Source organism: Caloenas nicobarica, chromosome 5 (assembly GCF_036013445.1).
Source record: "Caloenas nicobarica isolate bCalNic1 chromosome 5, bCalNic1.hap1, whole genome shotgun sequence".
Taxonomy (NCBI): Eukaryota; Metazoa; Chordata; class Aves; order Columbiformes; family Columbidae; genus Caloenas; species Caloenas nicobarica.
In genome coordinates, this window is record NC_088249.1 from 14,626,889 (window position 1) to 14,735,102 (window position 108,214).

Here is a 108,214-nt window from a genome sequence, read left to right on the forward strand (position 1 = left end):
CCGCCGGGGAGACGGGCGGCCGAGGCTCACGCGGGCCGAGCGCAGCCCGCCTGGGTCCCCGTCTGAAACCCGGGGAGTTTCCCTTCACAGCCGTCTCTGTGGCTTTTGATACCTGTATCGGGATTGTTTGGTTTTTATGCTCCACACAATGCAAATAAATCCTTTTCTAATACTTGGTTTTGAAAGCTCTGCCTATAATAGGCTGCATAAATTTCAGAAAATTTAAAAAAACCCCACCACTCTTTACCGATCAACTCAAAACTTCATTCTTAGAAAAGTAAATATCAAACCAACTCTACACACACAAAAAAGCGTCCTGTTTTGTGTATTTTTTTTAGTGTCCTATTTTCATCTTTGCTCTGAAAAACAGGACTCTCAAACTAAAAATGTCTATAAAATCACAGATTATTTCATTTCAACTGCCTCATATGAGAAATAATAACTTGGACTGGCAGCATACAGGAAATTTATATCCCAAAGAAATCTGTTTTTTTAGAGTAGGATATGATGGTTCTGAACCCTGTTCCTGTCTATCATCACTGACTTGGCTGTGTGACTGTGAAAACAGACTAAATAAGACTGTTTCTCTGTAAAAATATGAATATATCTGAATAAGAACATTAGGCATTAATATATCTAAAGTTCTAACACTAAAAGTAATAGACAAAATAAGTGTAAAATATTTCTGTGTCACTGTTTTTTCAGTTCTTCCTTTTTTCCCCTTTCTCCCAAACAGATTTTGCTTTCTGTTTTGACAAAATCCCGTATTTGTTTTACACCAAATACACGATCAGTTTCAGCTCAGCCAGCATAGATGTTGACAGTTTTTGTGAGAAGTATATGAAGTCAATAAAAAAGGGAATGACAGCCATGTGCTGGAAAGTCAAGATTCTTTAAGAATCTATAAGAAACATATCAAATATTGAATGATGAAGAGAATTAAATGAGAACTACACCCATTTGTTTTATACCAAGTAGAAACAGAGGTTTTGTGAAAAGCCCGTGCTGGGAAACTGTTTATCCAGTCAGACTTCAGCACAGCACTTCTGTCAGTGAAAATTACTTTGGTTTTGGCTTGGATTTTTTTGTTGTTTTTTGTTGGTTTTGTTTGTTTGTTTGTGTGTGTGGTTTGGTTTGGTTTTGGTTTTGTTTCTTTTTTGTTGTTGTTTGGTTGAGGTTTGTGTGTGTGTATGTGTTTTTGTTTTTAAGAAAAGGTTTATCTCGGGCTAGCTGCCTACATCCGCTGTGGATCAGGACAAAAATATATTGCTTAGATAGCATGTGTAACTGAAAAAAATCCAGGAAGAAAATTTTGGAGACACAGCAGGTTCTTGTGGTTCACAGCTTCAAACAGACACATGAAACACAGGTGTGCAAATGCATTAATCAATATGTGCAGTAAATGGTACTTTCAAAGAAGAAATTTCAAGAAAACAATACAACTCGGTTTTAAAGTATGAGATAAAAATGGAGATTACATAATAAGCCTAAACAAAACTAATTTCGGGAACTAAGTATTTTTACTTAAAATGCATTAGGAACGTTCTCTCCTTCGACTTCACAATTTTGACAGCTGTTATGATTTAATGTTTATCTCATTCAATACCAGAACTGTTCTTGAAGAGATATTCTGCCTGTAAACAGAACAGTTTCAAAGTTACATTTATTTTCAACTCTCCAATTTTAAAACATATACAAAGTTACAAAAATATAGTGGAAAACAACATTGCTTTAAACAAAATCCCAGGAAGTATTAAATGGCTCTAAAATGTAATTTCTGGCAGATATGTCAGAGAAACCTCTTCCCCACAAGTAACATGCAAAATACCATCCACCTCATTCTCCCTCTTGCTATCAGTCACCCCAGCTCTATCATGGGTTAGAGAAGGAAGCGAGCTAATTATGACAGTATTTGTCACTCCATGGAAAATTCTAGGGAGTACCCTGGGGCCTGATTTCTGGACCCAGAAAAGTAGATAATACAGGTATTTTAAAGTTATGCAGTTATTAGGGAAGATCTCATGCTCCTACAGCTACAGGTAGATGTCACTCCTCGGTAAGTAGAAAGGTTAAAACAATTAAGCATTCCTTGGTGCCTGAAGTGGCACGCAACACCAATGCTTTCATTTTAAGCTTTTGCTTCATTAATAAAATGTTTCATTTCATGAAAACAGTAATAGCTTCTTAGGATGTACAGGAAGAACAGCAATACAGTAACATCTTTACAGCATCTGAACTCTTGTCTGAATGCAATGCTGACCCTGCTTTCATACAAAAGTTGAACTAGAAAATGTCTTGACGTCGTTTGCAACTGGTATTATTCTATGAATGTCTTACAGGATTTACTCAATAATTTATGTGTGGGTTGTGAGGGAAATTACTAAAGAGCTTTCATTCGTCATTACAGTAGCAAGCTCTGTTGTGCCTAGAGGGGTGTAAGCAGGATGGAGAGTGATGTTCCCTCTTTCTGCAGGTCACCGTGTCACAACAGAATTGGGAGGATACAAAAGATGTGCACAGTGCACACACCAAAGAGAAACAGACTCTGCTAGTGATTCTTGTCCAATTACTGTTCAGAAAGCCCTTACTCAATACACAGTATCAACTGATCCTGCGAGTAGTTGCTGAGTTTTTAGTTTTCACAACAATTATTGCTCACCAGAATTGCATATACTAATGATTAATTAATTTTTCTCATGAAAGTGGGAAAAAATAATTTAAGTCCTTATGTTAACAGAGATTCTTTGGGTCCACATGAACATTCAAACAAATTTAAGAAAAGACATGTAATCGCCTTACCAGAAAATCGATTGGATCATCTGGCCTGATCTTACAGCATTCAGTTATCCCTCGCATAAGTGTTGGCATGACATTCTTCATTAAATAGTTTCGTAGTGGAATGGACTGGGCCTCCAACAACTCTTGTTCCTGCCTTTTCACTTCCTCCAGATGTTTATTCTACAAATAATGAACAAAATCATAAACAATAAAGTTGATAACATCTACCAAATAGCACTCGAATAAATAATAATGGTGACTTAGAGAAAAAACAATGTTAGAAGCTCTGGACAGAACTTTAAAACTCACAACTTGGCAGGAAAAATGAAGAACCACTTATTAAATTTAGAGCACGTGGCACACTCAGGACAAAGAATTGAACATGGTGAAAACAGAAATAATCCCCTTAGTAAAATTATTTTATTTTTCTCTCTATAACACCTAAAAGGAGGTTTATTCTGAAATCTTACAGTGGCCCTGTTTACATAAGATATTTGGCAAAATGGTTGGAATACAGTGTATCACTTCAAAAAATTAGTACTATTGCAAATGAAGATGGTTTCTTGAGGATTCTTTGAACTGGAGGAGAAGGAGAATATTATTACTCAGTAGAGAGCCATGACTCTAAATAACTGTAAATTGTGGAGGGTTTTTTTGTTTGAGTTCGTGGGCTCATTTTGGTTTTTTTCCTGTTTTGTCTTATTACATTTATGTCAGCTTTCAAGGGGGCTGAGAGTTAAATAAACTAAAACCACGGTGAACCACATTTGTTTACACCAGCTAAATTTATTCTTGAATTCGAGTTAAATCAAATACAAAGATTACACTCAAAAAGTGTGTGTGTGGGGTGGAAATAAAAGCAACGCGAGTTTTTCTTTCTTCAATTTAATAGCACTTACTAGCATGCATACTTGCAGTAGTTTCAGCTAGAAGATTACTCAAAAACATTTTTATTGTCCACTCTCATTTTGTTCATTAGCAGCCTGAGTCATATATAGATAACAGCAAGATGATGATAGTCTGAAGACTGCTTTTCTATACTCAAGACATAACACAAAAGCAATGTTCAGATAAAACCAATATGCCAATATCTGAAAAAGATATTTACCTTATTCACTCAATCCAGGAGTGTTCTTGAATAAATCCTGCAAGTGGTCTTTGGTCAGTTTACTCAGAAACAGCAGCTGTTCTACAGTCTCAAGGGCAAATGAATAATTGCTTAGATTTCCTGAGCATCTGCCCATTTAAAAGGATAAACTTGAGTTCACATTTTATTTAAATACCTGCTTTAGCTTTGAATAATGCCCCATTTGCTTTCTTGAAAGTTAGATGACTTTGCATTGAATATAGTTAAAAATGTGTTAACTATCCTTAGTAATCTTTTAGACAAGTTTACAGAGAGTACAACATGCTATTTAATGTTGAATGAAGCTGGAAAAAAAAGCATAGAGATAACAAGGAAAACTTATTTACAAGCCAGCATCAGAGCAGTGTAAATGCTTTTCTAAAAGTGAGCAATTTCAGGGTATTATTTCCCCATAGATGTGTAAGGGCATTCAAATGTAAGAAAAAGATTTCTCTGGGGAATTATCAGTTTGTTTTAAAACAGCTCTTAAAAGAAGACAATAGAAGAACTGCCTTCTCCTGAAACAACTTGACTTTGGGTGTAAATTACCTGAAATGTCCTTAGGCGCAGCAAAGTAAATAAGGAAGAAGCATCATGTGCAAATTCTGTGAGGTCAGGTAGCCTAAATACCAAGTACTTAAGAAAGCATTAGCAAACAAAAAGCATCCTTCAGGCTACATCAGATAGTTCTCACTGAACTGAGGACTCAGCTCTCAGAGGTGTTTCTCTTGCAGGCTCAGAAACCTTTCTCCAGTACAGTCTGAAATATTGATCAGTGTTGAGTTAAAAATCTTGTTTGAAAGGCATGACTTGGTCAGCTGCTTGAAAGTAAAGTGAGCAAAGTGCAAAAGTCCTAGAAGACTGGTTATGGAAAATCACCATAGATTACAGTAGATATTTATAAATGGTAAAATAAAAGAGCTACTGTACTTGTTACAAATTAAAGACGTATCCTATCAGCAATCCTATCACCTAAGGATGTGTAGGCAATATGCATCCTGTCAGCAGTGACTAACCTAAGGGTATGCAAGCAGTGGACCAGTACCAGGTCAGTCTGCTCTTTAAACAAAGATAAGAGTGATTTAAGGAACTCCATATCAGGACCTGCTGTCCTTGCAGTTTGAACATCCTGGAACATGCATAATTAGTGAAGCTGGTTTAACATATATCTTGAGACTGTCAGATAGAGTGCCCCTTGGATGAACTTTGCTTATTATAAGCTTATTATAATACTAAAAATCACGCCCACAGGTCAAAAGACCCTGCCCACGTGAAGACTCTAACCCATCAGCACGCCTAGTACCAGAAAATGATTGTGTAACCATGTGTAAATGACTTACCAATCATGGAAAGAGTGTGGAAATGAGGGGAGGTACTAACCAAAATCAAAAGCATGCATGATTTAAGTACCGTGAAGAAGGCGTGCTAGTTTTGTGGGTTTACCACCTAGCACCCGACATTGTGCAATCTCGTAATAAAACGATATCTCAACTCTGTGTGTATGATTGGCAGATTGCACACCGGGTAAAGAACCATGATTTTGGAACAACACTATGGCGCAGCAACAACAAGAAGAGTATCATAAAAATATTCTGAAGACATGCTGATAGCAACAGGCAAAAAAAAATGCAGTGTCTGTAATCAAAAAGAGACTATATTCTTTGGAGTGGGCCTCAAAATGCACTGTGGACCAAAAAAATTATGCCACGCTTTCCCAGTGTATTTGCATAGCAGGTTGCTGGGAGCCATCTAAAACACAAAAATAATAATTTCCAAAAAATATGTATTAACCTACCCACTCTTCCCAATTTGCCATCCTTTCAGCCCTTTCCTTAGCTTCTCTATGCTCTCGTTCAGCTTTTTCTTGAGCTTCTCTGACAAGGCTTTCCTCAGCTGCTTTGCGTTCCAGAATCTCCTTTTCTTCATCTGTCAAACCATAATTCCGAGGTTCCCCAATTTCCTTGATGATCTCTTTTAAAATAAATCTGTTCTCGGGATCTTCAAATTTGGCTACATCTTTTAAACAAAACAAGAGAGAACTTTTCGAGATTTTTTTTCAATTATCAGTAGACATTGGTAAATAACTGCAAGACCTAAAAATATACGGTGTTCACATAGTTTGAATTTTCAAGTATAACACATTGTTTTCAGTTGCTTATGTCATTTTTTTGCTACACAGAATGAAGTTTCCTACATTTGTTTTTCTTTACTAGTTTTAGCTAAAGTAGTTTTTCTTATTAAGATGATGTAAGGGAGAAATGTATTAAAATATTTTTTACAACTATTCTGTTTCTCAGTTGCAGCTTGCCTGAGTTTTGGAACTTGAAAATGAGGCCATTCAACTATCGGAGATGTCCCTGTCACCAATCTTGTGTCAACTTATCAGATTTTGACCCTGTGTCCCCTGCAGGTTGCACAATAGGTTGTTAGGATTTGGCAACAAACTCAAAAGTTTTCACTCATACAGATTTACAAATACACAGACCTATCTCTAGTTAAACTCTTACTATCTTATATCTACAAAACAAACCTGTAGCTTCATGTAGGAACACAGAGACTGAGCAAGACCTTCTGTTTCATTTAATTCCTTCTCCCTTTTAATTGCTGGAGACTACTTGTGTATTAAACTTAAAAAAAATAATAAAAAATTAAATAAATAAAGAAGGAAAAGAAATGCAGAAAAATGCAGGCTGTCTCCAGGGCTTTCTGAGCTCTGTATGCACTCAGTGTGAGAATGCATCTGGCAGAAAGGGTTTAGCCATGTTCGTGGAAAAAAGGAAAAGTGGACATTTCAAGTATGCAGAGAATACAGAGATAAAGGGCTTGTTCATTGGTAAGGGACTGGAGATGTAAAGGCACAGAAATGGGCAAGGAGAGCAAGCAAAGGAAGGGGAAAAAACAGAACAACTAGAACACAGAATTTAGATGAGAATCCAGTAGTTGCTAGTCCACAGACCTCTGCTTTACGAAGCTATTTGGTAAGCTATTGGCAACACATGCTTCCCATTTCTTTCTAATCACTAATTCAGACAGCAGATAGGTGTCTAATACTAACACCATTATTCCAAGAGTTTAAGTGTTTGTGATTTGGACCTGAAGTCCAAATTCTGCTAATTAATTAAGGAGAGAGCTAACATAATTCTACATTATAAAATTTACTTTAGAGCTTCTTCTTTCAAAACGCACGAATTAAATTCCTGAAGTATTCCAAATTGAAAGAATAATACATTTTCTATGTCAAGCAGCCAATTGTTTCTGCAATTTTAGCTGCACCTGGATGTACAAATTACAGGGCAAACCACTTTTCTAGTCATTTAAAGTATTGCTACAAACTCTCTCAGCAGTGAAACTGATGTCTCAAAGACTGCATTTTTTTCTTAGATGGCCAAGCAAGTTTACAATGCAAGTATTACAGCAATCATAAATAACTGCATTTATCCTCAAAAATAAATACCTTTTAAATAAAAAATGATGTTATCACTGATACTAATTGAGAGGAAAGATCACCAGCAAAGGACTTCATAAATTAAGATCTTCAAATGAAATTGCCGTTATAACTTTAACACGTCTTTTTGTAGATGATCTAACATGCTTGTGTCACCACCCCCAAATTGCAGATTAGAAAAAGACACAAGATAACTGACTTGCTGACTTCATGCAGTGAGTCACGGTAACAAAGTAGAGTTTCCAGAATCTCGAAGCCCACTCCTTTGTACTAATCATATTTCAGACTCAGAAAAAATAATAATCATAAAAGCAATTCATAAAGCCATATGTTATGATTTTCTTAAATTTGGGTGGAAGAAAGACTTTATCAATTTGAGTCAATATTTAACAAATCAAGCACAATTTTTTAACTATTTCCCACTAAATTCCTTCAGAATGTGTCTGAGAAAGCAGTTGGCTCTCTGCTTAAATCTGATGCTACTTAATTCTATGGATCTGATAAACAAACTGGAATATCAAATAGAATGAAAGGGTATTTGCAGAGCTGAAGGTTCCTTCCTGAAGTTATCTTTGTAATCTGTCCTTACCATTTTACAACAGAAAGCAAAGCTGTATGTTTGCATATTTTGGTGGGTAACAGTCAGTGATGTGAATACAGGTGAAGAGGCAGTTCCTGAAATTAACATGGCCTACAGACGATGCTCATTTGAAGATGAGAATCAACACTTTAAACTGAATGTGAAAATCATCTAGAAGTCACTGAATATTACAGTTGTGATACCTCAACAATTAAAACGAGTAGGCCAGTGAGTTTCCGTATTTGGAATAGCCTAGAGGTTAAGAGCAATCTTTGCGCATAATTCTTAGCAGAAACCCCTGCGATATTCTATTATAGAGCATACACTTTATAGTCCCCACCAAAATAAAACATGGTCTTGGACAGTGCTACTACTTGCACATCCAGAAGTGTATAAAATAAGAATGGGACCAATTGAGAGCATCAGACCTTAATATTTAACATTTCTCTCATTTACTTGCTGTAGCAGAATTACCTCAATTCTAAAATTATTACTAACACACTATTTTTTCCACTGCTATATTTCCTAGCAACACGTGTATGGTATTATTCTCAAGATAATCTCCATGACTGACATTAAATATAAAAATTTAGGAAATCAATTATGATTGAGGCTGTTCAACAATTAACTTCTCATTACTCATCTCAAATGGACATTCCAAATATCAGCAGTTCCATTTTAATTGCAGGGTTTTCCCCTTGTTCTTTCTTTTCTCCTCTCCCCCCACCCCACCTCACCTCCAAAACAAAACAAAACAAACAAATAAAACCCACCAAACAAAACCCTACCATTTTTCTTAAGAATGCTGTTACCCTGATCTCACTCTTCTTGATTATAGTAATCTTCTCAAGATTTCCCAGTGATCACAATGATCTAGATAGCGTACAGGGAAGACAAGTTTTCTTACATACAGGTATAGTGCAAAACAGATTCAGTCCTAGCCTTCCATCTTGAAATTCTAATAATTTTCTTTCATGTTTCATCATTTACAGATTACCCAATATATTGTCATGGCACCTGAGGATACATCTAAAGAAAAAAAAATATAAGCAACTATAATATTGCAAGTCCATGAAAATATACTGTTACACCAATCTGGAAGGCTGCCAGTGCAGAGGTCTGTAACCTAAGTCAGAAAATTATTCTGATAATTTAGCCTACAAAAATGAGCAATCAAACCCCCTATTTTTAAAAACAGACTAACTGTATGCAAACAATTCAGAATCCTTATGAGTATACAGATATTTTTGCAGGTATATAATTAATTGCTTTTTGTATATGTATTCTGCAACATTAATTAAAACTTTATATATATATACACTTACTATGATCTTTGCAAGCATTGAATTTGTAACACCAGAAAATTCGCATTCATATTTTATCTGTTAATTATATTATTTCATACCTATGAACTGAGGATGTATTTCAAGTTCATCAAAATAGTTGAGAACAGTGTTATCATCTGTGTTTGACTCTCTGAAGAGATTCAGAGATTGCAGGAACCGGTCCTGGGTATAATGAGTTCCAGCAACAATTTTCTCTGGCAGATTTATTATTCTGTTTATAAGGAATTCATCAGATGCGGTCAAAGAAATAACAAATTCTGTGAAGAAGAACACATTATCAGCACCCATATATTATTTGTGTTAGTAATAAATTTTAAACCACAAATGAACATCAATAGAAGTGAATTGTATATATACCTTCATAGAGAATTTAATTATCAAATGCTTATATTCAACTTTTCCAGTTAGAGATATCCAATAATATTAAGAGACGTCTGTAAAGAAGCTACACATTCCAGTTTCACCAAATTCTTTCTTAGCACTATCAACAAGACTATTCTTGCAATAAACAGCACAAAAATCTTAAGAAGAGCAAGGTAGTGCAATTTTTCTGTGAAAGCTTTCATACAACCAATATATGTAATAGGTATAGGAGGAAAAAAAAAATTTATGAATGCTGCAGCCAAAGCAGCAGGTAACACTGGAAAATTTAAAAACTAACTTGTTTATCAAGTCATCAAAAGTCTTCACCCTGTATTGTGATTTTTAATCTCACAAATAAAGGTGTATCTGCTGAATTAAAGTAACTAAAAAAAAAACCTAACGGTACATGAAAGATGCTATGCCACCACATCCCATAAAATTTAATGTCAATGTTATTTCAGTACTATTGGTAGACAAAAGCACCAGAAATCTTTCAAGGATCCATTAAAAAAAAATCCATTTCCATTCTTCAGTTCAGAAGTCTCATATTTATAGTTTCGTTATGCTAAATCTTGCAGTATTTTATTAACTCAACAATCAATCTGTGTTTATTAAATAAGACTTAATATAATTTATCATAATATATGATGATATTTCTATTGAATATTACAATATTTCTACTGAAACCTATTAATTTAACAAAGCCAGGAAGTATTTCTTCTGCCATCAGTGAGAAATTTGCAGAATCAAGTACAGACACACCCTGTCCCCACTGACTCCTCTGCCCTGCTTTCAAAAAAGCTAAAAAAACCCAAACCAAAACAACCCCCACAAAACCCCTCCAACAAACAAAAATCCTTTCTGGACTATTCTATTTTCTGAAACAAGTTTTCTCCAAGGTTGAGAAGGCAGCTTCTTAAAACAGATCCCATGCCTGAAGTCCTTGTTACAGGCGAGAAAGTAGTACTTTCTCCAGCCCATCATAATAATTCATTCATATTTCCTCCTTTGAATTTTTCAGAAAGTTCTAAATTTTCTTCACTTCCAATGAGGCCAGTCAATCATCATTTACTGAAACACTAAGTATTTGAGATATTCAGCCTTTATACTAACCATACACATCTTGTAATGCAAAATATATGAATGTAATAAAAACTTCCAAAGAAATCAAGAATAGCAAAAACATCAGGATGAACTCATTTCTGCATAGATGAAAACCACTCTATTTTAATTCCCAGTTTAACTGATGCATTAAAATGAATTTAGAAACATCTTTCGAGATAACCCACTAAAGATAAACTTTTATTTTTTTAATATGCCAAGTTCACAAGCTGATGTTTATTCCACTAATGGCTGTCGCAATCACAACAAAAGCAGCCACTACTATTGTTATCAGACAAGAGCTGATGGCATTTCACAAAGAGGAAAAAAGAATAGAACATCCACAAACTGAACCAAAACCTTCCTTTTGATTGTTCACTTTCAAATAAGAGGGCAGCAGTATTACACAGATTAGATATTTATTTTATGTTAAATTAAATATGAACAGATGGAGTGATATTTTAGACTTCTTGTTGGTGGCAGCAGTATTTGAAAACTTCTCTGTTTATTTAAAAAGAAATCTATTGAACTTACCGGGTATGATTAATTTATCAAACTTTGGCATTTTGCCTCCAATTTCTTCTTCTTCATCTTCATTTTCCGCTAAGACAATAGTAAGAAATGATTGATATTCATTTGAGGAAACAATATCATTATATTTGCTAAAAAACAAACACAGGTTTGTCTATATTGAAATTATACTAATTATTGGAAATTAGTCTAACCAGGACACTAGTTCAGAGAATTCAGGAAGTAATTCATGCTGCCAGCCACCACAGAATTCTACCTTGGGATAGTAATAGTTGTTTGCCTATACAGCAGAAGTATGCACACGTATACACAATTTTAAAATGTGTCCATATTGCTGTTGTGACCCAGGCGTCTCCTCCTGCCAAGTGCATTTTTCTGCCAAAACCAGAGACAGGGCTCAGAAGAGTGCGTAGAAATGTTTTACAGTAGTATGGTTAAAATGGTTTCTGTCACTAAATGTCTGCTGTTCTGAATAGTCAGTAAAGCTGCCTGAAGAACATGAGCTGAGCATGATAAATTACAGCCCATCACGTTAATCTGAACAAGACTGATTTTTGTTTTCCTTCAAACCTCACAATGTCATTTACATACGGAGATGATTCTTGGTCTTAATACATGGACACAATGCCCACAATTTGAAATGTCACAGAGCTCCCCTGAAGTCATATCTATGGCAGCTAATCTAATATACCCACTCTAACCTGGCTCACAAAATATGTATTATTGCACTGGCTGGATCTCCTCATTAAGCAGCCCTTAAATATTCTGAAGAAATCCTGCCTTAGAGCTTCCTTGAGTGGAGTAGATCAACACAGAACCAGAGCGTGTCCTCCAGATTTCTGCATTTACTTATTACTTTGCCAGCAAAGGTAGTCTGAAATCTATCTTGTGTTTAAATTAAATAAGGTGTATTACAATCCTTCTTACATTTTAAGTATCATTTGAAAACAACTTTGTTTTCATGTCCTGCACGGCAGTCATTGCAGTGCTGACACACTTCAACCAATGTGGCACTGAAAACAGTAACGATAATGACGATATTAGCAGCAATAAAAACAAAAGCAGCACTACTTACAATTAAAAAGATCTTTTGCCTGGTCATAGGTCTCTGGGAACCCATCTAAAACATACCCCTGGTTCCTACAAGGCATAGATTTGAGCTTATCCTTCACAAATTTAATAACATACTGATCCTCTAGTTGACCTAAGACATAAAGAAGGTTAACAATTACCTCATTTGTGGAAAAGAGATATCTGAAATTATTTTACTAACATTTTAATCCATTTATCAGAGAAACTTCTATTTAGATCCTTAAAAAAAAGTATTTTGAGTTACTATTTGTGTATTACATGTTGTCAGTGATCTATAGAATATAAATGTGTAGCTGTAAAATAAAATTATGTTTGTATTTAGAAGGTTATCAATATTAGAATTTCAAAGATACCAAACATGAAATTAAGTTTGGTTTTGAATAATGCAATCAGATTTTAATAGAAGCAGCAAAGAAATGTCTATAGAAACGGATGAGACAAAGCAATCTTTTTCTACTTACAAATACCAGTAAGACTTAAAGATAGTCTTGCAAAACAAATGTGAGATCAGTGTTACAAGTTTCATTTTCAGATGAATAGATTGAATTATGAAGTCATTAATTAACTTGGCCTACATTGTTTAGCAAATATGTGCAAGTAAAAAGCTTGGTTTGACCTGATTTTTTGTCGGTTTGCAATTATTTATTCCAGTTTCCTACTTTATTTTGCTTTGGCTTTCAAAAGCCTTAAATATATAAAAACCATTGTAATCATAAAAGTATGTTACTTTTTAAAAAGCTTTATTATTTTAAATAACAAAACAAGGCATGCAGAAGAGATGCTGCCATAGATCTCATCACTGAAACTTTTGGGTGTGTTACAAGTTTGTTGCTTTGCAGATACACAGGATCAAATCAGGTAAACCTTTAGTGGTAGAATGCATTTTTAAGGCGGATCACATTATACCACATGGAAAATGTTAAGTACTAAGTAAAAAATTTTACTTTATTAATCTATCATCTATATCATCTATATATTACTTTGTTAATATATAGATGATAATTAGTACTTTTAAGTAATGGCAATTTTTATGGACTTTTTTTCAATCTGCAGACTTTAAAATTCTCTACAGGCTTCAGTAAATACCCTTAACTTTTTAGAGATGGCCAAAATTACATATAAGGTACTTAAAACCCCACAATCTCATATGATAGTGCACAAATTTTTTTTTTACTAGAATACTTTTTGTCTTTACAAATTTGATAAAGATATACTTTAGTAACATTTTACTATTTATTATATAAATTATGCACACTGTTCTGAGAAGAAAACATGATGTTAACTAAAAAATTCTGGCCAAGAATCTAATGCTTCTGAATATACCATTGTTACATATATATCAACTTGTAGGGTAAAAAGAATTACATAGAATTTATAAAGAAGTAGAAAGAAATAACTTCTACAACTGAAAAAGCACCACAGTATTTAAAACCTATACTGCATTTAATATACAATGTATATAATGTAAACCACTGTATTTGATTTTTAAATAAGCTACATACAAATGGATATGGCATGATTCTTGCTTTTAGTAGGATGTAAAAGCTTAAAGCACAAATTTGTTTCCTGATTTTCAATTTGCATAGAGTTGCACTAGTTACCTGAATCCCATCTTAGTACTTTGTATTTCCTACCTGCATTCTGCTCCATGCTTTCTTTTACTTCGGCTAATAACTCCTGTGCTGCTTCTACATTTTCACCCTCCTCCTCCTCATCTTCTCCCTCTTCTCCCACACTGCCGGAGTCCAGTTCTTTAGAACCCACAGTTTTCTCCTGAAGTCAAAATCAGAAATATCGGTAGGCTCAGAAACTCCATAACCAAATTTGTTTTATACACAGACATAAAATTTTTTAAAAATTAAAAAGTCATTTAACTTATGTTCCTGGACAGTGACATACTGAGCAACCTTCAGTCTCTAAAAAGAGTCCAGTGCATCCCCCAGAGGTGATCAGTATGTTAAAAGATACTTACATTCTAAAATAAAGGAATTATAACTAATTTTTTAATGATGTCATACATTTTAAAATCACAGAAATTAATAGCAATATTAGAAAACAGCAACATACCAGATTTGCTATTGACTCAGAGATCACATCACTTATCTTAATGTAATGCAGCTTGTAGTGTTTGCAGAGCTCTTCAGCAATGGTAGATTTGCCAACTCCAGGAGGACCATGAATGCAAACTTTGAGAGGCTGGAAAAAAAAGATAAAGATACAACATCATTCAAACGATACAGATGTTCTCATGTAAAAGAAAGTCTTTTTACTATAACTAGTAGGAAATAGCAATTATTATAATTAAAAATGAAAACATATTTTAGTTTTATTCACACCAAGTATCTATTTTCTTGCTGGAAATCTGCTATATCGTCCATAGGCTCTGAGTAGCACAGTTACTTAATTTAAATGTACAACTTCAACACTGGAGAAAAAGCACGCTTCTATTTAGTAGGTTCACAGACCAACTTACAGTGGCACTGTTACTAATTGAATGATCAAAAGAGATGGAACGCAACCCCATAGATAGGATGCAGTGAATTTTGGAATGAGGTGGCAGATTGTGATGGATGCATTCAACCCCTTAACCAAACCAGCAGCAGTTTGGTACAGGCTCCAAAGGAGCTAAAGGCCTGAGCCATAGGCCAAGAACTCCTCCAGTTTCAATCTGTTCTCTGAAAACCCACAAAGGAGCAGAGTGACACAGTGAGCATTGATCCATATGAGTCTGGAACACTGACCATGCGATTAAGGCATGAATAACGTGTGGGTTTTCCAAGGCTCATTTATCAAGGAACAAAGAAATTGTGGGTACAAGGAATCTCGCGCCAACCTTTCTATCGCATGTGATTTGACTACGAGCCAACCACTTTATTCCATACGTATGACAGCCTGGGTGAGACTTCTCTGAGAGCTCCCTGCTAGGCAGCATGGCTGCATGTCCGTGATCTCCCCTTGAGCTGCGACACCTCTCAAGGTTATTCCTCAAGGCAGAGAGACCTTTTATCAACAGCAGATCTTTGATAAGTGATCAACAGCATGCTGAATTAATACTAATGAAATGTTACTAATCCATGAAGGTACTCAGTATTAATTATTATAAACTTTGTATAGATAATTCCATTAGACATAAACTGTAGTCCAAGTCTTAGACTAAGTTTGGACTTGGCCGCACTTAGGCTCCATAAGGAGTTTAGAAAGCCAGGGGGTCCACACAGAACCTCAGGACTCAACGTGAGGTTCTTCCTTACCCTTTGTGTCTCTGGTCTCTGTATGAATCATTCTAACTCAATTCTAACTCAATTTCCCATTGTATGTTCCTTCCATGCAGTAATCAATAAGGTGAACCTTGCCATCAAACTTACTGAACCTTGGTAAACCACTGTTCAACTTTGTTAAATTACACCCAATTTACTGAACACTGTCAAATTATTATTTTACTTCAATAAAAGATATTGCTGCTTCTCCCTCTTGAGTAAGGTACATTCCACTCATCTGCAACACAGCTATTCTGCCATACACACGCAATAGCTCTGTTTCACAACTGAGTTAGAGTTGCTGTCATCACAATGATTATTTTGACCTCAAAAATTTCAGATCCATCACAATCTTAAGATATTATCGGTTTCTCATTTCAGCCCTCCTAGCCCATAGATGAGTAAGTGTAATTAAGATTCCAGTATACACTTATCAATACATTGTGCAACAAACTCAAAATCATACATCACTAACTTCCTATCCTAATTCAGTAAATCTGACAGTGCAAACTCTGCAAATTTAATAGAATAGTAATAGGGTCAGAGTTCTAGCTAACCGTCACTCTCCTTGTTGTTTAGTATGTCTATATTTTGTACTGAGTTTTTTGAATTACACACATACGTACTTCAATGCAGCAGTTTAACCCAAACAGATCCAGTAATCCTTCAGAGGGACGCAAGGACTTTTAATGAACAACCTCAAACAACAGTAGTTTTTCTGCACCTTTCAATAACTATTTCCCTATACATTTGAACACAGAAGTTCTAAGTATTGAGCTAACACAGGAAACAGCGAAGTTGCTCAGTAAATTGCTCAACGGAGCAGGGTAAAATGAAAGCTACGTTGCAATTGAATATCCTGGCTCCCTAAATATAATGAAGGACACAAAATACTTGTCTAACTACTGACTACTATTAAAAACCTTAAATAAATGTTACACTTATTGTGTTCTTGAAGCAAAATCTATCAGGAATACTGTATATTGCATACAGAAACTAGTTTCAGAACACAAATTTCTCCATCATGAAGTTACTGTGCATTTGCAGAGTTTCAGTTTTAGGCATATAAGAAATAAACCTAAATGATTATTGTTTTAATTAATATTCCCTCTTTTTTAACTTCTTCAATTTAATTTTCAGTTTTTACGTTCGTTTGTTTTGCATCTGTATCAGCTTTCCATGTATTTTTACTTAAGGAAATTGAAGTTTGCACTTATATAACAATTTATATTGGAAAAAAATAAAGGAGCACTTTAAAATAGCATACACCAAAGCATTACCAGTATTCCTCGACTTTTCTTGTATTCTTTCACAATTTTTTCGATGTTCTCCACAAGTCCTGCCTGAGCAACCCACTTAATGTTGAAAGTCTCTTTAAGAAACATAGATTCCATTCGCAGGTCCACGAACAACATATCCAAATGCATTTGCTGAGGAAGCAAAGCTATATTTATTTTACAGACTTAAGCTATGTATATTAAAAGAACACTGTTAGCTTAAACTAGAGACTAGAATGGAGGGATGAGAATAGAAAGAATTAAAGCATAGGGAAAGAAAGTTTGTGTACAAAGCTAAACAGACATTTTAAGCTTTTAAAAAATATAAACATTTTCAATGTATATTGCTACTTGAGTATTCTCATGAACGATTAGAACATGAACCATTAAACAATTATTCTCTACAATATGGAGGTTTCATATTATTGCAGGGAATAACCTCCTTCATAAATTTATCAAGTGTCATCTTAAAACAGCCAGGGTTGTAATTTGTTTATTTTTCCTATGAATAGTTTATTCCAGACAAATAGATGAGTACAACATAATTTATGTATACTGTGTTCATCAGCATTAGTAGCATCTCATTATTAATTTTTTTTTCTTATTTTTATCACTTTGTGTAGGTTTTATCAGAGTGTTCCAGTCTGCTCAGTGCAGCAGTGACATCAGTGCTTCACTGCTTTTCTAAATCAGGCTGTAACTCCTCAAAATAGTCTGCTCTATGATGGTTAAATTTTATTTTATTTTCTAAATTTAAACTCACTGTATATATTTTTCAGGCATGCTTTAGGGTTAAATTTTTTGGGTGAAATGAAAAAAGAGATTATATATTTCATGATACTTTTAAGTTTACATACTTTCCATAACTAATAAAAGGATTAAAAAAAATTACTGACTGTTAACTCCTTGATCAGGAATGCATTTGCTTTTGGAGTCTTCTCAATTTTTCCTGGTCCAACATTTTTACTGATACACTACCAAGAAAAGAAACCAACACACTTACCAAATCAGATTCTTAAAAAAAAAAAAGAACAGTATTTCTGCAGATAAAATATGTGCTTTACATTTTATGTTACAATATACCTGAAAAATCAGTATACTTATTTGAAATAGATTGAAGAACAGTATATTAACTGTAATGTTATTATTAAACACTTTTGTTTTACTATGTATCCCTTCCTCTTTATTACTTGCAGTTAAAAAAATAAACAACAGCCAACCAACCCAAAACCACAGAAAACTGTTCCAAAGCTCTTAAATCTATGTACAACTTCCGACTGCTTAAGAGCTCGTTGGAGACCTATTTTATTTCGCAGAACTTCCACTTCAGGTTCTTCAAGTATTTAATTCTGTTAACAATCAGGAAGGGTTTTCAGATCAATGCCACCAATAACTCTCCATATTACCATTTTAATTTCATCATTAGACAGAAGTCGTTAGTTACTCCTACAGTGCTTTAAAATAGATTTAAAATCCCACTAGATTCCATAAAATCATAGAAACTGACGTAGAGCATCAGATCACATCTACATGTATCCCAGCATTCTGTCTCCTATTATGTCAGTTGGTGGACACCTCAATTGAAAGCAAGAATGGGAAAAGCATCAATGATACTGCTTCCAGATACTCTTCTAACCTTCAACTATTTTCAGCTTAGAGACTTTCTAATCTAGGAACAGATGCTGTAGGTAACTCTGAAGGTATTTCCCCTGTACCTTTCCAGCCTTCTCCTGGGCTGGCCCAGCTCCTGCAGAGACAGCTCTCCACAGCACCCTCTGCAACACGCTCCCCACTGCCAACTTCCTGCCTCCATGAAAACTGTCTACTTACTGCCTTCTATTTCCCATTTCTAAACAATCATATACCCATGAACAGATCCAACCATTTTCTTAGGGCACCTAGCTGCTTCTCAACAGCTTTTGGTGAAGGACTTCTTTGAAAGCCTTTGGGAAATTCGAGTAGACTACATCAGCTTGTTCACCCTTATCCGTGTTTGCTGGCCACATTAAAGAACTTCAGAAGGTTTCCAAAGTATTTGAAAATACTGTTTCGGAAAGTATTTCTTTGAAATTATTTTACAAAAGTCACGTCGACTCTTCCTAAACAGATCATATGTATCTGGGTGTCCTTTAATGCATTTAATTTATTATAATTTCTAATAATGTTCCTATTTACTAGCCAATAGCATTAGGCATATTGGTCTGTAATTCCCAAAACATTTCAGGAACCTCTCTTTTTACATTGGCCCCACATTTATTATCCTCCAGCCTTCAAGTGCCAGGACAGTGCTAAACAGCAGGTTATATGCGTGAACTAGCAATTCAGAGTTATTTCATCCTTGAGCTATTTCAGACCTCTTCAGTGAATACCATAAGACTCTAGTGGTTTCTTAGTGTTCATTTTGTCAGTTCATTCTATAATATTTTTCTAGAGTTATTTTAGTTTTATACAGATCCTCTAACAAGTCATCCATAAATAGATCCTGAAGCATTAAGATGCTTCCAAATTCTTAGCCATGCAAAGCATCTCTACTATGGCCTAGTCTTCTCTAAGTGATCCTTTTATACCATAATCATCAATTTGCCTTATGGATTATCTGGCAGGCTTTTTGTTCTTCAAGTGTTTGAAGAAAGGATATTCATTCTGAGTTTTTCCTGATAGTTGATCTTCAAGTGTTTTTTTGCTCATCCTGTCAGATTTCATGAGCTTTTCTATTCTATTTTCTTCATCTGGACATAACTGTAACTTTTTGAGGTTTCCCATCTTGTACTCCTCAACCTACGGTTTAACAATGCTAATTTTCATTTTCTCTTTCCCAAACATTTCTTAGTAAGTAGCATGCAATGGCCTCCTATGGCTAATAACGTAAATTTCAACATTGTCTACCCTTCTCCTCTAAGGATGTAATATTTTTAATGTCTTTTGTGTTCTTTTTTATATAATGATCTTTCCTATGGTTGACCACAGCTGCAAAAGTTTTATCCTTTGCTTCTTCCCTAGGAATATTGACTACTTGCATTATGGTCATTTATACAGAATGGCTCTTTGACTACTAACTTTTTAGGGAGACCTTGCCTATTTACCTGAACGAAAAGAAAGCTTGCATCTTCTTGTAAGCTCCCTAAGACACTGTTCCGTGAAACACTCTTAGACACAACCAAAAAAATGGGGCTGTTATGTTTGGTACTTACATTTGCTCAACCTACATGAACAAGTCTCCTATCACATTGTATTAGTTGACTCTCACTATAAGTGTAGAGTTCAACAGTGTCATCCAGGCTGTTTCTAGACTTAATTTCAAAATGCTTGGAAAAACAAGATATCTTCCTACAAAATGAAGGGAAAAACATCTAAAAGACTTTGAGTATCTAATTACAGTACTCTGAATCCCATGACAATTCACCAGAACTTTTGTAGGTAAAATTTCTACTTAAGTTAATGATACTACTGCAGAAGTTAGCTCTGCAAAATCAGGTCCAAGTAATATATTTTGTTCAAATAACAGAAGTCTTAGAAAATTATTTTGAAATCCTCTGCGTCATTTACTACCCGAGATAATTCAGGAAGACCTAGGAACTTCTACTGCAGCAAAATGTATAGTTTTAAAAACCTTAAAGATATCTGAAAAAAAAATCATCAAATCTCTTACCTTTACTAATTGTTGAAGAGTGTGCATAGATTCATCTACTGCAAGTATATAGTGAGACCTTGGCCTGTGGTCTGCTATATTTTGCAGCACTCTGAAACACAGCAAGTACAGTCAAGACCAGCAGTTAGAGAAGCGTACTGGGCTTTCATTGTTCAATGCATTTCAGAAACAGTACAAAGAGTTTGTAAGATCTCACAGAACTTTTCAGAGCATGATATTTTCATATGCTTTTTCCTTAATAAAGAAGCACAGCTAGATTTTTATTTGGAAAGAAGTCCAAAGGATAAAAAGCAACATCTGTAGAAGATATTAACTTAGCCTGCTGTAGAGTCTACAATCCATTTCCAGTTCTGTGCCAGCTAACTGGTACCACACTCTAGAACAAGTATTGCTAGCATTTCTTAAAAGCATAGCACCAGTGCAACAGTCAGATAAGGTTTCCATAAGGCATATCTAGTATTAAAGAAATTGAAGTCTCTCTCTGACTCAGTAAGAAGGACCAAAGAGTGTTCGTAAAGCCCATTTAAAAGCTGCAGTACTCTCTAGTAGATTTGGATTTCTTATCTAGCTTGGTATCCATTATTGTCCAGGGGAAATTTTTTTTACTTACGCTGCTAAATCAAGAACATGAATGGTTGGAATAAAATTGTTTCCATCTCCAAAAACAGGTATTGCAGGAGCCTCACTAAGCCAACCTATCTGAAAATACAAATGGAGAATGAAGTGAGGAGAAGAAAGTTATTTTTACCTAGAGCTAAAAAAATAACACTTTTTTACTAGGCAAATCTGTATATTCGGTACTTAATGTTAAATTTCTTGAATGATTAATAGAACTGCAGTAAAGGAAACAATTATTGTGAAAAACTGACTAGTAGCCTACAAAAAAAAATTAACTGATTAACTGCTGTTTTGGGGTTTTCTTAACAGTATTCTTTGATCTTGACAAATGTTATTTTGTATCTCAAATAAAAGAAATGTTTAGGGTGAGGGGAAAAGAATGTAATGTTGAGCAGAAATTTTTCCTGATTCCATTGGTATGACAGATATGTACTTACTGTAATGTACATATGTAGATGCTGTTCAAAAACTATGGAAAAAACTAAAAAACATACAGAGCCAAAAAAGTGAAAAACTGTAGCTAAAACATTTCAAAGAGATAAAATCATCAGTTTTGTTCACAAAAGCATTAACCTTATGATAGCAAAGCTACTAAAAATGCATTCAATTCCAGTGTGTTTTGCCACTAGAAATTAAATGAACCTTCAAAAACAGTTGGATGCTTACCTTAAAAAAGTAGTGCAAGACTCCTTCCTCAGCTCCATATTGATGTCCTGAGGCAACAATATAAGTCAAAAATTTACGTTTGTTCTGTGAAGTAAAATCAACAAGAAAGTTTTTATAAAAATATCATCCTGCAAATAGATACTGGCTTACCCTGAAACTTGAGTACTTGTGTACTAAATATGCAAAGTGTATAAATGATATCACTTAAAATTTGTAGCTACATCAAATGCTGCATATCCTGTAGTTTCATAAGTCATATTGCTAATATTTCCCTTCGAAAAAAAAGCATTGCTCAATCAGAATTGACCTGTCTAAATTTGAACTGAAATTCTAAAAAGTTTTTAAGAATTAAAAACTTGGAAGTATGTTACGTAAATTAATGAAGCGAACAGGATAACTCATGTTTCAACTTTCTATTTCCAAGACAAATAACTCTGAAATTCATTGACGCTATTTTAAATTGCATTATATTTGCATTTGAATGCCTAAAGAAGTGCGAAATCCTGTATCAATGATTTTACAATTGCTCTACTTTTATCTTGATATATAATTAAATAAACAAAAATCCGTGAACTACCTTAAGTGTTTTCCTACCCACACAATATGATCAACCGACATATTTTTTGTTGATCATTATTGCATAAAGTCATAAATTTGTCCATCCTGGCTGCCTGTTAATGTACAGTGTTACTGCTTGGATCGGTGTTGAGGATGGTTTATACAGAAAGAAAAAAAGGGGGTTTTAAATCAACTTAAGGAGAAAAACTTTCAGGAAAATCTTTTAAATTAGGACCAGTCACTTTGAAATTTTTAAGGTGAAACAAAATTGCTAAATAATTCTCATCTTGTAAAGATCCCAGACGTTACATACCTACATAACACTATGTAAAAGAACATGCACTTACCAGCAGAGGAAATAAATGCCCAGATTTGGGATCTCCTTTTTTTTTTTTTTTTTTTGTAAAAATGTGTCTTTTGTTATCATCTTTATAATATAATTTCAAAAACATAAAACTAAGAACACTTAGCCAATCATTGATTATATAAACAAAGCATCATATAAAGGGATGACAAGTTATAACATCAGTGTATTGCACCTGTGTATGTGTGTTTATCTATCTACCTACAAAATAAAACTGTAATAAAAACTATCTCAACTCAGTTCAATGCAACAGCTTATTAGTAATCACAAGAAACTTAAAATTAGAAGACATTAGAGATAGCATAATAGTTCCTACACTTGGTTTGATTGAGTAGTACCATGACAGAAACTTTTTGTACTCTTAAGAGCAGTAGCTCCCAGGATTGCTGTGGACAGACTGCAAACATGCCCCAGGAGAAGACATGCTGCAATTTCTCTCTCCAGCAGGAAAAACCTGCCTCTTGTGAAAGCACAGAAGGTGCTACTTCTCATCTCCCTTGAGAAGAGTGTGACACATGGGATTTTCTTCCATTTACCTTGCAGCAGCTTCCGCAGTAGCCACTTGTGGAGACAAACCAGTTTGACACAGAGTGCAACACTTACTGAAATACAAACCTCTGAAATAGGTTCAAGTCTTCTAAAAATATCTATTTAGTGTCACAAGTCACATATATGAGAAGGTACTACTTGAGATGACTTGGATATACTTCGTTTAAAAAAATGAAACAATTATTAGGCAAACCCTTAGCTACACACGATATGTTTAGTCATGGGTGAAGACCTTTAGGTACCTTTGTAATATTCATTAAAACCACTAGATGTCACATTCTAGCTATGATAATCAGTTCTAGGCTTTCGTTTTTTTACGTCTTTCGTTTTTATTCTAATAGAGTGCTTGAAGTGGAAAAGAGGTCTAAATTAATGGATCCAGGAACTGTGATGCCACTGAGAACAGAGCTGGGAGATGAAGAGCTCCTCTGTCTGTGGTAGGCAGATGTTTCTCCAAGGATTCTGAATTTGGCAGGACCCCAGAGTCAACAACTTCTCTCTGAGAAAAGCTACAAAGCCCAAATGCCCTGCGACAAAGGTAAAGGTAAAAAATTGCTAGTGGTAGAAAGGAAAGACCTCTAGCTCACAACCCTTGCCGAATTTTAAGCAAAATATAGGTGGGAGATACATTAACTCAGAGGGGTTAACTCTTGCTTTAAGCAACAACAGCCATTAAATTGCACTCTGAACAGATATGACGGCTAAGAAACCCTTCTGTTCCTAAGTGCAAGATCTTCTCTACATGACTGACATGGCTGCTGAATCCTAGTATCTCTTGATGAGCTTTTTGCAGGCAAGTGGTAACCCTGTCATTTCTTTCACTTGAGGCACATTCCCCAGATGCCAATGAATTTAGAAATGAGTAAGAACTGTAATCCAGACATCACAGGAAACTGATGTTGATCTGCTGGGAAGAACAGATGCTTTAGAGCCTTTCTGTTTCAAAGTGCTGACAGAAACTAAACAGGGGCAATGACACCCATTGAAGCTGCCCCTGGAGTTCTGGAGGAAAAAGGCTCCTTTTGAAATGCCTGTAACAGGTATATACTGAAAACATTCAAGTTGCTTTATTGTGTCCTGATGCATATTGTTCCACTGTCTTCTCAACAGACATTCAGCCCAGCAAACATTTAGAAGCTAATTATATTAATACTTTTGTTATGCAGTGACTCAGTGCTTTGGACTAGTCAGAAAAATTGAGTCAGTAGTTCATCTGGGTGTTACTGGTGGCAGAAGTTCCTGTGAGGTTTGGTGTACACTGTGTACAATCTTTGTGTTTCCTACATCACAAGTACGAAAGTTATTCCGTAGTCTTATAGAATAACTCCTTGTTAGCACAGTAAAACCAAGAACAATTTACCACTGATTGTTCAAGCTGTAAACTAAAATTTACTGGCATTCTGTACTATTAAACCCATGTTAGAATAGAATATAATATCTAGTGCTATTTTCTCAGCAGGGGCTAAGATGACAAGTGTATACTCAAATCGAAATAAAGGATTTTTTTCCTCTCTGTAATAAGCCTGATAAATTTCTGCAACGGACACTACATTATTTTTATTATGGGAGACTGCTAACGCACAGAGGAAGATCAAACAACACCTTCATCATGCAGTGTATTTCATTGTCTTGCAGTTCTCTTTCCTAACCTCCACCGTACTCCATCTCTAATAACAATAGCGTCAACTTTCCTGAGTTGCGAAGCACAATAAGAGCCACTGTTGGTATTTATTTAACAATAGCTCTTAATTACAGAGAGAGGCATGATCTCTAGTAAGATCAATAGTCTAATCAGGTTGAAACAAAGCTGAAAGCAGTGATTTTAAAACACATATAAAGTGATAATATATATTCTAGTTACGCTGGCTTGGCTCTATGGCCATGATTTTAAAGTGAATTATAGGGTGGAATGAAAGTGAACAAGCCCTCTGCTCCAAGAGTGCAAACTATCCAGGAACATGCTAGGTGTGGCCAGAAGGTCTTCTAAGTATTTAAATGAGATATAATATTAACATAGCTTGCTAATATTTAAAGATGATGCTTTTCTTTAAAGCTACACTAATATCCCTTTCCTCTACATTCTTTCATCTTCAAGCCTTTCCTCACACAGGCCCTGGCTTTAATTCTCTCTCACACGACCAATGAAACAACATCTTTTTTAAATGAGATAAGCATAATTTACTACCTAAGGAAAAAAGACAGAGTTTGGGATTTGTATTCTGTAGACACTTATGTTTCAAAAGGCATTATTGTCTTCTCTATACTTGATATTTTATTAATAATCGATGTTATTCATAGTTATCAAGAGAATAACATACTCTTAAAAGGTATTCGAACTGTTGGTAATTTCCATTACTAAGATAATACTCTAAGTAAGAAGACCGAACAACCTGTTTTTATAAAAACGTTCTTTACGTACAGTTTTCCCAAGTTTGAGAATGAGTTTTTCAGCATTTATGTGATCCACAAAGTTAGGATGAGCTTTCCTTTTGCGAAAATCTTCATCAGTAAAAGGAATCTCAGGATCTTCCTACCAAGGAAAAAATACGACTGTTACACATGTCTTAGAACAAGCCTAGATGGTTAAAATAAGTTCTTAAAAAATATTTTAAAAATCTGTTTAACTTTGTTTTCATTTGAAATCCTTAAAACTTCTGATTCTGATACTCGAGGTTCAACATTTTGAAAATGTCAGTGCCATTTCAATTTTCACAGCAAAAGACTTTAACTAGTTTTTGTATTTAAAACCCATGAATTTTTATTACATATGTAGCATTACACAAGCTTGAAAAACTCTGAAAACTGCTACAGATGACATGAATGTGCACAATTGCTGTAAGACTAAATTTGAGAACTGCAGTAGCATAGTACAAAGCATCCCACATGGCTCCTGAAAATTCTAAATATATATAAAGATGTATCTATTTATCGGTCTATACACTGATTTAAATATGTATTTAATTAAATGTATAGTAAAGATGGGATTTTTTATGACTGAGTAACAGTGCATACTGTGGTTAGCACAGGTCTTGCCTCTTGTCCAAGCAGTCTGTAATGTCTGCCTGTATTGTTGTAGCCCAGTGCCTAAACTTATCTGCCCAGTGGAATGAATTTAACAATTTTAGCAGTAAGTAGTGGTTCAGAGTGAAAGGACCATGAGAAAAAACACACTTGTTGAAATTAACTTTATTAGCTATTGTTGAAGTACATACTGAAATACTGTGTTTAATTGAATTTAATTAATATTTTCCAGGAAATGGAAATATGCAGTCAAAAAAAAAGTTTTCATATTACTTACAGGGTCAGGAGGTTTGCTTTGTGCCCAGCTCATTATTGTTGAAATGAGGATGAATAACTTTGGTGCTGTAAAATGCTCTATTTCCCTGTGTAAGGCTGTTAAATGAAGGCAAATGATTTAATTTATTGTAAACTGTATTACTCAAACTGTATTTTTGCTTTTAAATAAAAGTCCTGTATAGACATTTATACTATAATGTTCAGTGTGATATGTATTTTTAAGCAAGTACTCTTTATTTGGGTTGTTATAAAATAAAGGTAATAAATCACAAAAGAAAATAAATAGATAAATAATAGTAATAAAGAATCAAATAATTTGGAACCAACATAATCTCCACAGAGCTACATATCATGGGGGGAAAAAAAGAAACCCTCTATACTAAGAAGTGATTTATATTGATTGATTGTAGATTGTGAAATAAAATAAAGGGTGTTTTTTTAATGACTGAAACAGAAAATCTACAGAATTCAAGTAAATCTTCCTTATTTTAATTTAGAGCAAAATAATTAAATGTGAGTTATGTTTTGTTGAGTTCTCTAAAACTTATGATGTTATCCAAGCATTTATACTATAAACAGGAAAGCATAATTTAGTTTACCTATCGTCTAAAGAATAATATTACACTATCACCATAAAAAGATTCCAGATGCCCATTAAAATTTGGATATAACAATCAGGAGAAAGTTTCAGAAAGACTATTAGCAGTATTTTTATTGGACTTTTAAGTCAAAATACATTTAAAATAATTATATAAAATATTGAAACATTATTTGAATATCACAGGAGCAAACTTTCTACCCATCTCTCAATGCAAATAGATAAGATGATGGTTATTATTTACTTAGGGAAATAACACAGATATGTAATTTAAAGTGTTGGACCATCCCATGACAGCTTCTCCGGCTTATGAATGCTAGAGTGCATTCTATAGTCCCTTGCTAATTAATTGAACAACTCATGCAGCATTTCTTCATCAAGGAACTGATTTTTATATTATAGTAAACTATAAATCTCAGATAATTTCATTACACATTTATGGTAAATTTCTATAGCTGTATGGCAACCAATTTTCTGTTCAGTTTGTAGTTGTACTAACCAGAAGCAGCCCATGTTGCTTCCTCAATTTGATTTGTATCCTCAGTGATATTATATAAAACAATGTCACACTCAAGCAAGTGACTTAAGAGCTCTTCTTGAGAAGAGACCTAGGGGAAGAAATAAGTGAGAACCTGACACTTAAAAAAAAATAAAACCAAAATTGCTTTTCTTTTCGAGTTTAACTCACTGATAGACTGCAGTTTTCTAACACTAGGATGTTAGAATAATTCATAAGACTTGTATTAGACTTTATGTCAGACACAAGTAAGGTGTCAAAATGTAAATTAAATGCTGAAACTTCTAATTTACAGTACATGCTAACATAGTTCAAAAATATGTACAATTTTTAGCAGTATTTTAGGATTAATATTTTCAGTGCAGTTGTGAGTATCAAAAAATATCGATGACTTTTATAGGTATTTTAAACAAGGATCAGCTGGCAGAATGGAGAAGGCCAAAAAAAAGTAAATTTCCTTGCAAAATAACATCTTGTCATTTTTGTTAAATGCAGATTGCCTGCTTCACTTGAACAAGTCCAACAAACACTTTGGGCAGGGGAAGTGATTAAGATTTAATACTGCCAGCCATAATCTTCTGATTGAACAGCTCAGCTGTATAGACGTTTAAATAAACATTTTCAAATGTTTGAGGAGATCTGGATCATCGATTTCAGACACTTAGAGGCAATTTTAGTTTCAGAAAACTAAATCAAGCAATAAGCAATCACATTCTTTGAAGCAAGCCTCCTCTAATTAACTAACCTTTGGACATGTCTTTATTTAAAGATGTAGGTATTCATCAGTGGCTAGCGAAAGCTGTGATTTCAGTGAAAAGTTAAGAAGGGGGACACTAGATTTGATTCCAGCACCACTACCCTTAAAATAGTGATAAAAGACACAGAGGAGGTAAGAGAGACACTTCAGGTGTATGTTTTTTGAAAGAAAAAGAAAGCAGATCTGTGGATCATCAGGATAGAAGATGTCCTGTCCATAACTATCTCCAAAAAAAAAGAAAATCTATTTTGAGTCTGAGTTCTTTCCTTTTACTATTTGCTGTATCAGGCCTAGCAGGGAGCAGACAGCAGAGTGCCAGAAGCAGAAGGAATAAAATAAATGTCTACAGCTTCCAGCAGCAACAAAAGACCATTTTGTTAATAAAAGTCATTTTACATGACTTGCAATATTTCTAATGCTGTCTAATGGCAACCTGAAATAAGACACTTACTGCATATGTTTCCTCTGCAAAATATGGTTTAGTACTCTCTGGCTCAGAAAGAGTCCCCACTATTTGATAGACTCCCTCCCTTGGTCTACTAGAAACTTCAACAGCTGACTCGTTTTCATCTGCCGCCTCCTCTTCTTCTGTGCTTTCAAGTGATGCCCCAACAACACATCTGGATAAATACTGCAATACACAAGACATATATTTGTACGCAAGTATGTATTGAATCCTAAACAGCTTCTCATGATCTTGGGAAGACACCGACACTGCCTGACTAGCCCTGATCCTGCCGTAGGTAACGTAGCTCAGAACAAAACTTTCCATCGAACCGGAAAATGTTATGGAGTCTTCAGCCTCAGCTGTAATGTTTTGTCTTGACCTGTGTCCTTCCGCTCGGGGCCGAAGGTGCTGGTGAGTCCCCAGACGCCTGTTCCCCGCAGCCCGGCTGCTCAGGTAGGCGCTGCCTCAGAGAGCCGTTATCTGTCCCCACAGTGACCCGACCTGCTCTATCCACACCTCCCGCTCCTAACTCTAAATTTTGATCCATGTCAACCCCTTCATGCCCCCAACCCCCCTCCTCAGCAGCTATTTTAGCAGACCGCAGCTCTCCGGTCGGGCTCCCCGGAGCAGCGCTACTGGCCGCGGGCCGGGCTGGGCCGGGCTGGGCCGGGCTGGGCCGGGCTGGGGCGGGCGGGAAGGCGGCAGCCCCTCAGGCGGCGCCCGCTGAGGAAGCAGCCGCGGCCGCGAACAGCTGCGGGCCGGCCCCCGCCGTCACCTCGCCGATGTTGCGGCCGCAGTAGGAGTCGAGGTGGTTGAGGAAGACCCGCCGGCTCTGCGCCGGCTCCGCCGCCTTCGCCACGGCGCCCGCCATCGCCACAACCACCGCCGGGGACGCGGCCCGTTGCTACCCGACGGAGCGGGCAGCCGCGGTTGCGCAGTGCGGGCGGCGGGCGGGGCCGGGAGCTGCTGGCCGCCCGGCGGGCAGGGCGGCCTGGAGCAGCTCCGCCGGTGCGGGGCATCGTCCGTGTGACCCTTTTCGTTGTACCCGATTCACTCTGTCGTAGGCCAAACGGGGAGGCAGCAGACAATGAATCAGGGACTTTATTCCTCACTTCTAGACACCGAACAGGAAAAATATGTGTAGTACGGCTGAGACAAAAATCGCTTTAATCAGGTTATTGGACATCCTTTCAGATAGCAGGCAAGCTTTGGGGCTTTTTAGGTAACTCGTAAATTGACAGCTACATTAGGCCAAGCAGCACTTATTTAGGGGTTTGGATAATGACAACAGTCTAAGGCAACCTATAGAACTTCTCCATTGTCAGCTTCAGAGAAGCTCCCTCCATATGGGCAGCAATGCCCAGGTATGGAGACTGAGAAGCATTTTCTTCATATTTATAAACCCACAGTGGAATGACACTGCTTTCCCATTTTTGAGTTAACACTGTGGCACGTTACAAGAAACAACAGAAGTTTCTTCCGCTAACACCTACAAAACACCTGTTTTGAAAGTATTTTTCAGCTTAGGTTTATAATAGGCATGAAAAATTACAAGAAAAAAAAATCTTAGCAACATAACATTTACTTTGACAATTTTCCAATTCCATTTCCAACACTTCTTTTCCAAGTCCCTATTTACAATCACCTACCTTGTTTTTCCCAGTACAAAGTTTCAGCAGATGAAAGTTTGCAGCCAACGGTGTTCAAACACTTGTTAACTGGCTGATATTTAAGACTTTTTTATGGGCATGATGACTTTGGTTGTTTATTCCCCCCTTTCCAGTAGCTCCCCCTCATCCAAGAAAACTGCAACACACTGGTGCATTTATTTAATGCTTTAGTCATTGAAATCGAACAAGTAAATTAGTTGCACAGGAAAATATTCAAATATAAATTAGGTAAAGTACATTCTCCTCACAGAGGACTAACCACGTGCCACAGACCTGTGTGCCAAAGAGAGCCTATGAGCAATTTTTAAAGCATAATGTATGGCAGAGGATTAGTATCAGAACTTTCAACCTAAAAAGATAAAAACCATGAAATTAAGCTCTGGAAAACAGTTGTCTTGTCAGTCATAGCTGTACATTACTACTCCAAAGCTACTACAAAAGCTCTACTAGGCTTCTTCAATTGATATGACTAATCCTTGGCAGGTAGCAGTCAATGCAGTTTTACTGAAGTCATTGGAATCTGTGACTTCATAAGAACCAATATATTCCTAACTATGACTCCAAAAAAGCTACTGCATGTACTTGTCACAAAGGCATGGCAGAATAATGGCAGGATTATTTAAACAAAGATGTGCAAATACTGAATAATACAAGAATACAAAAAGTATGAATGTCACAGAACATTAGTTCAACAGTACTGGTATTTCTCATCAACTGTGATTTTTAAAAAGTCTACCATTCAGTAAATATTTGAAAAGTTGCAGCAGAACAACAGATGTATAAAGAGATTTGTACCAGTTTTTAAGTAGAAAATACAAGTTATATCTTTCAGTTTGTATTAGTCTTAGCAAATTTCATACAGCCTTTGGTTTCAAACCAATACAATGCAATTAACATTACAGTGCTTCGTATTCATTAGGAGAGGATGCTGTACAATTGAGGGGGAAAGTGTGAAAAACAGGAGTACCAAAGTACTGTATTACAGAAAGTAAAGACTGAAACAAAAATACTCTTGGGTATATCCTGTACATCATGTAAACACACATTCAGAATAGTAAACAGGCTAAAATGTCTTCCAAGCCCCTCAGTTACAGTATAGCATACATACAGTATAAACAACATCATCTTTAGGAAATGTAGCCCATTACATTGTAATTCTGTGCTTAACTCATTTGTGATTCAGACAATACATTCATATATTAGCTGTACATCTCATTTATTATTTGGAGTTTTCTGGTTGCCATAGACAAGTACAGATGAAATAATACTGACCCTTGCTTTTAACTCAGATACTGTCAGTATATAAGCAACGTTCAACTGTTCAAGAACCATCTTTCTTGTTATCAAAGCTGAGAATTTTCAGATCTATGTATAGTAAATCAAGCTGAAATTCTGTTCTTCCCAAAACAGCATTTTTCCCAATTGTTCTTCATTAATTGGGTAGAGCAAGTAGTTAGCTTCTATTTTAAAAAGCAGATATGAAAATTATCAGTAAACAGACACAAAATAATTACTACTTGTATATATAACATTCAGTCTCTCTATATTTTTTTAAAGTTTTGGATAATAACTCTTTGAAAAGAGACCAAATTTTTTGAATGTTGTAAGAAGAAACTTACTTGCTCACCTACAACAAAAAAAGAAAACAAAAAAGATTATTCCTGTTACAATTTATCAGTGGCATTGTGATATAAGCAAATCCACTGTAGCAGAATGTTATAGAGTAGTACTAACACGAATTAGATATTAATGCAAGACATTAAGATATTTGTGATTACATTTGTAAGAAAGATCTCAATGCCTCATACTAAGAATTCCTTCCAGCATTAAAACTTCCTTACTTCTGGGTAAATCACGACTGACTATCTTTCTTCAAAGCTTCTAGTCTTTGTAGTAGTGCATTTCCAAACACCTCTCGATATGCAGGGCTGAGAGAGTCCAATAAGGAGTAGACAGTTTCATGGTATGGAGTTTGCAATCTGTCATCAGTCTGATCAAAATCATAAGCTACGACCTACAACAAAGAAATAATTGGTTAAATTTCTATGGTTTGGATCACATTGCAATATGTTTAACTTTGCCAGTCAGGGTAGTACAGTAATGAGAGAACAAAAGATACTGGATTTCTGCCATGGGGCTTAATGGTAATACAGTATTTAGACTGTTTCAAATACCTTTTGTCCAAAACTCAGAATATTAGTAAAATCTATCATTATGACCTTTGAAAACAAGTCAGACATCTACACATTTGCAGAAAACATGCAAATGGTGCAAAAAGGAGTTGTATATATGTTGTACTACCGACTTATCTGGGTGCCCGAGAAACCCGAAAACTGGAATGCCTATAACAAGCTGCTGCTCCACTCTTCATCATTTTGTGTCTCAAATAAATGCCTGTTTTTTCATCAACTTTGCTTCTTGCTTTTTTGGAAGTAACTAGTTAATGTTTCACCTTCTTGGAGAAAACATGTAGAACAGGCTTTCATTAAAGTACAATAGAAATACGTATGCTGTTTTGATGTCACTAAGGTGTTTTTCTAAGCACTTTTTGAACACAATCACTGTTCAAAACAAAGAGGCTTATGAAATTACAAAACAGTTTACCCTGAGTCCTGCTTCGGTGAGCTCCAGGCAATATCTGTTCCTTTCCCTGGTTTCCACGTTGATATATGCCACATCCTCTGCACAGGGAAGGGTTTTTGAGACAAACATGTTGCTGACGGCAAACAGAACATCATTCACAACAGCTTCGGCTTCTAGTCTCATATCTTTCACATCTGTTCCTTCAAAGTCTCTATAATCAGAATCCTCTTCAAATCCCGTATTATTGGGCAACTCCATAGAATTGCAATCAGTCTCCATTCTGCATATGGAAACATTTATTTTAGATTTATCATACTACTACACTCAATATATTTTAATGCCATAAAACAAGAGATATTTCTGAAGCAGACATATTTAACGTTGTCCCAAAAAAAGAAAAATAAGAGACCTAGTGATTTCCGTAACTCATGAAATGACAGTTCAGAGAACTCAAACCCAAGATGTTGAGAACAACTGCTTAAGAAGGTTACATTAGCAGATAGAAGCAGAATCGGTGTCACTTAAGTTGCTTCTTCCTATGCGAGTAACACGCATTCTGTTGTATCAGACTCTGTTATGATTCAGCAGTAATTAATTCTGCACTTTGCTGACCCGGAATGCAGTAGGAAGACAAGTCATGCCTGGAAAAACTGAAATCAACAGCTGTAGAAAATAAAAACCTATTGTTGGTGAATTTAGGAAAGACTTAGTGAAGCCAGTGAACTAAACGGGTTATCCGAAAGTATAAAGCCATATTAAAGGCAGCTTTTTGTGTACAGTCACTGAAGAACAATTCTCTTGCTCAGCTTTTACATGCAACTGTCAACACATTTCAGAGATGTGCATTGCTGGTCTTCGTCAGCAACCATTACCCACAAGAGACAGGCTCTGTGGGGGTCCCCCGAGCGGCCCCAGCATTAGCCTCTGGGGTACCTGTGTCTCCGTGAGGCCTCTGGTGACTGACACCCACCGGAACACCTGCCCCAGGCCAGCAGGGAGAGCCCCAGGGACGCTGCCCCGAGTGCTCCGGTAGCGGCCAGGAGGGGCCGGCAATGACCGATCTGCAACACGCAAGACATTCACTCCATGGGATTCGTCCCTTCCGAGCAAAACCCACCTGCGACCTACAAAGTCCCAAGAAGCTGCGGGCAACAAGGGAGCCGGCTACCGAGCTGCGCCGCCTCCCGTTCGCCGCGAATCACCCCCATTTACTGAGAGCAGAACAGCCACGGCTCACACCGGCACCGCTGCCCCGAGCAGCGCGGGCGGGAGCAGGCGCCACCCGCACCGGCAGCGCCGCGCCCCGGGAGCCCACCTACCGGCCCCGGCGGGGGCGGCCCAGGCCCCGCCGCCCGACCCCAAACGGCTCCAGACACAACGGCGCCTGCCGCCCCGTCCTGCCGCTTCCCCCGGGGCCGCTCACTAGCGAGGCAGCCCCCTCCGCCACCCGCCGCCGCCCGGCAGCGGCGCCCCTCCGCCACGACACCGCCCCCTCACGCACCTCCCGCGGCCGCTTCCGCCCCCGCCTCCTCCGCTTAGCGACGCCACTTCCGCGCGGACGTCACGGTGCCGGTGACGGCGTTCGGCAGGGGGGGTACGCGGGGAGGAAGGAGACAAACAGCCCGGATCGGCCCGGCCGCCCTCGCCGGCGGCGGAGAGCTGACGCGGGGGGATCTGCTCGCCGGCCGGTCGGCCCCTTCGCCCGCTCCGCGCATCGCGCCGCAGCGCGCCCGCCGCGGCCCCCTCCGCGGCCCCCTCCGCGCTCACGGGCCGCCGAGAAGATGGCGGCGGCGCTGTCCGAGTGAGGATGGAGCTACCTGTCAGCGCCTCTTGGCCCTGACGGGAGGCAGCGCCGCCCCGCCGGCGCTGTGAGGGGCGGCGGGAAGCCCCTGCGCTAGCCCGCGGTGAGGGGCGAGGCTGCGCCCCGCTCAGCTCCCGCTCAGCTCCCGCTCTCCGCCCGCCGGAGGGACCGTCCCGGCCCGCCGCCCGGCCCCGGCCCGCCGCCCGGCCCCCGGCGCGCAGCCACCATGCCGTGGCCTTTCTCGGAGTCCATCAAGAAGAGGGCCTGCAGGTACCTGCTGCAGAGGTACCTGGGCCACTTTCTGCAGGAGAAGCTCAGCCTGGAGCAGCTCAGCCTGGATCTCTACCAGGGCACCGGCTCCTTGACGCAGGTCCCCCTGGATAAATGGGTAAGAGATGCCGGCGCTTCGCCCCCTCGGCTCCTGAGGGACCAGCTGATTGCCTGCCCCCGGCTGCCGCCCACTTTGTGTTCAGTACCCAGCATCCTTCGTGTAAAAAGTTACAGCCATAATTAGCGTTTCATCCATTTCATTCTCTGATATGCGAGCACTAAAAAAAAGATAATCTGGGCATTTATTAAGAATATGTTTTTCTAGTCACACTCTGGTTTCATTATTTTTAATTACAAGAAAGGAAACAGAAACTAAAAGAAGGCAATAGCTGCTGACGTTTCAGGAAAAAGGAGCTATTGTAGCCCAAACTACTACAAATTGCTGTTGTAGTTAGAGGAACATGTTTGCTGACTACTACTGGAGATGAGCTTAGTCCATGTAGATCTCTAAAGATTGTCCCCTAGCCTTGCAATGGTGAAAGTCCTTGTTGACTAATGGGAAGCTGTTTTTAGCTGGAGTTCGCTTAGCAGGTGGGCTGTCATGCTTTGAACCGACTGAAGCTTTTTTCAGTGTACATACTTCAGCCTACTGTGGTAATCCAAAGGTCTGTGTCATGTTGGTAATATTAAGTAGAGTTTCCTGGGTTAATTAGCAATGTTACTGAATTCTACCTGCCAGTCAAGTGACTGTCATGAGGAGCCTTAAGCGCTGCTGTGCGTCAGCTTTTCACTTCTAGGATAGCACAGATGGTGAACTAGGTACACAGGCTTATTGTTTTATGTTCTGTTATTAGGCCATGCTGGGTACATTTTAAAATATTTTTGAATATGTGACGTTTTCAAATAATGCTTTTACAGTTGTTTGTGTGAAAATATGTTTGAAAGTGGCAGGAGACAGATGTTTGCAGAAATGCTCGATATTGTAAGTGTTCTAGTGTAGGGTTTTTTGTTGTTCGCTTACTTGTTTTCTTCTTTCCTGGCTGTGTCTGCAGCTTGTTTTCGGTGGCAGGCAGTGAGACTGTCTCGCTTTAATTGAATTATTATGCCCTCTAGTGGGTATCACAGCAGTCTCCACTAGTCAGTGACATTATTTATAATGTAAATACTTGGAAACAACAGCAGTTATGGACCAGTACTAAATGAACAGTTAATTACGTATACACGGTGATTAAATGTATATACAATAACGCTTAGGTTATCTTCCGCATTTGTAGATCAGCATTTTTCTTTTTGACTTGTAAACAATGACATGTTTGAGGTTCTCTGCACGTGACTTTCTCATGTATGACAGATTGCAAAAACAGATGTCGCGGAAGTACTACAGCTCTTTTTTCCCTCCCCCCTCAGTCATTCTAAGCTTATTCTCTATGAATCACCAGGATGGCTATAGTTTTACATATTATCTTATGCTTTTTTGTGGATATGTCTGTTCATCTTAACACTGTAGATATTTTAGCCAATATTGTTACATGTTTATAGGTTATAGAGATACATAGGAATACCTTTGCCTCTTGGGACCTGGACTGTTTAGGAAAATCAAAATGTAACCCATGATGCTTGTGGTTGAATTTTAATGTACATCAAATAGTACCTTTGCTACTAGAATTACTCTGATTCCAGCTGGAGACTTTCAGTCAAAAATGTGGAAACAAGTCCTGATGCGGAGACTGTGCTTCAGTTTTAAAATGTCACCTGAAATGCTCTAGTTGCTACTTTATAGGAGCAAGTGGCTTGTTTATGAAGTAATTTAGCTATAAGGATATATGACTTTTTTTTTTAAATTTTAGATAGTAAATTTCTATTTCAAAGTAATAAGGAAGGTACTAAAATACGCTAATTTTTATTGTCATGTACGTTGGTAGGAAAAAGACATCCAAGATCAGATTTATTCACAACAGCTTTCAGTAACTAGCTTACTTCCTGATATAGCAAATTATTTTGTAATGGTTCAAATAATTTAAATTAATCTGTGTTATTTTCAAATATGTTTTTCATGCCAAATAATTATTTTTGCCTTACCTTACGCTATTACCACATCTATAATTATATTTAATTCAAAATAAAGTTTTAACATCACTGAATCTTAGTTGATTATTTGATTCAAATAATTTCTCAATAGAACTGTTATAAGTTCGGTTTCTTTATAGTTGGTATCTCTTTCTGCTGCTTGAGTGGACTTTGGAACAGAAACTAGAAAAGCCAGACATGCAAGCAAACAAAATTCTAAAAGCAAAGTTATTAGGAGCATATAACATGATGGGAAAATTACACTTGGAGACATAAGAATGAAAAACATCACTTTCTGAAGACTTATTTTGTTTATGTTTTAATTATTCTACAGAATTAGAACATTGTAATTGTAATTAAAAAATGGGAAGCAACTTCTAAATCCTTATTTTTTAGAAACTTTTGATGTTGAGTTTATTCATTTTCTGAGGTAAAATCAAATGTCTATTCACAGGAAGGTGAAAACCAGAGTCTTTGCTATTTGAACGTTATACCTTAATATTACAACCACAGTATTTAGTAAGGTCTTGTATATGATAAAAAGTTACACTCACTGAAGTTGGTATGTGATTTAGATTGTTCTTTGTTTTATTAGAGCAGCCTAGATAGTTCTTGTTCAATAATTTCAGTTTTAATTACTTTTCTGAATCAGGGCACAAACAAGGTTTTATAGTTCTTTTCACGTAAATATGAAGAATGTTTCTTTTGAAAATGGGCTTTTTGGACTCTATATGGATGTAATGAAAGCTATATAGTGCAACAAGTGAGTCTTTTCTGAGGATTGTGGAAAACTAAAAAATCCTAATTTACTTCTTCACAGCAAGTGTTCCATTTTTCTCATCAATTTCACTTACTCTGCGTGATACTGAAGGCAATTTGACTGTAGTTTTGTTTATAATATCACTATAAAGGACTGGATTAATGAAATAGTTTCTGTAGAATATGTTCTGACTGAGCTTTCATATTTATATTTTTAAATTTAATGTGTTCAATGTTGAACACATTAAAATGTGATTTAGAAGTGGCAAGTATGGTGTATAGCATGAGATAATTATTTGGTTCTATTGTTTTGGTGTCACAAAGTAAGGTAAAATGAACTATAAACGGAAATTACAGACTAGTGAAATATTCTTGCCACAGAAATCAGATACTTTTTTCGTGATTTTACTGTCAGCATGTTTTCAGCTTTCTTCAAGTATTGCCAGAAAATGCATAGATCATCTTGTGTCGGTACTGTAGTATTTATAAGATAGCAGAATTTTTTGGTATAGTGTAAAAATACAGGTTATACAGCTACCACAGAGAAATCTGTATTACGCTGAAAGCAAAGTAATTAATGTGAAACAAAGTATGATGGAATCAAAGTACTTGAAAATGGCCAGTTTATTCTCTTTCTGAATATAATTCCCTTTCTGGTAGCCTCTTCTGTTTTATTTTTTATGCTCAAAATTATGGAAATGATTTATTTGTGTGTTCTTTTTTGTTTTCTAGTGTCTTAATGAGATCCTGGAGTCCGCAGATGCACCTCTGGAAGTCACAGATGGATTTATCCAGTCAATTTCTTTATCTGTTCCATGGGGGTCGTTGCTACAGGATAACTGTGCATTAGAAGTGAAAGGATTAGAGATGGTCTTCAGGCCAAGACCAAGGCTTGGTAGGCTTATTTTTTAATTTTCAAAAAGGAGACTCTTTACAGAGGCAAAAGGCTACACTTGCTTTAGTCAGCTCTTAACCTTATTTAAAGCGTCATTTGATTTACACACAGCGTTTCTCGATTGTTTGTTGTTCTGTTAAATTAAAATGTTTATAATGTTCCTACTGCCATATCTCTTCTTCTAAACTGTTCGCTGGGGTTTTTGAGTGTTGTTCGCCAAGTGCTGCTAGTCAGCATTAGGATCTGTGGACCTTTGCTGTTAAGTCAAGACTATGGGGCAGGTTTCAGTGAGGTTCTGGCTTTCTTTGGCAACTTTAGGGTAGAACGTGTATCTTGCACACCTGGAGAACAATTAATATGTTTTAATTGCTATCACAGTCTGAAATAATGACTTTTAACTACTGTAAATACTTAACACCTTTGATAATAATGCTCAGAGGATTGTCTGAGCTCTTCTAGAATTTCTGTATCCATATGAATCTAGCTGATCTAGTTTAGAATGTCCCGGTGATTAATTTTCACTTAACTATCAAATCTCCATAAAGTCTGTTAAGATGGGTTATTATAGCCTGTGATGTGTTGTTATAGTGGATATGGGACATTTAGTGCAGTTTTGTGGTTGGAAAACATTGAATGAATGTCTGGAAGATTTTAGGGTTTTTTCCTTTTATAGTGTAGAGAATAGAGAAGAAAATATTTCTTTAAGTGCACCGTAAAGAAGAGAAAAAAATGCATAAACTCTTATTTTCCATGTTACCTTAAGTAACTTTCTTATATATACTCTGCATTTGGTTGTTATTTAACTGGAGCTAAATTTTGAACTATCTTACTTTCTGATGCAAGATTATTGCTTTGAAAGAATGGTAGTATTAGAGTAAAGCTTTAGTTATTCACTTACATCAATTTAGTGCTTTATAATGCAGTAGAAAAAAATAATGATGTTGGTTTTGTCACACTTTATAGGCACATAGATGTTTGCAGACCTGAATACTAAACTGTAATGTTTTGCCTGTTCAACATGTTTGTATTTGTGCTAGGTTTACTTTTGTTTGTCTGTACTTGAAGTTGATCAACTTTTCTAGTCTAGTTTTGTAGTATTTGCTCACAATGGGCTTGGTATTAGCCGATAAGAGTGCATTGGCACTTAAGTTAATCTGGCTGCTAAAAAACTTGTTCAGCTTAATACATGCTGTGATCCCTGATTTTATTACGTTCTACTAATTAAAACATGCTCTAATGTGCTAAGATAACATATTAAACCTTGCTTAGTCTTTCCTCATCTACGATATGTGTCAAATGGAATAGAAAACCTTAAAGTAATTATCAAAAAAGAGTTATTTCATTGATTTTAGTTTTGTGGATTATGCTTGCATAATCATACCAATATAATAAAATTTCTTGAGAAAATATTAACTTAAACCAGCGCTGAAAATTAGTTACACCAAGTCCTGCTTTCATCTCGTTTGTATTGGGTTTTCAAGTACCAGAATCTTAGCAATACAATCTGAGTAGATTAAAGTAATGTTAAAGTAGTAAAGTGCATAAAGAGAGATTGTAACTAAATTTGGTTTTAAGTATGACTTCGTACTAAGCTGTTGAAACTCTTTTTCTGGATGTGCCAAGAGTATTACTTTGTTTTGTCTTCACTGTTTCAAAATGTTGACAGTCAAATTTATTAAAACTTCTTTTATTCCTCAGCATCTGGATCTGAGCCAATGTATTGGTCAAGTTTTATGACCAGTAGCATGCAGCTTGCAAAAGAGTGTCTTAGCCAAAAATTGACAGATGAACAAGGAGAAGGGTCCCAGCCTTTTGAAGGACTTGAGAAATTTGCAGAAACTATTGAAACAGGTATGAATTATTGTGGTGTGAACCAACATCGGAGATTAAATGAGTTTTTTGTTTCTGCTTTACAAAATGGCAGTAACTTGTAACACAAATTGTGTAACTTGTCTCACAAATTTTCACTTGTTACCATTACCTGTAAGATTTAAATAGGAAGGCAGGACAGTTGATCCTGCTTTCAACAGGGGAAAAAAGCCCGTATAGTTTCCTCAGTGGAGACAGTGAACCTTACTTCAGGGCCAAATTGTTTTTCATTCACACTAGAAGAAATCCAGCTAAGTCTGTGCTTGAATGACTGGTGGGATGCTTTAGTTTTGGAGATGCCTATTTAGTGCCAGTCTCACAAGCTTAGATGGTTGTCAGTGGTGATGCTGTTGATGGAGAAGCAGAGAATGTTTTTTCACAAATTTTTACACAAAGCTGACCTGCTATGACATATATATTTCAGTAATCACATCATGTTGTTAGAATGACTTTAGAAACTCTGTTTTGTGGTGGTGTGTGGGTTTTTTTTTTTTTTTACTTGAAAGAAATTAAGAGCTTATGACTGTTGTGCAGTGGAGAACTTAGTGTTGAAATGTCTGAGCTAAGGGAAACATTTAAAATCAGATCTAGAAACAGAGGTATCCAGCTAAAGCAGTGTGGTGCTCCAGCCATGTTCAGGAGTTCAGATGTAGTGCACGGTGAAGCAAGTACTTTGTTTGAAGATCACCCACACTAAGCCATAGAACAACTGAGTTGTCACTTGCATAAATATCCATGCATGAAAGGTTCATTGCATGGTATGATTGTACATAGTAGACATTTAATAGTTTATATTGTCACTTGAAGTTTTGTTACACCATTTAGCTCAACTGAGAATTTATTTCCATGAAATACGTATTGTGAACTTAAGCATTTTAAAGTGATCTTTCATTTTGTTTATAAAAATCATTGTCGAATAACTTAAGTGCTTGCATGTTATCTTTTTGTTTTCTCATTTAAGTTTTAAGAAGAGTGAAAGTTACCTTTTCAGATACTGTTTTACGAATAGAACATGTACCGGAAAACTCTAAAAGTGGAACTGCACTTGAAATCCGAATTGAAAGGTAAAGATTTTTTTTTTAAAAATATGTTTTTTCGTGGTGTTTTGTTGTTGTTGTTGAGTTTTTTGGTTTGTTTGTTTGTTTTGTTGTTTTGTTTTTTAGGCAGTTTTTGCCATTTCCTGTACAATATATTTTAGCCATACACACATACTCTTAGTATGCAGTTAGACACTAGGTTTTGATTATCCCCATTAGGACCACCTCTTTTATCATGCCAATGAACATTTTTTCTACTTCTGCTTAACATGTTTAAGTTAAAGTTATTTACCTATCAAATTAGAAGAGTTCTAGATTTTCTGAAGGTTTAGTAATGACCACTTCCACAATTGATGAATACCATTTCTCAGATGTTCAGCAATCAATGGATATTATTGGTAAATCAGGCCATCTCTTACTCAAAGGGGATTTAATGTCTTAAAAGTTCCTCTTGTATGTTGAAAGCACTTCAAATCTTTTTAGAAATAAAGATAAATCCTGAAGAAAATTTAACTGGAAGATTTTATGTCCTCTGTGAGCTTTCAGAAGAACCCCCATGTATTCTGTAATTAGTTTGAACTTGAATACTGTACCTGTTTTTAAAGTACTTTTGACCAATGGGATGGTGTAATCGTATTTTCTTGCAAAGTATGGAAATCATTACCAAATAAAACAGATTCTTACTGATAAATGGTAATGAAATGTATTCGGTTTTAAACAAACATTTATAAACTTCACATTATGTTCAGTTTGGGAGAAATGTCAGTAAAACTAATTATTTTTCTTAGGAAAGTCTGTTGCCAGAGCAAACCTCTTTTTCTGCACTTTAAAAGCGAGATTGAAACAAATTGTAAAATAGCATGTTGTTCTGATGTTTGATTCATTTTCTTTATGGAAAGGTAGATGTATTTTTCCCACTGTAAATTCTGTTATGTGGAGACTTGCATCTTTCTAAGAGTTTTCCGTTTGTGCTGTTTCTCAGTATTATAATGCAAGAAGTTTAATTTCACAGAAATTTTACATGTTTGGAGCCTGGTCTCTCAATTTTCAACTTTCATTTCGACACAGAATGTTATTTTCAAGTAGTGTATTTAGATGATAAAATTATTAGATGGCTGATTTTAAAAAATACTTTTAAGCAAGGATTTTGTATGTCCTTACAAAAACATACGTATAGAAGTGTTGGGAGACTCCTTCACTTTGTGGTCAGATTAGATGTAAGTACTAGGATAATACACAATGGTGTAATCACACTGGAAGCATGTTGGAATTGTCTTGTGATGCCCTGTGGAAAATTTAAGATTTCCACCCATTCCCAGCGAATGGTGGTTTCTCCTTTCAAGACAATCAATGGCATTATAAATAGTCTGAAGAGAGAGAGCATGTAGAAACTTAAAGGCTGAATGGCACAATGGTAACAATTTGCATGCACCTACTATCTTTATTTCCTTGCTTTTGTCTCCCAGAACTATGTACTGTGATGAAACTGCAGATGAGTGCTCTGGAATTAATGTGCATCAGCCCACAGCTTTTGCTCACAAGTTACTGCAACTCTCAGGTGTCTCTTTCTTCTGGGACGAGTTTCCTGCATCAGCAAAGTCCTCCCCAGTGTGTTCAGCTACACAGCTGGTAAAATTAAATACATTGTATAGGAACGTAAATTGATGAAGGATAAATTATATTGTTACACTCTTATATTAGGTTCATCCTGAAGGATATAGAAGTTGAACTTTTGCTTGAATCTGTGTTTGACAAATTTCATAATCGCTTCCTGTTGATTTCGAGGCAATGGAAGGAAATGGAGACTTTAGAACTGAAAAAAATTTAGGATGTATTGTACTGGAATCTGGTTGCAACTGTAATGTGTAGAAGTCCTCTACAATTCATTATTCTGTGGAAACTTGCTCCACATTTTTGTGAAGGCCTAATGTTTCACATTGCCTTGTTTCTTTCACAGTTATCAATACATGTTTTTAATGCCATTATGCACTTTACATTTGTGTAAAGTGATCATTTGTATGATAAGCATATTTGAAATGCTTGGGTGTTTTGTTTTTCTTTTTTTCATACGAAATGGGATACATTCTTACTCCTTTCTCTGTAACTTTTAAGGCAACTGAACCAAAGCTTTCACCTAGCTGGAATCCAAAAATCATTTATGAGCCACATCCACAATTAACAAGAAACTTGCCAGAAATTACTCCTTCTGACCCTGTACAGATCAGTAAGCTGATAGGTAGAATGGAGCTGAGCCTAACATTAAAGCAAAATGAAGTACTTCCTGGAGCTAAGGTTAGTCATGCTTTCCTGGTCTTTAAATTAATAGTTATGTAGGAATTTATTTTTTCTACTGCATACAAGGAATGGTGAGATTCTCAAGGGGACAGAATCCCCTTATTTTTGTTGTGGAGTCTCTGCATTCGAAACCGATATATATGTCTAATAAGAAAAATCCCTTAAGTGTTCTTGAAATGTTATTTTTCTTTCTTTTTTTTAGTTGGATGTAGATGGACAAATAGACTCCGTACATCTATTTTTGTCACCAAGGCAGGTGCATCTTCTATTAGACATGGTAGCAGCTATTGCTGGACCAGGCAAGTGAACATTCTGTAAATGTTAAATATGAATTATGGTGGACGAAAAATAAACTTTGCAAGATAAACAGGTTTCCTCAGTGGAAAAAAAAATATATTTGTGGTGGTAGATTATAATTAATTTCTATCCGATCGTAGCAAAATGTTTTGTAGCCGCTCTGAGTAGGACTATGATCAATTTATTGGCTTCACTTGTAAATTCTATATGCTGCTAATGAAAATCTAGGGAATAAATAAGGCTTGACAAGTGACTATATATTTGGACAAGAGATGGGGAATTGGTAGGTGGAGGAAATCAGGAGGCCAGAACAATTTTGTTTCTTGTAGCTTCTGTTTCATGAGGGGGGTTTAGCAATCTGGTTCCTTCTCTGTCCTATGCTTTAGTGACAGGCACAGAAAATATAGAACAGATAATAATTGAGTTCATCTATTTGTATTTGGGAAGTAATTAACAGCAGTGTTTAGACTACCGCAGTAGCAGGATGAGGGTTTTTTGGTTTGTTCCCCCCATGCATCTACCTAATGTAACAACACTTACTATTAGGATAGATAGTTAATCTTCTTTTTGAAAACATTTGTCATGTCCTTGGTAGATACTTAATATTCTTCTAATGACACTGCTATATTTGTTGCACTGGACTTGTTCATTGTTTTTTGATAACTAGAAAAGCATTATGTATAGTTTCCTGTATGTGTCATCTTCAAGCCTGAAATTTTAATAATTCCTTAATAGTAAAACCTTTAAGAAATTTTGTCCTTGGTCCCTAAAGCTGACTGGGAAGAGAAATATATGCTGATATTATATATGCAAATGTGTTCACATAAGACTTCAAAATATTTTCTTCGGGCTTGAAATTAATGAATGCTAGAGAGAGACTAATCTGTTTTGGACAGGAAAATCTCCGAAAAAACAAAATGCATGTATATGTGCATCTGATATACAACAGATATGTGTATATATATACAGATGCATACATACACAACAACAACAGTTGGTTAATTTTCAGATTCATTTTTGAATTTTCTTTGGGATACTGGTAAGGAAATTACAATACAGTTTTTGTCTTCCTTTTTGAATTCAGAGAGCCTAAGCAGGATAGAATTGTCAAATAAAGATAGGAAGAACCGGCCAATGAAACAGGAAGATGAGTATCGAATTCAGATGGAGCTGAAACGTTATTTAAGAAAAGAGTCTTTATCTGCAGGAGCATCATCTGAACAAAGCTTCTATGAGACAGAGAGTGCCAGAACGCCTTCTAGTCGTGGCAAGTATAAAAGATTATTTGCTATGCTGCATCACCTGTTGTAAAGAATATATAAATTGTCTGGTTTTTTTAAATCTCATGAATTTAAGTATCAAAAGAACTTTGACATAGAGTAATTGTTTGCTATTAATTGTACTGTTGAATAAAAAATCAACACCTCGTTTAGGTATCAGGCTAGACTTGATTCAGTATTTAATTACAACTGTTCAGTAATGTGTGTGTTATTGTGCAACACAGCAAATACACATGCAGCGTAACATCTTTTCAAATGCACGGTTGAGGAAATTAAATACAGAATAGTAATTGCATTGCCCTGATATTTTTATTTGTATAATTTTTTTCTGATTATTTTTAATGTGAAAATATGAACTTTAGTTTGTCAAAAGGAGAGTGTATGAATTTCTATAAATTATGCCAACTTGAATATGGAAATAGAACATTTAACTGTTTTAGTAGTTATTAGTTTACTGCCTTTTTTTAAAATTATCTCTGGCCATAGATGCTACTAGTCTCAGTGTCAAGAGGACTCGGAACTTGTGTAAATAATGTAAATAATATATTTAGCTAGTTATTCTGTGAAGCAGTTCGATTTCTGACTTAGAAATACTCTTCTGGTAAAAGTAAGCTCTTTTTTTCTTTAGAACATAACTCTTTTTCTATCTATGGTTCTTATTAGAAGAAGAAGTTTTCTTCTCAATGGCTGAAATGGACATGTCTCACAGTCTTTCTTCCCTTCCACCTCTTGGAGACCCTCCAACTATGGATCTAGACTTGTCTTTAACCAGTACCTACACAACTACACCAGCAGGATCTCCACTGAGCACTACAGTGGTATAGTATTAACTACATGTAAAATCTTTTGGGAATTAACACTTTTGTCTGAAACTGTTGCATAAATATTCTTTACAATATCAAGAATGATTGCAAAATTCCAGGACAATTGAAAATGTATTATAGTATTTCTTTTCTGCTGTGGAAATTGTATTGGAAAGTTTCTCATCTGTTTGGCTACCAAGACAGGAAATGGCATGTATTTGTTTTCAAATGCCTTGAAGCCTATATAGGACACTTCGTGATTTATTTTTTTTAATTAATTGCATGCTTATCATCTGTGTTTTCTTTTAATATGGACTACACAGACAATGACAACAAAAAAGTAAAGCATATCTACGTTGTTTAGTTGAGCACCAATGTGCCATGAAATGGCATGCTGTTGCTTGTTTATGCGTGTATTTTTTTTTGTTCTTTTATCTTATAATTTATGTTTGATCTAATGTCTAACATCTAGTTGTCAAATTAAGACCATATATATTTTTGTTTTAGCTTCAACCAACTTGGGGTGATTTTCTTGATCGTAACAAACAAGAGCTACAACCTCCAAGAGGTTCTTTGCTTACAGCCAACATGGTTCACCAGACTTCCTTAAGAAGGACATGTAAGTGAAAATGTTGTTTTGACTTCTGATCCCTAGATAATTCTGGAAATTAATTGTTATGCAGCGACTTGGTAAAAAGAAATGAAACTCAAAAGTAAGATGATTTTATACATGTGTTATTGCTGAAAAATTATATGAATTTAATTTTGTATTTCAGCTATTCCATCCAGATCTGTTTCTGTGGATGAATCCAGACCTGAGCTTCTTTTTAGACTGGCAGTTGGAACTTTCTCAGTGTCTGTACTTCATATTGACCCTTTACCCCCACCTGAAAGTTCACTGAACCTTAACCCATTGACACCAATGGCTCGGGATTTCTTTGCCCGAATAGAAAAGATTGAGCCAGTTAAGTTTTCAACAGAAGATTTTCTGTCCTTCCGAGAAGTATTTGCAGAAGCTTGTTCTCATGATCACCTTAGGTATAACTTTGCTTATTAATAAATATAATTAATAAAAATATATTTTAAGTAAATTTGAATAAAGTAAGTTTATGTCCATGAGAGTTGTCAATATTTCAATTGCATTAGACTTATTTTTAAATTTCAAAATAGCCTTGAATTTTTATATCTGTTGTCCAAGACTGTTTATTTTTTTAATAAAAAAGAAGAAAAGTGTGTAAGCATTAAAATCAACCTAGCTCTTTTCAACAATAGATAAATTGAACTAGGTACAGTTTCTACCACAGAAACCTAGAGATACAAGAATCATTAAGTGAATTTTTTCTTGGGAAATAGCTGTATTTTATAGGACCATTTATTCCAATATAGGAATTCCTGCTTGAAGGAGCTTAGGTTTTTACTTAGTGCAAAATACTGTATCAGTAGGGATAAAAAGTGTGGGCAAAATTGTAAAGTTAGTCAATAGTGTCTTTTTTTTTTCCCCTCAAGTTTTTACTGTCCCAGTACCATGTATGAAGTAAAATATTTGAGACTGCATATATATTTTCTGACCTTATCTATGTAATTTAGACTTCCTGAGGCATTTGACTTTTTCATTGTCTGTATAATGATGTTGGATTCCCAGCTTTATGTGAATTGCACCTCAGGTTAGATATCTAAAGTGTTCTTTGCAAATTTCTCTACACTGATCATTGCTGAACATGTAACACAAGTGAGCTCCATTGTCTTTTTGCTACAGCTAAAATCTGTTAGAATTTTTTTTCTTATTTTTGAAGAAGTTATGGTGGTTTTAATGAATTTTTTTTTTTAAAAGGATTGTAGTGGTCCTTTTTACGTATTTAAATCTTGACTTTTTGTAATTTTTATTGTTTTATGCTAATTTTCATAATTCAGATTTATAGGTACTGGCATCAAAGTATCTTATGAACAAAGACAAAGGACTGCCTCTCGAAGTTTTAGTACTGATTTATCCATTGGGAATATGGAGTTCCTGGAATGCCTTTTTTCTACTGACTCTCATTCCATTCAGCCTCACTATACAGAGGTATGTTAAAAATACAGAGGGTTCCATAGAAATGTTAATTATATAACTGAGAATCATAGATTTTAAAATAGTTTTAATTTTGAATTTCTTTTTTTAATATGGTTTTAAGATGCAACTCATATTTTAATTACAAGCTCAAATCGTGATCCAGACAGCTGTCATACCTCACAGGAGTAGCATTCAGTAGCCAAACTTCACTAGTTATCTTTTAAATATGTTTAACACAGTTTGGGAATTAGAGTGTTTTCCAAAACCTAACCAATGGAGTTGAGCAATGCAGAGGCTTCATTTGCTGATAATTATTCTTCCAGCTCTTTTAATAGTCAGAGACATCCAATAAAGTGGCTAAATAAGTGGACTGAGTAAGTGGATGGGTGGGGACTCTGTTCATGGCCTTGAATCTATTAAGTATTTTTAACTCTATTTTATTCTAAAGCTGCTGACATTTCATTCTGAAGAAGGAAATGATTCTCATGCTATGCCTTACCTTCAGCTTCATTATAAGCATTCAGATAATAGAGGACCTCAGGTAAGGTGGGAGATTAAAACCACCAAGTTTCTGTATAATAACCTTTGTCTAATTTTGTTCATTTTAACAGAAAGGTATCTTTCTTGCAAAACAGAGTCCTTAGCTCTCAGTTGTTTTGATTTGTTTCACTGTATTGTTTTTAAGGATTTTAGTGCTTTTTCTCTTTCTTTTCAGGGGAGTCAAGGGAGACTCAGTGCTGTTCCACAGAAAGCAGAGTTACAAATAAAGTTAAGTCCAGTGCTTTGTGAGCTGGATATTAGTATTGTAGACAGACTAAATTCCTTACTTCAACCGCAGAAACTAACTACAGTGGAGATGATGGCATCTCACATGTATGCTTCTTACAACAAGCACATAAATCTGGTAAGTTAAAAGTGAAATTTATTAATAAACTTGCTGGATTTTTTTTTGCTGGAGTAAGGCAGGATGGCATTATGACTGAGATTGCTAATTTGAATTGATTTGTGTTGGTTGAGGTTATTCGTGCATGGTCGTGTGCGGTTTATCTATTTATCTATTTATTTATTTATTTATCTTTACTTCTGATACAGAGCAATATCCATCTGATGTGGATACTCCTTTCAAATTCAGTGATTGCATGCTTGATAACAGGCATAAAGACAATGGTAGCTGCTTCAAAATCGGCATAAGTTCTCAGCTTCTTGAAAGAAGCAGAAGTGGGCAAAAACCCCAGGAATTCTGACTAATTTCTAATCCCTAATCTGTCCCATCATGCTCTCCAGCAGCTGATACAAAGTGTTGCTGACAATTACGTTTTTATATTGAAATCTTTAGGTGTCACAATCAGCCCAGTAGCCTCTGCTGTGCCTTACTTGCTTTTGGGGTAGGTAATAGGCAGGACAGGGAAAATATGCTTTGTGTTCTAGTGTTCAAGGACCAACAGAAGTTGGAGACTGTTTGTCTTAGTTCAGGTTGTTAGTAAGTTTTGAGTGTTAGTATATTTAGCACAACAACATTAAACTTGAAGGCTTTTCTTGAAATACAAGAGGAAGGATTCATGCAATTAATTGGTTTTCTACTCAGCAACAAATATCTTAATGTAATTTTGTTGCTGCATTGATAGATTACAGCAAAATTAGTCTTCAAAACTTATTTAAGAGAATGCTCATTTAAAAAAAATGCAAGACATCGATAATTTCTGTCAATATGACTATGACAGTTTGATTCTTTTCAACAGTGGTCAGCAATAAGCTGCACTCAGGGAGGTTTTGAATGACACGTCACTGACAGGAGCTGGAAGGCATGACTTACTGAAAGGGGCAAATATGCATGATAGTAGTTCCCAGATTCTCAACAATGGCATTTAAAAAAAAAAATCTGTGAGATACGATATTTTCTAACTGCAGTTGAGTATTGTTTGATACTCTCACTCTCTAATTTAAAAGAAAAAAAATAAGAAGATAGCCATTTTTGAAAGATTGCTAAGTTGTGCAAATACTTGACTTCTAAGTAAGTAGAATCTTAACAGCACCAATAATAGAGAAATAGTCTAAGAATAATAATAATTGGTCCTAATATGTGTGTTTTGTGTGATACATGAAAAATGAATCTTTTTGCATTTTTACATTTTCCATTGTCAAAAGCTTTCCCCATAGTCATTTTTAGTGCCATCGTCTCTAATTTAATTTTTTTTTTCTTTGCTTTGTTTTTTAGCATAAAGCTTTTACTGAAGTTTTCCTGGATGATTCACATACTCCTGCAAACTGCAGAGTTTCAGTTCAAGTCACTGCCCCAGCATTAAATCTCTCTGTTCGCTTCCCAATACCCGACCTACGGTCAGATCAGGAAAGAGGACCATGGTTTAAGAAATCACTTCAGAAGGAGATTCTTCATCTTGAATTTACAGATGTGGAATTTAAAACTGAGTTTATAGGAGGCTCAACTCCAGAACAAGTTAAATTAGAACTTACCTTTAAAGAGCTAACTGGTAAGAACGTTAACATTATATTCAAATATTTTTTATTTTCCTAAATATTACGTAGCTGAGACAAATGTTCTCTCATATGGATTAATGCAGGGATTGTTTTTGCACCTGAATTTTTGAGCAGATATCTGTGTTGCTGTTCAGTGTTCTGTACTAAATATCAGCATAAGTCAATACTACTAGGAGGAGACGCTGATGTATGTAGGTGTAGTGCTTGTGTTCTTGTTTTTGACATCTGACCTAGTATTTCTGTTATTTTTCTGTTATATTGTTATCCCAGTTTGTTTCAGTGTAGTGTATCTCTGGGATCTCTATCATGGTGTTAGGGTAAGTTTTGTAGATTTGTAGGGTGGTACTACAGCTATGCAAATAAGAATCTCAAGTCTATTCTAGAAGTGGATGATGTCCTAAATAACTGTCATTGAGAAAACTCTGATATTTTTATGCCTCTAATATCTTTCAAAGTAATAAGTCTTTGGGACCGGTTTATATTTGCAACCTTCTCTGCTGATTTATCATTCTGTGTACTTTTCAAGGCTGTGACATAACGTAGTGATGCTATAAATGTAAATGCAGATATCTATGCATCAGACGCATCTGGTTTTCTAACTGCTGCTAGCTAGAAGATAATGTGAAATAATATTTGTTTCTAAAAATTGGTATTTAATTTGTGGAGAAAAAGATGACAGAATTTGCATAAGTACCTTAGTAACGGCATTGACAAGTTAGCATCTTGGACTCCAACCTGAGGAGTAGGCAACCTGAAGGTAGCAGTTGTCATTCCTGTGTTAATTTTTTTAAAAAATCCTTTTCTATTCAGGTTCATTTGAAGAAGATAATGCAGAAGCACCAATAAAATTTTTTCAAGTGTCTGGTGGCATAGATGGAGATATAACATCATCATCGGACAATTTTGACTGGCCTCGGTAAGTGCAGGTTGTTTGGACTTTCATGAAGCACTGTTATTTTTCTAATTTTAATGTAGACTGCCCATATGGTAAATGCTGTAAAATAATTTGCAAAGAAAAAACATGTAACTGTTTAAAGAACCCAAAAATTAATTAAAAAAAAAACCCCAACCAACCAAAACCGAAACTTCTCCGTTGATCATTATGCAAGATGATTTTAATGTATAGTGGTTTCTGTGTAGACTTGAGTAAATTTCAGTGAAAGTTGAGTGAATGATTAGAGACTTTTTTGGTCACTTTACCTTTTTTCCTGCTTTTACATTCAAGACTGAATACCAAAAAACAAAACAAAACACCAAAAAAAACAAAACAAACCAAAAACCCCAACCAACCAACAAAACCCTCAGTTGAATTTTGCCTCAAGAAATTAATATAAGCTGGTATAAAGCCATAACAACAATAAGGAGAATTATACTGTGGCTGAATTATTTCAGTTTATATCACATGCAAGGCAATACAATATTTCAGAGTTACTGAACAGAAGGATGTAACAGCTGTAGGATGTAATAAGATGTTTAAAATGGCAGTTTTAGATTTGCTGCAGAATTTGCCGCATACATTTTTTTGCCACAATATTTATTGGCTTTCTGACAGCATCTTTGTATGAACAGTTTTTCAGCATGGTGGTCGTTTATAATGGTACAAATAATATTTTCTATAACTGTGTACATGTAATACACTATGTCATGTAGTAGAGCATTTTTTCGTAGCTGTTGATGGTCTGATGATACAAGCATTATTTTGGGAGAGCAGTAGGTTTTTCTTAAGTCACCTAATGGTCACCTGAGAGAGTTGAAAAAAGCCGACTCTGATGTTACTTTTCGCCTGATGGTTCCTTTTTCATGTGCCTTTGTGCCTATAAGTTTGGTGTTTTTTCTTAATGGTATTTCTTCGTCTGATAAAAAATCCCTGGTCTTTAAGCTGTCTAGTCTATGTGTATTTCATGGCTATCTAGAGCTACAAGACATGTGACTCTGCATTAATACAAAAGCTCTAAGCATCTCTAATGCCTTATTCTGCATAATTCTCTAATGTCAGGATTGTATTGAAAATAAACCCTCTGGCTGTGCACTCTATTCTGGAAAGGATAGCAGCTGAGGAGGAAGAAGGTGATAATAACTTTCAAGAGGAAGAAGAAGGAGGGTCTCATTCTTTGAAGGATGTCTGTGATATTAGAAGACCAGAACCTTCTCCTTTTTCTTCTCGTAGGGTCATGTTTGAAAATGAAGAGGTACTATAAAATTTTGTTCCTACTTTGTGCTTATGATTAAAAAAATGAATATGTGCTCACTACTTTACATGCATCTTCTAGCTTGCAGTTTTGTTTTTTACTTGAAAGTTTTGGGTTTTTTTTTCCTTTTTCTTTTTTTTTTTTTTTCCAGATGGTGATGCCAGGAGATATAATTGAAATGACTGCATTTCAGGATAAAACAATTAGCAATTCTCATTATGTACTGGAACTCATGTTACCAAACATTCACTTAACATTACCAAACAAAAGCTTTTATGAAAAACTTTACAATAGGCAAGTATGATAATTGCTTTGCTTGGTTATCATGACCTGTACTTTTAGTTCTGTATTTGTTGTTGGTAAAAGCAATTGAATGAGCAGTTATAGCAGGGATTCATTTGTATAGTTTTCTAAGAATATCAAATGCTCTATAGATGTTCTTTTAAGTTAACATCAGAGACGCCACTGTTAGATATATCTGATCAGTACCATAGCAGCTAGCTGCTAGAAAGTGTTTGACAGATTTTGTGAACAATGTGTAAAGTTTAGTAGTCTTTTGCTTTTAGTGAATACTTTGTTCGAATCTCTGTCTGCAATGTTTCATATTGCTCTAATCTTTCTGAATTCTCCTTTATAAATAGATCACTCTTGCATTCATTTTTTTTTCCTTTTTATTCAGTGATTCACTTTCTAAAATTAGGAGTCCACAAGTCTTACAAAGGCTTATGAAAATGTACAGAAAGTGAACCCAACTTGCAGATAGGTGTTCAGCATTTATTTCTGTTAGTTTTCTGTCTGAAAAATAAAGAAATGCAACTAGATTGAATCAACTAAAACACAGGTCTTATGCTATGCATTAGCTACTTAAAGAGAGATGCTGATCTATTATAGCCTCTGATAGGCATTACTTTATTTCCAAAGCATTTTTTCACTTCCAAAGTGGCAAAGCTGAACCTTTCATTGAATATTCTGTTGGTGTACTTCTGTACTGAATGTCACATATACCCTTACCCTGACAAACACAGACTCACTTGGAATCAGAAGAACTGATGTTTCTTGCAATTTTGCTTGGAAGTCGATGTGATCAAATGAGGGTTTTGTCACTCTCCCACCTACTGAGCTGATGCACACCTACTAATAGAGGCTTTTGTGTCTCCGTCAAATGTTAGACTTTGATATGTGCATACCATAATTACAGAAAAAATGTTACTTTCATTATTTATTGCTTTTACTCATGAATACGTTATTCTTTCTTGTGCTCTTGAACTTTTTTCTCTTCCTTGTTTATGAAATCTGAAATCTTACTTGAAATCTGAAATATTACTTGACTGATCTTATATTAAATGGAAATATATTCATATATTTTGTATACTGATAACATATTTCTTCCTAGGATCAGCAACGATTTATTGTTGTGGGAACCCACAGCTCCATCTCCTGTAGAAACATTTGAAAACCTTTCTTATGGTGTTGGACTATCTGTGGCCAGCCAGCTCATCAACACTTTCAGTAAAGACAGCTTTAGTCAGTTTAAATCTGCAGTTCATTATGGTAATACTCCTAATAAATCATCTAGAACTATAGTAATTCAAGAGCATAATTGGCTGAAGTGATTAAACTGATTGATAGTGGAAAGAATTTGCAATATTTTTGAAAGGATTTACTTAAATGAAGAAGAAAAAAAAGGTAGATTACTGTTTAGTTAAGTAAAACAAACGTGAAACTGAATTGCATTACTGATGGAAAAACAATGAGTTATTGGTATAATATGTCTACTAGCTAGAGAGTTAGTTGTTTTTAATTTCATCTATTAGATGACGAGAGTGGATCTGAGGAAGAAACACTACAGTATTATTCTGCTGTTGATCCAAACTATCGTTCACGCAGAAGGAAAAAGCTTGATTCTCAGAACAAGAATTTGCAAAGCGCTCTGTCTGTTCTGCTAAATGTGACACATGGATTAGTGTCAATATTCACAGACGTAAAGGTGAGACACTGGGGCTGGAAAAAGTTGTTCTGTTGCTTTGGCTGTGGGATCCCCATCATCCTGTGTGTGCTGTTTTTGGAAGGAACAAGTGTTTATAACAGTAATTCTGTAATCTTCATACTATTATACTATAGCTAGATAATAATGCAACACAATATTTTAGCAATTCTGTGTACTTTTCTTTACATGATAATAACTAAATGCAAGCAGGAAAATATGTATTGGTAGCAAGTGTTATGTTAGTTTAGATTGTCTAACTGGAGCAAACAGTCATTTTATCATTGCTGTTCTTCCCCCAGCAGGATGATGGAAATACACTGGAAGGAAAATATGGCGAATTCTGGTTTGAGTTCAACAGTGGTTCACTTTTCAGCGTGACTAAATATGAAGGCTTTGAGGACAGACACTATGTTTGTCTCCATTCTAGCAGTTTCAATTTATATCATCAAGGTAGGGGTGGGATTGAGGTGGCTTTGGGAGTAAATTTGAAATGAGGTAAACTTGAAATTTTTTAGGAGAAATGCTGTCTTTTTTTCTTCCCCCACCTCCCCCCCGCCGCCTCTGGTAGGGTATCGTTTGGCACAATAAGATTTAGTTCATGCCTAATGCTCCTAAATGATACAGTTACACAACTTCATGATAACTGTATTTACTTTGTCACAGTTTAGCTCAGACTTTCCTTGGGAACTGCTGGTTTTTAAAGATATTGTGGTCCTCTGGCAAATGAGCTGTCTGTTCTTTTATTATGGAAGTACACACTTCCTACATGTTATTGGTTATCTAATTTTAAAAGGTACAGGTTACCAATGGCTGCTGTGTCTTTCCTGGGTAGCTAAGACAGGTCAGCAGGTGAAGAATTTTATTTTGACTATGTAGTTTGTATGGCTGGTAACCCCCACGTAGTTAAACCTTTTAAGGTTTTCCCCTCAAATGTCTCTGAATCAGTGGTAGTCAAGGTAATGGATTTTCAGTGCAACGCTTAATTACTGTGTGTTTAGAAGTTAACCTGGCATCATCTCATAAAATGGAGAGACATATTCCTGTCTCTCCATGTAATTCATAGGAGATTTCTATTTCAACTTTGCCATTTTGTTGGGCAAATAAAAAAACCAACCTTATAGTCACACTGAAGATTTTTAGCTAGAACTGTGGTTTTAAATATTGAATCACCTGTAACCTCCCCTTCATGATTTTTGATTGTCAGTGTGCATGACTAACTTTGGTAATTAAAATAATTTTAAAGGCATTAAGCAGAAAAATATTTTCTTGGACTCTTCATCAGTAACAGCTTTGAAGCATGAGGTAACTCATTCTAAAATCTCTTTGCAGGTATGGTAGATGGGGTCGTCCCTTCCTCTGAAGTACGACTGCCTAGCACAATACGTCCCCATTGGTTAGAACCTACTATTTGTTTTTCTGAAGAAGATGGTCTTAGTAGGACTACTTCAGATGGTGTAGGAGTGGATTGTCCAAGTATGCTGACGGTTGCAGTTAAAATCCAATCAGATAAAATAGAAAGCAATACAAAGGTTTGTGTTTTCAAATTTGTGCTTTTATAAATTATTTGAGTTATCTCAGTTTATATGGGAACATCTAGATGTGAGGTTACAAGGGTTACAAATGAGGAAACCATATAGTTCTGAGACATTCATCCTCAAACTATAAACAATCTTTCGGGTGGACTGTAGAATTTAAGTATCAGCATAATTCTTCCAATGCTTCACTATGCTAATCACACTCTGTTTCTTTTCTGAGTGCATTTCTTGTCTAGTTGATGTTTTTCTTGGTTTTCTTTGGCCGAGTTTTAATCTAGTGCCAAACCAGGCAAGAACAAATACGAAGAGTTAGAAGCTTTCTGCTCAGCTTACTAGCAGTGTCATCTCATAGGCAGCCTTTGCTTACCTGTTTGGAGTGGCGCTGGTAAATGAGTGATACTGTTGGCTTTGCCAGTAACATTCATTAGCATGACTGAAAGATGACCTCCTAGCTGGTGTCATGGTGACAAACAGTTCAGCAGAGTTATCTAGAGAAGGAGGAATCTGCAGACCAGCACGATGTCATGGAGGCTCAATTGACTCAGGTTTGAACAGCGTAAGAAAGAACTATGTTGGGTTGGTACTCCGGTAATCCCTTGCGAATCCCAGAATGAATCCCAGGGTTTCTGTATTAGGAAGCAAGGGTTTTTGAATGTTTAATCCTGGTCCAGTCCTGTCTTCATTTCTAGACACTAGGAGATTTCTGGGAGCAGAAGGATGACTGTGTTTCATAATTAGATGTCAAGTAGTTACATGTATTTCCTGTAAACTAACTTGTGCAACTTTTTTTGTGCAGGAGTTTCTAGTTGCTGTTGGACTAAGAGGAGCCACCCTTCAGCACAGAGTTCTGCCTTCAGGTTTAAGCTGGCATGAACAGGTCAGGTCAGGCTGCTGCAGTTTCTCAACTACATCTTCAGTTTCATTGCTTTAACAACTGCTTCAAGTATCAAACTAAACCTCAGTGGGAAATCTGTGTGTTAGACTGTGTCATATCTTACTCTGCTCTTGAAACTCTTATTCTTTACATTCTTGTCTCTCTTTCAAGCTGTTGACAGACTATAGTCTTGCTCTTAAATTCTTACTTGTATATTCATTTGCTACAGTTCCTCTCCTCATCCTAAATCTCTGCCCACAACATGTCAGGGAGGTGCTGGGGTTTTTAGAGGTCTTTTGTTTGTTTTTTTTTTTTAAAAAAAAAAGTTCAGATGGAAAATCTCAGTTGTCCAATGCTATCCAAGTACTTAGATATCCGTGATCTAAAAAGACACCCTCAAACAAACAAACAAACGCACTACTTGGAGCACTGAAAGTATTTTTCCTTTCTGCTTGCTCCATTCCTCAAGTTCTTCCTTGTCTGTTTCCTAGTTTACATCATTTGAATAGCAGTAATGGAGAATAAGACTTTTGGGAAGGGAAGTAGTAAGCAGCAGTTTACGCAAACGCTTGCAATGCAAACTTTGAATTAGAAGGGTTGTACTGATCCGTGTGGATGCAGAGATACGGCATAGCAGAGCGGACTAGGGACCCTTGATGCGGAAGCTGTTTGTAAATGTCTGCGGACTGGTCTTCTCCAGACCTTTGAGGCTGCAGTTTGGATGTTGTATTTTTTGCTCTGTTTACATTCTGTGCTCTTTCTATATTCGAATGCTGGGTAATCACCTTTAAATAGCTGAGATTGTTCACTCCCTTTTCTTTCTGCTAACCAAACATTTAATCGTCATATCTGTTACTGATTTTTATATTTTCTAATGCGTAGTTACTTACTATTTGAACAGATATTGAAATACTAATATGTTTGTGATTTTTAGATTTTATATTTTTTGAATATTTCTGATGAGCCTGTTCTGGGATATAATCCTCCAGCTACAATTACAACATTTCATGTACATCTGTGGAGTTGTGCTCTTGATTACAGGTAAATAAAATGCAAGTGTATGTCATTTGGTGGTACTGCATCTAAATATTTATTCTTTAGGAATGTTTGAGTTTTTAAAGAATATTTATTTAGGCTTATTTGGAAAAAAAATACTTAACAGAAGTTAAACTGCAACCGATTTCAAGTAGGGTAAGCACTTGCCTAGGCCTGGGAAGATCTAGTTAGGTAACCTGTTAGACTTTGATTGCACTTCTAAATAGGTACAGAGAATTAATTTTTTTTTTCCTATTTCTTGTTAGGCCTTTGTTTTTGCCAGTCAGATCTCTACTTACTGTTGAAACTTTCAGCATTTCCAGCAGTGTTGCAGTAGATAAATCCTCTTCTACTCTCAGGTATAATTTACGTGATTGTGAAACATGGAAGCTCCTGTAAAACTTGTAACGCCTGTTTTATTAACCTAGGAAGCATTTGTGTTGTGTAAATCATCACACTGGTTTGCATCTTTTGAAATACACTTTGCTCATGTGTAATCCTTCTGTTTTATTAGGTTAAATACCTTTTTTTCTTTAAAGTTGGATTGCTTCCTTTAACAAGTAGTGATTCTGCAATTTTTAAAATGGTTGGAAGATGTCATGAAATGAAATCGTGTCTATTTAATTAAATAGCAGCACCTTAAGATTTCATAATGATTTGTTATTTGGAGACAGTGTATTAACTAAGGAAATATTTAATGGTTACTGAACATCTCTGTAAATTTTTAATATTTTTTCTTGTGACTTCAGTTGAATATTCATTTTTTATGCCTATTCTGATGTGAAGCATCTGCAAAGTTGCTTCTTTCTATTGATAAAACCTTATAAATGACCTTTGAAATAAATGTGTCTGTTACTTTATTAAGTAGACAAATAAAAGAGCAAAAAAGGAAATAAGTGTTAATTCTGTATGCCAAAAGCATTACTTTTCATTTTAGGAGAGATCTAATGTATCAGCTGAAATGCAGATAAAATACAATTAGCAATGGCAAAAATATCTTGCAGTGGTTAATTGCCAATGGATTTGGAAATTATGAAAGGTTAAAGTGAAGAGTTTGGATTTAAGATATGCTAGATATATTTGCGTTTTAAAATATTTTTCCTGAACTACTTTCTTTTGTCTAGTGAATTGCACAGCATTTCTCTAGCATGTTTATTTCATCTTTCTTTTTTTAATCTTTTAGGATAATTTTAGATGAAGCTGCTTTGCATCTGTCTGACAAGTGCAACACTGTTACGGTGAACCTCCATAGAGGTAAGGATGTTTTGATATGATTAATGAATTGGCAGTACCTAAAGAAACAGAACTACAGATGTATTCAGCATATATAAAGGTCATTGAAAAAAGAGATCTGAGGAGATAAGGAGCAGCAAGTTGAATGTGAATGAACAATGCAGTGTTGATGACAATCTGAGTGTTCTAGTTTGGATTTGTGGATGCAGAGGTATGTCAGAGAAGAGCAGTATGCAAGTCCTTCACTTTCTTGTTACAGTTCCATAGTGGGTATTTGAAAAAAAGCATATTTAAAAAAAACTGGAGCTAACACTGAAAGAAGTCTTCATAGAAAAGAGATCTCATTTTATAAGATACATATTCTAAATAGTTGAACTTGAAAGGTGGTATATGGCACAGAGTTCTAGGTTTTGAAAAGAATTACACCAACCAGTTTACTCCCATTTGTATGGTAACAACCTTTAAGGACTGAGGAACATTAACATTGACATTAACATTTAACAAATGAATTAGAGAAATAGTGAAACCTCATGCCCACAAATGTGTGTATTTAATTTAGGTATGAGATCGTAGTGAAGGACAGACTAAAGAGATGCCTGTTTTCTTTAACCAAGAAAGAGGGGAAATAAATTATTGGTGGTACTGAAATATTAGTACAATGTGAAAATGTCTTCTCTCTCACTTCAACTAAAAAAACCTGCTAGGATGCTTAGTCACACAATTTCTGTGGGCCTCTACTTCTCTAACTCACACAGATGGGATGAAGATAAATATCTTAGAAGATTACACTGCACACAGATGGTGGCAGTGGGAGTGCTAGATTGGATTGAAAAGGTTTGAGTTCTTGATCTGAGTAGCTGAAACTTGAACTCTGAGAGTAATTCTCATAAAGGGTGGAAGTGCAGTGATATAAATGGTTTTGACAAAAAAGATCCCTTTTCATGCTCATGCTATTTCTAATTGTTAAATAACCAAAAATGCATAGTAAGACTGACGTTTGTTATTAAGTCGTAACTTTATTTTTTTTTTTTTTTTAAATTACTCATTGTCTTTTAGATTATGTTCGTGTTATGGATATGGGACTGCTGGAACTAACCATTACAACGGTAAAATCTGATTCTGATGGGGAAAGAGTAAGTATTTAATCACAAATAAAATAAAATGTAAAATCTCCATGACAGGTTATGTTTTGAAAATTACTTTATCATACTTAGAATCAATGAAGGTTTTTCTGTTTACAGGTACTGTTTTTGAGCCCTTTTTGACTAGTTAAGTAAATTAATTTAAAAGCGATTTTATTTCATTTATGGAACCTTGGGTTGATTTGAAGTATATTCTGATCTTTTTATTGTTGCTGTCTAGACTAAACCACATTTTGAGCTGCACTGTTCCAGCGATGTAATCCATATTCGTACCTGCTCCGATTCATGTGCTGCACTGATGAATCTCATACAATATATTGCAAGTTATGGTGACTTACATCCACCTGCTAAGACAGAGATTAAACGTGGAGTTAGCAAGCCAAAAATGAAGGTATAAAATGGCAAAATGATATGAACTTAACTTTACACTTCCTGGTAATACGTTTTAGTTTTGATATCCCCATTCTATTTCCAAAGAACACGAGATTTTCTGCAAAGAAATTAACCGATGGCATCTAACTTAAAATATATGTGAGAATAAAGTAGTGCCTTTTTTTCTGCCTTAGTAACTACTTAATATTTTAAAATATTTTGTGCTGTTTACCTGTTGTACATTATTCTTATCTAAAGAAGGAAATTCCAGGATGTACACGAGCTGTCCAAGTACTCTGATCTAAATACCTTGAATCATAATGTTCTAACCTGCTTTATGAATCATCTATCTCAGAGTTTCAGCTTACTTGATTATTTATAGAGTTAAGGCGTTACTTCTTCCAGTTTAAGAGCTGTGTATCAAGCTGTTCTAGCAAAATCTTATTCAGCATGATATTGCGGTTGTCTTTGAGATGTAACTATGTATAGTTCCTCTCCTACAGGTAGAAACTTTTAGCCAACCATCTTCCCACGGACCAGGCCTCGGTGAATCAGAGCAACAGATTTTACGGGATTTGATGAGTGATGCAATGGAGGAAATTGAGACTCAACAGACTGCTTCTGCCATGAAGCCAGAGTCTAATGGTAAGAGTCCTCTGGAGCCATAAGGACACACAAAGTACAACCTTTCTGGAAGGAAAGTGGGGTTGAAAGTTTTGTGTGTGTAGAGATGCTGCAACAAGAATGGTGGGAGCGTACCTTTGTCTGAAGTCTTCAGACTATCAAACAACTTCTTGCTTTTAATAACACTAATGCAAAAGTTATTTAAGATTCTAGTCAAATACACGTTAGTCAGGTACTGAAAACAGAAAGGAAGGAATCTGACTTTGTGAGACTCTGTCAGGACCCCGGATTCTTTAGGAGTCTAAGTTAGTATGGGTGAAAGTTTATATGGCATACTGCAGTGTGGGGGAATCAAAGGCCTCTTTTCTGTGAATGAAGGCAGCCCAGGAGGATGATAAAGTTCTGAGTCACAGAAATAACTTTTAACTATGAGGAAATCTTTCAGTTAGCAGATAGAACAAGATAATAGATTTTTTTATCACAGGATTACAGCTTCTGCATCATGCCTAGAGTTAAGTCCAGGTTTAAATTGTCTAAGGGTTTTGTACTGCACTGCAAATAAAGGATTTCACTATTTCTGTGATGTCTGGTCACCTAATTGATGGTGGAAGGTGAGCAGTCAGTGTAGTACTGAAAGTTATTGGTGTTGTGGTCTTTCTGCCAGAATGAGACACTTGGACACAAAAAATGTGGGTTTTTGTTTTGTTTTTTAATCTATGGGGTTTTTACAAATAGTTTTTCTATATTTTGTCAGTTATGTTTGCTAGTAACCAGTTATAATTATATTGCAATCACTTCAATTGTACAGTAGCTTAATTTTTAAAAATAGTATTTTATTTATAGTAGGAATTGATTCAAGATATAATAAGCAAATTCTATTTATGTTATTGAAGTAACATTTTAGTTAACTGTTATGTTATTTCATTCATATTTTCGTATTTTATAAAGATGTTTTCCGTTGAAACATGTTTCTTTTCCACCTTCCTTCAACTCCCAGGAATTTTGGATGACAGATCTCAAACTCAGGAGCCATCTTGCTCAGATCTCTTCCTGTTTCCAGACGAAAGTGGAAATGTCTCACAAGATCCAAGTCCCACTTATGCTTCATTCACTCATCACCTGATAAATGAGGCCATGGGAGATGTTCCCACAGAAAGTGATGATTTCTGCATTCTTTTCGCACCCAAAGTTGCAATTGCTGTAAGAAGCTTTGAGAATTACTAAAACAATCCATATATAAGCTGAATTAGAGAAACGTCTGTCTAGGACCTGAACAAATTAGACTCCATAGTTTTATGTGATTCCTCTGTGGTATTTCTATCAATGGCCAGAGTAGCAGAAAAATAATCTTTCTGTTTGAAAGGACTTCAGGCATTGGTCTTGTTAGAAATGAATGCAGGTATTTTCAAATACATATGATTCTTCTGTATCCCAGCAGCATGTAATTGTTCTCTGATCTGAATTGAATTATACTGGCAGTTTTCCTACATTTTAGTGATGTTTTTTATCATTGCCATTTTGACTTACAATAATGGCATAGTTAGAAAAAAAGTGTTATAAGCAAAATATAGTAATTATCACAATAGCAGCATTGCACATATTTTAATCTTTTATTAATTTCTCTTATAGTTTAAGCTTTCAGTGCTTTTATGGGCCAAAGGTCTTTGCCAAACCGCAGAGAAAAGCTTGGCACTTTACACCACTGTCTGTCCACCACATTAAGAGATTTAGGAAACTATACTCAAACTCTTTGAAAACAGCTTGTATTTGTATTTTTCGTACTATCTCTGGTTGAATTCTTCCTAATAGACAGAAGTAGTTCTGGGTTCCTGATTAGAAGCTATATTTGCCCAGTTATCTTTGAGCTTGTTTGTTCCTAAAAGTGCTAATGTGGCAGCCTGGGCTCTTCCATTTTTTTTTGTTTGTTTTCACTCTTGTTTTGTTTTGTTTACAGTTTTATATGAGGATTTTTTTTTTTGTTTTAACTAATTCTCAGCTTCTAGTTTACTTTCATGTGCTTTTGTGTTTAAGTTACTTTATAAGCATCATTTCTAAACCAAACCTGTGTTGTATAAGCTTTAGAAGACAGTACAGAATATTTTCTTAGGAAAAAATTAGACATCTCAATAAAGAAAGCAGATTTCACCTTCTCAATGCTATATACTTTTCTTTTTAATTAGGAAAAAGAGGAAGAGCCAGTAATAAAAATAATGGTTGATGATCCAATTGTCATAAAAGAAAATCACTTCAGCCAGCCTATTAAAAAAACAGACACAAGCAAAGCTCCTCTTCATTTTCCTGTTCCCCTGGTACGCTATGTTGTAAAGGAAGTCTCTCTTATTTGGCATCTTTATGGTGGAAGGGATTTTGGGACTGCACCACCAACATCTCCAGCTAAAAGTTACATGTAAGTGTTGGATGTAATTCTGTAGATTCAAACATTTAAAATTACTTAGTTTTCATTTGATTTGGGGTTAATCTCACTATTCAGTTAATCTCGCTATTCAATTTTAAGTCTTCCTCTCTTGCTTGTTTGCTCCTTCTCACAAGGAATCAATCACAGAATGGTTTGGGTTGGAAGGGACCTTAAAGATCATGTAAAATCTTACTTAGTTCAGCTGCATGCACCAGAGTGTATTTTTCCTGTGTTTTAACCTGGACAACCTGGGTTTGGTTTTGGTGGATTTATCTGGATGGGAGGGATGGGTTTGCTTTTAAGGATTATATTAGAAGTTAAATTTTCTGAAAGAGGACTTGAGGAGCATACAAAACTACTGCTATGGTAGCTTGAGTCTGGTTTTCAGGATGTCATGTAAGCTAAAGAGTAATTATTATCATAGTCAAAATTACGGAAATGTTCTATGAATGTTAATTTGCTGGGAAGCGTACACGTGGCATTCTGCTTAAGTATGCATTACTTGAACAATAAAAATAAAGTATTTGGTTAACAGCAACACAACTTCCGGTATTCTTTTGGCATTTTCTATTATTTTTCTCTTGTTACCATTAACATACTAATAAGTTATGTCCAGTGAAACAGGTACACTTCTAGTGTTAGATTAGCAGTGAGATAGCTTTAAGTTTCATCTGACAAAGTGTATTTTTATTTTTTATTTCTCCAGAAGTCCCCATAGTTCTCCTTCTCATACACCAACGAGGCATGGACGGAGTGCAGCACCTGGGGGAAGAGGAAGAAACCCAGATTTCCTAATGGAAATACAGTTAAGCAAGGTGAACGACAGAAAACAGCTTCAGCCGTGGCTGTCTGTGTGTCAGTAACTTTACATGGTATATCTGTTTGATAACAGCTTTCCATTAGAACTCAGTAGGATTTCTTCCATTAGTATCTATAGCTAAGCAATGACTTTGACGGTGATGAATTTAGAATTTGTTTAACAAAATATGTGTTTGTTCTTCTAGCATAGTATTGTTTACTTGCTGAATAAACATGTTTCTAAAGATGCAGGATATTATACTATTCTTAAAGTTTTTGTTTATTATAACCACATTTTACAACTGCTGCTCTGTTTTTCTGTCTTCATTTCTACTCTGAATTGGTACACCTATTATGAAATTAAATGTTCTAGCAAAGTAACCAGGATGTAGATCAGTTGAGACACTCAGTGTATTAGTTGATAATAACTGGATGTTAAATAATATCCAGTTATGTCACAATATCATTCCTGTATTTCCACTAACATATTTAGCACCCTTCAGGCATGAATATGTTACAGTTGTTTTTAAGCCTGTCCTTAGCTCTAACATGGAAACTAGATGCTTGATTCTGGCACTGTGAAGAATATTGGCAAGGAGTTAACCAAATTTCTTGTTAAATGGGTCAGTAACAAAACCTTTTTAAAATAAGGTTTTCTCAAACATTTGCACGAACGTGAAAGGTACTACGTAAAACTAAATTACTTTTATTGTCTACGTACATTTCTAGAGCTTAAAATTCATCCCATTAGCACTTTGAAATTGCCAGAAATGTTTAATACTTATTTTAGCCTTTTTTTAGAAAAACCACAACGTTGCAATGAAAGAGGGGAAAAAAGGAAGTGTTTCACATTCCACGTGGAAAACCTCATATGTAGAAGTATAGCAATCTCTCTTAGCTTGCAGATATTTGATGAGTTGGAGTTAGTACTGAGGCATAAAGTCTTTTTTTTCCCCCTACTTGTACCCCTAACTTAGCACAAGGCTTAATAATAATAATTATAAGCTTTAAAATAAAAGACATTAAGGAGAAAATAAGACTGTCAAAAACGTGAAGTTTCTGAGCAGTGTTTGTGATGAATATCTATTTTTCTCTTCAACACTTAAAATGTTCACTATCACACGTATCTTGAGAACAGGGCACTTAAATACCGTGTTTCTTAACGTCTCGGTGTGTAGCCAGTAGAGGCCACTGTTGTGCTGGCGATGTGAGCTTTGCTTTGTTACATTGCAGGTGAGGGTGCAGGGGCAGTTAAGACAGGGAATGATTCGTGTGTAGCCACAGGTCTTCGATTGAAAGTGCAAACTACATCAAGAGATGAGGAAAAGGAGATAATTCAGAATTCTTTAGAATTTAGGAAAGGTAATGGCTTAGAATTTATATGGACTAAAGTAAGTAAAAACCAAAACAACAACAACAACAACCACCAACAGGAAAAAACCAACCAAACAAGAAGACTCAAGAACCACAAGATTGCCTGGTACAGGCTTGAACATGATATAAGAAAGATGTCAGGACTGAGAGAAAAAAGCAGAGTTGATTCTAAAATGAAAAGCAAAACTTGTCCTTTGTCTTTACTCTGACTCTTTGGCTCGAATTTGCATCCTAAAATATTAACATGTACACAACTAGGAACTGGAAGATTTCTACTGCTAGACGTGCAAAAATCTGAATAGTTTTCAGAAATTCTAATATTATTCCTGTAAATTAAAAATAGAGGACAGCTTTTAAAGTTCTTATGTGTGGTGTTTAGTGGTTGGTTTTTATTTTCTTTTCTTTTTTTTCTTTAATATTCTCTTGTTAAAGGTTGTTTTCCCCTGAAGCTGATTATGCTGTTTTTCTTTCCTTTTTAAAAGGTGAAATTCCAGCATGAGGTATACCCTCCAGGTGGCACAGAAGGTGAATCCAGCCTGTTGGAGCAGCCAGTGTCACGGCAGGTTTTTGTTGTTCAAGACCTGGAGATTAGAGATCGCTTAGCAACGTCACAGATGAATAAATTTCTCTATCTCTACTGCAGTAAGGAGATGCCCAGAAAAGCACATTCAAACATGGTACAGTTACAGAATTTGTTAACTAATTGTAGTGTTCGGACTATCATTGTGGAGACTGTACACATTTCTTAAACTTGCAGAAGAAGGAACGTGAGGTCCTGGAACACTGAAGTAATATAACTTGTCGATAGTTATTTGCATGACTCCTTATGGATATTAAAACTGATTAAAGAGTCTGTTTGTATATTAGTAAGTCAGGTATTAATGTTTTCAAGATTCTGTCAGTTTAAAAAAAGTGGATGTGCAGGACTGCTTTGGTAGTTTTCAGATTTTAGTTTTGAACAAATATCTGCTTTTGTAAGTATGATTAGAGTTTTCACTACCCGTGGAGAGTTGTAGTCTTACTGGTTCTATAAAGGATTTATTAATTTGGTGGTTTGGGGTTTTCTTATTTTTATTTTTTATAACATCCATAGTAAGCTATTTATTCAACACTAGCTTATTAGTTGTTAAGTGGATCAGGTTAGTAGAGAGATTTTGCAGTAAATGTTTTTCCTAGCTAGTGTCCTGAGATTTAATAATTATGAATGTTACTACTTTTATTTATCTTATTGCTTTTTCTCAGTTAACGGTTAAAGCATTACATGTCCGTCCAGAGTCTGGCCGATCCCCACAGGAATGTTGTTTACGTGTTTCACTAATGCCGCTTCGCCTGAATATTGACCAGGTTGGTTGTGCAAATGCAAAAAAAAAAAAAAAAAAAGAAAGAAAAGATACTGTGCTTTTTTTGTTTTTGTTTTGTTTGGTTGGTTTTTGTTGTTGTTTTGTTTCGTGTTTGTTTGTTTGGTGTGTGTGTGTTTGTTTCATATACCAGGTGGTTGTAACCATGATAAATGCTTCATGGGGTTGTTTTATTGGTTAGATATCCCTTTTTTTATGGTCAGCCACATATATCTTTGGATCTCTGCCACTCTTTATATCACTGTTGGAACTTGCCTTCAGCTATGACAGAGGCTAGCCTTTTTTTAAATTTAAAACCCAAAAATATTATCTATAGACCTGGTTGTTTACTCAATAATACCAGTTTACCTCCTGAGAATTATGTTGCTCTCTAATGTTTTGAAGTCATGACTTTTAAAAAGCACATAATTATTATTGGGTGATCTTGCTTTGTTTGTTCAGGAAGTGGCTTTGGTGTTTTTAATTGAAAAAAGTTAATCATTGATCCAGAAGCTGTTCACAAGATTTTAGTCAAGGGCACTTGACCCTTGAGGACTGCTTCTATACTCTGAAGGCTTTGATCTTGCTGTCAATTACAGTGACATGAAGAACAGAGACCGGAAAAGTTGTTTTACTTTCTGCAACAAGCCTCTGTGCAAAGTATTTTTCATAGACTCAAGAAACAGTTGGTCCCCCCCCTTTTTTTTTTTTACACCTGTAAGGAAACTACGTATGTTTGTGCATTCAAATTTAAAGTGCAGTTATTGCTCTTTGTTGAGGTATGTCTTGCTTAATTTGTTGTCAGCAGAGGGATGTGGGTTTTTTCAAGAGCATAATTAAGAATTCCATACCTACCTTCTGTTTCCCTCAGCACACGTTAGAGACCAGGTTTTCATTTTACTAATAGAAAAATTGAACTCCATGTAGTTTTTAATTTCATATAGAAAAATAGCATGGGAATACTGCCATCTAGTGAGAAAATATATTTCCTCTTGATTACTTTTCTAAGTCTCTTATCTTTTGTAATATAACCAAAACGCACCTTTAAAACTTCTACAAAATTAGCCACAGCTTTCTTGGAAGCATAGGCCTGCATGCAATAATTTTAGAAATTCTTGTTATTACTACTTAAACTGCCTGCTTATCAGTTAGAAATGAAAAAAGGAAAAGATAGTCCAAATGTCATTAGTTATAGGATGAAGAAGATACCAATGTGATGCGTCTCACTGAGAAGACATTAACTGCACAGCTATTAATGAATTTTAAGGAAGCAGTGGCGAGATCTGATCTGGAATAGTTTGTCTGACATTGGCAGTATTAGAGATGAATATAAACTATACCTGAATACCGTTTTAGTGGAAATCAGAGGAAGTTTATAGTCATTAAAACACTTGGGTTCTGGAACAGTCTGGAAAGTGAACGTCAATGATGAAAACAGCTCTGCAGTTTTAAGATGAAGCTAGATAAATTATGAAATCATATTATATGTAGCAGGAGGCAATGACCAAGAGGGTCTTTCTGATTTCTGTCCTAGATTTCTATGTGGCTTCTCTACTTGTTAAGCAATCAAAAAGAAGAAATGTGGTTTTATTAATAGCTGTACAGAAATAAAGAGCTAGAATAGTAGATAACATTTTTTAGAGAGCTGTGGCTTTTTTGTTTGGTTGTTTGTTTTAACCTTATTGGATTTTATTTTTGCCATTAGGATGCCTTGTTTTTCCTGAAGGATTTTTTCACTAGCCTCTCTACAGAAGTAGAACTCTTAGTTACTCCAGATCCTGAAGGTACACTTTTCAAAAATCTACTTGAAAGTGCTGCTTCTTTCTCCTTTAATGTGTGTACATGTCTATAATTTCACATGTGAATCTCATGTGGGTAAAAGAGCCTAAGTTAGTGACCAAACCCCAACATTAGTAACTAATTTGTTAGAATACAGAAACTTTGGGTGTGTTAGTTTTGTATTTTATAAATACCAATAAAGGTCTTCAGCTCCTAGGATCGCCATTGTATAAAAGGTTTCACCAAAATTGGAGCATATTTAATAAGAACTGAAAAAAATGAGGACTGTGTATAAGATATTAAGAGTTATTATTAGATAAAACAAATACATTATTTAATTCTTCTTGCATAGAAGAGTATGTTTGTCTAATAGCTTGAAGCTGTGTAACCCGTAGGTAAAGGATCAGAGTTCAAGATTATAACTATGCAGTACAATGTATATGTGCAGTTACAGCAGTTACTTCTAATCAACTACACCATCTGATGCAAAAACCAATGTAAATTGAAAAACATATTTCCTCTATTAACTATAGTAATGAGTCAGTTGGCAGCTGTACTTTACTTATTTCTGTGGAGACGTCATACTGAAATGCATAGGTAATGAAGTACCCTGTAATACTGCAGTAAAACCGGATGGATTATTTGTACTAATGCATAAACCTCAACTTAAGCTTCTTATAATAATTTGTGTTGATAACTAAGATACTATCTTACTAAGAGAATCTAAATATTGCCCTGCTAGTAATTCTTATTAATAAGCATTAGAAGCTATTAAGGGCACAGTAATTGTATGAAGACAATCTTTTTGTAATCACTGTGAAAAACATGAGTCAGTTTACTGTGTGTAACTTCTTATTTTAGTGAAAAAGTCTCCTGGTGCTGAAGTTACACGTAGTTTGCCCAGACATGTCAACAGCCTTAAGGACCCAAGTCCAGTCATTTCTTTCTCATCACAAAAGCAAGCAAATGAAAATGGTAGCATTGATTCTATGGATGTGGTTAATGAAGATGATCATAATTTCTCACAAGAAGTGACGTCATACAGCGATCAGCCAGTATTTTTCAGGTAAACTTTTGTTGTAAAATTTCCAGTGACTCACAGCTGTTCTGCTGAATGTCTTAAGAAAGTGTGATGATAAACTGTTCAGATTTTGTGACGAAGTGCATTTCTTTCTTTGTTTATTGACTGATTTTTGGAGATGATAAAATATGTTTTTCTATTTATCTATCACTGGAAGGTAATGATTTTTTTAATGAGATCTTGCACACTGCTGTACACAAGCAAATAAAATTAATTAAAGCTCTGCCATGTACAGAACCAGTAATGAGATGTTTTACAAATAAATAAAAAGAGCAGTCTTTGTACTCTTTACAATGTGAATGAGATCTAATTAACCAGAGGTGAGAGAATATAAAGGAAAAGGATATCACGGGAGAGGTACAAGATTAACATATCACAAGAAAAACTCTAATGTAGTCCTGACTGAGAAGAGTTGATGAAAATTTCAGCTTGTTATGCAGCTCGTGTATTCAGATCACAAGTGCCTTTAACAGCAGATGCGTACTTTGCTAAGCAGTGCAGAGCCCAATTATGAGAGAATGACTGTGGTTCTATTTCATCACATACATCACCAATAGCATTTTTTAAGAAGTTCCAGCTGCACAAAACCATCATTAGACATACTTTTTTTTTAAACTGAAATTCATGCTGGGAAAACTGAGGGAAGATGTTCACCTGCAGGACTAGTAGCACTTTTGCAGGACTATTAAATTTATTATAAATGCAAACCTTGACTAGGTGTTAAAAACCAAGAAAAGCTGAATTTGCCATTGTATTTTGTATGCTTGTTTTGAAGTACTAACATGGTAACTGGAGGATTTATGGCTTACAGAAAATGGTTTGGCATCCTATTCCAGGAGGTTGGGAAACCATGTTTTTCTTTTTGGAAGGATGATTTTATTTCCTTTTCATGCTTCTCACTGTAAAATTTCTATATCCCAGAGAATTTCGGTTTACATCAGAAGTTCCAATACGTCTTGATTACCACGGCAAGCATGTGTCAATGGATCAGGTTTGTGTGTAATGCTCGTGCTGTAGAACAAAAAAATTGATGTAGTTTGTTTGTTTGTGTTTTTTTGTGGGTTTTTTCCCACTCATGAGTTGGGATATATTTTTGTGCTCCCTACTCATTATTGATGTCATTTTGAGAAATGTAGAACTTTTTCTTTTTTTCATAGTTCTATAAAGCTTAACCTTTTTTCGCTCTTAATCTGAAATCTAGGGGGTGCATCTTCCACGTATCATTAGCTCAGAATGAGACTTGAAAGTCCTATTTATCAGTTTAGTGACTGGCTGGAAATGTTTCTACACAGCTGTGGTGCCCCTCAAAGGATGATACCACTATCTGATGCCAGAACTGCGCATTTTATTTTCTTCCTCATTAATTCCAGATTAAAATATTGTTTTGTTTTGGTTTTTCCTCGTTTCCTTCCCTTGCAGTATAGTAATGGCAGAATCTAATACAGATTAAAAAAATGCTCATAGTTCTTTTAAAAATACGTATTGGTTATCATACGGAGTTCACAGAGCAGACCTCAAAAATCCCTCTTTGCACAAGCAGATTTGTACTCTGTCATGGCCAATCAGTAAGAAAATATGGACAAGTAAAATCAGTATCTTCTTGAATTTGCACTGCTGCCAAAGAAATCAAAACATGAAACACAGCTTTAGAATGCCTGGAACACACTAATGCCAGAGTTATGTTCACATAATTTGTTATATCTTAATATTTCCGAAGACACCTTGTCGTGTCCAGATGTTTAATTTCTTAGAGTAGCCAATAAAGCCAGATTTCATCTTTTGTGAGTTTTCATGTAGGATAATTCATAGCACCATAACGAGTGGCATTTGGGAGACTGGGGAAGAATCAGTTTAGACAGAAATACCTGCAATAAGAGTTGAGATGATGAAATGATTTCTCACTTACAGATTGTACAGGTTGAATAAACTCATGTGATAACAAAATGTTTCACTTACAGGGGACACTAGCTGGGATTCTCATTGGGCTTGCTCAGTTAAACTGCTCAGAATTAAAGCTGAAGAGACTTTGTTACAGACATGGGTAAGTTAATAGAACTCTAGATTAACATTGGTATTGCAAGTTGAACGAATTTATGGTGAATAACTGAATGTAGCAAGCAAAAAGCAAATTGTCTGATAAGATGCGCTTCTGAAATCCAAGACACTTTTTGACTTTCCAAATATTTCTTGATTCTAGTTTTTGTTGAATATTTAGTGTTCAAGAAGAATATCTGTTTTCAGGACAGTGTTTAATATATGCCTTTGTGCTAAACTCTTTTATTTGTATGTTTACTTTCTATTGAACTGGACGTGATTATGCATCTCAAATTCTATATTTTTTAAGCACATACACATGAAATGCTTGGGCTAGCCAACAGCAATAAAAGATAACACTTGAAACCAGCTTTCTTTTTGTTTAAATGATACATTTGTTTACTTCATTGAATAATGCATGTCTTATTAGGAATTGTATGTTTTTAAATAAATATTAATAACTTTATTTACTTCAGATTATTAGGTGTGGATAAATTGTTCTCCTATGCCATCAGTGAATGGCTTAATGATATAAAGAAAAACCAGCTACCAGGAATTTTGGGAGGAGTAGGGCCTATGCATTCACTGGTGCAGTTAGGTAAGTTAACTCTTATTTCTATTCGGACACACATGGTAGTTGTTTTAAAGAAATGAACAAAACAACAACAAACCCACAAACAGTGTTGACACTTGTTTTCGCTTACTCTCAAGGCATTCTGCTTATCTAAGAGAACTTTCTAACTATGGCATTCTGTTTTCATTTTCAGTCCAAGGTCTGAAGGACCTGGTATGGTTGCCAATAGAGCAGTACCGGAAGGACGGCCGCATTGTGAGAGGCTTCCAAAGAGGAGCAGCTTCTTTTGGTACTTCCACTGCAATGGCCGCACTGGAGCTCACAAACAGAATGGTTCAGACTATACAGGTATAGTGTATTACTTCTGGAATTAGACAAAAATGAAAAGTGTTGCTAGTAAGTGCTCTATATTAAGCTAGTATCTTAATGCTATATATGTAAGGTTGGGAGCATGTCTAGAAGCAAAAAGGCAGCTGTATAAATAAGAAAGCAGAGACTGGGAAAAGCTTGCAGCAGTGTGTGAGGTGGCATAAAAATTGTGTTAAAACATGGCTGAACACCCGAACTTTTACATGTTTCTTAATGTATTTAATGTAGTACAATGTACAGTTTGATACTGAAATACTCAGCTGTACTCAAAAACGATACTTAGATTCTTAACTTTTAAAAAATGTCAGGTTATCTTTGCTTATTTAAAACGAACAAAAACCAAAACCAAACAAAACCCAACAAACACAAAAAACCCAAAACAAACAAACTCACCCCAAGACAAACCACAAAACCAAGCAACAAAAAAAAGCCTCAAAACCAATACTAATAGTGTTGATGTACACAAAGTCTCTAAAGCTTTCTCAATTTAACCGTAATCTTGGATTAAAGTGTTAACACATTTCTGTTCCATAATGTGAAATACATAATGAAAATACACTTTTACCACCAAATATTGCAAAAATTGTAGATGCCCCTATCCTCAAACATACATAGTAAAAACCCAGTGGTATTATTCACGAGTAGAATTATGTGCGTGCTTGTGTGTTTGTAAGAAAAATGTTCCATTGATCAAATGTTCAGTTTCTATCTTGAGCATTTTGTGCAGATTAGAGGATGCCTTTGATGGAATGGCAGTTAGGGAGAAAAACCCCTACCAATACCTACAGCATTCGCTACTTCGGTATGGAACTTGGTGTATTATTACAGCTGCACCTATTCCAGAGTTCTTGTACAAAACCTTAATCTGATTTAAATTAATATTAATAAAATTCTTTTAGTACAATTATGTCGCCCTGTTATTAGTTTTTGGATGCTATAAGACTTCTTATATATTTTGCATTGCTCGTGATCTTCAGGCAGCTGCAGAAACCGCATACGACATGGTATCACCAGGACCTACTTTTATTGAAGCAAAAAAGATCAAGCGATTCCCTCGCCATCGTTTAGCTCATCAACCAGTAGACCTACGGGAAGGTGTAGCCAAAGCATACAGTGTAGTAAAAGAGGTGAGTGCAAAAGTAATTGTCCTTAACCAAACTTAAGAATTATTTCCTGAGACTGCAAGTAAAATATCAGATGTTAGTTTAAGCTGGCCAAATGAAGAACAGGATTAAAGTTTTGAACAAGACTGTCTTTTTCTGTAATCTTAATCCAACAGAAACCTTGCATGGAAAAATCAGAGAAGCAGAAAAAAACTAATATGTTACACAGATAAGTGTGAATAGGACTTCAGTGTTTTACAGTTGCGAGGGTTTACAGTTGTTCTGGGACGCATAAACTTGATTTCCTGCCCCACATTTTCTGTCTTTCCTTTCCTGCCCCTCTCCCTTACCCCCACCAGTTACTGTTAATTCTGAGATTGTTAAAATTTAAACATAATGCTGGATTTAGAACAAGTGAAAGCTCTCTTTACTATGACAATGTATTAACAATTAGAATGCTGTCCTGTTTTTATTGTACTTTTTGCATTGTCCTTTCAGTTAGTCGCAGCTGATATCATGTCTAGGAAGTTAGGTGTCAGCTGGGGAGTTTTCAGTGAATTTTGTAATTTTTGAATAGTTCACAGTACCCCACAGCTTCATGCACAAGAAGTGGCACCAGAAGTTTTATGAAATATTTTCATCTCTAAGTTCATAATAGTCTTATTCTAAGCCTCATTAGAAGAGCTAAATCATATTTGTATCAGTATAGTTGTGCTACAATTATAATACAAATCACAAGGAGGATGAATGCTCAGCTGTTGAAGTTTCTCTTAAAATTAGGAGAGGCTGCTTTTTCTCTTTTAGTGTAACTAATTTCTCTTAATTTCTCGAAGGGGATTACGGACACGGCCCAAACAATCTATGAGACTGCTGCTCGTGAGCATGAAAACAGAGGAGTAACTGGAGCAGTAGGAGGAGTCCTCCGCCAAATTCCACCAACTGTGGTGAAACCTTTCATTGTTGCAACAGAGGCAACCTCAAATGTTCTAGGTGGAATGAGAAACCAGATCAGGCCAGATGTGCGTCAAGAAGAGTCTCAGAAGTGGCGCCTTGGGGAGGACTGAGATTATAAATCTGGCTCAGCAGGCAGGTAGCAAGGCTGGAGATGCAGAAGATTGTCCTGTTGGCAGCTTTAGGTGGAGCTCACTTTGTTTTGTAATGCTCATCTCAGGAACAAATGAGGTTTTCAACTATTATTAGCAAAACATCCAACCAAAAATATTTATGAAGTGAAAAGCAAATTGGTACTTGCTTATGCTGTGTTACCAATACCTTTGGTAGATAGTGCCAAACATAGCGAAGCATGCGCTGCCAACTCAGAGACATGCTTGCTCTGTTCCGTTTACCATATTTTTCTTGGTAGATTTCACATCTGAAGCAGCAGCCTGTCTGGTGAAACTAAGTATACTTTAAAAATGTTTTCTGAGCATAGTCAGAGAACTGTCCTTAATAGAGGGCTCTGCAGGTGCTCTTCACTGACTAAAGGAGAAAAGCTTTCATTTTGGACATGAGACATGAAGGCTGTGTAATATGGAAGCAGAAAATATCATTTAGTGGTCATAAGCATCGCTTTTAGCGTGGCACTTACAGCAAGGACAAGCTTGATAACCATTCAGAATTTAGATTCAGTGTTGATACACCTATGAACAGGCTTTGTTCCTAAATATTAAATACCTACTTTTGTGGGTCTTTGAAGAATCTGAATGTTGCAGAAATGTTCTGTTGTGTTGCACTTTAAAGGATATGGCCTGTATATTGTGCTTTTTTTATAGTGTGAATAAAATGTAATGTGCATTATCCTTTATGTGGTTTAGAAGCTTACAAAAATTATTGAAAAGAGCATCATTTGATGATGATCCTACAGAAAAGTGTCTTAAATTTGTTTAAATTACTCATTATATGTAAAAACACTTTTGTCTTCTGCTACACTAATTACAAGGCTAAAAATAACTATTCTTTGGGAAAACAGCAGTTAAATATTATTGGGGCCAACAGTTCTTTGTAAGAATGAGAAATCCTAAGTAAAGTAAAACCAAATTATTTCATAATTTCATAGTTAAAATTCTATACAGACTTTATTTGAATAATCTGCTTTTATTTAAAGTTCATATTGCTTCAAAGTGGCTGCTCTTGAGATAAGTTTTTAATTTAAATTGTGTGTCATCAGTTATTTGACAATGAGTATTTGGGGTTGTTTAATTTGAACTGGAGATGGGTGAGAGGATTTAAAAGAAAATTAAGACAACAAAACTTCAACAATTGAAGCCAGTACTGACACTATTTACAGTTTAATAGGTGACCACACTGTCCACAGAGCTTTATTAAGCAACTGACATTGCACCCTTTCTGAGCAGTTAAAAGGCTTGGAACTACCTGTGCAGTAATAAACTTTTTCATTGTATTAGCACAAACTTGAGAATAAAAAGTAAAGACTATTCATAATAGAAAAATATTCATTTTGAATTTCAACAACTTAACACTTCAGATGATTAGCAAGAACTGAAATTTATCATAGTCCTGTGCTTGTCATAAATGGAAATCCTGCAAATATGTTATGTGGAAAATCTCAACTGAAGGAGGGACATGAGATGCTTTTGATCAGGCTTCGGTCTCTAGGGGCGATGAGGAGGTTGTTTCTCTCTCTTTTATTTAATACTTGTCACTAGCCAAAACTTTGCTGATGGGCCTTACAGGTCAAATAGGAGTTTATGAAGGAAAATAGTTACTGCTTGTTCATTTTGATATCATACTAGCTGTGCCTGGACACCAAAGAATCTGGCTGGAGGGTAAATGATCTGAATATGTCCCCAGTGCTGGGAAGACTTCTGCAGCCTGCTTTATTGTTTTTCATAAAACAAAACTCCAGTTACAATGGAATTCTTGCAGTGGTTGACAGGTGATATGACAAAGTTTTGTTTTCATTCACTGGAATCATCCAAGTTGCGGTATGCCTTGATTATTTCAGTTAAATGACTTCTTGTAAGCAGGAGATGCTTTTGAGAGGACAAATACCCACAGATTTAATGACATGAGATACCTTCTGTTGTAAAAATACTTGCTGCAGTTCATGCTTCTGACCAGTAGTTAGAGAGTTCTGCCTTAGTGAAAGCACAAATATTGAGCATTTTGTACAGGAGTGAGTTCCATGGTTGCAGTTTGGCACCTCCTGAATGCCTTCTCAAGAAGTGGTGATGAGTCAATGCAAGTAAGTAGCAATGCATCATTTTCATTTGCAGTTACCATGCTGTGTAATTTTGGCTGGTCCTGTTCATCCAGTTAATTGGAGTATACCTTGAATAATATAAATCTACATATTTTCTTCCTTTTTAACATTGCTGAAAAGGAGCAGTGGCATTTCAGTGTTCATTTAATTTTCAATTCTGACATGATCTGATTGTACTGCAATGCAATTAGAATATATTTTTATATGAGGGCATGCCGTGAAGGTAAAAAACTTTTTAGAGTGTCTCTCATTGTCAGCAATACGGATCGTACAATTTTATTAAACTTCAGTTTTCACTATGTAATCCCTTGCATTTACTGCTTGCACTATATTGATTTAATTTTTTTCCCAACATTTTATTTTTACAAGTGTTTTCTTAATTTTTGGATGTATATTCTGCATTGTTTTTCAGTTGCAATTTGATCTTGCAGTGTTTGAAAGGTTTAAAAAACCAAAACCACAGAACTTGCCAAACTAGGCTTTACATTAAGACCTTGTTTTCAAAAGTGTCTTGTACAGTAGTGGCTTGTTTTAAATCAAAAATAATTTATTATGTATGAGAAGAGATTCTTCAAATGCTCTGCTCAATACTGTAAGAATTTTCAGTACACAAAAATGAGATATATGGACACATTTCCTGGAAATGGAAGCCTATGTATACATTGTTGTGTTCTCTGTTAGTATGAGGAGATCTGCAAAAATAGTTGTATTAGAATTTTCCCCTGAAATCAGTTGGCTATAGGTATTAGCACTTCTCATATTTGTAGTGGGTGTAAACTGGCACAGTCCATGTTTAATGTTCAAAGTCTCTAATGTTGAACTGACTGACACTGCTACTGCTTAGTCTGATGCTGTCCTGATGGACAGAACTGTCATCCTTGATGGTTTTTTAAGCATCCTGGCACTTCGAATAATGCAATGATGTACCTGAAAGAAGACAGCTGTCTTTTGAAAACAAAACAAAAACCAAAACAAAGCCAAAACTGTGCTTCATAAGCATCTTAGCAGTGACTGAGAGCAGCAAGTCATCACATCCATGCAAAGGCAGCTTCCATTTTCTTTCCAATTTTCAGTTGACGGTTCCTGAACACTGCGGCTTCGTAGCACTGCGGTGTATCCTGTGCGTAACTTGCCTAATGAGAAGCATTAGGTCAGTCATCAGTGAGTTCATGTGTGCTTAAGGGATGCGTCTGGTTTTAGTTTCTCATTAGGTGGTTGATTGTGAACACCTATTGCTTGCGTTCGTTTACAGTAACTTGAGTTGCCAAGGAAGGTTTCTTAATAAACCAAAAAGCTGTTAAATGGTTATGAACCAGACATTCTTACTGAACGTGATCCATATATCTGCAAATGTGGGACTGATTTTCCTTTAAATGTTGAAATGTATGCATTTTGTAAAACAGTGAAATCTAAGTATTTATTTAGAGTAGTCAAATACTTCTAAATCTTTTAAACATCCCAAATCTCACAGCTATATAGGCATTGTCAGAAAAAGTGTGGGTATTTATGTCAGTTTGGATCCCTTGTGTGTGTAGTTCTCAGTCTCCAGGCCTCATGATTTAAGCTTCTGACAACTGTTTTAAGTTGCTCTACATGCTGAATCTTGTTTACAATTAAAAAGTTAGATACTACAAATGAAGTACATAAATACAAATCATACATTTGTACAGGATTTCTTAATAGTTAGGTAGCTCAGACAGAAACACAGCAATTTGTGTATATGTTTGTGTATATTTTTTACATTTCTGCGATTATAGTAGTTTTGTGGTATTGTTTATATATAGTTTGCTAGTGTAAAGAATATAATCTCATGAAATAGAAACCACTGTTGAAGGGAATTGACTATTTCAACTTCAGTTATTTTGCTTTAAGTTCTTGTCCCCTTGCTATGTCTTTGAGAATTATTTTTGACCATAACTTATATGGCACCAAAAGTGTATATTTTAGCTTATTAAAATGCTGAAAGGCCTGAGTGCAAATAGTTTGTCCTGTTAACTATGTTTAATGGAAAAAACAAAACACAAATTTGTAACAATACATAAATAAATAGCTTAATTTGTTCCTTGAGTTGGTTTTCTCTACCTATGAATAGAATACAGGCAAGTCTCCCAAAATACCAGAAGCTAACTGTTAAAGCTTTTTGCCTGCCTGTCTATACTGCACTACCTCAAAAATAATTAAAAAAAAGTTTTATATTGGGAAAAAAAGAAGCTTTAAACATGCATGGAGGTCAAAAGCTAGGAAATAACCTCGCTGATACAGTTTAACCCGCCTCTGTTGTGCATCAACAACACGCTCTTTAACTGCATGATCACGTACTGTGTGTCCTACAGGCCTGTTGCCACATGTAATTACTGAGCGCGTATTTCTTACCTCCACGTTCAGCAGAGATCTGAAAGCTTTATTAGCTTCCAAACCCTCTGGAGAGTGCAAAACAATTGATTCCTTTCAGGATGCTTGCATGATGCCCACTGCACAGGCATTTAGTTACTAGCATCTGAAAAGAGATCTTAGAAGGCTAAGTACTGGGTAGTATTAAATACAGTGCCAGATCCCTGAATAATGAGATAGATGGCAGGTGTAAATAATTTTCTACTGTGTTTTCTGATGTTCTTAGAAAAAAAAGTCACCATAAAGTGCCTGCGTAACTACTCTGTCAAACAGTAACTCTTCATTGAAGAAAGAAGCTGACTCCCACTTGTGCAGCTCCTCCTCCTCCATTTTTTTAAGCAAGACCCCATGTGAATTAACTTCCAGTTGCAGTAGTTTTATTTAAAAGCTCTTATTTTTTAGTTAAGGCATTTCTGTGTAAGCAGAATGAGAGTTAGCGAGGGGTTTTTTTTCTTTGCAAGCAAGGTGGGCAAGTTTCTTCTCAGCTTTTTTAAACATTCCTCATGAAAGTGACCAAGGATATTTGAATAAATGCTATGCTGAGGGGAAAACAGACCACAAGGGATAAATAGGGTATAAAAATAGGACAAACAGCTTTGAATTAGTCATTGATCGTCCCAGGAATGTATGAAAAATTAGAAGAATTTATTTCACTTGTTCCAAATGCTTTTATTTTGCAGATCAAAAGTGATAAAGTTGTGAACTCCTCTGATTTGTAGTCTGTGCTTCCTTGCATTTTTGAGGGTCATTTGTCACTTAAGAAAATACTACTTGTGTTTGTGGTTCTCTGAATTTGTGTGCTGTAATTCACATGCAGCCTTCCTATTGCTCCAGTGAGCTCCAGGGAGATGATACAGGAGGCACGAGCTGGAATCAACCCAAGGAAAGAGTCAAAGAAGTTCTGTTTCTCTTTGCAATACTAGGACGTGCCAAGATTAGTCCCAAGAGCAGAGGGGGCTGAGACTCCACAGCTTATGACACTCCAGCTAACTGGGAATTTACAGGAAGCCACCAGTATGAGCTACCAAACCAGAGCAACATTAGCTGGTGTCCTTGAACTGCATCTGCTGTTAGCATAGATTATGAAAGACTTCGTAAAGCTGCTGTTTTGTGGCAATAAAAGGAGGTTTCCAAGCTGTTTTGTTCTGAAGCGGAGGGATTACATGAGGGCAGAATTTACTGAAGGGCAGCAATGAAGTGTTTATGACCCCACAGGCGAGGAAACAGCTCAAGCTCCATGGATGTTTGTCATGAGGATCGGTGAGATAGTTACATGTAGTGTAATTCTGTTCTCAGGCTCTTATTTGTGTATCTAATTATTTGCTCTGTTGTTGATTTCATTCTGTACTAGGAGCATGAATGTTAAATTTGGCTCTTGCAAGGCCAAGAGTGGAAGGAAGCCTCCAAGGAGAAGAGACATGAAGCTGTCTCAGCAGGAGGACAGTTACTTCAGTTTTGGGGGTGTGGACTACCTGTGCCTCAGCACACAGCTCAGTAAAATGGGGTTTGGTCTGTTGTAACTCATGGACACAAAGGTAAAGTGAGTGCTACAGCTCTCAATTAGAGAGCTTTAACTTTCACCTTAAACACTTGGCAGTTGTTTGGTACTGAAGATTTGCTGATGGCTCCGACAACTCCATGAATCTCACAGCACTTCTTTCATCTCTTCTGCCTGTTCAGTTTGAAAATGCTTCCTGCTGTGTGTGCAGCACAGTCTGAGGGAGGCTTATCGATATTTGTGAGTGAAATGAGTTGGGAGTTTGAGGGCGTTTGACAGGACCGCGCTGTTTGCTGTGACGCTGGAAGTTCTTGGCCAAATGGAAAAGGTGCAGGCATGGTGTGCAGAACCATAAGTCCATTGAGTCCAGCGCAGGGCCACAAAGATGATTAAGGGAGTGGAGCATCTCCCTTATGAGGAAAGGCTGAGGGAGCTGGGTCTCTTTAGCTTGGAGAAGAGGAGACTGAGGGGTGACCTCATTAATGTTTATAAATATATAAAGGGTGGGTGTCACGAGGATGGAGCTAGGCTCTTCTCGGTGACAACCAACAGTAAGACAAGGGGTAATGGGTCCAAGCTGGAACACAAGAGGTTCCACTTAAATGTGAGAAGAAACTTCTTCTCAGTGAGGGTGACGGAACACTGGAACAGGCTGCCCAGGGGGGTTGTGGATTCTCCTTCTCTGGAGACATTCAAAACCCGCCTGGACGCCTTCCTGTGTAACCTCACCTAAGTTTTCCTGCTCTGGCAGGGGGATTGGACTAGATGATCTTTTGAGGTCCCTTCCAATCCCTAACATTCTGTGATTCTGTGATTCTGTGATAAAAAAAGAAACACCACAGGGTGTGCTGTGAGAGTGTTTATGAGACCATGGCGTGAATGTTGCTAGGTGGTTTTTTTTGCTGTGACCAGTGTTGTACAGATCTGGATCCACTGCAGCTGGTGGAAAGCCAGGTAGCAGGTGGACCTGGCAGTGATAGATAAAAATTAGATGTGGATATAGGTATGTGTGACAGACGTGTGTGCAAACACTTGGTACTGTGGATGGAAAGGTCATAGAAAAGCAAAGTATGACATGACAGGATGGAAATGGTAGTGCTCAACTGTATAAACAAGTTCTTTATCCAGTTAGAAGTTTTTAGGAAATACAATTCCTGGTATCATTTATCTCTAGTAATGTTTAACAGATCTGACAAGTTTCCTGGCATTACTCAATAAAATAAAATGCTTCACCATCATTATGGCCTGTCCCTGTGCATTCAGTGCCAGAAGTGTCTTTTAGAGCACTAAAGGTATTTATTTTAAGCACCAGGCTTTCAGTGATGTGCTTTATATCAGTTTTCTCTTGGCCTTTCAGAGCTGTTTAATACCTTGTTGTAATGGTGTTTGCTCTTTTTGTTCTTTTCCATGTCATTTCTGCCTCTGAGTGCTTACTTAAAACAGTCAACAGGCCAAACCTGGCAGATGTAAAGGAGGGAGGAGCAATTATATTCCATTGGGGGAAAACCCTCTTGCTTGATCGGCAAATTTCATTCACACCAGCTAAAAGCGTTGTCCCAGAGCATGGCTTCCTCTTTTTACTGTTCTTTCCCAAGAGCTGTAACTTAACACCATGTAGCCTCTTTTTCCTTTTCACTTCCAGAGGTGATGCCCCTCCATGTGAATTTGTTAATACAATGGAGTTGGACAATTCATTCAAAAGAAAAGTGACCTCCAAGTTTGAGAAGAACAGTTGACATGGGATTGTAAACTGGGCCCTGTCTCTCCGCAGTATCCCACGGACACTGCAGAAATGACAGGAGGCAATTACAAAGGAGCGCGTCCCACTACATTAACCATTAATGTCTCTACATCATTGCCCTAAGCCTCTCATATTATTTAAATCAAAGATCCACACTGACATTAAGAGAGAAGGTTTTCAAATGCAATTTTCATCACAACCATTTTTCCTTGTTGTCCTTTGCCTAAATTTTTACTGATGCTGCTTCGTATTAAGCGTGAAGCCCCAAGAATAGCTTTTAACAGATTTTTTTTTGTGAAGATGCAGAAAAGGCCAGTAAAGATGATGAATAAAGATGAACAGTGTTTTTATTTTTGCCACCCCAAGCTTTGCCAGTAAGTACTCTTGTGTCCAAATTACTTCATCAATACTGCTACCATGGGAGCAATCACTTGAATTTAAACTTGCCATGCAAACAGAAGAAAGAAAAAGCAGGTTTTTCAGATTAACACTGAAGACTTGAAAACTTTAGTTTTTTTGTTGTTGTTTTTTCTTACTACACGTTTTAGGAGTAGATACCCAAACGGGTCCACTGGAGCTGTCTTTGTGTTGCTGAGTAATAGTTCTAATACTTGTTGCTTTTGAAAAACTCATCTTTGCAGTAGAGTTAATATAGGGAAAGGACAGTAAAGTGAGTTCATCTGCCTGAGAGACTGCAGAGCCGAGGAGGAAAGCTGTGTGTGTAAGCATCTAGCCCTCCTGAGGAAGGATGGAGATGTTTGTTTCCAAAACACAGACAGTATCTTTTTCTGTTAGTAGGAAAATGGGGCCTTTCTCAGCATCCCCTGTGTTTCAGGGAACTGGCCCTGGCGGCTCCTCACCTGGGCCAGAGCCATTAGGTGCAGGGACTGAGGAACACACGGCCTTCTTCCCATCTCTAACACACTGGTGTCACCGCCTTTCATTTTCCGAGATGTTGTTTCAGCCCGTTTGTGATATGAGTTAGGGAAGGTCTAAACTGTCAGAGAAAGCTGTTTCTACTGTAGAATTCCAACTGAAGAAACATTTTCTTCTGGTCTTGTCCTATTCTTGTTTAAATGAAATATCTGTTCTCCTCCCGGGTTTTGTATGACCACTGCCTTACTTAGGAAAATAAACACCCTGGCGTAGCCCACTGGCGCCTGCTGTGATGCTGGGTCTCTGCTTGAGCAGGGGTAGCCATGGTCAGCCCCTTGGCCCTGTGTGTTTTACTGCTCGTACCTTCTCCTGCCTTCTCAGCTGCTGAAAACAGCTCAAGGAGCGCACAGCAGAACCGAGAAAATGACACTGTTGCCTTGTCTATTTTTCACAAGGGTAGAGTGAGAGTTTGAGGAGAACTGAAAGAGAAGACTCCTTCAAATTCTTTATTGTATGAAAACTGAAGGACCTGCTTTGAGTAAGGGAAAGAACTGGGAGCGTTTTGACAGAGTTATGTTCGTCTCCAGGGGAACTTCCACATGACTGGGTCTGTTTGCTTTGCTGAAAACTGTTTCCTTCTTCAGATCACTTTTCTGTTTAAGATCAAGTCCACTGTATTAGGTTCCAAGCAGCAAGAATTTACATTGCTCAGACATTTCAAAATCCTGAATTTCTCTACGAAGTGTTTCCAGAAATACCAGTTGTCACTATAATGCAAAAATGCTTGAAATGTATTTTCAGAATAACTCGTTTACATAAAAACTGCCAACTAATATTGTCTTCTGTAAATCAAACTTCATCCCGTATATCAATTGTGGGATAGAAACTGCATAGAGGACAGCATGTTAAGCTTTACTGGCCCAGGACACAGAAGGTGCTGAATAATCACCATCGAGATCTATGATTTTTTTGTTAAAGGCAGTTTTAGGTGTTATCATATGTACTTCTAGCTGGACAAATTTACATTCTTATATGGATTGTAATTGTGACTATGATAGCAATATTCCAGGAAATTAGGTAATATGTGGAAGAGCAATAGACATTGCACTTTCTGCAGTTATTAAAGGAAATGTTTTATAAGGGTTAGCAATAATTTCTCCAAATTTTCCCATTTTCAGAGGGCAAATTTCTAGTTGTTCATAAGGAAAGTCAGGGCTTAAGCCTTCAGAAGAAACCAATCATACTGGCAGGCAATACTACAAAGAAAGTGGCTGCTACAGAAGGAAATTAATGTATTAGTATTACCCATAGTCATTCACAGAGACCAGGGAAAGTCACAGCAAATTAAATAGTACTGTTTTTCAAGCCATCCACAACTGAAGTGATGCATCTTAATATAACCAAGGCCGCATTAATCACCAACAACACATTAGCTTTTCTTTCAACAGAGAAAATTATTTAAGACTTATTTAGAAAATACATATAGCTCTTCGTGGACTCTCAAAGAATAGTGATAACTGGTTTGTCATGCAAGGTAAAAAAATAGTTACAGGCATTGTTTAGAATGAAGAGACTCTGAAAACTGCATTAAGAATATTTGAAAATTGAAAAATCGTGTTACAGTCAAATAACTTGAATCTTGACAGTGTTGTGCCATGTTAACTTTAGGAGACATTATTCCGTCCATTAATGAAACACATCAGCATGATGCATTTTAGCTGCATGACTCCCACTCACACAGTGTGATGCTGCTAAAAAGCTTGTGTGCTATTTGCACAGTTCAGGACATGGTTTCCCATAGCAAATTCAATTCCCTGCAGAGGAGACACAGTCAGGGAAGAAGATGGTGGAAATGGCATGAGGAAATATTTCTCCTGCTTACCAGCTTTCAGTTAAGCCAAAGAACCTTGCTGTCCAAGTTCAGTCCTGTGCGAAATGCCTGCCCTAAAGAGACAACATTACAGCAAGTTTATGCTTTGCCTGGATGGTTTTTGGTTCTTAATTTGGAAAATGTTGTAGTTCAGTTTTACCCAGCAACTAAATAAAGGGTGAGGGGTTGGTTGGTTGGTTTGTTTGTTTTTACAGGGATTGTGTTTGGATGCTGTTCTGCTAGAATCAAATGTTGTTCTTCATGTCTACAACCTGCAGAAACCTGCTAATAATCTTAATGAAATATTGAAATACTTGGAATTAATGACAGAATGGTTATCTCCAGAAAAACATAATTTCTGATAAACAGCCAGAAGCCATGGTTTTGCCCAGGATAAAGAACTCCTTGTGTCTATGTATTTCCTATGAAATTGTACTACCTTTTTCTAGTATGCATTTACATTTTGGTCACAGAGTGGCTTAACCTGTCTTTAACCCCTCTTTCCAGCAGCTATTCCATCCATGTCCTGCTCTGCCTCCTAAGCTGTGCCAGGAGGCCTGGTTTGTGCATACGTAGAGAATTAGAAGAGGAACTGGATAATTAATGGTTTAGTGGTTTTTAATCTGCATCACTTCCTGATTGGTTCATCACACATCTACAGACTCAGCTGTCCTGACTCAGCTGAAGGAGAAAGAACAAATGAGTGGAGGAGATGTCAGGCCAGGGCAGGACAAAACAGGAAAGTCCCTGAAAGAAATATATGGGAAACTGTGGCCTCAGCAAAGATTAGTTTACCTCTTCACTCGCTCTTAGGGAAAAATTAAAGAGAATTCACCTACCTGTAAGCAGTCTGCTTAGGAGCATTTGTAACTGTTGTCATCTGTCATACTAAGATTTGATTTCTTGCTGCTTTTGGAAATATAGATTGATATTTGCTTATCAAATTCACTCTCAAAGGTGTCTTCTCTGCTAACCAAACACAAGTAAGAAACCTCTTAACTTTGCTTCCTTTTTGTCTCTTTTTAAGTAATGGAAGAGCTCTGATTATCTCGGTCTCTAATTGTGAGGTTTACTGAGTCTAAGCTGATGTGCATCAAGTGTTAACTTCCTGTGTGTTAACAGTATGTGAATTGGCCTTGACAAAAATCTTGCGAGATTTGATTTTTTTTTTTTTTCCCCAACATTAATTTAGTAGAAGAAACCATGACAGTCAGCATGTTGAAACAATGCTTTCTCTTCTGCCTGCATCTCCATATATGCTGGGATAAATAATACTGTATTGTCTTGGTGAGATGGCACCAGTGCAGTTTTTATGCTGCTTGTGATACTCATATCAGTCTAAACAACAGATTCATCCAGTAGCTCAAAGGATAGTGTGGGAACTGACAAAGACTCGGTAACATTAAAATATGTACAGAGGTGGCCTTAACTTGCTTTACCTATACCACATGTAATTTAGAGAGTGCATTTTATATGCTGCTATTATTTCTACCTGGTTAAAAAATCAAGTGTCCCCAAGGCTTGACTGTGACTAATCTTGCAGGACCATTAGATTCAGCAGATCAGTTAAACAAAAGTCAATCGAAGTTAGTAATACACATGCTTAAGTGTTTTTTATAATGAGGGATAATGTTCTTAAATGTTTGCTTGAAAAGTGATTTGATATTCTATATAGATAGCTAAAATTCACTCAAATGTGTGTCATGGGACACATTGTAGGTCATGAACTGTTTAAAGCAATGGTATGATTCATCTTCTCAGATACCTGATTTTAAGAAAAGACACTCTTGGATCTTAACCGTTGTTCAACCTAACAGATTAATTGTTTGAGTGTATGTGTAAATTCATTAAGATTTTCACGGGCAGCAAGTAGAGTAATAGAGAAAAACTTTGCTGCTGTGACTGTAGTTGGACTTAAAACAATGAACCTAAATTCTTCTGGAAAAGCAGTAATCCTGTTCTACCAGGAGAGGCTGCTCAGCAACTGTTTCTTAGCCATACAGCCATGCCAAAAAAGAAAACCTACCTGGGGTGCAGCTCTGCCTATGTTGGATGTTTGTATCTACCCCCCTAATTTCAGATGGCTTGTTGGAAAGGTTCCTTCCCTTTATATGTGTGTGTGTGTGTGTGTGTGTGTGTGCACCCTCACACAGTCTTTTATGAGGTCCTGAAACATCAGTCACGTGAGTCTTTCACTCAATAGTGGCAACGGGCCTGAGGAGCTTGAAGGATTTATTTCTTCATTTCTCTGTGCCTCAGCTTCCCTTAAGCTAAATAATAATAAAACTCAGTAATAAAGTAATATTTTGCAGTATTATTTTTAGAAATAAAGCAATAATATGGCAGGAATAAAAAACTTTTCATACCATTATGGTTCTTCTTACTACACCAGTGAGTGACTTACAGTTTTGGCATGGGTAAGAGATCTGAGAATTCAAAGCATTGCGGTCCTTCGGAGAAATCTATTGCCGTGTTCTCCCTGCCCAGTCCCACACCAGAGCCTCAAGCACCAGAGCTTGCCTTACCCTTTTAACAATGATGGCAAAGGTGCCTTGGACAACCATAGCAGTGGGCTTTGAACCGCTGTCAGACTTCATGGCTTTCTTCGGTTTGCTCACAGCCTCTGCTCTGACACTTTTGGTCAAGCTCCAAAGCAACATGAGCCTCTCCAGTGGCTTCCCCCACCAAAGCCTGGACCACACAAGCCCCACTCGGCATCCTGCCTGCTGGCACCGAGCAGGCACTTGCAAAGCTGTGGAGCGTGTCTGCAGACAGCTCCTTAGCAAGGCAAGCACATTTCCTCAGCCACTGAGAAGCAAATTGCCTAGCATATGGGTGGAGTTAAGCATCATCTTTATCCAGGAGCTTCTTTGGTAAAGGGTTTCTAGCTGTGCTCTTCAGGGCAGAATGATTTTGCTATTCTTGCACAATTGTCTCGGATAGTGTCTTCTAGATACTCTTTGGTTTACGGTCCCAGGCAGCCAGCCATGGTTCTCTTTGATGTGTCTGGTCAACTGGAGCAGGCCACGTAGCTTCTGGTGGGCTAACAAAGACTGGGAAAGCTGGTCCCTTAGCAGGCCATAAGGGTCTGGTCTCTACTCAAGGACTCAGCAAACAGAAGAGAAAGGTGGTAAGCTTTTGTGGGAGAGCTAGGGATGAGGGGATGGATGTCAGTTGTGATTTTTGGCCCCTGATGAACAAAGCTCATGTAACTTGGTGACCTGTGTCTTCACTTGTGGCTCAGAGCAGGGCCGTAGCTCTGCGGTTCATCCCATCTCACCTGCTGCAGCTGTAACCAACACAAGTCACTCCTCAGCCACACTTGTCTCTGCTGTGTCCTTGGTTGACTGTCGTGTCTGTGGATCCATGCTGGGGTCATAGCTCCCACCAAGAGGGGTCCTTCCTCACGTGGCAGCTATGGGAGCCCGCAGGGAGTGTCTGTGCCAGGCTCTGGAGTGCAGGAGAGGAGGCGTCCTGCTGTGGGCGGCCTGGTCTGGAGGGTGGTGACAGACACTTTTGAGGATGACCCTCTTGCCAAGGCCACAGACCAGACTTGTGACTGAGCAGGGAATTGGATTCTGCTTGTCTGAGTCAGGGGTGCTAAAACATCAGAAAAAATAGTTGTAACATCCCTAAATTCTGAGTATGTGCAGGTTTAGTGATTACTGTTCATCCGCATACAGCAGGAAGGAGTTTGAATGCCCAACGTTTTAAACTTATGAACATGCTCTAGAGAGGATATGATTTTGATTTACACTGACAAAGCATATAAGGTAGAGGAGTCCTGGGTGTCCACATGCCATAAGTTATAAATGAGACAGTTCTGTTCATTCACTGTCTTTAATGAATGCAAACTAGAAAAACACACTAGTGAAAAAAAATGCTATTTTTGCCACCAGGGATCTGGGCCTGGCTGGTTTCAAAACTCCTGAGCATAAAATGTGCATCACTCTCTGACTTAACAGAAAACTGATGTAGCTTTCATCCTTTCATATTCTTTTTTTTAGCTACAGCTCCTATAGGTTTTTTTTTTTTCCTGGCTCATGGACCTTTTTTTTCCAGGCTGAATTGCTCTTCGTCTGTAAGACTTTTGTTTATTGCTCGCCATGACTTCTCCCACTTGAGTCAAGACTGAGCACAAAATACAGAAGCCTAAGCTTCTATTTTTTACTCTCGAATAAAGGCAGGAATGAATGTCTTATGAGGAGCGGCTGAAGACTTTGGGCTTGTCTAGCTTGGAGAAAAGGAGGCTGAGGGGTGACCTTGTTGCTCTCTACAGCTTCCTGAGCAGGGGACGTGGAGAGGGAGGTGCCGAGCTGTTCTCCCTGGTAGCCGGTGATAGGACACATGGGAATGGTTCATTGCTGCTTCAGGGAAGGTTCATACTGGACATTAGGAAGCTTTTCTTTACCAGAAGGGTGGTCAAGCACCGGAACAGGTTTCCTGGAGAGGTGGTTGATGCCGCAAGCCTGTCAATGTTTAAGAAGCATTTGGAAAATGCCATTAATAACGTTTTAACTTCGTCAGCCCTGAAGTGATCAGGCAGTTGCACTGAAGGATCATTATAGGCCCCTTCCAACAGAAATAGTTCTATTCTAGTCTAGTCTAGTCTATTCTATTCATGTTTCTCACAGAAAATCACTGGTTTTTTTACGAGCTCACACTTTGCGAGAGTGTTAGAGATGAGCATCTTCACCAGCCGAAGAGACTTCTCTTATTTCCCTTCAGCTGCAGAGATGAGGTGAAGGCCATGTTTACACAACAGCTTTCTTTCCCAATTCCAAACGGTGCCTTGATCTCTGAGCCACCTGTAAAAGCTTCCAACTTGCTTAAAATGTGAGTCTAGTGGCCAGCTTCTGGCAATCCAAGAATACTGAGTCAGAATTCAGATCAAGGCTTGAAATCCATACAAAGCCACATGGATATGAAAATTCGCGAGGATGTTGGTCCAGAAGCATCTCGTATTTCTATTTGGAGGACTTGTCAGCAACATACAGAAGAAATGGAAGGGCAAGTCAGTCATTAGTGTTGTACTGTCACTGTGTCATGGCGTTCAATTCCAGAGATCCTATTCCGTGGTTTATGTATCTATTCATGTAAACATTGGCAATTCTGAAGGCATGAGTGGGTTTTCCTCATCAGAAACACTTTGGAATAATTCTGAGGTGATTTTAGTCAGGACAGAATCACAATGTTTGGGGTTAGAAGGGACCTCTGGAGATCATCTAGTCCAACCCACAACACACAGTCATCCTTGCCATGAGACTGTTCTTAGACAGGAGATATGTCAGGTGAGGGCTTGGGGATGAGCAGGTCAGTGAGTTCTGCATGGTGTTGGCAACAGCCAGCATCTAGCTCTGCATTGCCAAGCACTGCTTCCTTGATTGCTTCTTTTTGAGTAGAAACTGCATGGGAAAGGCAATAAATGTGTTTTTTAAAATTGCACTGGAAGATTTGAGAGTAACCAGGCAACAAGGGTAATAAGTATTAAAAATGTAATATACAAAAGGACAAGGCAGAAAGAATTCTTCAACTAATACCCAAGAGATGTGATTAATTTTCTGCACCTCACAGAAGTGTAAATCCAGACTAACCTCCTTGCAGATAAAGGATTGATGGTGTTGGAGACTGCCTTCATAGCCTTATAGTCCTCCATGCTCAGACCTTGCCTCGACTGTAGTTAGAGATAAGTCTTTAGGAGACTGTCCCTTGGAGAAGGCAGTTAATGTGCTTTGTCAGAAATGTTTTTGTGATATTGCACTGCTGCTTGGGGAATCTGTGCTTCTGCCAAAAGAACTTAAAAAATAGGGTGGATGACATTCAGCCTCAGGGTCTTCCTATAACTAAGCAAAAAATCCTGTAAGGGTGCAAACCACATTCCAGTAAGTGACTTGAGCAAAGCTGTTTGCCATCACCTGAGGATCTGGTCCCATTTTCTTAAATGGGCTATGCATTATTTACTGCTGAGAGGAAAAAGGCAAACAAAAATACAGCAACCATATTGGCTAGAGAACAGACTAACAATGGGGATAATTTGGCTTTTAGGTTCATGACATCGATGTATACACACCACTGACATTGATATTGCTTTGCTATCTAATTGTACAGGTCCTTAAATTTCTGTTGTTAAAAATCCCATGGACATCCATAACTCTGTTAGTGAACTGGCAGAATCACACAATCCTTGGCAGAGCCAAACTTCTGGGTGGATATCGTCATCTGCTGGGAACCACAGGCCAGGATGGCCCCACCTAAACCATCCAGTGCAGCATGTGTTCAGATCACACAGATCTCACCAGAAGAAGCCAGAGAAAGAAGGGTGGAAGAGCCCAAGGAAAGGGCTCTTGTACCTGCTAGCTCTTGGGTTAGATGTAGCACATGTTCATGTCTCCTCCTTCATCTGAGAAAGAGTAGAAACCTAAACACAGTTCTTCAGGTTCCAGGAGATCGCCCTAACAAAAAATTGTACTGTAGTTCCGTAGTGTGCCTTTCTCAGATGCAAAGCTGTTGTTTCTTGTATGATAACTAAAATCTCTAAGGACTATTGGCTGCTGTTGCAATCTGTCCATTTATAGTTATTTTTTCACTTTTTCTTCTCTGTTTGTGACCCAATGCATCTACAAGGACTGTTTAAACTCTTAGGTTGAGGGAAGTGATCCTTCCTTTCTTCTCAGCACTGGCAAGGCCACATCTGGAGTGCTGCAGCCAGTTCTGGACTCCTGAGTACAAGAATGTATGGACTTAACGGACTGAGTCCAGTGCAAGTTTGCTAAGATGATTAAGAGATTGGAGCATTTCTCCTATGAAAGGCTGAGAGAGCTGAAGCTGTTCAGCCTGGAGAAAAGCAGGCTCAACAGGGATCTTATCAATATGCATAAACACTTAACAGGAGATAATGAAGAAGTGAGCGCCAGACTCTTCTCAGTGGTGCCCTGTCACAGGACAAGAAGCAATCCATACAGATTAAAACACATGAAATTCCACCTGAACACAAGAAAACATTTTTTTACTGTGAGGGTGGTTAAGCACTGACACAGGTTGCCCAGACAGGTTGTGGAATCTCTGGAGATAATAAAAACCTGACTGGACACAGTGCTGGTTAAATTTCTATAGCTGACTCTGTTTGAGCTGTGGATTGGACTAGGTGATCTAAGGAGGTCCCCTCCAATATAAATGATTCTGTGATTCTGTAATGTGAACTTTAGCCCTAGGTGCACACTGCCTGGAAGGAATCTGCCCGTGGTTACAGACCATTTATAAAGCAGGATGCTGAGAGCTCAGAAAACTGCTAACATTGCGTTTGGCAGCATGAGTTCTTCATCTTTTATCTCTGAACAGAGAGAAAATACTTTGAAATATTTAAACTAAACAATTTAAAGTATTTACTTTATACAAATCATGCACTTAGCAGAAGTCATGCGAAACAGTTTAGGTTACCACAAAATTTTGTGTAAGTACCCTTAGAAGCTTCTTCAGCTGTTGGCAGATCTTCTTACCTCTCTCTCGGCAACAGCATTTCTGAACATGCTTCTGCAGGAAGGACATTAATCCTTTCCTGTTACCACGTAAGTTGGCATAGAACCTTAGTAGTTTCCAGTCCCCAGGCTCTACTCTCATGTATGTTCATGCACTCAGTCTTTCTGTTTCCTTATGTCCCATCTCTTGAGGCCTCAGATACACATCTCAAATAAAAGATAGGCTTTCCGCTGTGGTTTGTTTGTGGTACACCTATGTTGTCCCTGAAGCAGCTCAAACATTGCTGAGGAATGATATGTTTTCCTCCTTTTCCGAGGAGCTGACACCACTGTTGCTTCACCCTTGGGAAGGCAATAATATCCTCAGTTACTTGGAATTCGTTCAAGTTGTCTTGCACCAGCTGGTTGAATTTCAGCACAATATGGAACAACACCTTGTTGGCAGAGAAATATCACATTGACTGCTGCACTGGTGGGAAGAAATAGGCATATTGAGGATATCTCAACATCCACAAATCTTGGGTAATAGTTTACTGGACAGTATGTGATACATAAAAGCACTATCATGCCTTTGAAAGGGCTAGGGTTGGTGAGTACCTGTGAGATAGCACACCTGGCTTTGAATCACAAGCTTTGAATTTTAATTTCTGTGTTTTAACAGAGCTCCATTTGTGGGCCTAAGTAATGATGCCAAAAGTTTCTCAGGAAGTAGAGAGTTAAAGGGAGCAATACAGATGTTTTTGAGAGGACGGAGATGGAGTGCAGGTGCTTACTGCCTGTCTACTAGATCAAGTCCTCCAGAACAGCTTAGGTAACCAAAATAGCTTGTAACCAGAAAGGAATTGCAATAGCCGAGAAAAGGAGGGGTAAGAGTTTTCATCTACTCTTAAAGAAAATATGAATGCTGTACTTGCCCCAAATTTTTATACACCTCCTCAACAACTGCCTCTGTATTTTAAGTCTCACCTTTCAGGAAAGCTTCTCTGTCTTACCCTCCAATCCTCCTTCAAAGCAAATGAGAGATGGGTGAGCAAGCAGCTCAGTTAACCTCTCAGACAAGGCACATCTAACAAAGCAGGTCATGTTGGGAGCTGTCTGATGCTTCAGTGTTTTTCTCTAATACAGGTCATCAAGGAGAGCGAAGAAGTTTAATGGTTAGAATGGGTCAGGGACTTTCAGCTGATCTGACCATTACTGAATCCTATTTCTGGTCCCTCCATTTTGCTGTTAAAGTGCAATTTCCCTTCATTTTTCTTTCAGGTGCATTAACTCTAATAGTACATTCCATATGTATATAATCTGTTGATGGTTTTCCAGCTGAGATAGGCGGTTCTGGTCATGGTTTCATTAGTGCATACGTTGCTGGGACCTGGCTTGCCCTATGGCATTGCCGTGTGTCATACTAGGAGCCTCTAATGTGAGCTGGCAGAGTCTCTGCGGTGACAGCCTGTGTGTATTGTGATTTATATGAGGGCGTAAAAAGATTTGGGATTGGACAAGGGGGCTGTGTCAGCATTGCTGCACCCTTTAATTCAGTGAACACATTCTACAGGGTGCAATGCCAATGTTCACGAGGATTGGACAGGAGGGAGAGGTGTGATACAGCTCCCACAGCCTTCCCAGTAAGAGCATGCACACAGTGGTGGTGCACACAGAATGTCTGTCTCTAGCTTGTCAGTTCATGTAGGTCAAAAATTGGTACGAATCCATGCTCCTTGCACAGAGTTCCGCGGCAATGGTTCAGGCTCCATCACGAGAGACCTACTGTGATAACTTTTGAAATTGTGTTATACGTATTTGTCACGCAGGCACCACAAAATGACTCCAAGCAAATAATAAGCTTAAACCAACTTTAATTTGGAACTGAAACTGAAACCAAATGACAGACAGAAACCGAACAACAGAAACCAATGCACATGGGTGAGAGGAGGCTGTAATCCAAAATCAATAAGCGCTCCGGCAATATTTAATAAACTGCAGGTTGTATATACCACTTGGGGATATTATTACTGTACAACCACACAAAAGTAATGATCCATGGTGTGCATGCACTCAATCACAAAAAGAAACCTCTTTCACTCAAGGGCACTGTGAAGAAATAATCACTTGCCTGGGGTGGGCAAGGGCTCACTCAAGAATATATCTAGAAGAAAATAATTGCTCACCAAGGAGAAGATGAGGGCACTCAGTCCCAGGAAGTCTCCTTAGATGGTGTCCCTGATCTAAGGGGAGAGCTCCAATCACAGTCCCACTGCTCCAAGAAGACTACTCCAAGGGGTCTTTGGTGGGCTCCTTGTTTTACAGCCTGGTTGGATCTGGCTGTGGCCATTATAAGCATGGTCCAGAAGCTTCCCTGAGTTTGGGCACCTCCTTGGCTAAGGACCCTGTCTATTGACCGATGGTCCTGCCTGTCCTGCTCCCCCACCTGGGGGGAGGTGAGGAATCACCTTGCCCTGGGATGGTGGGACCTGAGGACAGGCACAGTGGGGCACAAAAGGTGCTAAAGAGCTATCAACAGCCGTATTGAAAACTCCAGATCTCATTGGGGCAATGTGCAACTGCCACAATATTATATATTGCAGTTGTGTAAATTACACCTGCAATTTAAAAATGTGTAGAGAAATCAGCCATTCATGAAGCTCTATATTGCTTTACCAATCATTTTCACTAGTGGATTTTTTTTTCTGCCCAGGGAAGGCCATTTAACAGTTTGGTCTGAATTCTGGAAGTAATTATCATTAAAATATTGTGTCCAAACATGTATGAAGCACCGTAAACATCATTAGTCTTTCTGAGGCACACTTGGCAAACAGCACTGGAAGCTGCACATAGCAGCAAGCAGAATATGAGAGATGGTCTTTCCTTGAGAATGAAGAGAGTTGCATTTCAACAAAGCCCCTAATCAATGTCAATATTTTAATAGCTCAGAATGGCAGCTGCTGGCAGAACTACACTGAGGGTGCTTTGGGATACAATGCAGCACTATGTGTGCAGCTTGCCACTGTTTTACTACTCTATTGGGAAGGTCTCATCCAGCTTGGTAAGTGCTGCTGCAAAAACAGACTTAAACTCGGAATTAGTTTCCGTGTCTGTGGACCCAATGGGGATAGAGAAGTTCCTCCAGTGAGGTTGAGCAGAAGAAACCCGGCCAGGTTCCAGCAGAAGTCCAACTGAACCACAGAGGCAGAGCAGCTTCAGGGGCTGCTACTAATCCAGCAAAACCTGGTCTTCAGCAAAGCAAAGGAGCCTCCTCTTCTTTCCCGTATTCCTTCCCCCACCCCTCAGCATTTCAGGCAGCAAAAATTTGTTCACAATCGAGTTTGAAAGAAATGATCTGATTACTGCTGTGGGAGGGTGCTCCTGTCAAAAGAGTCCGTGAGGTTCTTCTTAGAGGGGCTGGAAGTTTCCCAGGTGATGGAAGATAAATGAAAGTAGGCACCTTGGATATCTGGCCACCCTGAAAATTAGGCGCTGAAACTGCCACAGCAAGCTTAAAGGGTTAATCCTTCTTTAGTATACTGCAATATATATATCATCTGCTGCATAATTTCAAATAATGAGCATTTAAAACATATAACGCATAATCATTCTGTAGATTTCTGGTGAGGTAAAAAGTGGCTGTATTTTTCAAATAAAATGCCTGACTAGAAACAGTTCACCAACTCTAATCAAACCAATCAATCTTGCTATAACTCAGTATCAGACAGTAATTGCAGTCAGTCATTTAGAAGTTACTGTGGACAAATTTGCTGGAAGAGAAATTTGGTGTATTTATTGTAGTGCATGTGTGGAAGGAGGAAGAGTTAATGCCCTAGAATATTGCAAAGAGTAATTTGATGTTTTTCAGACCTCATGAATCAGAAAATATTTGTCTTGCAGAGCACTGCAATTTCTCCCCATTTTCCTTTAGAAGAAGGAATGGATTATTAAACTCTAAAAGGTATTGTAGTCTTAGTTCTATATGTATACATACATATAGAAACTATTTGTAGCAAAATGATTCAAATAAAACTGAGAAGTCAGATGGCAGAAAGCAAGCAAATGCAATAACCTCCTCTGTCTTCCCTACTTTCATTTGCATCCTTTAATGGGTTTGCGATGTGAGGATAATTTCTGATTACATGACTGTACATAATTATGGCCACACGGTCTTTTCCCTGCTGTCCCTCTCAGTGCCTAGATCGACAAGAGAGGACAGCTCCTCTAGTTTTCTGACTCTTGCTGTTTAGCTGCTTCAAGAAAGGAGACACATTGACCCAATGTCAGATGGAGCAGCCCATACTGACAGGAGTGATGTGCCCACCACCAGCAGCCCCTGGTCTTGCAGCCAAGTGATGACTCATTTAACCTTCCCTTCCATGACACATGTTGGTTCCCAAATATTGAGCTGTTTTGCCGTCCTTCACTTTTGTTGCCATTAAAAAATATGACCTTTCTAAGTACTTTACTTATAAGATACACAACTTTTAGATGACGTTTAGTAGCAGCATACGATAGAGAATTTCATTAGTGTGTTCTCTATCTTTACTGCTGCTTCATTTTTAGATATAGCTGGTTGTTTAATTTCCATGTTGTGCCAGAGAAGATTCTCTCATGCCATAACTTTTTCTACCACGTAAGGAAGTATAGAAGCAAACTTGGATAAGCTGAATACTAAAAAGTATCCCTCAGAAATAACCTTCACATTAATAATACTTGTATAAATAAGACAACGTCTAGGAAAAGGAAAACAACTATTTGTCTCTTTATAGTGTGCATTATTAAGGTATAGCACATAACTCAGTAATAACTTACAGCAAGAAGATGGTAGAGAAATCATGATTCCGTGAAACCAATTGTTTATATTTTAAAATTGTCACACCAGATGAGTACAAAACTGTGTCCAGTTAGAGTGACTAAGACGTTCTCATATTTCTATTGCTCTTTTTCTAAGAGGAACTGTGTTGTGGTTTTTTTTTTTCTGACAGCTTCTGATAATATACACTTGTATTTCCCAAAATAGATATTTTTCCTGTAACATAGTGTTATGAAATGAGTTTATTGCTAATGCTCAGTAAGTGTTATTAACCTTATCTAAGGTGGACCAATAGGATCAGAGCTGTTCATTCTCCTCGTAGCACAGGAGAACGTTCAAGGAAGCGAGTGCATCTCAGTTCAGAAAACCAATTGCATATGCTGTCTTTTTAGCTCCTGCAAGATGTACAGAAAATGTCACTTCATACAGCAATAACCTTGGGCAAACAAAGGTATTTCCCAAATAGCTTGTGGGACAAAAAGAAGATACTTTGGACATCTAGGAAGATGCTGCTTGTATGTCCTAAAAGGAGCATGGCTTGACTAGTCCATCACATTTTTCTTGTACTGTTGGCTCCTGTCTCCTGTTTCCCTGCCACTGGATGAGTCCCTTGCTGCAGAGTCACAGGGGTTCTCTTGCTCCGGGCCAGCATGTGCTGCTCATGGCTGGCTGTACATGGGGCTCCTGATGATGGGGTAGGACTGAGGGGCCCTGCTGAAGGCATCATCTGCCATTATCTACTACTGCAGGCTATCTCCACCAGTGACCATGGTCTTCAGATATGCCTCCCACAACAGACCTGGATACAGGATTTTCCAACACATCACCAAATGATATATTGAACTGGAAAAGGAAGTGTTTCACTAAAATCAGGAAACAAGATAACTCCACTAATACTAGTCTGAGTAGTTAGAATTTGAAAAAAGACCAGACAAAGAATCCAATGCATGAAGGGATTTCTGTTTCACATCAGTATCCCTGAAAGTCTGGGACAGTATCCCAAAATAACTCTTCCAGTCCCTTCATAGCTTTTCTGAATAAACAGGATGGGTTGTGTAGAATGCCTGGAAGTGAAGCAGAGCAGGGCAGGAAGAACAATGCAGGTCTAACATCACACATCTAATTTTATTCTACTGAAACTGTGCCCTTGGTTTACATGCTTTCTCTGTGGACTCTCCTTTTAAAGCAATCAATCAGTGGTACTTTCGTGTAGTTTCTCAGGGACATCATGTGCTATTTAGAGGGCTTCTTATTATTTGGTTAACATGCAGCGTAGTTGAAAGATATTTGATTTTTGCCATAGTGTGAAAAATGAGATGATTAATTCTAATAGAGCTAGGTTTGTGTCCTGCTATTCCCAGTAAACTGTGATTTTCACAGCAAAACATTTGAATCAGTATTTCAGTACTGGGGCCAGTTCTGTTTAATCTCTTTATCAATGATCTGGAGAAGGGGATTGAGTGTACCCTTAGTAAGTTTGCAGACAACACCAAATTGGGTGAGATTATTGATCTGGTGGAGGGTAGGATGGCCATACAGAGGGATCTGGACCAACTGGATCATTGGCCTGAGGCCAGTTGGGTCACAACAACCCCAGGCAGCACTACAGGCTTGGGGAAGAGTGGCTGGAAAGCTGCCTGGCAGAGAGGGATCTGGGGATGTTGATCGACAGCCAGCTGAACACGAGCCAGCAGTGTGCCCAGGTGGCCAAAAAGGCCAACAGCATCCTGGCTTGTATCAGGAATAGTGTGGCCAGCAGGACTAGAGAAGTGATCGTCTCCCTGTACTCGGCACTGGTGAGGCCCCACCTTGAATACCGTGTTCAGTTTTGGGCCCCTCGTCATAAGAAAGACATTGAAGTACTAGAGAGAGTGCAGAGGAGGGTGATGAAGCTGGTGACGGGTTTGGAGCACAAGTCTGATGAGGAGCGGCTGAGGGAACTGGGGCTGTTTAGCCTGGAGAAAAGGAGGCTGAGGGGAGACCTTATCACTCTCTACAACTACCTGAAAGGAGGTTGTAGCATGGAGGGTGTTGGTCTCTTCTCCCAAGTAGCAAGTGATAGGACAAGAGGAAATGGCCTCAAGTTGCGCCAGGGGAGGTTTAGATTGGATATTAGGAAAAAATTATTCATGGAAGGGGTTGTCAGGCATTAGAACAGGCTGCCCAGGGAAGCAGTTGAGTCACCATACCTGGAGGTATTTACAAGGCATGTAGATGAGGCTCTTAGGGACATGGTTTAGTGCTAGAGTTAGGTTATGGTTGGACTCGACGATCCTGACTGTATCTTCCAACTGAAATGATTCTGTAATTCTATGATTCTAATCCTTATTTTATTTGGCTAATATTTTACTAGTAAATACAAATGTATAAATATTCTGCATTCAGCACATGGGAAAGAAAACAACAGCGAAACAGCCACCTCTGAGGATGCAACAGCCAGCGAGACAAGTATTGCGGGGAATATGTGGGCAAGAGCTGCACACTTAAAATAAGTGCTATATGCCTGTAGATAACAGGTAGTGTTTTGGCTTTTATAGTCTAAATGAAGTACCTGATAACCTTTGTTATTATAGTATCTGAATATCATATGTCTATTTTATTTTTAGGTGTCACAAGACATCTGTGAAATTTGTTGATGGTGACCTGCAACATATTGATGTCAATGACCCTGTTACATATAGGGCTGATCACAGCAGCCTCAAAACAAGAGTACATTTCTGGATATACTGTTTAGTCTAGGAGTGAACTCTGGGGTAACTGTTGGTACCTTTAGGGCAAAGATGCACATAGAGCCCATGGCAGCCTATGAAGCTGCAATTAGATCCCCGTCTATGAAGCTGCCCCATCTACCCCCACAGTGAGGGCCTGGCTCCCTTGTCTGCTGTTTCTTGCAGGCTCCTTGGAGTCCTTTGGACACCACTGAGCCTCAGGGCAAATGGGGTTTCTAAGCAGCGTGAATGCAGCAGCCATTCAGCAGCGAAGGTGAATTATTGGCACCTGGGAGGTGCTGGTTCCTAAGAGGCCTCTGGAAACCAGAGAAATCAGATGTCCAGTTTAGCAAGGCTGTTTTAGAAATAATTATGGAAATGAAGGATTTCTCCAGGATTGAAAAAAACCCAAAAGGCTGTAGCAGAGGTAAGAACTGAAACTGTTTTTCGAACACACTTGTGCCTTAGTTATTGGAATACTTTCACCGCAACCTTACTGCTGAAAACAGGCCTTCAAGGGCAGCTGAGTGGTGCTAATAAAGCTGCTGCAGAAAGCCAAAGGGCTGGGCAGGTGTAGCTGGGATCAGAGCTGGTGCTCTGTGGTTTTGGGGAGTTGAAGTACTGGTTGTAAAGCTGGTAGTTAGACCACTGTTCTCTACCATTGGGCTACTAAAGTACCTGTATTGGGTAGGCCTAAGAAAAGATATTAAGTCTTGGTGTGAAGAAGGCCACGTGTGAAGGAGAGTGTGCATCTTTAATGCATCACTGAGCACCTGAATGTCACTCTCTATCTGCAGTGACAATTTAGCAAAGCACTGCCTTGAAGTTTAGGATGTGCGAAGGTTCAGTAGCGTACACGCCTAAAAGTCCTTTCATAAGAGAAATAAATCCTTTCTGGAACTTGCTTCTGGTGGGTATTTTCCCATTAGCTTAACTTTACCTCTCTCTCACCTTTATTATCAAGTCATGAAGAGTACCTCAGGGCTGGCTGTAGGGATTTTGATACCATTGACAAATGACGCTGTACATATGCTCCCATATACCTGCAATTCAGTTTGTTACATTGATCTTCTGCCATCATTATTTCCCTCTTCTGTTAATAGGTAAATGAGAATGTTTTCCGTGGTAGCCTGATAGTGATGGGTTGTTATTTAACAGCTCTGAAGCAGTTGCCAAACCAAGCAGAGTATTCCTTTTCTTCCATACCCTGGAAAGAAGAAAGTTTACTTCAATATATATTTGATGATGCTATGCAAAGCAGTTTTCTTACACTTGCAGAACTCTGTATTTAGCAGACCCAGTGGTGCTTTGCAGCCTTTCACATCCAAATGTCTGAGGCAACATAGAAGGAGACAAAACTATGCTAAACATCATAACATCTTCTCACAAATCATTTTGGCTATTCTATTAGATTACTATTTATCTGCAATAATGCCTGAAACATAAGGATATTTGTAGGGCGTTAATTCCCATCAGACGTATCGTCACCCATTGTCAGACTACCACTTGCCACGTCAGAGAGATTTTGTGTTCCTGCTGTGTGTGATTTGCATTATGAATTACTGGCATCCACGCCGGAAAACTGGCACGCAACCAGCAGATAAGAGTCAAGAAATGTTGGCAAGAAGCTCAGTGCTGCTTGTAATTTCTTGAAAGACTAAAGTTTTGCAGAATAGGCAGCCTGATCTTTAAATTTTCTTGTTTTTATCCTTTTTGAAAATGACTTAGCTGCTTTTCCATTTACGAAATTTAGTATCAAATCTTGGCTTTCTTTTGCAATTTACCTACCTTTTTCAAAACTGAGTTTAATGAGTGTCTCACTTTATCATTAGAGGCTGATCATGGGTTCTGTCTCCTCAGGATTTGTTCCGCAAAAGTGCAAATCCCCACCACCTCCAGTAACTTCTACAGTGCACACCAGCAGTTTTGTCGTGTGAAAGTGAATTTTATCAGAAGATTTATGGCTAAAAAGCACAGCAGAAAAAAAAAAAAAAAAGATGCAGACACTCTTGCTTATTATGCTAGCTTTACAGTGATGTAATAATTTTGACTTTGAAAAAATATAGTAACTTTAAAATAGTGTAATGATAGGCACCCAAAGTCACAATCTCTGTTCAGGACTAGCCCTTTGGCTGGTACACATAAGTGTAACTCCATTAATTTAAATTTACCTGTGATGTACATGGCCTGAGGTTTTGGCCTCTAACCTGTTATTCATAGAACAGTTCTGTCACTCAGATAAGGAGTGCTTGAGGATGCAGATTAAATATTTCTACTTATTCTCCTCCCAGTGCTGAATAATGAGTATTTCTCACTCCGTAGCCACCTGACATGTACATTTGTCCACACATCAAAAAGATACTGGGACAGATTTTTCAGAATTTGGATCTTGCAGATCTTGCAGTTTATCTGTTGAGTTAGTCTTATGTGATGGATATGAGACTTATTCCATCTCTTCCTGTGGGAAACAATGGTAGCTGGTTTAATTCCTAATATGTGGCTAGGGATTTGCTGTGCAGGTGTTGAAACAGATAAATAGCAATGCATGAAACCAAATGTGAACCTTTCTGTGTATGAATTACTTCCCAAAGGAGAACATCTCTCCCAGCTGTAGCTGTAGATTAGAGTGATGATGGAGAATACGCCTCAGTTCCTGAAAGAAAATATCACTAGCAGACAGTGAAGATTTTGCTGGAACAAGCATACTGTGCAATAGATTAACATGGCAGAAGAAGGTTTTCTTCAGCAAGAGCTTCCTAAGGTGTTTTGTTGTAGAATGCACTGCAATCAGCCACAAACATGCTTTAAAATTAGGAAGTTTTTAATTCACTGATCCCTTTTTACTGCATCATAATTTAAGAGCCCCCGATGATCACTGCTTGATGGCACAAGAAAGCTACTGTATTTGTGGCAACAACACGGCCAAAGTAGGCTGTGTGGACAAGGTTCTCTTGCCAGAAAATGAGGAGCAGCGTGCTAAAGCAGGCTTTTCCCCTCTCACCGTTCACGTGAGCTAATATGATGCATTGCTGCTCATGGATTGACCCTGAAAGGCAGTTGGATCTGTTCAAGCCATGCTTAATAACCAGGTGAAAGTCAAGAAGGGGTCAAATCCTGGTTCTTTGTGAGCACCTGAAGAGTGAACTCATCCAGCAAGACTTTTCTTGCAACATCAACAAAAAAAAAAAGAAATAAAGGTCTTCACTCCTCCTTCAGAGCAGAGCTTTGCAAACATTTGCTCGGTGCGATGGGTGTTTGTAGTGCAGAGTGTTCTGGAGAGAATTAATTTAGGGCATGACACCTGTGACTAAAGGAGTCCATGGCCATTCTCCGCCAGGGAGAAATATACTCATTGCAAGGGGTCTCTGTTGTCTGGGGCTGAGGAAAGAGGCGGCAGGTTCTTCATCTAGCCCAGTAAGCTAGGAAAGATACTCAGGATTTTAGTCTCAGTAATGTGTGAAATAACAGGCTTGGCAACAAACAGCAACTGCTGAAAGCTTGAATCAAAAACTGGCTAAAACAGCAGAGTAACTAAGATAAGCTGGCATGCTCTTCAGATGGGCTTGTTTTGCCTTCAAGCTTCAAATTCCTTTAGGAAAAAAAAAAAAAAGCTGCTCTTGCATGGTCGAGCCTGGGGGATCTGTGTTTCCAGCTACTCTCTATGTGCCTCAAGATGACCACATAGGATTATTTTGAATCCCTAGTTCTGCCCTCCTCCTGCTCTCCTGATGGACCCAAAGCTCTGCCTTACTCTCTATGATGAAGTTGTTTTTACCCGTCCTTTCAGGTGACCAAGGGTGATGGCTACTGTTTGTCAGGCATCCTACTGTGCTACAAGAGGGATATTCCTTACTATGTTTGTTGTGATGACAATATTCTTCTTAACTGCTCTTATTTTAGAATATTTTCGGTTATTATTATACATCATTATTAGACTCATTTATCTCTATATAATCTCACTGCAGCAAATTTTTCTGTTTAATTATATGGTGTTTCAAAAATTTCTTTCTGTAATATTCAAGGCAGGATGTGTATTATCACTACTGTTGTTTTTATTTAATATGCAGGATGGATGACTTAGTTTCTTGGGGGTCCTGTTTCGTTTATGCAAGTTTGTTTCTCTCCCACATAAGGCATAGTGACACAAAGCTAAATCAGAAGTGGTTAAGTTGCAATGCTGGAAATTCAAAGCTTAGTCATATAAGACTGTATTATAACTCATGCACTGAAGGTAGCCACACTGAGATTCCGGGGACAGTCTCAGGTCAAACATTTCCTGGCCCTTGAATGCTTCATTTGGTAAACTCAAATTTCTTTTACTGTTTTTAATTTTGACAGGAGTCTTTTTTTTCTTTTTAAGAGAACAAAATATCCCAAGTCTTGTCCTGAGTCATCTGCTTATTCTCCCCTTTTTTACACTTCACTCTGGCCTCGTTGGCCAGCAGGTCCCTGCTCTTTCTCCGTTCCTTGCCAGAGCCGTTTCTCCTTCAGACACACGCTGGTTCCTGCTGTATCTCCTGGCACAGCCAGTCCCTTTCTCTTCTCCCTCAATGCTTTCCTTTGGTCAATGTGACCTCCCTGCTCCTCCGTGCACTCCCGTGTTGGGAAATGGCTGACAGAGACACTGGTCATTCCTTTCTTCTCTCTTCCAGCCTCCATTTATCTGTTCACCATTCATGTCCAGCCACAGCCCCATCTCCCCAGTCTGATTCTGGTCCTGTGGTCTGGCAGAGCTTTTGTCACTTGTTCCTTTCCTGCTGCTGGGAGCGCACCAACAAGCTCACTAGGCCCACGAGCAACTGCCTACCCATGGCCACCCAGAGGCAGGGAAATGAGTCCTCCTGCTCTCTGACCAGGTCTGTTATGAAACCCTGTCACTGTGGAGGGCTTAAGCATCCCCGTGACAGTGGGACCTGGCTGCTGAAAGCTCCAGCATGTGTGCAGACTGCTTTCTTGCATCTGAGTCAACATTTGTGCTTGATTTGGTACAGCTTTCACAGGGATAAAAAACAGCTCTCTGGCCAGGAAGATGACTCTTTGCAGGCTACGAGCCCATGGGGCTATAGATTTCTGAGAATGCTTCTGTCTTTATTTTTAGTGATCAATGTCTTTTGTTCTAGCTTCAATTTTAGAAATGGATCAGCTGGTTTTGGCTTGGGTTTTGTTGTTGATGGTTTTTTGGTTTGGTTTCATTTTTTGTTTGGTTTGTGTATTTTTTTGTTGTTGGCGTTCAAGGTGGAATCTGATATGAAAACTGTCTACAGTTAAAGTTTGTAAAATTGAAATAGCTTGTCAAAATGTTTTGATACTGTAAATGCAAGTCCAGGCTGTATTATTCCTTCAGATGGGTTTAAGTGAATCCTAAATCTCACTTTATTGCATTAGTGCTAGCAGGCCCATATTGTAAACTAATGCTAAACTGGAAATTAAGAATGGCCTGAACAGATAACAAAAAGAGAGTCCTTTCCCTAGAGAAATAATGATTAAAATATAACATAGACTAATTCAATGTAGATGGATGAGGCAAATAAGTTAAATTACACTTGCAAACTCTTAGGCTGCTGAGATCTTGCGTATAAAAGAGGGGTATTGCAACACAGAATTTTTTTAATGATTAATGCTTGACACTGTTTATTTGGAATGTGAGAAGTAACATGAGAGAAGGTAAAAAAGGTGCTTATTCAAAAGATCAATCCAGGGGCAGTGGAGTCTGGTGGTATTGACTGGCTGTCAGATTGAAAGGCGGTAGGTGAAGAGCCCTGAAAGGGCAAACAAGGAAACTTTATATATTGACCACAAGAGTCAGTGGAGGAATGTACATCATTAAAAATACCCTTCTATGCTGGGGCAGAACTGACTATGCTCATATCATCTCCAGTAATGCCTGTCTAAAGTCATCTTGCAGGCTTCCAGTGCTGCAGTGCTGGATTCTCCCCAAGGCAGCCTCGCAGCAGCTTTTCCTGGAGAAGGTTTTTATTAATGCTTACCCTGAGCCTCTCTTCCTGCAATTTAAGTTAATTACCTGCTGTCATATACACACTTTAAATCTATGAATCCCTTTCTGCTGACCTGCTGTTAGTCTCACTCTGCACCCTGTATCTGTGCAGTGGATTATTTCTGTCTGAATATAGAATTTTGCATTTACTGTAGAGTAAATTGCATTTACTCTTCAGATTTTTCAGTATTAATACAGCTCACACCATCAGTAATGAGAGAATCTAACCGATTTTTACTTCATGCATAAGAAATACTTTTATTTAAGTATATTTGGCTTGGAGAGTAAATCCTTTGATTTGCAAGACCTTGTTTTGTGGTTTGAAACAGTATTTAGACTTTTTCTTTTAGTTGTGCACATGTAAAATAGAAGGAGTACTTTCATAAAAGCCATTGTCACTTGCCCATTGAAGTAAACAGGAGTCTTTCCATTGATTTCAGATTTCAAACTGATTTTCAGTCTATTAGCTCATACCCTAAGTATGCCACTGTGCTCAATAAATGTTTTTCCCTTTATTTGTGTACATTGCATAACATGGAGAAGTGTTAGTCAGACGAGACAAGATATTTTTCCCTTTTAAGGTCTCCATGGATAGTGGGAAAATGGCACTTCTGTTTACACACTTTTTTCATCTTTTTTTTTTTTTAATTTTTTAGAAAATATCTCTGCTCAGAAGTTTTTTTGAATTAAGGATTCA

At 37.3% G+C, this 108,214-nt stretch overlaps 3 protein-coding genes across 6 annotated transcripts; 1 reads left to right on the forward strand and 2 right to left on the reverse strand.

The window, feature by feature from the left end:
* Positions 1-1,595: 1,595 nt before the first annotated feature.
* AK7 (adenylate kinase 7) lies at positions 1,596-29,241 on the reverse strand. Its single transcript, XM_065636396.1, has 17 exons — positions 28,921-29,241; positions 27,695-27,803; positions 26,599-26,693; positions 25,720-25,830; positions 21,830-21,913; positions 21,156-21,244; positions 20,546-20,636; positions 17,793-17,870; positions 16,900-17,049; positions 14,430-14,558; positions 13,997-14,135; positions 12,346-12,474; positions 11,274-11,342; positions 9,335-9,532; positions 5,700-5,920; positions 2,800-2,958; positions 1,596-1,634 (listed from the first exon to the last, which is right to left on the reverse strand). The coding sequence occupies exons 1-17, from the start codon at positions 29,239-29,241 to the stop codon at positions 1,596-1,598; spliced, it is 2,211 nt and encodes a 736-aa protein (XP_065492468.1).
* A 1,523-nt stretch (positions 29,242-30,764) lies between these two features.
* GSKIP (GSK3B interacting protein) lies at positions 30,765-34,692 on the reverse strand. Of its 3 annotated transcripts, XM_065636434.1 has the most exons (4): positions 34,288-34,464; positions 33,192-33,450; positions 32,429-32,601; positions 30,765-32,047 (listed from the first exon to the last, which is right to left on the reverse strand). In XM_065636434.1, exons 2-3 carry the CDS (start codon positions 33,447-33,449, stop codon positions 32,440-32,442), a joined length of 420 nt encoding a protein of 139 aa, XP_065492506.1. In that variant the 5' UTR covers position 33,450; positions 34,288-34,464; the 3' UTR covers positions 30,765-32,047; positions 32,429-32,439. The 3 variants fall into 3 exon arrangements, with proteins under 3 accessions (XP_065492506.1, XP_065492505.1, XP_065492504.1); XM_065636433.1 differs by lacking the exon at positions 34,288-34,464 and adding an exon at positions 34,672-34,692 and having other exon boundaries at positions 30,765-32,601; XM_065636432.1 differs by lacking the exon at positions 34,288-34,464 and adding an exon at positions 34,490-34,610 and having other exon boundaries at positions 30,765-32,601.
* Positions 34,693-34,941: 249 nt separating this feature from the next.
* Positions 34,942-80,135, forward strand: ATG2B (autophagy related 2B). Of its 2 annotated transcripts, XM_065635401.1 has the most exons (42): positions 34,942-35,359; positions 38,800-38,962; positions 40,661-40,813; positions 41,793-41,895; positions 43,335-43,497; positions 43,981-44,160; positions 44,366-44,466; positions 45,549-45,727; positions 46,404-46,558; positions 47,051-47,162; positions 47,320-47,581; positions 48,455-48,605; positions 49,042-49,134; positions 49,309-49,497; positions 50,809-51,082; positions 51,900-52,005; positions 53,086-53,278; positions 53,430-53,572; positions 54,672-54,829; positions 55,093-55,265; positions 55,565-55,715; positions 56,595-56,794; positions 57,597-57,677; positions 58,609-58,715; positions 58,976-59,068; positions 59,893-59,963; positions 60,999-61,075; positions 61,305-61,475; positions 61,960-62,101; positions 63,078-63,280; positions 64,261-64,487; positions 65,203-65,311; positions 67,151-67,345; positions 67,911-68,012; positions 69,711-69,789; positions 70,646-70,850; positions 71,787-71,856; positions 72,824-72,906; positions 73,376-73,497; positions 73,667-73,821; positions 74,820-74,969; positions 75,779-80,135. In XM_065635401.1, the coding sequence occupies exons 1-42, from the start codon at positions 35,198-35,200 to the stop codon at positions 76,007-76,009; spliced, it is 6,237 nt and encodes a 2,078-aa protein (XP_065491473.1). In that variant the 5' UTR covers positions 34,942-35,197; the 3' UTR covers positions 76,010-80,135. The 2 variants fall into 2 exon arrangements, with proteins under 2 accessions (XP_065491473.1, XP_065491472.1); XM_065635400.1 differs by lacking the exons at positions 34,942-35,359; positions 38,800-38,962; positions 40,661-40,813; ... (2 more) ...; positions 43,981-44,160; positions 44,366-44,466 and having other exon boundaries at positions 45,553-45,727; positions 55,568-55,715.
* Positions 80,136-108,214: the final 28,079 nt, after the last annotated feature.

Bases quoted from the DNA above. Each gene is read 5' to 3' on its own strand.
- AK7 (XM_065636396.1), bottom strand. From the start codon at position 29,241: ATGGAAAGTTTTGTTCTGAGCTACGTTACCTACGGCAGGATCAGGGCT. The intron at 9,533-11,273 runs GTAAGTTCAATA...TCTTCTTCACAG, and splicing joins TGATAAATTAATCATACCCG to AATTTGTTATTTCTTTGACC. The intron at 5,921-9,334 runs GTATGAAATAAT...TTTGTTTAAAAG, and splicing joins AATACATCCTCAGTTCATAG to ATGTAGCCAAATTTGAAGAT.
- GSKIP (XM_065636433.1), bottom strand. From the start codon at position 33,449: ATGGAGACTGATTGCAATTCTATGGAGTTGCCCAATAATACGGGATTT. The intron at 32,602-33,191 runs GTAAACTGTTTT...TCTTTGTTGTAG, and splicing joins TCACCGAAGCAGGACTCAGG to GTCGTAGCTTATGATTTTGA.
- ATG2B (XM_065635401.1), top strand. From the start codon at position 35,198: ATGCCGTGGCCTTTCTCGGAGTCCATCAAGAAGAGGGCCTGCAGGTAC. The intron at 71,857-72,823 runs GTTTGTGTGTAA...TTTCACTTACAG, and splicing joins AGCATGTGTCAATGGATCAG to GGGACACTAGCTGGGATTCT. The intron at 73,498-73,666 runs GTAAGTTAACTC...TTTCATTTTCAG, and splicing joins GCATTCACTGGTGCAGTTAG to TCCAAGGTCTGAAGGACCTG.